Source organism: Rhopalosiphum maidis, chromosome 2 (genome assembly GCF_003676215.2).
Source record: "Rhopalosiphum maidis isolate BTI-1 chromosome 2, ASM367621v3, whole genome shotgun sequence".
NCBI lineage: Eukaryota > Metazoa > Arthropoda > Insecta > Hemiptera > Aphididae > Rhopalosiphum > Rhopalosiphum maidis.
The window spans coordinates 31253635-31375613 of record NC_040878.1 but is presented as its reverse complement, the minus strand read 5'-3'; the positions used below and the strand labels follow the sequence as shown (position 1 = coordinate 31375613).

At 26.6% G+C, this 121979-nt stretch overlaps 5 protein-coding genes across 9 annotated transcripts; 2 read left to right on the top strand and 3 right to left on the bottom strand.

The window, feature by feature from the left end:
• Positions 1 to 4123: 4123 nt before the first annotated feature.
• LOC113553878 (ATP-binding cassette sub-family G member 4-like) lies at positions 4124 to 40435 on the bottom strand. Of its 3 annotated transcripts, none has more exons than XM_026957436.1 (11): positions 40417 to 40435; positions 15401 to 15528; positions 11739 to 11856; positions 11481 to 11670; positions 11271 to 11416; positions 10339 to 10577; positions 10028 to 10263; positions 9791 to 9959; positions 9620 to 9720; positions 9347 to 9502; positions 4456 to 4875 (listed from the first exon to the last, which is right to left on the bottom strand). In XM_026957436.1, the coding sequence occupies exons 2-11, from the start codon at positions 15513 to 15515 to the stop codon at positions 4456 to 4458; spliced, it is 1890 nt and encodes a 629-aa protein (XP_026813237.1). In that variant the 5' UTR covers positions 15516 to 15528; positions 40417 to 40435. The 3 variants fall into 3 exon arrangements, with proteins under 3 accessions (XP_026813238.1, XP_026813237.1, XP_026813236.1); XM_026957435.1 differs by lacking the exon at positions 40417 to 40435 and adding an exon at positions 30716 to 31106; XM_026957437.1 differs by lacking the exon at positions 40417 to 40435 and having other exon boundaries at positions 4124 to 4875; positions 15401 to 15515.
• A 15378-nt stretch (positions 40436 to 55813) lies between these two features.
• On the bottom strand, positions 55814 to 74900 carry LOC113551887 (ATP-binding cassette sub-family G member 4-like). 2 transcript variants are annotated; one of them, XM_026954439.1, is made up of 14 exons: positions 74543 to 74900; positions 64546 to 64676; positions 59448 to 59565; positions 58738 to 58927; positions 58473 to 58618; positions 58156 to 58394; positions 57945 to 58091; positions 57754 to 57855; positions 57495 to 57682; positions 57232 to 57400; positions 57063 to 57163; positions 56784 to 56939; positions 56524 to 56709; positions 55814 to 56460 (listed from the first exon to the last, which is right to left on the bottom strand). In XM_026954439.1, the coding sequence occupies exons 1-14, from the start codon at positions 74569 to 74571 to the stop codon at positions 56302 to 56304; spliced, it is 2061 nt and encodes a 686-aa protein (XP_026810240.1). In that variant the 5' UTR covers positions 74572 to 74900; the 3' UTR covers positions 55814 to 56301. The 2 variants fall into 2 exon arrangements, with proteins under 2 accessions (XP_026810240.1, XP_026810239.1); XM_026954438.1 differs by lacking the exon at positions 74543 to 74900 and having other exon boundaries at positions 64546 to 65035.
• A 10184-nt stretch (positions 74901 to 85084) lies between these two features.
• On the top strand, positions 85085 to 87237 carry LOC113553660 (palmitoyltransferase ZDHHC3-like). Of its 2 annotated transcripts, none has more exons than XM_026957119.1 (5): positions 85085 to 85501; positions 85998 to 86137; positions 86252 to 86366; positions 86437 to 86598; positions 86844 to 87237. In XM_026957119.1, exons 1-5 carry the CDS (start codon positions 85383 to 85385, stop codon positions 87061 to 87063), a joined length of 756 nt encoding a protein of 251 aa, XP_026812920.1. In that variant the 5' UTR covers positions 85085 to 85382; the 3' UTR covers positions 87064 to 87237. The 2 variants fall into 2 exon arrangements, with proteins under 2 accessions (XP_026812920.1, XP_026812919.1); XM_026957118.1 differs by having other exon boundaries at positions 85086 to 85501; positions 86237 to 86366.
• A 2134-nt stretch (positions 87238 to 89371) lies between these two features.
• Positions 89372 to 103497, top strand: LOC113553227 (cilia- and flagella-associated protein 44-like). Its single transcript, XM_026956440.1, has 21 exons — positions 89372 to 89526; positions 89861 to 90026; positions 90092 to 90231; positions 91169 to 91463; positions 93426 to 93767; positions 95176 to 95418; positions 95665 to 95790; positions 95919 to 96107; positions 96839 to 97338; positions 97917 to 98202; positions 98310 to 98692; positions 98779 to 98883; positions 98965 to 98997; positions 99096 to 99456; positions 99544 to 99726; positions 100044 to 100439; positions 100523 to 100706; positions 100848 to 101161; positions 101766 to 102179; positions 102262 to 102396; positions 102797 to 103497. Exons 1-21 carry the CDS (start codon positions 89372 to 89374, stop codon positions 103382 to 103384), a joined length of 5538 nt encoding a protein of 1845 aa, XP_026812241.1. The 3' UTR covers positions 103385 to 103497.
• Positions 103498 to 103657: 160 nt separating this feature from the next.
• Positions 103658 to 106649, bottom strand: LOC113552982 (transmembrane emp24 domain-containing protein 6). Its single transcript, XM_026956064.1, has 4 exons — positions 106138 to 106649; positions 105857 to 106053; positions 105316 to 105382; positions 103658 to 104007 (listed from the first exon to the last, which is right to left on the bottom strand). The coding sequence occupies exons 1-4, from the start codon at positions 106423 to 106425 to the stop codon at positions 103780 to 103782; spliced, it is 780 nt and encodes a 259-aa protein (XP_026811865.1). The 5' UTR covers positions 106426 to 106649; the 3' UTR covers positions 103658 to 103779.
• Between the last annotated feature and the right edge of the window lie 15330 nt (positions 106650 to 121979).

Below are 121979 nucleotides of genomic sequence, written 5' to 3'. Positions count from 1 at the left end.
TTAGTTACTTATTATCGCATTTAAATTGAAATATTGAGCTAAGTGCTGAATAAATGATTATAGGTAGGTGTCTTTCTAAGCTTGCTGTGATACATATTCAGTGCAATCTACTGAAAACGTATCAACTGTAATAAATTATTATTATTATATTATTGTCCATTTGGTTGTATGGGAGGAGAAGGATAATCGAAAGGTATATTATGCTTCATTAAATAGACAGGTAAGTATATGTTTAGGAAGGTTGTGTTATTATCAGACGGGAGAAAATCGTTTATATGCCAACTTTCATTTTCTCTGAACAATATATTATATTTTATATTGATGCGTGACCTAAAATGTATGGAAAAAATGTTAAAATAATACATACCGCATAATATACACAATAAAGTTTAGTCGAAGAGAGACGAATGGCCAAATAATAATATTGTGTAATTGCGTAATGCGTATAAACGTGTGTAATAATAATTTAAGTGTATCCCGCAGTATTGGCGAAACGCATAGGCCGTAGCTACCTATAAAATAATTTAAAAGTCTTAATATGTTAAAACAGTTATTAGGTATAATACATATAATATATCATTTAATATTTATAATTATTAATGGTAGGCAATAAGACACATGTTACATTGTAGCACTGTAGTTGGTATATATATTAATTTATGAGTCGACTGAACAAAATATTTATTTCATTTTTTTCTTTTGTGATTTCTACAGGTATTTGAACTTTTCGACTATCATTAGACTCGGCATAGAAAGATATAAAATGTATTGTGTTAGGTAACTTGCGGTAACCATACCTACAATGATGTGTGTTTTTTTGCGTTTGTCATTCAATCATAAGCTTCAAAACTCTGTAATACTTTTCAAAAACGTCAAGTCGTATAGGTAACCTATTTGCATTTTTTTAACCAAATGTTATTATAACTAAATGTTATATACGTGGTCTGATAAAATATTTTGACTTTATTTGAGCTACTTATAGGCATATTAAATTTAATATTAAATTTTTTTATTATTATTTTTTAAATGACGATAAAAAATGTTATAACTCAGTCAGGAAACATGACAATTTAATAAAAGGTTCATCGTAAGATTTTATTACTGTAATTTAAAAAAATGAATATAAATCCACAATAAATTTCCATGAGCATTTGAAGTTAAATTTGCAAAAATGTATGACATTCTTTTTTTAATTAGGAAATTCAAAAAATATTTAATATCCATACACAACATATAGTACAACGTTCCTTATAAGTTTTATTCATAAAAATAATAAAAATGAATTGAGTGTAAAGTTTAAATTTTCATTTCCTATTTTCAGAAATAACTAAAAATATTTATGTAATTCACACGAATTAAAAAAAATATGATTTCTGTAAAGTGCTTTAGTATCGCTTAAAAAATCTCAGTCGTAGTAACTTATAAATTAAAACATTCTTTTACTAATGAGAATAACCTATAATTTTCTATGCACATTTTAAATACAAATTGCAATTTTAAACATACACATATATCTACAAACTTTGAGCTATTTGGGCTATATGGGTATTTAAAATTTAAAAAATATTTAGATTTAGATTAATTTTAAACTATTTATACCATGAATTTATTTACATCGTTTTATAGTACATTGGTATTGAATTAAAGGTTAATAGCACTTATAGGTAACTAGTTTTATATTGTACAATGAAACCATACAAAAATTTTTATTACTCCATAAATTACAATCAATTTTTTATAATTTCAAATTATATAATAAGTATGTGGTTTGTTTTTTGTCAAAAATAAGTCCAAGCAACCTACTGTTACCAATAGAAAAATAAACTACTAATTGCAATGTAAATAAATAGTTATATATACATATATATATGCTTAGAAATAAAGGCTATATAATTGATCGCCTCCTCTCAGAATCCTTTTTTTTTATCGTACAGTGTACACTCGTATACACAACGAATTCAAATTTTACACATATTTTAGATACTGCGATATCGGATATTATGCTCAGTCACGGGGTATGCGCGACAAGTGTCATATATAGCATACAGCATAGCGACCCAACCGAGTTCTCCGGTTTTTATTTTTGGCGACTTACAATAGTTTTCTCGATATTTTAAAAGCCATCATATTATCTAGTAGGCAGGGAACTCATAATAAACTCGTGATCCGGCGATGTGTAAAACGACATTCTAATCTTTCTACATCCTAAAAATAAAAAAACATTAGGTCGTTGTGCCTGTGTTGCCCGTACATACTTATGTTATGTACATATTATAGTGTCTCGGCAGTTGCTCGGAAACGCCTATGCTCGAGAGTGGTGGCATAATGATGTATGATCGTCAAACAAACTGCGGTCGAGGCGATTACAATGACAGTTCAAGTGATGTAATTACGATTGATGTATGGGCTGCATGGGCCCTATAAGTAGTGTGTATTATGATGCTCCGCACACTTCATCAATTCAGTTCGTTGTACCGAATAAGCTATACGTATAATTGAATATGAATATTAAATAGTTAAGTATTTATTATTTGCATATCATGAATAATGTATCTGTTGGTGCCTGCTGATCATTACTCTTATATGTGTATATATGTATATACATATATTCGAAATTTATTTAAAAACCAGAATTATATTGACATCAGCCGTCAAGTGATGTTGAATAATCAATAGTTATTAAATAATATTATAACCATCGCTTCATAAAATGTAATTTAAAAGTTCAATTGTAACGATTTTAGTCGGGATATAGGCATGTACGTCTTCAATATATATATATATATATATATATTAGTATGTTTGTACAGAATAATCTATATTTACATTTTTATTACTATTATCTATCAACACTAAGTCGTTTAATCCAAATAAGTTTTTTTTTAGAAATTTAAATATTTTTATCTACACTTCAAATCATTTGTATTTTGTATCCAACTTGTTGGCACTCTATTCAATATATATTCAAGTTTATTTCTTAAATTAATAGGTACCTATTTAATTCGAATGATTTGATGATTTTTTTTTTTAACTGTCGTATTTACTAAACAGTATGTCTATAAGTAGGTAGTTTATCGATTTTTATAAGTTAATAAGAATTCATTTTTTTCTAAAGTTGGTATAAAATTAAACAATTGTATACGGAATAGGTAATAATGAATTACACGACAAATCGACAATAAAATTTCTTTGTTTTCACAATGTCGTGTATATTAAAATTGTTGAAAAATTATCTTTTGATCAATTTCAGTCGACCATAACAAATATTGTACTCTATTGTATTTATATATAGTAGGAAACTAGTAAACACTGTCACAGGCATACAAACATAAGTATTAGCACGTTTTCATCATTAATAAGTATCTACTTTACGAATGGTAAAATATCGTCCTAGAGACCCAAACAATTGCAGAATCATCCGATAATAGTCTTAAACCATGAATAAGCGCATTCGCTATTCAAATTCATTATTCACGCACGTTAAGGTTTTATACTATATAATATACTCACACTATGGAGTAGCAGAGTTCTATTATGTTTTTGAACGACCATCTGAGTATTATTATTATTATTATTATTACTATTAATTATCATGTTGTTGCCGCGCACCAACCAAAACCGTCAGACGTCAGAAGCGCGTGTAGAGAGCATCTATATATATATTATTATTACTTGTCTCTGTCCGTTGCAGAATGCAGATGTGTATAGCAGGTACCGTAAAAATCTATAGCGCTTATAAATTTAATCGTTAATCTCCCGCGATGATCACGTGTAAGATGGATAATTTATAATTTATAATACAGAGTGTTTCAAAAGTCTTCATCCGATTACAGATTTATATAGCTCGTCAATCGTTAGCCGCAGGTAAACGACCCATATTCTAATGGGAAGATAAGATGAAAAGTCGACAACCTAGTTTGTTTTAAGTTGTCTAGCTAATAAATTTGGCGCCGTAACGATTATAGTGAACTAGGCACCGTTATATGATTTTTTGAAATCGGATGAAGACTTTTGATACACTCTGTATATTATTATAACACGCGTATTACGAATATTTAAGTCATAAAGATTTGAATCGTCAAAAAAAAAATACTTTTAAATATAATTAAAAAAAAACTACTTCTTTAAGTATAATAATATGTTTATACATTATACGCGCATAAATCGGTCATTCCTGTTTCCCTTTATATGTTATACACGCAATACAATATTAAATAATATATAATATACATATTATTGTAGATTCGAAACATCGTATATATGCAGTGTATATATACTGCAGTTATTATTATCATTAGGACAATATATGGTGTAAAAAACAGATATTATTATTATTTTACAGTATATATCTAAAGTTATCGTAAAGTAAAAGTTTATATCACAAATGCTGTTTGGTATCTTATTATGTACACACATTATACATAGAGAGAGAGAGAGAGAGAGAGTCGGCGGCGGTCAGCGAGGAATGTTAAAGTTGGCTTTGATGAAGCGGCCGACGAAACCGAGCTTGAGCAGCAGCGACGGTTTGGTGCTGAGCCTCCGCCGGAGCATCACGTACGACGCCAACTTGAACGCTAAGAACATGCCGCACAGGGCGCTCATCGAGCCCCAGTACGTCACTTCGGACATGCCGACCGCCTTGAACAGGGCCGACGGGTCCCGGAGATCGCAGTAGTCCTCGCTCTTGGGACACTCCAGCCGGCCGCGGCCGTTGCCGTACACGGCCATGACGAGCGCCTCGACGCCGTGCCGCAGGTAACTGAAGTTCATGCCCAGCTTGATGATGCCGGGTATCTCGTTCTCCTCGTAGCCCAGTCCGAACGACGCCAGCAGCATCATCGGGCACGCCACGCACGGTCCGAAGAACACGCTGTTCTGTAAACATCAGTAAAGAGTACAAATAAGTGTGAGTAGATTTATTCAGGTCCAATCGCAATACATTATAAACTAGGATACGGATTTAACGCGGTTAACGAGTTGTGTCCCAGTCATAAAAAAGGGATACACGAATTGAGTCCCAACTGTTTTATAAGGTTTTACACAAATTAGATCACAACAGTATAAAATATTTAATTTAAGAAATATGTAATTTTATTAATATTATTAATGCAGTTATTTTTATTTTGTATTTACATTTATATTTATTAGACGAAACAATGATTTTTTTTAGATTAGTTACAATTTTTACTATGATAATATGACTTTTATACGAACTTTTTCATTTTTTGTGTAAAATATTTTAATATATAATATAATTTTAATTTTTTAATAAACAAATTCACGATTTGAATTTATAAAAATTGTTCGACACAATTCAGTAATTGGGACACAACTCGTTTGTAGCCGGATTTAAATTACCTTTATGAAAATGTTTTTATGACTCAAAATCGTTAAACAATGAATTTAAATATACATTTATATTAAATAATTTTATTTTTTTTTTAATAACAAAATTAGTGTATAAATAAAATATATAAATTAATTAAAATTCAGCAAAAAAAAAAAAATCTGTAAGTACGTTTATAAATATAAAAAAATGAGTAAAAACTTAAATTTAATAAATCACATTTTTAGTTTATTATGCATTACATATATTTTGTACAATGAAATATGTTTATATTTCGATGAAGTTAATTTGTTTAGTCATAATACGAGAAATAGGCTAAAAAATAAAAAAAAACATTAAAAACGTTAAAAAAGTGCTCCAAAAAAAGTGTTGCATGTACAACATGGAGTACTTGAAACACATTTATAGCTTGGAAAACATTACGTAAGTCATTCTAAAATAAGATGCAAATTCATTGAAATCCGAGCCCTAATAGGAAGTACTTATACGATATATATGTTTTCAGGTCACCCTTTCATGGGGGTAAGTATTGTGCAAACGGTTCACCCCCATGAAGTAATAACACAAGAAAAAAAAAGATCACCCTCTCACCAAATTTTAAGCTTTATTTGTACTAAATATTTATGCGAATCATGTATTATAAAACCTCTAATCGACAATATATTATAAATATATAAACGCATACCAATACTCACAGATTAAATTATCAAAATGACAACACATACAATATATGCATGTTTATTGTATATATATCGTTAAAAAAAATGTAAGTAAAATGAATTTATTTCAAAATTGATATGTTCATTTCAACGAAACCGTGTACCCGGGTCCTACTACCTCTCCCCCATGTATATCGAGTAGAAGCACTTTTGGAAGTTTTAAATGAGACGGTAGCAGCAAGATACGATTGAATTTTACTTGTTTTGAGCGCGTTACCGTTTTATTTTTGTGAGCTTAATTAAATTTCGTTTGTCGATGTGTATAAATAGCAATAGAAATCACGTTCGTTTCGAAGTTAACACACGTTGATTTATTGACAATGCGAGCTATAACGTTCATGATCTTAACATTTCACGACCCGTATGTCTGATATTAGGCAAGCATTTGTCTCTCAATAGCAACTTAAAAACGTGAAGAAAAAAATGATCATAAATGGGATGCCCAGTTGGTGAATGTTATAGCAGTTGTGTCATCCATCAACGTGTAGTAATGCTTTATGTCCGTTTCACATGGACGCGTATCGTACGCGCACTGATGAAAACGCACAAACGACGCGTATCAAAACGCGATACTTTGTTGTATTGACATCAGTGCTCAATTTGGGGGGAGGGGGCGCAGTGGGACGAAGTACCCCAACTAATTTTTGAGAAATTTTAGCGTACCCCTACTTTTATTTTTAAGGGGAACGCAGGGGACACTGCATAGTCTGCATAATTCTTAATTTTTATCAAAATTCACGTGATAACATCATAATAATTTTTCTTACTATAGATTTAATAATTATTAAGATATTTATTATTTTTATTTAACTAATTATCTTATATCATCACTACTAATTGTGCCACAAAATATTTGTTCTAACTACTATTGCATCCTAAAATATACGTCTTATGATAAATTATGGAACTATTTAAATAAATAGTTAAAATGAATTGTTTTTTTATTCAGTTAGTTTTGAGTTTGTTATAATATTATTTATAACTAAAATATACAATATAATATTTACAGTAATTTTTTTTTAGTTTGATTATTTATAAATATTTTTCATATGATTTAAAGAGGGGTATAGAGGATGTGGGGGTGTAGCCCACACGGCTTAGTAACGTCTAACAAGTGATGGGGACGCTCTTTTTTTAAAAGTTAATAGAGTCCCCCTACTTTAATTTTGCCAAGTTGAACACTGATTGGGTAGATATTTTGTCATTCAAAGTTTTAGTTCAGTATAGACAGTACAGTAAAGTTACAATATAGTGTACAAAATCGCCAAGGATTGAGAAAAATATGTTAATATTTGATGTTTATTTGCATAATATGAAAGAATTTTTTTTGTTTTTGTTATTGTTTGTATATTTTGTTGTTGTGTATAAGAACAATCAGTTTCTATTTTTAATTTTTTAATTATCTGTTATAGGAAAATATATCGGAAAGACATCATATAATAAAGCGTTATAATTGAAATTAACAATAGTGCTCTTTCCTGCAGATGTGCAAGTAGTGATGTAAAATTATATCTACCGTATAATAATAATAATAGTAATAATAGTAATAGTTAGATAATGAGTGATGGTATAATGATGATGATCATAATGGACACGTTCAAACTTCTAATAGGTACAGTAATACCTATTAATATAATATTAGAGCCTACGGAATAATAAGTTATAAATTATAACTAATTACAAGGCTGGATAGAAGTGGCATACGAAAACCGCATTTCATAAGCAAAGAAAATTTACTCTGCGTTTGCGTCATAGTATTGTGTTTTCAAACACGAATACAAAGAGGAATCCTGTACGACTGTAGTACTTCAACGACACTTGAAGTTTATCGTAGATACGATGTACTCCACATTCCAGTTGTAAAACGAGATTTACGATTGTATAATAAAATTTACAAAAGTATGTGACATACTATAAAAAATTGTAAGCTACATATAATGTGATCCTAGGAGGTGGAACAAACTTCCTTATTTTATTAAAAAAATAAATATTTTATTATATCTATGCCTTTGTACATATATATATATGTACAAAAAGCATAATATATCAATAATTATATTTGTACTTAAATTCAGTGTTTTATTTTCTAAAATATGATTTATCAATTATTATATTATTTTGATTTTCTTATAAAATTATTTAAAACTTACATAATAGAATGCACTTTGGTTTCAGATTTTTTTCTTCCATATTTAATTAAATATGTTTCATTTTCTTCATAATATAAACAATAGGTTTAATTGTATATCAATTAATAAATAATGTATAAAATATAAACTACGCAATGTAAATGTGGAAGTTATTAAAAATGTTAGTCGTTATGTTTTACGTGCTCGATGGTGTAAGAAGATGCAGTCTGTAAAAATAATTACTGCATAAAACTTGTTTTATTTTTTTTTACGTTATCGGCATTCCATTTTGACGGAAACGCGTAACGAAACGAAAAAAATAATGATCAAATTTAGCCATATAATTCGTATATTATAAAATATTTGGCTTTTATTAAAAATTTAAAGGGCTTAATATTTAAGTATAATACGGAACTTAAGAAATTTAATCTCATTTCTCATTATCCTCGTCATTGTTTGCAGTAAATTAGCACGAGTGCACTAATAGGTAATCTATATTATATTTCTGTTCCTAACGATACCAGTGTGTATATCCAGACGGTAGACATTGTTCATGAAGGACGAATGACGTCTTGTTACTAGGAAAATAAATAATATCTTATACATTTGTTATACAGATTACTTTAATGTCGGGTAATTAAAATAAGACAATGTTGATATTTTATACATTTGGTTTATCGTACTATAAGATAAATTATTTAGAATATTTATTCCCAGGTAGATTAATGGTTGGACATTAATTATTTTTTAAAATAATATTTTCAGTTACGATTCGAGTTAAGAAAATAATAATAATACAAATGTAGTATTATTGTAGTATAGTATAAACTATTTTAGAAATATATGCTAAACCTTTCCTCTTCTTTGCTAAGAATCTATACATAAACTTATCGTTGAATTGAAATTTAATACATCCATTAAAGTGATCAGCCAATAGTCAAAATAAAAGTAATAGCTAAATGCCGTGGTACAATCGAAAGACATTTTATATTATGTACTTTGCAGTGTAGTGATTTGTGTAACCTTCAAATATTTATTTTTACGCCATTTATGTTATATATACGTATTTTAAATTAGGATTTACCAATTGGTTAAAGTAGTAAAAAATGATACAGTGTACCAAGATGCACTGTGGATTTTGAAGAACTTACCGTAACGTTGAATTGTGAGGAAATTGCGTACGCCATACTCTCTGATGATAAGGACACCATCAAACATACGACGGAAAATTTAATTCCTCGTTCCCATTCTAATGGTTGATTAGTTAAGAAGTAGGTTATTGCTATGTAGATTGACGATAGGATTAACTATAAGATATATAATGTGTAAATATGTTTTTAAAAATAAAATTTAATTTAATGTAATATAATATGTTTATTATAAGTTATAAGTTTATAACTTTTAAAAGTTACGGTTCTTCTTACCTGCATTGGGAGTTGTGAACACGTGAGCGCACAAAAATAAGCGTTCAGTCCGTACCATCGGTTAAAGTATTCTCGTTTTAATAGCTGAACTTCTTTAGGAACTAAAATTATACATTCTAGTTGAAAATTAAACATCTCGAGTAATAAATCATGAATCTTAATAAAACTTACATTTTAACAATACTGGCATGAGTGGTGTATACATAAAGACGATTATGGTAATAAATATGAAACCATAATTAAAAATAGTCATAGAAGCGTCATTTCCAAATTGAAAAAACATCCCACCAACTACTAGGCCGATAAATGTGTACATGAATAGTTTGAATAATAAATATGTCTAAAATTAATAATAATATGTTATTATAGAGATTTCCAATAGTGTACTTCTTTTTTTATGTTTCTTACGTAGTCTCTTTTGTGTTGTATCATCATTCGCCTGAGAAGCACGTTAAATTGAGACCATCCTGTACTAGAAAAATCGTACAGGTGATTGGAAACCGTATCATACTGTGACGCTCGGCGTACAATTGGCTTTCTTGTTTCAGAATTATCCTTAAACCACCTCAAACATTTACCGTTGTCTACGGCCGTTGACATTTTTTCCGAATAATCACCATACTCTCTACTACAAACTTCGATCACTGAAAACGCAAATTTTTAAATTTTAAAACTAATTAATTTTAGAGCATCATCAGTCATCATTCGTCAATACTTACTGAAGTCCGCCGGGTTGTAATGTTTAGGGCAATTGATTCCTATGGTAGATAGGTAAGGAACCATATCCTGGCCAACTCCAGCAAACATACATTGTCCTTCGGCAACTATATATACATGATCAAACATTGCAAATAATTTTGCACTGGGTGTGTGTATGGAACATATAATTGTTCTACCGCCATAAGCAAGATCTTTAAGTAATGACACACATTGGGAACTGGATAAGTCGTCTAAACCACTATGTATAAAAAATAATAATATATATTTCATACTATTTTAATTATGTTTATTTTGTAACCATTTATCAATATTTTTCAAATAAGTCACGCGTCGGTATCGGTATGTAAGTAGATAAGTACTCTTCAAGTAGAATGAATAAAAATATTATGTTTGTTTAGTTTTTTTAAACATTTTATTTATTAACTTTTATCAATATGTGTTATTGTTATTAAATATTTTTATATTTTGACAATAGTGAAAATAGTATTATACCTAGTTTAAAATATTTAAATGTATTAGTATAAGGGCATATTTTAAGTATCTACCTATGGCAAATAAATAATGTAATGTATAATTTTAATATTTATGTTGTCATATGCAAAGACGCGTTAACACGCGTCCAAATTGATGTTTATATTTTGTATTAAAAGAAATAAAAGTGATATTATTATTTTCAAATGTATGCGATAGGTAACAAATGCATTCGAGATCTTAAAGTTTATATTGTATGATTGTATGAATCCTTGAAATAAAAATGAAAAATGTTATGCCTTATAGAGCTATATATAATACTATACTAAATTATTATGATGGAGTTATGGTTATTTATGGTTAACCAAGACTCAAAAGGCTATAATATTTAATAGAATGATTGATGTAAAACTGTGCAATAGGAAAATAGTTATGTAAATAAAGAAATAAAAAAACTTACGTTGTAGGTTCATCCAAAAATATTACAGGAGGATTGTTAACAAGCTCTAAAGCGATGGACAATCGTTTTCTTTCTCCGCCAGATAAATTCTCCATGAGCGTATGTTTTGATTTAGTTAGCCGAAGCATTTGAAGAATGTTTTCAATCTAAAAAACATTAATCAACATTAAGAACATGTTTATCGGTCATTCGTAATTGTAATATTTTTACAGAGTCAAGTTTGCTTTCTTTAGAAATTGTATAACCAAGCTTTAAATCAGATGCTATTTCCATAGACTCTAATACTGTAAGCGCTGGTTGCAAAAGGTCCTCTTGCATTATGTAACGACACATTTTTCGAAATGATTTCATTTCTCTTGGTCGACTGTTTACCATGATGGAACCTCGAGCATCACCACACCTAACAAGTCCAAAGAAGTGTTGAAAATAGTTTTAGTGGTAAAATATATGTATGAATAAAATTAATACCTATAACCAGCTAATACATTTATCAATGTACTTTTTCCAGCACCAGATGGTCCGAGTATTGCTGTCAGTTCACCAGATCTGAACAAACCGCTTACACTTCGAAGAATAATTTTTGATCCTGTTACACAAAGAACACATATGATATGCAGGTATTTAAATCATATATTTTTAATATATATATATAATTTTAGTAGTTTATATTTTTAAGTCTTATGCACCATAGTTTCTCCACATGTTTAATCATTAATCTATAAAACTATGATATTTTTAAAAATTATAACCTAATCTATAGACAATTTATAATTTATAAATATGTAGGTAATAAACGTATGAAATAATACCAATTGAATATTACACATGAATAACAGACCATAGTTACTACTATAAATTATTTAGTTTAGTTATTACTCTAAAACAAAATATTGTAGTGTTATATTACGAGTACATAAATGTATACGTATAGTATGGTACCTATTTAGAATTGTAGAACTTTGCGATAAATTAGACTAAGTATAACATATTAGTTATTCTTATTATTTTTTAAATGTTTTCCTAGATTTCATATCTTATAGTATTTACATAGTATAACTATCCAAATTAAATCAACTGACCTTGAGCTTAAATGTACCTTGAATTTTTTGTCTTTTAATATATACTATTTATATAATATATATTATAGTTTTAAGTATTTCTTGGATTGTATACAATACACATTGGACTTGGAAGTTTAAATAAATTTAATTCAAATAAAATATATTTTTTTAAAGACTTTTATAGAATATTACCATAGATACTTCATAGATTCTGTAGTATAGAATAATTTTTTGTCAAGTAAAAAAAAAATTATTTATGTATACATATATAAAATATAAATTAATTATTTATCACACAATACAAATGCAAAGGTAGAAGATCATTAATAGTATAATTAATTCAATTAAATTGGCTATATCTGACCTTTGTATCCGGTATATCACCTTTGCAATGTCAAAAAAAAAAAACAATTATCTAAAAATAATTGAATTGGAAATGTAAACACTAAATATATTTTTTTATTGCTCTAATAGAACTTCGGCTGCTATGTTCATTGGTCAATAATTAAAAATATTTTCTAAACAATAATAATTAGTTTATATGAATTAGAATTATTTACAGCCTATAGAAATATAACTACTCTAGTAAGTTTTAGTACAAAAATTCACAACCCGGTAGATCGTGACCTAATAGGTTAGGAGGTCGTTGAATAATTATTTAGAGTAGCTATAATATATTACGATACATCCTATGTACATAAGTAGGTAAATTGAAGATAAGACAAATATAACGATAATTATCTTACAAGTGTTATGAAGAAATTGAATATCTAATTTGGGTGCTGTCATTTAAAACCGTAAAAAATTAACACAATAAACAATAATTAATTTGAAAACACTATTATATTTTTAAATAATTAAGGCATAGAATATTTTGTGACATCGCATATTATACCTCTATTTAGAATAATTTCTTTCAATTTGCAAGTTATATATATATATACATATTTATCACAATAATACTATTATAATCTAATAACTTTTCCATTTAAAATCAACAGTAATATTGTTTGTTTATAAATGAGGAATAATATATATATAAGGTTTACCCTGTATAAAATATTTAGCAACGAATAACTAGTTTCATTAAAGAGGTCATTGTCCTTTAATACAACTATAGCTGCGTTCGCAATTTTTAAAGCCCCGGCAATCTGCAAAGTAAGCTACATTTACTTAAAACTATTTTTCTGTAACCGTCATTATTTTTAATCATCTGTGTCCATTATATAAGATAATATACCTAGTTTTACTAGAAAAAGACAGAAGTGAAATAAAACCAACTTATTCCGTTAGTCTTGAATGAAGTAATTTACTATGACAATGCTAGATTTTTTTTAACACTTGCTTATAAATAAATTAAATTAAGAAAATATAGCTAATAATTATTATCTAATTACTTATTAAATCCATTAAGGCTATCAAATAAAACTCAATAAATTGTATCTCAAATGTGTTTTTTTCCAAGTAAGAATTTGTTTACTTGAATTTTGTAATATCATCAATTTATTCTAAGTATGTATTAATTTACGAGAATTATTTTGTTATCATATCATTATATGAAAATAATTTACCTATAATAAATTATAACTTATAATATAACACGTACCTATAGGTTAAATAGGTTAAAAACAGATATATTTTGAATAATTATGATTTTTGTTTCATAAATATCTATGTCAAGACATACACATGCATATGGACTTTTTCTTTGTATACTTATGTAAAAGAGAAAGGACTACGCAATTTAAATTATAAAGTTAATTTTGTTTAATTTATAATACATATCGTTAATTTGCTTATTAAAAAATTAAAAGGACGATATATGTTATTGTTTGCGTCTTACAAACGGACAAAATAATAAATTTGAGTTCAACAGAACCAATTTCCTGTTTGTTTTTAAATAAAGATGAATTAATGTATAATAAAACACTATGGTAAGAAGAATATACGTTTATACGTAGGATTTTTATGATAATTAAATTTTTAATTGAGTTGTGAGCATTTTTAATTTACAATATTTTACATATCTACTCATAAGTCATAAGTTGCATGAAAATTTAAAAATTGTAAAAAACTGACATACAATCATGGGTAATGTTTTTAACCTTTAAGTTTAATAATAGTTAAATTTACTCTTATATAAAAGGAGTAGGAGGTACCTACGATTCTTCTGAATGAAAACTCACTTTGTAAGACGTTTTATTATTTAGGTACTGTATTTTTTGTCCGTATAGATAATAAGTTTATTTTTACAGTACCTAGGTACCTACCTAACTGTTTATAGAAGATTTTTTATGTATTAAGTTGCAGTATAAATCTTGTGGATACTATGAGATTTCAACTATCCAAAAAACAGTTAATATAAAAAATTATGGTAAAGTTTTCGACTATCAAAATCGATTGTGACTAATTGAACACAGTTGTTTACTACCTAATGCTTTTAAATGTATACAAAATAATACAGCAATACACTATTATATTGTGCTGAGATGAGTAAACATAGAAGAATAACCAAAAATGCGGCAACCATATTAAATACCTAATAATTAAGTCATAAAAAAAACTATTTTCAAATGTCATTATAGATAAGTTATCTCACCAATAATAAATTATTGTAAATTCACAATATCGGTTCATAGACAATAATATTTATTTGATGAGTAATCAATAATCGTATATTTAAATTACTATTATTAATGATCATCTAGAAAAAAGAATGAATAAAAGAATATAATGCATATAGATGCATTCTTTTAATAAGTTATACTTTTATCAAAAAATTAACGTATATTAATCGATAAATACAATTTTCTTAAATTTCTTGATGCAAGAACCAAGTAACAAATTAATAACAACAATATTTAATTTCAATTTAAAAATAATTTTATCGTCATATACGTATAATTTTAAAATTATATTTGTATAGTTAATTAATTATCTCACTATATAGTCATCCTAAGTTTTAATATAATATTGTTATGGAATGAACACAATATTTTTCGATAAGGTCATAATTTTTGTAAATAATTACCATAAAAAGGTCAGTAAGTATATTTTTTAATTTCTCACCATTTCGTCCTTGTGGTACACTGTAAGTCAAATCTGAAAATTCGATATCTACAGGTGGTCTCTTAAGCAGGTGATTATGGGGTTCACCATATCCAACATCGTCAAATGGATCCATTTTTAAAATAAATCTGAAAATTAGAATAGTATATTTGTAGTATAAAATATATAACCATGAAATAAGTATAAAATGATTACAATATTTAAATATTGAGCATAATATTTATAATACATCTTATTATTAACTTAATTTATTGTTTAGAATTGTTTTTTATGACACTGTTTTTTTAGATATCTCAGTAGTTTGATTTAAAATAAATAAATTAAATAAAACATTTTAAACTGTAAACTATTTATTCTGGTAAGAAGTTATTTGAATTTGTTATATATCTAATTAGTTTATTTTTATCAATCAGCCAATTTTCTTAAACCACAATATTAAACAATTACTTACTTATTTAAGTAAATAATATAAAACATTTTTAATATTATCACGATGACACTATAGAATTTTAATATTATTAATGATAATTGAAAAATAACATCCTTATTGTCTTAACAAAAAAAAAAATAAAATGTTAATTTGTTGTATATTTATATTTATATAATAATTTATCTACTATTAATATACTGTAATATAGGAACTTATACGGTGACACGTGACATATAATTATAGTCATTACAGAAGATAATATAACTATAGATAAATACATGAAAGTTGAATAAAAAAAAAAAAACTCAAAAAACTAAGACATTTTTTAATTGTACCTAATTTTTTTATTTTCTTGAGTTAAAACAGTAAAACTTAACTATTAATAGCTAACATAGACGATTTTAATTTATTCTCTCTGTTAATTATTTATATTGCATTGATTTAATTAATATTAATAGTTTCATTATCACAAAATATTTAACTTACTTAGACTACTTATACTTATCTTATATTTTATAAAGTTTATAAATTAAATAATTTAACCTAATATATATTATGATCTATCAGAGTATAATACGACATATCTATTATATATTATTATATAATAAATAATAATACCTCATTTATAACTTATGACAATATCTTTTAATTTCTCCTTCTTGTTTTACTACTTACAATACTTCTTGTATTTTTAATTCAAATTTAAATTGAAGGTAAACAAGAGGTGTGTAACAATAAGGTTAACCAATAAAATATAATACTAGGTACACGTCTGTACTTACTTTCAGATTCAGGAAACATGAAAAATCAAAATCAAGACCTTGTATATATTATACTTATTTTGTAATGACGAATATATCAATATTGTTTCTCATTACCAGGGCTAGGATTTTTATGCAGTAAAAAATTGTAAAATATGCATTTTATTTATCAAAATATGCAAATACAATTTTTTTTAATATTAGTTAATATTATTACATGCCATTATCAAATTATATATTTTTTTTAATTTTCAAATGATGTGAACAACTGATGATTAAATCAAAGATTTATATTGATTAAGCTTCTTTCCATATCACACAATGTTGTTGGAGCATATTTAAATTACGTGATTTGTCCCAGATTTAAAGTATTATTAAAATCTTTTTTTTCCGTTTATAATGTTACAGATTTTTAGAAATGTTTTGAAGCCCTTATTCTTCTTTAGTATTAAGTACATTTTAGTTTAGATAGGTAGTATATATTTATGACAATTCGACAAATAAACCAATAATTATAGACGTTCATTAAATAAATACCATTTAAAATTAACAAGGTTTTCAAAAATGTACGTATATGAAATTATATGCATTATGTTTGAAATATAAACAGTAGTTTTGTCTAAACACATTGAACTTAGATAATTGTTTAAATTATATGTCTTATAAATCAACTAAATCTTTAAATAATATGTTTTTAAATTAGTTATAGATAATATGTATTATTTTATTTTTAAAGTACTGCAGGTAGGATATACTAATCTATATTAACTAACCGATGAATAGTTTGGCTGTTCTGTACTTACCTTGCTTCGCTTACCCTTAGACAAACAAGTGCTATTATTTTAAATTTGAGAAAATCTATTAAAAAATTTATGAAAATATTCTGAGCTTGGCATTAGATCTACTTATGTCCATGATCTATAAATGACAGTTAAGTTGGCTTGGTTTTATCTCAACTATTTGTTAATCATTTTTAATTATTTTATTTTGGAGCTTAATCATTGTCCTACTTTTACAAGTTTTTTACATGCTCTAATATGCTACAGAAGAAATATTTTAGCTAAGAGATAACCATTGTAGATTTTTCAAAAAATTTTCCTATCCAGGCCCTAATCATAATATTTTTTAGTATTTTAGTTATTTATTAATAAATAAAACAATAGGTATACTTTGTAATTATAATATTTCAAATAGTGTAAACATTTAATTTTTCTATTTTACATACGTTATTTTCTTTGATATGTTATTTGAAATGTCATAACTAACAGGTTCTTGTTTATACTAAATACTTGTATTTGCCTGAAGATAGATTTATGATGTATTGTTATAGTAAAGACGATTAGTAAAACCCGTTTTTTATAAACGAAAAAAATTGAGAACTGGTATATCATCATATATTTTTATTAATGTCTTAAGCTCCTATATTCAAGTGTTTACACTGTTCATAAAGCGTAAAATGTGACAAAAACTTTAAAAATTATATTTTTTTAATGCATAATATTTAATTTAAAAAAAAGCTGTCAAATTTTCATGATAATATTATGTTGATATCGAAAATTCCAAAAATAACATAAAAAAAAATAATAATAATAATAATAATCGAATTATATAAAATTAGGTGCATATGTATTATATTTTACAAAACAATAATTACGTGGGATTTCTTATTTTCTATAATATCTGATAAAATCAACATTCTCAAAATTTTAAGATGCATAAATAATCATTCATTTTTCGATGATGTACTTATATGTATTGTATATATAGATCGTATTACATTGTTGTTATTATTATTACGTTATCACCATTTACTGCTTGAAAAATAATTATGTATAACATTTTTACCGATATGACATTTACGATGGTATGACGTATAGTATAAAGATATCGAACAAGAGTCAAATCAATACACAGCGATGTGCTTGAAGCGCTGAAACAAAAACCGTGAAATCTCTAGAAGCATGTAAGTAACGTTTAAATTTTAACGCTGTTGAAGTGAATGAATACATCAATACTTGATATTTTTTTGTGGGGGAGCACATTGCAATAATTTATTTAGCAAAACAACACACAAATTACATATACTGATCAATAAAAATAAATACAAGATACATGTTTGCAACTCCCCTTTAAGCATAACCACGTACATTTACGGACTTATCAGATACCACGATGTGAGTGACTGATGAATGTTGCCGAAATAGAAGTTTTGGCGAATAAATTGGGTTTGAATCTTTTAAGCTTATAAAATCGGGTTTTAAATAATAATTCCCCAAACCCCATATCCTCCGATTTTTGCCAATAACTTTGAATTAATGGTCTGTGGGATACAAAAAATGAGTAGGCATGTATTATTACATTATGTGTAGTGTTATTAGAAAACAAAAAACGTAATAATTTATATATTATTATTATTATGATCGTTGGAGATGCCACTGCATCGCATTATACATTATACGATCACATGGTGGTTGCCGGCACTTTCACTATCACTTGGCCGCATTTATTCCGGGCTACGACCGCGTGTAATAATATCGTCCGTGTTGCTCAACACTCGATGGCGTTTAGTATAGGTAGTATTAGGTACGTTTTATTTCTACCATATATATTTATGCTATACTGCCTAGTATACTCTCTTCCCGATTTATATATGTATATAAACACACACACACACACACACATATTATATGTATATGTGTGAACGTATACAGATGTACGGAATATTATGTCATTCTCGTTATCTATATAATACACGTTGCTGCAGTACGATAGAAATAAAGAAACATGTAATAAAAAAATCATTTTTTTTATCCAACGCATAACAACTTGGTTCACCAGTCTGACCGGCTGCAGAAATATACAGAACACTACTTTATTAATAATTATTATTATTATTATTATTATATTATATAGGGTACGCGCGGGTACTGAGGTGGAGTCGTTTACTTGTGTTTGATTTATATATACATAAACCTACATATATACGCGTATCTATATTGTGTAAATACATTTGATGAACGATCAACACGTGGCAACACAAACTTTCCTTGACGATTTTAATGTTTCGAAAACAATGTTATTTTCAGTTTGAAATATTTAAACTACTAACATTTTTACAAAAAAATATTATTTTTAATTGTTAGATTTAGACTTATTTAGATTAGATTTTCAAATGTTTTTAAGGCTACCTACATAATATTATGTCTTATAATAATTTCACAATCAGAAGCAGAATGGGTATTTTTCTTAAACTTTTAATGTACTTACTTACTATGAGATATTGAATAAATATTATTTTATTAAAAATGCTTTTAAGATTGGAAAGTTACAAGGGGTACCTAACACTTGCTTTAAAAAAAAAAAATTAAAAATTACTATGATAAAATAAAAACACTGACAAAATATTCAAAACTGTTCCTATAGAATCTTTATTAAGTCAAGTCTACTTGAGATTATTTTTTCCACATTTATAATTTTTTGATTTTAACTTCTCCAAAAATTTAAATATTCTATTTTTTATTTATTTCTTTTTAGTACAACTTTTTTAGGATTTAGAGAGATAAAATAAAAATATTGGGAAAATAGATCCTAAGTACAGTCGACGATAAATTCAAATTCGATTTCATAATTCTTATCGTTTCACTAGATTAATGCTACCTACGTTGAAATGAAAACAAGTCTAAATTCCTATATTCCACGTGTGTTAGACAAATATAGAAAATCACCGTTTCCAATCACTTTAACATAAATACTTCAAACTACCTATATAAAAACATATTTGTTTTTCTGAAAGTACAAAAATTAATTAGAAAATGAACGTAGTCAGTTAAATGGATCACTCCGTATACACACGTTACTACTTGCACAGCTTGCTCAGTTATTATATAGTATTGTTAGTCGTGTGTTTTTTTACAAGTGTGTTACATCAATTGCGTACGACGAGTGGCGACGTACAATATAAATCGACTGCGGCTGAGATCTGCTCATATCAGGAATTGTCCGGCCGGACTATGTGGGTCATGTGAATATATCAAACGGTTAGGTGAACGTGCAACGATAATATCAACAAAATAAAAGCGCAAAAAATTAGACTTAGATACCTGCTGTTGCTGCAGTTTAAATTACATATTTTTATAATTATATTATTATCGATGTGATAACGTTATCTTGTACCCGTGTTAGTGACCTATTGCGAATTTAACACATTCAAACGAAAATCTTACTCCAATATTATATGTGTATATCTGTTTTACAAAATAAAATAAATAGTAATAACAATAATATTAAACAATAGTATAGGTCATTGACTACGTGCAACGTTATATTAGTCATAAATCATATAATTATTACGTTTTATAACACGGTAACATCGACTGGCGTGTGTGTGAGAGCGAAATTTTGTAAGAATGTTATTTCGACCGCGGTGTGCCTATTACGTCCCTATTTATTATACATACAGCCTACAGGAATCCCCATCTCCAAACCTAGTGATGATGGTGCTGTACGGTAAAATAGTCTTCCGACACGATGTTTGACGTTCGTCCGGACGCAATGCATGGTGAATGAACCTATACATGACACACGCGTAATACGCAATTCCTGTGCATCATTCTTAATAGATACACGTACACACACTTATATACACACGTATGTATTATATTATATACTAGTTATAATCGTAAACTGTTAAGTACTTGTAAGTTAGTCATGTGTTAGGTGGTGCCGAGTGGATTATATCACGTCATAATATATAAATGAGATTTAACAGGCGCGAACGCAGGAAAAAAATTCCGGGAAAGGGGGGGGGTTGAAAAATGTATATAAATATCATAGTATTAATTTGTAGGTCAGGTAATGTATTTTTTGTTCTTGATATTTCGGAGGGGGTTTAAACACCCACCTCCCCTGCGTTCGCAACTGAGGTTTAGACCTTATTTATGCGCGTATACTGATTTTACGTGTGGATTTAATATATTGAAAACCGTTAGTACATTTTCTCAGGTATTTCTAGTCTCTACGATGATGGTCGTACTAAACAAACAATTTTCCCCGGGGTTAATTTAATGACTTGTAGTGACGAAGCTATAGTACATTGGGACGAAATGTGTAAATACTGTTAGTCATAACACTTAAAAATTCGCAGTAAAAATAAATACTTTTATAAGCTATAATGAGCTCAAATAATTTGAGTGTAACCGTGTAGTAGATATTATGTGGATATTTAAATAGCAGTGCAAATATCTGTAGGGAATGGGCTTGATAGTTTTACCTATTATAAAAGTTAAGCAGGTTTCAACCTTCAACTTACTGCCTACATTTTCATTCCAAACATTAAGTAAATAATTAATAAGTGATGCCTAATATGTTTATATTAATGTTATTATAAACATATTAATAAGTGCTGTGCTGTGCTGTAGATGAACTAAGCCTTCTGAGGGCTTTAATTTTGAAAACGCTTCGAGCAGACCCTAAGTTTCCTTAATATTTACCTATGATATATACATATATATACATACATATTATTTCGTATTTAGTCATTGCAGACTTCCAAAACATACGTTTTTGAATTATTTGCATAACTGAGCGTATACCTTTTCGAGATTTTCGTACTAGGTACTAATGACTAAAAAATTAATATTTAATAATTTTAATAATTAATAGTTCTATCAATAATATCGTTTTTAAATTTATATAAATATAATATGATTTCTCGGTAAAATAATCATATTAAATAATGAGTACAGGCTATAGAATTGCTGCAGACTACACATGTACATAATTACGTTTATTGACCTACTTATTATATGTTTTTAAATGTTCAAATACTTTAATTGTGAAATATAGTTAATATAGGTGATGTGATTAATAATATAAATTTAACTGATAACCTTTAAATGTTTTTAAAATTAATCTAGAAAAAAATTCTTATACATTAAAATTATTTAGATAAAATAAAGTGTACAACAAATCACATATTAGCAACATATTATTTGTAGGATTGTTTCGTATAAATTATAAAGCACATTTTTAATGAAACAAAATTAATTTAAAGTTTTAGTCATTTATTAATTTCAGTATTCTGATATACTTTAAAAAAATAATTACAAAAATAAAAATACCTACATATAACTTAATTTTTACTTTTATAATTAATAACTATATTTATAGCGTGCTGTTATTTTTAATCATTCGTAATTTTAAAACCAAAACTTCTAAAATATAATGTTAAGGCTCATTACAGTAAAAATTTAAAATACAATCAGTCATTTAAAATATAAATTAAATCTATCAAGATAAGTTTAACTATAATACAACAGCATTTTAAATAAATTAAAAGAGTACATGTGGTAATTAAAGATACACTGATCTCCCTCTTTCTAAGTGAAATAATAAGTTCTTACTGTAATTTTTTTCAAATAGCTTTATTTTTATTCAATAAACTACACCCTATGACTCCTGAAAAACTGTTTTTGAATCATAGTAAAATAAATAAATAAATGTTGTCAAAATCTGGTTTAATGTAAACATTCACGTTTTTTCTTAATTTTTTTGATTTTGACCTATTTTGAAGTACAAACTAGATACAACTTTTTATCCAAAACCACCCTTAAAGTTGAAAATCGAAACATTTTATCAACAAGTTATCGCATACTCATACAAATAAAAAACAAACATAATTAAAAAATCAATACATTCATCGTTCGCTCAAAATCTAAAAGAATGATGGGTATACAGGGAGACTGATTTTAGTACCTATTCTACGATTCTACCTTTTGAGCATTTATTTAACTACATTTGGTTTGATGCAACTTCAGGGTGGAGAATCTAGTCGTATTCTGCCGTACATTTAAACAGTTATTAAAATATATTAACAATAAGGAGTACTTACGTTAAGTTTGGTACTTTAGCTTGGCCCTTTTGTTTTGAATAGCATTAGTAAGATTTAATACTAGTTTATAATTAGCGAAATATTATCAAATAACATTTGATAATATCTAATATAATTATAATTATTGTTTAGTTATGGTAGGGTATGGATTATAATATTAATCTCATGAAAATGCTCTTAAAAAGTTATTTAGCGAATCAATAATTGAAAAAAAAAATGATATACCTATTATATTTACTCGTAGTCCATTTATAACCATCTTAGGTCCCAATACTTTAAAGTGCTATAAAGGTGTTTATCTTATAATTTATTAATTTGTTTCTTTTTAATTAATTTTAAATCATCTAGGTTCCGATCATCACAATCCCACTGTATTATGAATATGCAATTAAGTTTCAATATATATTGAAGTATCTATTGTATTTATTGTTATTTTAATTATGAATACGCCAATAAATCAATGAACCTCTATTATGTGTAGAGTTTATAATATTTACCATCATAAAACAATTTATAGTAATGTTTACAATTTTTTTAAAAAAAATTTACGACCTCTTAAAACAAATGAGTTTACATGTTTTTTAATGTATTGTGTATACAATTTATATGATACAATTTTAACCTTGAATCAAAATTCCAATTAATTTCCAAAACTACATGTGCATTGATAGAAATAAAACAATACTATTATCGTAAAACCCCCAAAAATCACTATCATTAGAATGTAAAAGATTGTAAATTTAGTAATGTAAATACTGCTTTTTATCATTTATATGATATATGTAATTATAATAAGACCTATAATGTAACCTTGTTTTCAGGCATTCAAAATTTAAATTTTAAATTTTATAAAATAAATAAAAATTATACAATCAATAGTTTATCAAAATTAGATACTATTTTATTATTGTTCTATAAATTACAAATTACAATAAAATTATTGAAATAGTAAAATTATTGACAGAGTCAGAAAACAAACATCACTATTGTTTATCGAATATTGCCCGTATACAAATTTAAAAACATTAAAATGACCTAGCAATATTTTGTATATTTACTAGGTATTATTGTTTTTAAACGCAAAACAATTGATAATAAAATCTTAAATCTTTGACCCCGCAGATATGTGAGATGTCAATTAAATTAAAAATGCTAAAAAAATATTTTTCTTGTGACTATGTACAAAGATCATATTAAATAAATATATTATTATTCAAATTATTTGTAACTTTGATATTTGGTTGTAATGTCGATCATAGAATTTTCAGACTACAAACGTTAATTCAAAATAATTTACGCAATAAGTTTTTCTGCATAAAAACAAATGAATGTTTTCTTATTAAGTTCGCATAACAAATATATAAATTATAATTATATATATGTGTGTGTGTGTGTGTGTGTGTGTGTATTTAACGTGATAAAATAATAATTTAATTCTTAAGTTAAATAATAAATAGTAAGAAGGATTAAGAATGTTGAATTTTAAATTTAAGTTATGAATTAACAGATCAAATTTTGATAAACAATCACTCGACACAATTTTTAAACATTATTGTTAACACTAATCTGATAAAAAAATAAACTTTACAATATTGACGTTACAATGTTAGTACAATCACTAAAATATCTGATTAAAAACGTCATTATCTTCTAAGGTTTACTTTAATATTAGGGATAATAAATACGAAATGTATATTGAATACATTTAATAACTTGTTTTCAATTTTAAACTATTTTTTTTTTATAAGAGTACTTGTTAACATTGAAATCATTATTATAATATTACACGAAGACAGGAAGAGTATGTAATGTAGGTAGGCTACCTACAGGCTGTAGGTACAAGTTTTCAAGATCAACATTTTTATAATATGAAATGGTATAAATTAAATAAATTTAAATTAACCTATTTGAATTATATTTATTGTTTTATGCATCTACGGATTAAATGGAATTATATATACATACTAAAATTTAAATTTAAATTTTACTGAGTAAAGTAGTTATAATAGTGTAACTATGTATTCCTAAAAATTATAAAGCAAAATTAAAAAAAAAAAATAAATACAATTTATTAAATTTACTTTTTTTTTCCGCCAAAAAAAAAACAAGGAACGGGTGGGAACTGTTTATCATAATACTTACATAGAAAATAAGATATTTATATGTTAAATTTAGATATATTTGATAATACATTTGGCTTTTGTTTCTTGATGTATGGTTTTTAAGTATAATCAGGGGTTAAATTTTTAGTAATTATTAATAAGTATACCTATATAATAATTTACAATTAAGCAAAATTTAATTAATATGGATACTTATGTTCTAAATCTACAAAATAACACCACACATGAGTTCCTATTAACTACATTTTTCACCATTTTGTTGTAAACATTTTTACTTGAAATAATTAACATTATAATCTTTTATAAGTTGTAACATATTAATTTTTAATAACTATCCATCAATGTATAACATTTTTATCCGTCATTATTTTCTACATTAGTAAATAATAATATCATACTCATACGATATATATACTCGACATGCCGCGCTTAATTCAGGTATTATTGTCATTTCCACTCATATGAATACAACACATAGGACTTACGATTAACATGCTCCTTTCTTTTTAGTAGTGTCAATAAATCGAGTTATAGTTGGAGTAATAAACCGTATTTAAGATTCTACAATATATTGAACTGTTTTTATATATCAGATCATAGTATAGTCTAATTCGACAATATTATGAGTTTATGACCTATTTTTCAAAAAAAAAAAAATATTCCTAAGATGTGTGTAATCGACGAGTTTATAATAAATAAAGATCGTAAAAACTTAAAATTGTTTATACAGGTATACGATGGTATACGATAGTGAACTTCAAATTATATAAGAAAAAGTAACCGTGACGATTACCCAGTCAAACTGCAAAAGCATCAACTATAGGCGATCAAGGATGCACGAATAAACACACGAAATAAATCTTATATATTTAAAAACCGGTGTTGATAATATAATACTATTATGTTATGTAGGTACCTAAACGTATTTCCTACATGCAAACGGGCGCTTTGGCGATTGGTGGTATAAGTTACGCAAAACCGTGGTTTACTGCAGCTGTAGTGTACGCCCAATTTCGTCGTCTTGGACAACGAAGCTCGTGACCTCATTGGAGCCAAGTTCCGATGTACCATCGTATATATTATATCCTGCAGCATAATATCCTGTATCCGACGCACAGGTCGTCAACCGCCGTGTAAACAAAAATAAATACGATTAAATATATTTATCGAATTCACTATGATAGAAATGTTTACGAATCGGAAGAAAAAATAATACGCGATAGTCATATTCAGTCAGAAAAGGCGACCGACCACATGTTGTAGTTATATACCAGCCATGGCGAGAAATACATTATAATATATTCATTCTATTGCAGCATAATAATTATTCTTTTCCGAACGAAAAACATTTTATGCTCCCACAAATTATGCATTATTCCTAAGACAATAGACAAAAATAACCTATACCTAATGTGATATCATCGAACGTATTGCGCGATCCTTGACACGGATGTTGTTAGCAGGACCGAAAATATATATGACTGATGAAACGTGTATGGGGTATCCTTTTTTTTACTATAATGTTTGTGTATCTGTAATAGGTATGCATAATGTCACAAGGTCTTTGTATTTAATATAATACTAGATAGTTCGTCAAATATATATTTTTTTTTAGAGAACTGCACGTCGCACGTGGATAACACTGATTATTGTCTAACTACTATATAGTAGTTATAATCATATTAATGGAAATAGTTCACGAGTTATTGAACTTCCTTTATAATACTATTATTTTTTCCATTAATTTATTAGGTATTAGACAGTATATTATTGCAGAATATGTCATTTAGGTTCTTATATTAAAAAAAAACTCGAAGAATCAAGAATCCAAATATGTAAACGATCGTATATTATATAAATGTGTTCTTATTAATACGTTTTCAGATAAAATAAAATATGCATAGTAAAATTAATGAAACCATTTATGATAGAAATAAGAAAGGATAACTACAAGGATTTTAATGGAATTAAGTTACAAGAGGGAAGCATGAATAATTGCAGCAAACCAATTAAAAGATTTAAGACGAAAAGACGAAGTAAGCTTAATATAAGGTTTAGGCACCGATTTTCTATAATATATTATTATTTATATTATTTAGTAGGATATTATGATTTTCAATAAATTGTTATGTGTTTACACTGTTTACAGTTATTATAAAACACAAATAATAATCACACATAAAAACTTTTTAAATCATCTATGTATTTGATTTTATTGTTTTACATAGAGATCTCACATATTGCTTTTCTGCATGAATTAATCATTTAGCAAGTACTATTCACCAATATCTGAAAACTATAGTATATTTAAAAATACAATCTTATTAGTAAAACATAATAACTAATTTAATTTTTAATTTTGAAATTTAATAAAAATTTATTTGTGTAGAATTAATAACAGCTTAATAAAAAAAAAATGAATTGTACCATAGTGAAACTGGGAAACTAACTAAAAAAACTTATTTGTTTAATGTCAACGACGAAAATCAAGAAAGAAAACAATTAATTATGCCTACATATATAAGCATATGAAATATTTAGAACCTAATTATTTGTCTAGTGTTTTTACGAAATACAATAAAAATCTTTACAATAATACAACAGAAAGTAGAATGTTAAAAATGTAAGTACTTGTAAATGTTCCTATAACCATTGTTTTGGATATTTAAGGCGTAAAAATATAGTCAGCTTATAACAAATTTTTTTAATTTCAATGAAAAACCTGAGGATGCTGAAGCTCCTCTATCTTTTTTTATAATGTTATTTTAAGGTTGTGGATACCTGTTACTATTAAAATCTAAATTAACATGAAACAATTTGCTGGTGCTAATTTCAAAATTGGGGGGTGCTAAGCACACCCAACCTCCTCAAATTGCGTCCATGAAGATTTGATACATTTAAGTACATTTAAATGATAATCAGTTTTTCTTCAATAAAATATACTACTCAATAAGGAGATTTACTAATATTACGATAAATAATAATACGCAAATACCTACTATTAAGCTGTTTTTAAAGTTGTGAACTTTAAATAACAATACTTAGTTAAAGTTAAAATAACTAATAAAAATAAATGTATCTTAAGTACATGTAAATTACTAAACAGTACACGAAGTTTTCAATATAAAAAACTAAGAAAATTTTACACTTAACTAATCGATTTAAAACGCTTGGTCTAATTGTAAACTGGCATAGTCTTATATTATTATGCGTTTATACTATATTTTAAAATTGTTATTCAAATATATGTATATAGTATCCTATTTCTATATTTATATGTATAAGTACCTTATAGATAAGATTTAAACAAATTAATAACACTTATTAACGTTTTATTAAAATACATTCCTAATTTGAAGTATTATAATATATTAATATCTGTATATTCCTTCGGAAACGCGTTGTGTAGCACATAAAACGTAATCCTTTCACGATAATAACAAACATAGACTATATTATAGACTACTGTCTACACTAAAAGCACATATTGCATAATTTGTATAAAACGAGTTTACTGGTTACATGAAGAAAGACTTAGTCATATTTTCGTATTTATTCTAAATATTAGAACGCCACACTAAGGTTTGTTATCTTCATCTTCTCACACGTATAACATGTAAAACATGTTCACTGTAAACTGCACAAATCGGTCATAAATTAATGGAAATTGTTTTTAATATTAAAACATCTATTTTTTTGTAAACATAAAAACTAAAACAATGTTTTTAAGAATTCCTGATATATTTGTTTAACGTATTTAAAATATTCTTAAAATCTGTAGAATACATCTACCCACTATTACTCAAATTACGAAAACTTTTTTTTTCATTATATTGATACAAATTATGAGATTTCTTCAGAAATGTTATTTTATTTATACGACTATATTTTTATTTAATTTATTTATTTAGCGTTGAGTATACATCTAAAACGGCTGAAAGGCATAAAAGTCAGGTTATAATTATTGATCATACGAGGTCTACTCAAAAAGCTCTTTTTTGAATGCTATGATTGATAATATCTCTAGAATAAATTTACAAGCATCATAACCTTATAAGTGGCAAATAAAAATCCTTTAATTTACTTTTTACATTTTACAAAATTACAATTTATAAGCGTCTAAAGAGAATGAAATTGCGTTTAGATACATAATTATTTTTTATTAAGTGTAATCTGTATAATGATTGAAACTATATATTTAAAAAAAACTTTACAAAATTTTAGATATTGTGATGTAAATATATTGTATTATATTCAGTCAAAATTAAGAATGTTTTTTTTAGAGAGAAATAAAAATTAGTTTTCACAAAACATGATAATTGCTCTAGATAACAATAATATTTAAATATTTTGCATACAATATCATGCACATTTAGGTCATATGAAACCTTACATAACGGTATATTGATATATAAAATAGTCTATAGAATACTTTACATTTCGACCAAATCGTATAAAATGCAATAATTAATAATATAATTTTATTGGATTAGAATCATTCATATTTTTTAATAATCATTCTTAATTTATAACAAAGAGTTACATAAACTAGTGATTAATTTATAAATACATTGTTAATACTATTACCAGCTATTATCTATTATTTTTATAGAATTTTGTAAAATCGTTTTACATACCTACTTATTTAGTGTCCATAAGTATATAAATCGATAAAATATTTGTTTTAATCAGTACCTTTGAAATTTGAGATAGCTGGCAGCTGCCACTGATTGACACGATACTATTATATACTTATTACTATAATACAAGTATGTAGATATAAATGCATTATGTATATAATAGTTCAATAATCATAATATAAATAAATAACGATAAAAATTACTGGAAAGAATGGGCCACTCATTATACAACAACATTTTGAATAAAAAAGTAAAAACCATTTAGGTATCGTCAAAACTCAAAAGTAACATAAAATTAAAAATCAATATACTTTAATGAACTGTCTTATGCATATATATAAATATAGGTTAGGTCATTAGCCCTATTATTATTTTCGAACGAATTGTCTTCCATATTATACATAATATTATTCTTCAATAAATTAACCTTAATGTTATGGAGTTCAATAAACTTCATAGAAAATCTATGTACCTTGATAAAATTATTCAAAATCGATTCGGCAGCTATTCATGCATCTGCCCAATACACGGGTACGGTGTACTTGTGGTGTATATATAATATAATAATTATATTTTTGAGTGTATTTATGTGTATACGATAACAATTAATATGGTGTTGAATATCTCGATTCGTTTTAGTCGCACACTACTGCGCGCATAGGTAAACGTTAAAAAAAATCCCAGTCAGGAGAACTCGTGTCGACGAAAACAAAACTATTCGGTTGAAAAAAAATATTAAACGGAAAAATCGGCGATAACAAAAATATTCGTCGGAAACGAAAGCCGAGATTGCGCGAAATACGCGTACACTACAACGGCGAACGTGCGTTTCGGCAAGCCGTTCTATTCAGACTACGCGCCACTGTCTAAACAGCGAGTATTAGGTAGGTATATACCACTCCGCCGGTCACTCGCCAAGACCGGCGCCGTGCGTTACCACGGTAACGCATCCAATGACAATTTATTAGCGGCGTTCTCAGTCATAGCCGTCCGACGCACCTGTGACTAAGATTGAGCGCATCGTATCACAACACGATTTACGCGATACGACGAAAACATGTTGATTGTTGAACGATGCATTACGAAATTAAACGGAGTGCATTTCGTGGTAAATTCGTTATTTATTATAATCAAAAAATGCACACGTCCATAGGTTTTAATTTAATTATTGTTGTAGAAACTATGAACTTCAAAAAACCTATAATACTCCCTATGGCTATCTACACGGAATACTTACGATAGGTTTTTTCTTCGATTTTATACCTATTTCGCGGGCTCAGGGATGTGTGTTTTTGAAAGCTATGGGGTCAACTCATCTCCGCTGATTTCGTGTACCCTGTAAATCTTATATTGGTAAGTATTGTATACAGACGCAAACGCAGAAAACAATTTTAAGGAGGGGGGGTTGAAAAATTGTTCATAATATAATTCTATTCATAAGTAGGTCAGATAATTTATTTTTTGTTCTTGATATTTCGGAGGGGGTTTAAACACCTACCCCCCTTTGTTAGCGCCTGTCTGTATAACACCTACCAATGCGTTTTTATTTTTGAGAATATTTATGTCGATCTGAACAAATACGCGTAGATTGAAAAGTGCATATATATTTTAGTATTCGGGGACAAATATAACTTGGATTCTGAACAAAGCGAGATTATTACATTTATATACAGATGTGGTTGAGTTTATACGATTATTAAATTATTAAAGATCTTTAAGCTAACAACTTTGAGTTGGAGGGTTACCCGTAGTCCCACAATAATGCTGTCTGTCGTTTGTTTTATAAACTATACGTACCCTACCTATATTTATACCAAAAATCTTAAGTTGTTGGATTTTATTGTTTATGTATACTTCTAGTTGTGTAAAATCTATATTATGTATACTATTTATGTTTTTATTATCTACTTACATAGTATTATGATATTGTGTTATTGTAATAATTTGTTTATAGTGTTATCAGCTTATATAGTTTTGTATTTATAAATGCAAAATAAATGATATTTTTTGAGGACATTTTCAACAACATTGGTTAAAAAAACTAAAAAGTTAATAGATAAGTTCTAATAGGTATAAAATTATACATAAATGATACAATTTCAGCGTCATAAATATTATATTTAATATTTATTCGAACTGAACTAATTGAAAAATGATTGTCCTAATGGAATTATTTGTTTTTAAAATTGCTATTTATTTATATAATATTATAGTGGACTTTTTTTCAATTATTATCTTAATCGTTTTACTACTTTTAAAGTTTAAATAATTGCATGAAGATATAATTTCAATATTAAATAATATGATTTAGATGCTAATTTAATATGTATTTTGTTATAGTAATTAATATAATTATTACTATAGCACCTTAAATTATTAAAGTTAGCATATTCATAATGCTGCAAGGTCGACATTTTTTAAAGCACGAGAAAAGTTGTAGCACTTATTATACAATGCTGAATGTTCATGTTTCAAAAAATACTGATAGAGTGCTTAAAATGCATGTTAGGGTTAAATAAATTATCATACAAAAATAGTGAATTAATAGTATTTAATTCGATGATCAGGTGTTTAGGCGGTAAAGGTAATGAACACAAATATTTTATATTATTATTTATAATACAAATAACAAAATCGTTGTAAACAAAAGTTGAATAGTAATAATAAAATGTATTAATGGTATTATTTGATTTTACTTTTATTTACTTGTAAATATGTTATGATAAGACAGATAATTTCATGTAAGTACTAAGACTTGAAATTTTTATCCAAGGTTACTTGAATCATATTCTAACTATTAATTTATTAAACTTTAAAAATCTTTACCAACATTTTTTTATGAGTACTTAAAATTTCAAAAACTACACAACTGCTTAAATTAACCGAGCTTCGCTCAGTATTGTTTTTTCAATGCGATGCTTTGTCATTACTTTCAAATTTATAGTATAATAATACATACCTACAACTCCACATTATCTTGCTCCAAGGTGAAAAAACATCTATTCTCAGTATCTTGTCAGTATTTTTTTTACTGTATGACTTTTAACTTCTTATAATTAAAAAAATATATATTTTGTTATAATCCATTTAATGCCAGTCTAATTTAATGTAATAATAATAAATACTTCTAAGTGGATTGTTATTGTATTGACATTATGGTACCGGTACGGGGTATATAATATAGTTTAAGGTCAAAAAAAAAATATGCATTTAATTTAATATACACTTAGACTGTTAGATATGTTATACGATATTCAGTTATAGTACAAACGTTACAACATTAGAAAAACCACTATAATTATTGATGCCATAAATATGTCCATGGGTCCATTTAACGGTTGTGGATAAGAAAAACACATTTGTGATTGCTGATTAATAATATGGATGATTTAAGAATCTCAGATCTTTTAATATTTCTTTAAATAAATGTATTAAAATAAAATATTTAAGGATTAAATTCAATAAGACTTGACCGCTTAAAATTGCGATTTTAAATTTAAAAACCCGGAGAATTCGTTGTGTTTTAATATTTAATATATACATACTATGTATAGTAAATTTGAAGTATGAGTATACTTACTTACCATATTTTGGCATTGAGTAGGAACCTGTAATATATATTTTTAAATTTGAATTTAATGATAAATCGTTGTATATATCCAAAAAACGATTCTGAAGAATTAAGATAGTTGGTGGATTAGTAGACTGTGAAAAAGTAAATCAGAGTCTATCCCCGTTATGGCTAAGCCTAATGTATAAAAATGTAAGCATTTACCGAGGGTAACTATATTGTGTATTATTTATTTAAATAAACAATGCCAAATGGGGAGAAGTAATGTACTAACCGAATTTGAGTTGCCTTTATGCAGCTTGTTAAAATAAAATAAAAAAGTAATGAATTAGCATATAGCTTTATTTTTAAATTTTTATTTAAAAAATTTAAAATCTATACATTTGTGGTACAATAGTCAATAAGTTAATAAGATAAATAATTTTAAATTGACGCATTAGCATATAATATTTCCAAAGGGTTATCTCGTAATTTCATTATTTAATTATAATTACATTTTTAATTCCGTAAGTTTAATTAATGTTTGCCAAAAAATTTAGCTTATGTGTTATACCTTATAAGTCAATACTGATATACTTTAGAATAGTAAGAAAATTATTTCGTAGTATAAATAAGTTTAGATATTTTAATATTTTATTCAGAAAATAATAATATAAACAGTTTTTATTGTAATTATATATTTTATTACATTTTTGTAATGTATATTATGAAAGTTAAAATATGGGGGTATAATGATTCTTTGTCTCGTGTAGTCATATAGATAACACATAAACTAGAATACTGAAATTATAATACTTGAAGAATCTAGTAAAATTGTATTAATTATTATATGTATTATCTATATAGCTAATAATTTATAATCTAATTTCATAATTTTATTAAAATCTAAACTGAAATATCTTAATATTCTTTAAATAGGTATTCCCATAATTTTGTTTTAGTATTTTAAACATCAATTTAATATTAGTTTTTAACAAGTCTCTGCACTATTTGTACGTCAGACATCTTGAAGGATTACTAGAAATTTTATTAGTTGATAAACTTTAGATCGAGGAGTTGAGTTAAATCCAAGGTGATCGGTGAACCTCTTGCATAGAAAATTGTTGCTTATTTCTAAAAAATGTTTAAACGCAAAATAAATATTAAAGGTGTAATTATTTATTATAATACATACATGTTACATCACATGGAATTTATTAATTTTCTCAGGGAAATAATCGCATTGTTTTCAGATATGAGATGAATGATATTTTCACATAACTGGAATGTCCACTATCCAATTATCAATTAAATTTTAAATAAAATAATACTTATTTTAATACTAGAAACGTTATTCTACTGGTATGCAACTATGTTAATATTTCATATTTTTAATTATAAAAAAAATATTTATTTAATACTTTTTTCAAGATCAAAACTATTCTCAAATAAAGAAGTTTTACTCTTCAGTATCCAGAAAAATATGTTTAAATTTATTGATTATATATAATTCAAGATGTAAGAGTCATTTAATATAGGAAGTAATTAATAAGCAGTAGCTAGGTGTTCACTGTTCATACATTTACATACTTATATAGTCAAAATAAATCTTTGTAATAAAGTAGCAACTTATAACAACTTTTGCTTAACAGTATGTTATTTTTTTCATATATATATATATATTTTTTTTGTTATCTATAAAGATTATGTCTAAAGATAAATTTACTTTTTTTATTAAACAATTGTATGAACAATTATTTTCAATTTAAATTTTATCGACAATTTAATATAAATAGCATCCTTGATGTTTTGAATCGTCATTGGCATAGTTTAGATCCAAAAATAACAAACAAAAATGTTAAAATAGTGAAATAGTGAAATTTTTAACGAATATTTACTACGAGGAATGAAGGTTAGGATCATAAAATGTAAGATTTTACTCATTGTCAATGATAACAGCAAATAATCAAATTATACTTTATTAAATCAAGTCAAACCACTTTTACTGTAATTACAAATATTAATAATATTTATGTGTAGCTATTAGTTTAGTTTTTTCATTTAATTTAATTGATATTATATGCATTTCATCTGACCTTATAACATATTGTATGGTCCAGAACATCAACAATTATTTATCCAACTGGTTCTCTCAAATAATAATCTATTTTCTACTAAAGAACTATATCGATAAGATATATTTATTTATATTTATTTGGTTTGCTTATAATAATAATGTATGTATGTACAGTAACAATAGGTCAAGGGGATACTAAATCGATTTCCTTCAAAATGTAGTGCAAAATAAAAATATTTCGGCATTATAAGCTTTAATATATTGGTATGTAATTATAGAATAAAAATGTGATAGGTATAGTATCTATCTACTTATTTTAATGTATATACTTGTCTAAATAATATTTTTTCAATATTTCCATGAGCAAGATTTAAATTTTGTTTCTATAATTATAATTTATTTATTTTATGGGTTTACTATAACAATTTTAACATATAATGTATAATTATTTACTTGTTAGATTAATAATTTATAAACAAACTATGGATATTCTTATATAGGTAATCATTCGATTTTCATGAAAGTTAAATCAAACAATTTAACGACATAAAATATTTTTTCATAAAATCGTACACCAAATTTAATAATTATTTATTGCACCAGGGGTGGATCAATTATGATTAATTATGAATTTGTATTTGGAAACGTGTTTGATAAGAAGTTTAGTTTGAAAATTCTAGAATATACTCTTGACTCTATCCAACGAGATAACACGTATTTTAGCGCCGATTCTGTAAATATCCAAGTGACACCCTGCTATAGTGAAATTTGTGTTGATGGCTGCAGAGCCAGGAGAACCGATTTTTGTTGCGCCACATAGCGTCCTCTCGCTGTACAGAGTACTCGTTAGTTATAAATCTTTAAACAATGATAAATTTTCAAGACATAAAGAATTTACCTAGAAAATATTTTAGAATAAATAAATAATATTTTTTTAGTCAACTCTAATTAAATCCACGGAAATGGATACTTTAACTCTAATTTTTAATATAATATTTAACCTTCTACTTGACAATAGGAGGTCATTCAAACTTGTAAATTTATGAGACTGTTTAATTATTCTCTACTTTTCTGTGTTCAGATATTTATCTTTACTGTTATGCACTAAGATGTTATAGCATGAAATTAAAACTATTAATTAAATAATTATATAGTAAATCGTTTTTTGTTTAAAACATATTTTCAGAACTATTTATTTATATTAACAAATTCCTTAGTAGGTTTAATTGTGTTCGCATACTCTTTTAAGAATTATAACAATTTTCATCCTAACCAATTATTGATTAATTTATTCTTTATTGATAATAATATTATATTTATTTGTTGATCTAGTTTTATAACCAAAGTTTATTTATATTTTAGTATATAACTAATTTAATTAGCATTATTTTATTGCTGTCAGTTTTTTGTTTATATATATTAAATTTGCATAGTTATTTTAATATTTTGGAAAACGATTGGATGACGTTTATTAGTTTAATTAACATACCAAAAATGAGATAGACCTAAGAGAAAATTAAATTTTTTATGACCATTAAGATAAGATTATATTATATACTCAAAATAATTACAAGCCGCAAATATTCATTTTCCTTTTGACATGCCTAATTAGTAATTATACGCAGTAGGTATTCTTACGTATATTGGTATATTTAAACTTTGTAATGCAACAAAATTCCTCTATATTTTTGGTATAAATGTCACCATTCAATAGATTCTTATTCTTAAGTATAAACATTTTATTAAATCCCCGAAAAATCCTAGTCACTTTTACTCTTATGGACAGACTATATACAAATTAGGCATAATTCCTGCACAAATAATAGGTATAGTGCAAAAGCTAATTAAATTATATGTATCGAGTATTTCTATTTCCATAAATACTTGTTAAAAATAATTTTGAATATTTATTTAAATATTTTTACTATTTTATTTACAATTATATTTTTCTTAATACTACTCTGACAGTTATAAACAATTATTTTTTTTTATAAACTAACCTAATGAAATGCTCACTTACTTAAAAGTAGCAATAATATCAATGCAAATATCTCATTTGTTATATTTTATATTAAAATACAGTGAAATAAAATTTGAACTAGCTTTAAATAATATGTTTACGTATGTACGATGTGTAGTTAAATACTGTTATATTTTGACTATAAAGCATAAAATATTAAAAAAATTAAAAACATAAAATTAGTTGCAAGTACCCTCAGATTAACATGAGATGAATTTTAAGTTTAATTAAAAAAAATATTATTACTATTATGATACCAAATTAAAAGATTTTTAATAGTTTAAAATTAAGAAATAGTAGTCATTATATAATATATAAATGTTTCTCTTTTTTCGAATTCCACTAGATATCTACAACTTTACAATAGTCAGTGGCTATTAAGATCACTGTATTGCTTACTACATGTCGTAATATTTATTTTACTATACTTAATATATTATATATTATACTTAAATCAATAATTTTGAGAAATCAGATAATTTTGGGTAATTGGTCTCAATACGATAATTTATAGGTTTATAAAATATTTTATTTTTTCTTACCTATAAAAGCTACATAGCTTAGATAGTTTCACAACCAGTAAGTATTTAATGTATATTTATATATATATATATATATATATATATACGAATAAAATTTGGATATGGTATTTTTAAATTTTAACTCTGATTGTTCATTATTCATTAATATCTACTAACACCTTCATTGATATTTACCGATGAATAAAAATCGATACATAATAATTAGAAACTATTTAAATGTTGATACATTATATATTCATATTATTATGTATTATATATAAAGTATATACATTTACCTAATATTTATGTAAAATATTTGTTTTAAATGTTTAAGGTTTAATGTTTGTATTGCTATTTCAATAAAATGTACATCATTTACATTAAGTAAAATCTTATTATATGAATATTAAATAACTACATTAGAATCGTAGTTCAGAGCGTTCACATACTATCAAAGAAAAGATGGAATTTAAGCTATATATTTTAATTTAGATTATTTTTCTAATTATTATGTATTTTATTTTTAAAAAACAACTTCTAAAAAACCTTGATATTTTGTGTCTTTTCGTATTAAGTAACACACACACCAAACTCTTAAAAAATATAAATGACAGTTTTTATTAACTTACAAACAAACTATACTGTGTTTTTGGATTAATTTATTAAGACAATACTATATTTTAATGATTTCCTAAAATCTACAAGGTTGTTATTCAGTTATCTCCACACTTCATTTAAAATTAATATGCCTATCGACCATCAACCAACTATTATAGTACCAGGTAGCCTTAATAAAGTAATAAGGAGTTAATATTTGAATATAACTTAGTGATAGTGTTTGATATTATTTACGTAAATACATTTTATATCAGATTAAATTATACCTAGAACTTATAGTCTACGAAAAAAAATCTTTCCAGCTTTATATCAGTAAAAATATTAATGTATTATACTGAAATGATAAAAAGGAAAACCTATTTTCATAATAAATTTTAAAATAAGATTATAAATAAATCACGAGCACGTGACTGTAAACATAACATAACTTAAACATTTCATATGAATTTCTTTCTAAAAAATATACTACTATACTATAATATAATCAAATGTAATTTCTAAATAAAACAACACTATTGTAAACAATTTCTGTATCTTCAAAATGATTGTGCCCGTTTTACCTTTTTATCTGCAAACAACTGCAACATGATTGTGCTAAATTAAATATAGGTATTGTCCTTTTAAAATTTTTTCTTTCCAATTTTACAAGCATAAAACTGACAACTAAATTAAATTGTTGAATTTGTTAAAAATTGTTTCTTATTATGACATTGACACTGGTACACATAATACAATTTTAAAAAATATGAATTTATAAAAAATATACAAATGCCTAAATAGTTTATACATAGGTACCTATTTTATATTATAAATACCCAGTTACTGTATTATAGGTTATAGTATATTGATCTTGCCGTCTTTATTTTATACACACATATTAAAAAAATATAAATGTTTATTATACCATATATACTAATATTTTTAAATAGTTTATTGGAAAATTTTTAAAAGAGCAACATGAAAAAATGTCGGTGACTTAGATTATCGAATAGAAGTATTTTCTTTTTTAGTTTTTTTTAAAGGCCTCCAATATAAATAAATACACCTCAGCCTTCCGAGACTTAGATACTACACTGTGTCTACTTACTTTACCTACCTACTTGATTCAATGTCAACAATTGTCACGAATATTGCATGTACATTAAAATTATTATAAATTATGTTATTATGCTAATGATTAATCATTATATTTACTATATAATATAATTTATTTTACGTTTGGATATTTGTATAAACGTTCTTTAATTATTTTTAATATGATATAAATCATCATAGTATAATATTTATCTTATCCAAATTAATTATGAATAAATAAAAATTATATTATTCAATATTATACAAGTAAATATAAATTGTATTAAATTAACATAATATGCGTGTACCATACCTGATATCGATTTTTAATATTTCAATAATGTATTGTATAGTTATATTAATTATATAGGTAATTATAAAAACTTTAGACCAACTTTTATACGCACCAAAAAATTATTATCAAAAATATCGGTAGGATAAATGAATTTAAAAAACGTAACAAATATTTTCTTACAATTAAACGTGTGAGATGTAATTTATGCACGGTAGACCACTCACTAACTATCTGACTATAAAAATCACAACATGAACGATGTTAGACGGGTTTCGATCAAAAAATATAAGCGCGTGTCGATGTAGTCAATCACGAAAAAATAAAACTAGTCACTAGATATATATTCATGTATAATAATATTAGTATCAAAATTAGGTAGGGTGTATGACTGCTCGACCGCTGTATAATATAGTTTGGATATTGTAATAACTTTGCAATGAAAATGAATTACAAGGTAAAGGACACGTATAGTCGGTCAAAAATATCCCATATGTTGAGTAGTTTCATAGGTATATATTATAAAATATGGATGTACTTACCTATATTTTAAGTCAATTAGATAAAACAATTAAAGCATTAAAAATATTATTATTAATTATTGTATTGATATGTTTTAATGAACTCATAGTGACTATATTGTATACGGTTAGGTACAACATGCAATGTTTAGCATAATAAAAATGATAGTATGTGGTTAAATAATATACATTTTAATCAGCTTATAATATTTACAATAACACACACATTTATGGTTATCTACATGTTTTAGTATGATAATATGACAGTTTTGTTTGTTTCCATGACCTTAAACAGGTATACACTGGCTGTAAAATATGTTGAACACTATTTGAATTTACTTATTTCGATAATGTAGTAAATATAATATATTTATGATAGCTGTAACAACTTTGAGATTTGAAAATTGAGATTGTAATATAATGTTTGCATCTGAGGACAAAAAAAAATCGACTAAAATTCGCATCACAATAAAAACAACACATAAGCATTATAACTTGTGGATACTCTCTGCAGCGAGTATAATAACCTTCTCGTACACGGCAGTGACACACTATACGCTATATTATACGTATGATATTACACTGCACTATGCCGCGAATGCAGTTTTTTTTGTCCAATAAATTATATACAGATGGAAATAATACGCATAATTATATAACCTTAATAATCTTAATAAAAAAAAATTCTTATTCAAAACACTCAATGAGTTCTGAAACAATACCGCTGTTGGCTATTATACCTATATAATATAATGTATCTAACCTGCATACATTTATTTATACATACTCCGTCGTTTATTTGACATTTGACATTGTACATGCAATAGATAAATCTGTATAGGTAAAAATGTAAAACCAATCAACTGGAATCGTTGGTATTGTGTTTGTATTATTATGTCTTATGCGGTAGATATACTGGTATCTGTTTATAGGTCAATTATTATAATATTTTGTTAATGATAAATGACTAAACGAGTAAAAACAAGTGATCGTTATGCAGTTAATATTTAAATATTTAACGAATCGAGAATCTGTATTAAGAGGATGTCAATGCACTGTTTGTTTTCTTTCCCTGACCCACGCGCAACATAGACAAAACGCATTTACGCAGTCTGAGTAGAACTCGCTCAATTTTGGTTCTAAAGTAAATATACCTATTATAAAATCAAATTTTGATAATATTTCTGAGTACAAGACTACGAGTTTTTTCTATTATTCCCGATACAGCGTTAATTATATCGTTTAGAAATAACTATAAATTACTACATTTTTAAATAACTTTTACATTTTAAAAATTTTAATTTTTTTTAAAAAAAATCATCGTCTTCAACTCAGAAATATTATCAAAATTTAATTTTATTACAGGTATATTTACTCTAGAATCAAAATTGAGCGAGTTCTACTCAGACTGCGTAAATGCGTTTTGTCTATGTTGCGTGTGGGTCAGGGAGAGAAAACAAACAATGTGTGACATCCTCTTAATGCAAGTAGAGTATAATAGTATTATAAGTATATCTAAGTTGTTAGGCATTTCAATTGAAATACTGTGATAAATAATTGGTTTGTATTATCTTTTAAACTATTGTTAATTGTTATTTATTATTAGTAAATAGAAAAAATAGTTGTCAATAAATCGCACGATTGTCGAACAACTCTAAGGTAAAAAATGTTGTCTATTTTTGGCGGAATAATTTTGATTAGTTTGGTTTTACTAAAGAAAAGCAAATTCATAAAATACGAAACCAAGTTATCTATTCAGGAAATACGTATTGAGCTTCTTTTCTATTGCTAATACTTAAGGGTATTTTAAAAACAAAAATGATATATTATTATATTCTTAAAAATATGTTGGTCATTATCTATTAAGAAAACAATTTATAGGTGGGCGTTAGGTACCTATTCAATAAATACATCGCATACATTTGTGCTTAAAACACATATTAAATTGTAAAAATGCATAGAAACTACTCAAGGTTAAGTTTATACGATAATAATTATTTTATTATTAATTTATGTTTAGATACCTTTATAATGTTTCATGTCAATAAACACTTTTATTTTATAATCTTACTTGTATCGTCTGCTATCCTACAATCTTATATATTATATATATATATAAGTAGAATTCAAATTTACGAACTTTATTTAATGTAGATAAAGTGTGGATATTTTTGGAATTGATTTAGCACAAGTAATTATTAAAGTCTACTTTTTTTATTTTAGTAAGCTTCCATTACATGAATTATTTTGCGTAATAATCTTTTTAGAAATTTTACTTTAATATAAATGCGTACATTTGTATAAACTTATTACACCATAATATTAGGTTGATTAGGTATCCTGTGTTTTTTAAGAATATTAATTTGTTAACTATTAAGTATTAATATGTGTTTTGATGTTCAACATCTTATGCTCTGTGATTATTGGTGACATTTACGTTGACGTATAGTATGGACGGTATGGTTGGTAGATACCTACTCCACAGTTCACAATTATGACGGTAAATTGATTCATATATACTTATATTTTATTCTTAGTTTTAACTTTTAAGTAAAGAATATAACATTTTATAGCTATTAATTATTTTTAAGTTAATCGTCACACGTTTCCATCCACACATAGATACATACGTAGTTACATTTTCTTACAACTTATCATACATCTCTTTAATATATAGGAAATACTAATAACGTCGACTAGTTATATACATTAATTTATACAACATCTAGATTGTTATATATAATAATATAATTACATATATTACATAATACATTATACTATATTTGTTAAAAATCGTTTAGCTATAATCTCTTAAGCCTTGAAAAATATGTGATACGTCATGTGAATTTACTATAGAAGATAGAACTATGATTGAAGCAACCGTATAATGTATAAGTTATACAATTTTGTTGTAATTTTTTTATAATACACTTAGAAACGGAACAAAAACTATAACAGTTTAGTTAAGAATTTAAATATTTCAGTTAACTATAAGTCATAGTTTTAAATTTTAATATCTATATTATAGTGTGTTAGTAAAAAAAATACATCTCATTAATTTGAACAAGACTTATAAGATATTAAAAAAATAACAAAAAATGAAACTATAAACAACAATGCGATAAACTGTAGACTGCAGTAACAGATGATTTATGTGAATATATTATGATAGATTGTATATCATAACGAACGATTGAATATTGATGTATAGTGTATAGTGTATACAGAGATCGGAGAAACTTCAAATTAAATAAATAATATACATGTTCCTGAATGTGTTCAAATTAACGTTCGCTTATTAAACAACGCTTATAAAGTTGTGCTTTGATTTTTTTTTTTTTTTGAAAGGTATAGATGAAAATAGATCAAATTTAAATAAATAAATTCTATATCTTATTATTAATTACCTATAGCATAAACAATTATACAAAGTTACAGCCGAGTGAATTGAATCTGATGGGTTAATTTGATTGGACCATACCATATTAATAATTATGTAGTGTATAGAATAAAAGTCAGTTATAAAGTGGTATTATATTTGTTAAATCCTTATTACTACCACTCTGTTGAATGTACGTAAATATGTAATATTCCAATATAGGAACAATGTCTAATATGCATAAAACAATTAAAATAATTATTAATATATAACATTATAACATCGTATATTAACATAATTAGATATGTCATTAAACAAAATTTGTTTAATGGTATAGGTTACTAATTAGCTATTGTTAGTAGGTATTCACAATAGTTCAAATGTTGACATGTATAATATGTTTGTACAACTGTAGTTTCGTATGCGTTTATGAATAGCATACAATAATCGAATAAATATTAAAAACGATGTGAATCGTATAAAGATAAAGATTTGTTTTTTAGAAAAATATTAATGTTTTGGGGCAATAATTTACTTTAAATAAATAGAATTCATTACAAAACAGTAAGTATTATAAAAGTATCATTTTTTTTCTTCAAAAAATGTGTAAGTGAATTTCCAAAAACGTTGATTTTTAACGATAATGAAAGTGGTTGCAATTCAATTAATAGCTTTGTATACTAACACTATAAAATGTATTGTTTAAATTTTATTACTGATTGTTGAAATCGATAATAAGCATTCGTCCGTAGTGACCATTTTTTTAGAATGACGTGGTTGAGTTATTTCGGTTAAACTGTGACAGTTGTCCAATAATATTGGTATATAAGTTCAAAAGTTAAATAATAATAAAATCACCGCAAACAAATGGTCATTGCCGCACTAGCTTGCAATCCATGGTGACACAACATTTTGATTTTTTCTATTAAAAAACGTCGACAATAATATATACAATTCGACGACGAAATGTTTATGAATTTATGATCGTTTACGATTGACTAATCGTATTATATCAATAAGTACCTATACCAGTGTTTCTCAAACTGTGGTACGCGTACCCCTTGGGGGTACTCGAAATTTTTTAAGGGGTACAAGTCTAGCTAACATGTATGTAAGTCTTTAAATTTATTTATATATATTTTAGTTTAGTAACTAAGAAGGTGTACTCAAAAAAATGTATTGGTAAAAAAGGGGTACAGTGTTTATAAAAGTTTGAAAATCCCTGACCTATAGAATTGATCCAAATTATGTACTATGTAGTAACGTGGTATATACGTAACATATAAGAATATTAACAACATAATATACTAACTGGGACTTTGGATAAAAAAAGGTGCAAACGCAGTGATTCGAAGGAATTGATCATTCGGATCGCTGCCACGAGAATAATCGCACTGTACCCGTGTATTCTTGGCCGTGTAACCGGAGATATTCCATTTTACGGTGAAAAATTGGTCTACAGTTCCCCGGCCAACCGCGTACATAGAATATAACATAATGTCGAGTATTTTACGCGGCCACTTGCGTAGTTGCGTCAGTACTCGATAATAATAATATAGATGATAATAATTATTATTCGCAGATTTCGGACACGAATGACGCAGGTTGAATCCAGGCGGTTCGGGACCCGAGGATAATAATATATCGTTCTCGGATCCGACGACGATTATAATATTATAAACTCTTACGTCAAAATCGCTGTCCGACAAAGTTATCGCAACTCTGCGCGCATATGCGTAATATATAATACGTACCTACACGGTCGGGCACAAATTATAGAGGAAACGACGCTCGGAGGAATCATTACTGTTTCGCATCATCGTGTTTAATCGATCAACGATCATATTATTAATATATACCATTATAGGTACCTATAAGTATACGCGTAGCTGGTACCCATACGCAATATTATAATAGTATAATCATAGCGCGCTGGCCGGCCAGTTGTATGGTAGTTATCCGCGAGTAGATTGTTGCGGCGCTGACGCAGACCGTCCGTTTTTTTTTCCCGAATCCGCGCGAACGGAATCCTATATCATGCGTGCGAAAATAATGATATTGATTATCACTTGTACTATTTTTAATCAACGGCGGACATTATCATTACCTATCGCGCAATTATTATTTGATATATCATTATGTACCTACCCCGCGCCGTACGCGCCGGGACCGTAAAGCAGTTTTCCAGCAACCATCGCGCCGTGCGCTGCGGTGTGTGCAACCGAATTATAATATAATATATATGAGTATATTGCGAAACGCACGTCGTAAACACAATACGCCTTGCGATCGTCCGCGCACAGGTGTTATTACGTGAAACGTCATTATTTTTTCGTGCGAGCCGGCCAGTCTATAATGACGGTATACCCGCGATACAGCGGCTATGGCACGTCGCATAGCAAGTGGTGTTGTTTCGATATAATAGTAGGTGTATAGGCACCGTAATAATAATATAATACGTATTATTACCCATAGCTATATGCATGTATACATACATATTATATTGTTGTTATGCTCGCGAACAGGAAAAGTTCGTTTTCGAAGCGTTTTTTCATGTGTCATTATTAAATCCTTGCTAATAATATGCTGGAATTGATGCATAAGACATAAGTGATACGATCTACAGTAGTTGTCGGGTACACTGTGCTGTATATCATTATCCCCGGGATGTACATAATATGTACGTACGGCCGCAAATCTGTTGACTGAACGCTATAATAAAAATAATAACACGAGTATTATATTGTTATAGTTATTACGGTTGGCGATTCGCTGCAGTGTAACAAGTGGTCTATGACGTAATACTTGTTATGTTAATGAAAATATATCGACATCGGAGAACAGCGGTTAATTCGTTTTCTTATTTTTTACTAATTACTTTGTTGCTGTCTATTTTTTTTCACCATAAGTCGTTGTGTTGTGGTGTCATTTGGCATTCCGTCTTGCACTATATCTAAGCCGTGAGTGATAAAACGATATTACGCAAGACCCATTAAAGTCCATCGTCATCGCGTATAGATTATTAAAGATATCGCTTGCGTACAAGAGACTCGCGACGGTGGTTCGAGTGACACGTAATATGTAGTGGGTATACTGCAGATACGACAGTGCGTACCCATACTAACTAGTCACTAGTGTATAACTGCGGTTGGTATGTTTATTTCGAACTTGAAGTATTCATATCGAAACGAATCAATGAATATTAAAATAATTATTGAATTATGTACAGGGAATTATTGCACCTTACGTTGTTCTGCCCCCTCGTTTCAGTCTTACTATGAAAAAAACCAACCACTCAGTCGTTTTAAAATAGCAAGCCGATATGGAACTCTACTTTTCTCTCACTTAAAATATATATTGTAGAACTATTATAATTATATATATTTAGTTAATTTATATTGTTATCTTTAACTTTAATCTAATTTACTTAGTATCATATTACTACCATGATTTAATAAAAAAACTGTATAAAAAGAAATAAAAACATATAATTTATAAATATTTATGGGATTTTTCCAGAAATCTAATATAGTTGTTTATACACGTTCGGCGCTCACGTATTTCCAGTAGGAGTTAAGATAAAAACGATCATACTTCACGACTGTAGCGATTAATGTAACCCGTGACTGTAACGCGTGCGTATTCCGTGTATATGTAACTGCGTCCATTTGTAATGGTTTCGTAATTTAATTAATGACTTCATTAACATAATTATGGAGACTGAAAAAAGAAAATATTGTGATAAACATCAACTTTTCAATAATTCATTGGGATGATTTATATTTTTTTAGCTGAGAATAAAGCCAAGAAACATTGTGTTGTAAAGTTCTCGTATGGAAAAAATTTATGACTGCTATAATTTCTTCAATACATTTTGGTTGAATGGTTTGAGTCATAGTCAATTACAACAATTTTTGGTTTAAATTGAATCGAAGTATAAAGCCGTCATATATTTTACAAAATCAGATAGTTGATTATACTACTATAGCACTTAAACGATTTTTATATCTATGATTGGAAATAGGAATGTTTATGTATACAAATATGAAATTGTTTCTAAACTATCAAACGAAACATGGATTCTCAATTTAAAAATTGAATAGATATTATAATATTTTTCAATGGTTTTAAAATAAAATTACAAGGTAAAAGATATTTTGATGTCAGATATATATATATACTAATTTGAATCAAAACATTTACCATTTTTCGTGCTGTATATATGCGATTGAATTTGTTATAAAACTTTTGCAGTGGGATTTAACTAAAACCAAGTTTTCAAATATTAATAAACAATTGCAAAAATAATTTTAGACAAAATTTGATAATTTTTATAAGCATGATAAAGAAATACAATTATTACGGAATCCTTCTTTTAAAGTAAACATAAATTATGTCAATAATTGTCAACAACAATTTACATATACACATATCATGGAAATCATTCAATTTCAAAATTACGACGTTTTAACTTCTTTTCGGAAAGCTTAAAATTTAACTTATCTCAACTTTAAATATTTGTCTTTCTATGTAGGCTATATATACATTTTAACAAATCAGATAATTTGTACAAAAAACGTTTTAAACTTTACAAGTACATATACAAATAAGCAGACATTTTCAATTATAAATTATAGGAAAAATAAACACTTCACACTTTACTATTTTAGCGATAAACATTTAAACTTGATATTTACGAATCTCAACCACAAGTTTGCAAACTGACATTAAAAACTAACAAATATATTGCAGTTACAGAAATCGCATTGATTTACAATTTTGCACTATTAATATTTGATTTAATTTTTTTCCTATTTATTACTTATACATGTAGGTTAGGTCTTCATAGTTAAAAAGGTTACCAACCTCTTATATAGGTAGTAATAGTATTCCGTGCGGTACGATGAAATTTTTCAAATCATCTAAAGGTTCTACGAAAATGACCTAAAAAGTGTTAAAGGTGAACCAACTCTCGTTTAAACAGTACTCATTATTTAGAATACCTATACAGCTATACCTGATATGTAAATACGTACGCCCTTTACATAACCTTTTGTTAAACCTAGCGATAATTCATGTCACTTGTGTTTAAGAGTAACAATAATTAATATTATAGTACCTAATTAATACATTTTGCATGCATTAACGATTAAGGTTAGATATTGGACCCTAGAGTTTCCACCCTTTATATATTTATAAAATGTAATGATGGCACATGAATCGTATATGATGCTGTTCACAAAAAAATATCTATAAAAAATGGTTAATGATCCAATCGCATGCTATCAGCTATAAGCACTACTATTGACAGCCCCGTTTTTTTTTTGCATCATAGGTATTATTTAGAGTTTGATTAATGATTTAACCCATTAGATTTTATTTTCATTGATTTTTAAAAGTGCCTTCTATTTTACGATCACACATTTTACCCGCAGTGCTTAATTTTATATAAAAAATTAAATTTTGAAATAGTTTACGAGTTTTTTAACTTTTTAAACTTGTGTTCAATTTAAAAATTGAACACAAGTTTCGTCGTTAAAAATAATAATAATAATATGTAATTAAACACTATCGAATGTAGATAGCATACGGCAGTTATTACTTAATTTAATATCATACGTATAGATATTCCGATTTCGACAAAAACGAATTAAGTTCAATTCCAATATCTATCGACATTAATTTTATTACACGGCGTTTCTGCTAAGCATAAAATTTAGTTTGAGAACCGTGAGTCCGTGTAATAGCGCTAAATGTAACATTTACACATATGTAATAAGAAATTATATTTAAAAATGTTCTAATAATTGTATAATTTCATATTATCATAATTCATGAATAAAACTAATTAATTTTATTAATAAGAAATAATTGAATTTATTAAAAAAGTCATGATGCCACAGTAAAGTTTAAGTATAAATTAACACTTAACAGTAATAATAAAAATTATTTAGTAGATATTGTATTATATATTATTATATACCTAAGTATAAGAGTTAATTTTATAAATATAATCTTATACAGTTATACAAGTAAATTATTGTTTTTAAAAAATCACGTAATATTTTAAAAAGAATGTTTATACTTGTCTTATATTGCAGTTATTACAGAAACAACCACAAAAATGTGGCCCTTGGAAATCAAACCAAATTTTTAATCCCAGACGAGACGGGATTCTTGTTCTCGCTCAAATTTATCGTTCTAACTAATAAAAACTAATTTTAATGACGTGACTACTCTCCGTAAATAGTTTATGGTTTCGATAAATTATAGGGAATAAGACGTTCAAAATTCGTTGACGTAGACGCAGACGGTATTCCTATACTGTTGAAGAGTGTAGGTATACTCTTTATCAATACCTAATAATATAATTTAATACGTGTAGGTATTACCTATTTGTAAGCGCATAAGGCTGCACGAAATTTAACAGCAATGAGTATACTTAAATTCTTAATACTTAGATGAATTATTATAAATGACTAAGGAACAAACGCTTGAACAAGTAAGTACCTATACAAATTTTTTTCTCTCAACCGCTCTAACCATAATCCATTGGATCATATATTGCAATTTTCAGTATAATTTATGCGTTTGTTACTCACTGCAAAAAGCCATTCTACGTTTCTACGTATAGGTATTCTAACGGTGAAGTCTACAATACCTAAATGTCTTAAATCCTATACATAGTCCTAATTATGATGTATAGTGGTGTTTACTCAACTACCTTAGACAAGTTAATAATGCGAACGCCGATAAATATTGTTTAAATAATAATTTATTCAACGGGGTCAATAACCAATTACCTACTATAGGTACACGAATAGCACAGTACCTAATTAATATATATGTATATAATGGAGAGTCAAATTAGAGACAACGTCATTTCTTGAATGGATAATTTTGTGCTGAGTACATGTACTCCGACGTCTCAGTCATAGGAAGTTTATTCACATTTATGGTACCCGCTTCGAATTTTTTTCACTATAAGAACCAGTTTTGACGCACAGGATTTCCCATCGTGTTCAATTTAATATTTAATATTTTTGCAAATATCGTACATATCGCTAAAATGACTAGACAATTCTCGGTCAAATATTTGATTTTAATATCTTATAAATTTGTAATATACTATATAAACATATAGTACATAGATGCCAAAATAAATAGGATTTAAGTAATATGTCAGAACATGTGCAGTGTATACGCTGTACACTCAAGATTATTCAATTATTGGTGACTTCATGAATTAAATTATAGTTTATCTCTATACCTCATAGCCACGTGATAAGTAATAGTCCTTTCAAAATTTATGCCCAAAAAATAAATAGAGCTATATCTAAAAATTATTTTTGTGTACTTGAGTAGTTCGGTGTCAATGTACCATAATACCTACTTACCTAGTGACTTATATACATTAATCATATGTATGTGTAATGTCTACCTATTGTACCTACAATATGCTATTATGACACATTGCTTTATATATTGCGAGAAACATTTCCTTTCAAGTAGTGCTAACACCGTTTTCAACACTCGATTGGCTTAAAGCTGATTCTCAATCCCAAATTAAGCAGTGGAAAATGCCTGCACTATCGTGTTCCCAAGGATTTATGAGCACTATTCATGATACATTTTTTAAATAATATTTTTTAATAAAAATACACAAATTATCATTACTTTTAGATTCTGAACGAAGCGATAAATGCTGTATTGATTTTATAATATGGTTTTTGTATCTGTATGTTTGAATCTGAAGACAATTTCAACAGTAGAAAAATGCTTAGTTTTTATTTTAGTAAATATAGATAAAAAAATTTCTTTTGATTATGAAAATTTATATTGAAAATCTAATACAAGTTTTCTCATTAATTCATATTCAATTTTTTTTTTAAATATTAAAGATATGTGGCATGAATTTTTCTATAATCAATCATATAATTACTATATTTGTCAAATAACATTTGGAAATTATATTGAAGTTAAAAATGTATAAAATGTTCAATAGCTAAGACTTAAAATTTAAAGAAAGGATCCTTATAAGAAGATTATTTTGAAAACCAAAAAAAAAAAAATCTAAAATTCATCCAAGGAAATTATTTTTTAAACATTCTAAGTTAGAAATTGGTTAAAATTAGATGTTTAAAATTTTTAATTGTTTCATGGTAAGGGGTTGTATGGAGTTAATGGTTAATAAAAATAATAAATTACATAAATACATATTGTATGCTATTATTCAAAGTACCTCTAGTAGTCTAGTATATATTTTCCAAATCAAGCACTAAATTAAACTTTACGTATACCCATATACCTACTCGTATTCATATAATTATTATTATATTTTTAAGTCATTACATAATCATGAATCAAAAGTTTAATTTACCAACACGTTTTATTGGTTTTTTCGGTTTTTTATTTCATTATTATGATAGATAGGTATAATACATTTTGAAAACTGTTTGAATAATGACATTTAAGTAACTTCTTCCAAGTATAGATAATTTTAGTATTGAATTATATAAATACTTTTATTTTATATACCTATTTATTATTAGGTACAATGGTGTTTTTTATGATTTAATTTATTTATATGAGTAAAAATATCGTCATTTGGATATAAATATTTACTGGTTTAACCATTATTTTAAATATTACTCTAGCATTGGTTTGTACATAGTACATGGTACCTACCGGCTACCTTTAGTAGTTAAATATAATTCACGAACATTAATAAAAGCGCGTTATAAATATACAAAATGAAGTACAAAAGTAAATTAATACATTTTTGATTAAAAGAAAACAACTTACGCGTTTAATTTTTAAAAATGAGCTTGTCGAATGTCGATGGATGGTCTTTGTTTTTCAATGCTTACTGCACCAACCAATAATATTGCAGATATATCTCCAGAATATTATATAATATCGTTATATTCTACTAGAATTTCAACAACTTGAAGGTTGGAGAACTGAAAAACATTTTAAGAAAACATATATATAAACACAATTATTTTATCCTTTAGGTAGGTATGCATTTCATATGATTTGTTTTGAATCCATAATTTTTTTTTTTAGCCGTTAAATAAAAGAATATATTTTGAAGGTTTGTCTTGTACGACTTATACGTTCACTTAAAAACGACAATTGTAATCATACAATTTTCATGTGGAGGTATCTATTATAATATTGGTACCTACTGTAGAAATCCGCCTTGCTGCTTACAATAATAGTTATAAGGACGTTGATCGTTTGTACTCAATTTTTAAGGTCAGACTCATCACTTATCCAGTCATCTAATATTGTAAGTTTTCGTCTTATTGTTTAATAGGATATAAATAACGTTTTAGAACAATCATATTTTTATCATTCACAATAAAAAATAAAATAATTGATCAAAGCGTGAAATACATAAATAATTTTCAACTAGATTAGTAATATCAACATTACTAATATAAACAATTAGTTAGGTAAGCACAATTAGGCAATGCTGAAGTACCCACAATGTTTATAGTTATAAATTTAACTAAGCTATGCAGATATTTGTGAATTGATAGAACAATAATAGAGAACTTGTATAGTCATCACTCATCATGTATATCGAAGAAGCAATAGGAAAAATTAACCCGACAGAATAACAATAGATCTAAATAGATACAATTACGGTTTTGCTGATTTCAAAGAATACAACGATAGGGTTTTAAAATTAATAATTTCTAATTATTTGAATACGATTAATGAATAAATATTATGTTTGATTAACTGAAATTTTAATTTAATTTTTATACAGTTTCCTTATAAATAACTTATTGGACGGAGTTATTAACAAACCTATGTACATTATTAGTCTTAAATGTTTATAGTTAAAATTTATTTATGAAAAAAATGTTTAATTATTCTAAATTATAGTCATACTTTTCATCGTCTGTGCATGTCTTCGACAATAATCTACTTGATTGGAATTAAATTATATATATGTTATATAAACATTATTATTATTATTAATCGAAATGTAATTTGTATTGTTTTTGGTAAAATACCAAGTACCTAAACCTAATATTATTCGTTTTGCCGTTTTGGCTGATAATATCAAATGAGAATTACGAATCTGCTCTTGACAATCTATAGGAAGTACTTTTCATATAGGTACTAGTTACCTACCAGGTAGTACCGTAGTGCCGTAGGGTAAGATAATAATACATAGGTATAGCTGTATAGTATATTTTATACACATAACCATAATATAGACACACAAACAAGTGAAACACGTGCATTTTAGGTTGCATCTGTTTTTCGGGAAGTCTAACACAATATAATATTCGGTATGCAAATATATTCAGTAAAACCTCGATAAGATGGAACTTCGGTAAAACGGAAACCATGGTAGATAATACGGAAAATTAATTTCTTTGAACCCCGTCAAAACGAAAACCCTTTTAACACGGAAAAATTGTATGGTCCCAAGCGATTCCGTCTTATTGAGGTTTTAGTGTTTTACTGTACATATATATATAAATATTGGCAAGGAATTTTTCAAATAATTAAATACATGCAAAACGATGATGGATGTGTTTATACTAGGTATTTACTATACACGGCGAGAGAATACAACTGAAACCATGAACAGAAAAAACACTAAAAAAACATCAATTATCACTTTCCATTTTACCTCATAGATTGTTGATTACATTTTGAATAATATGACTATGTATAATTATTATAATTCAAAAAATATATTATAGATTAGGTTAAGTTATACCTCTCGTATTTTTAAGAGTTGCAATTTACAACTTTTTATTTTATAATTATTTTCTCCAAAAATCATACACATAATAAATAGTAGTTGTGATTGCTAACATATTATTATAATTTCTGTATTAAACGTGTAATTATTATTATTTGTTCCAATTGCAAGATTGCGGTTAGTGTATCCTCAATGACACTGGATCAATTTGAGAAGATAACCATGATCTACATGTACTTTTTGTTTGAATAAATATTATTTGTGTTATACTTACTTGAATAAGTTTTTCAGTGTTCTTTAAAATGTAGAATTTTCGGGACATGTATGAAATAAACTGTATGCATTACAATACAAGAATTATATTGTACAATGTTGTACCTCTATGGTCAACACAGACACAATGCCGAGCATAAACAATGTCATTAATACATAGAAACTTTCCATGCGCCAGTATAAAATATATGATCCTCAGCACACTTATAAATTATTATTGCTGTGGTGCATTAATATTAACATTTTAATTCAAATAATAAATACTAATTGTGTATAATATATGTTTAAAAACAAAAAGACATAAAACAATTAAAGAACAATTATAATAACATTTGATCCTAATTATTAAGATACAAATATTTTGAAATACAGAATAATTTTTATATTGAAAAACCATAAATGGTAAAATTGTCATCATTACAAGTACTATTTTATTTTGTATCGAAAATGATTTAATTTTTATACCAAATAGTTATTAGAGAAATAAGTACTCATATAAAATAAAAGGAATCAGATCAAAGTATATTTCGTAATACAATTGATTTAACATTGTATAGAATGCATGTATACATATATAAAAAAAGAAATACAAACAATAATAATAAGTTATTAAATAATCTGATAAAATTTGGTCATAGTTCTAAGATTAAACAAATACATAAAAAAAATGTTTAAAAAAATTAATAAACAAATGAAAACTATTAATCACAGTAATTTAACAATACAATATGTTAAATCTACTAAAACAAATGCCTCGTAGTTTTATATTTTTTGTCAAAATATATTTATATATATATATATATATTGCTTAGTTGAAAATGTTTATATCACAAAATTACATTTAATTATTATAAAATCTGTATAAACCATAACCGGGCAATAATAATAGATTTGTATATATAAACTATATATACATTCACAGATAATCAGATATCTTAATTAACTATTAACGTATAGTTGATCATAATAGAAGAGCTTTTCAATAATTTACATATAAATTAACGTGAAGACTTGAGCTTCCATCGGAGAAATATGAATGCAGATATACGCAACACAAAGAATATTATAATCAAGGCAACAATATCCAAAGAAAAGCTTGCGTCTGTCATATCTAATTCTCTTAGTGTGGTACTCGGTTTTTTGAAATGGCAATAAATCTAAAAATTTAAAAGATTTTAAACCATGTACATGACATTATAATATAAGGTATTGCTATATACCTGGTGACATTGGAGGATTGTTCGATTATAACCATAAGTAGCCAATGCTGTTCCTTCAAAACCATAACGGATATAACTTAGGTATGTGATCCATCGCAAATAAATAGGTATAGCATCAAAGCTCACAAAGAAACCAGAGAAAAGCAAGAAAGGTACAGACATGACTGGTGCTAAGAACACTCCGTTCTAAAAAAAAAGTGATTTTAAATTAGTTATAAATGTTGTAATGTAATTATTACTATCAATTATAGTTTACTCACTTGTACATTCATTGCAGCTCCAACTACAAGTCCAACACTTTGAGCAACAAATGATATAAGAAGGCAGGCTGATAAGAACATTCCAAATCTGAACATTTCAAGTGGTTGTGAAGTCATGTAGTACACAATACCCACATACATTACGCAAAATATTGCCTAGATAGAAAACAAAAATGAGAATATATTAAAAGGTAAAATATTTAACAGTTCATATTACTTGGGTAAATTATAATATTTATTAGGTATTGATTTATTATACTAATATGAAAAAAAAATTACCTGGAATGGAATATCGGATAATGTAATAGCTAAGTAATATGATCTAAGAGAATACCATCTGTTAAAATTTTCTTTGATCAAAACAGGCAACTCTAGAGGAACTATAAAAATGGATTATGTATTTTATTAATTTGTGATTATTTATTAAACAATGAATTGGTAAACTTACATGATAAAATAGTGATTGTCATTGATGTGTACATAAGGAACAACATGTTGAAAAATAGAAATCCAAGATTACTAAGTACTTTGGCACCATCATTACCAATATCATAATACAATGAACCAATTAAAAATCCCACCAAAATATGAGCAAACAAACGTAAGTACATAAGAGTCTGTAATTAAATTATTCAGTTATTATTAATATAGTATAGTATTATTAATCTATTAAAACATTTTAATAAATTATCTAGTTCTATAAAATTTTACCCAATCTCTTCTGCTGAAAAGTAGTGTACGCTTGAGAACAATCCAAAATTGAGCGAATTCAGATGTAGCATATCGCTGTTGACTACTTGGTAAACCATTCTTTAATAAGGTATCAGTAGCTTCATCTGCATTATTTAAATTTCCAGTTTTTACCGAACTCAACTCTGTGTTGATAACAGAGTTGTCATCTAAAATATTAGGAAAAGTTATTGTACATAGGTATAATGAAAAATGTATACAACATTAAATTACTACTTACCAAGTTTGGAAAATTGATTTCCTGCATACTGCAATAAATTATCAGAATCCACAGATTTCGATAATTTATCTATTTCGATAAAGTTCGAAGACAAGTTGCTACCTGAAACCATAAAAGGATAGAAATTAAAAATAATAATTTTAAAAACATTTTGTAGTTTCAAAGATTATTAATTGTATAGAAATATTTACTTTTCATTATTTCTTTTTGATTGACATTATTCAAATTTTCTGGTTGAGGGAACGGTTTGCCAACTTGAATATCGTATTTTCCATTTTTAATGGCCGTCACCAATTTGCGTACATTGTCACCATACTCACCACATGATACTTCAATTACTGCACAAGAAATACTATTAATTATACGTCGAGTTGGTTTAATCGAGTATTGAATTTGACTCACGATAAGACGCGGGGTTATGATAGCTGGGACATTCGAGTCCAAGAGTGCCGAGGAAAGGAACGAGTTGTTTCGTGGATCCCTGGTAGACGCATTGTCCTTCAGCAAGGGTATACAGATGGTCAAACATCTCGAACAGTCGAGCACTGGGCTGATGAATCGTACAGATAATAGTACGGCCGCCACGACTAAGCGATTTTAGTAGGGAAATACATTGGAAACAAGAACTGCTGTCTAAGCCACTGAAATCGTATAAATTAACATGTTTTAATATTTGTACGTGTTCGAACATTTATTGTAGTGCTGGTAATGTATCTAACCTAGTTGGCTCATCGAAAAACATAATGGGAGGATTGTTCACAAGTTCAAGAGCGATGGACAAACGTTTTTTTTGCCCACCGGACAAATTGCTTGTCATTGTCCTTCGGTGTTCTTGCAAACCTAATGTTTCTAATATTTCTTGAATCTGAAAATAATGTTAAATTACGAATAATGGCGATGTTTGTTTCCACGATTATATTTATCTTAGTTGGTCGTAAGGAACGGAATAATTAAAAAATAAACAGTACGTGTACTGCAACTGACCACTTGATATTTGCTGTCCTTCGATATGTCTGATCCTAACTTTAACGAAGTAGCCACGTGCATAGCTTCTTCTACAGATAAGTTGGCATGAAGCTGATTGTCTTGCATAATATAACATGACAGTTTTCTGAATTGACTCAAATTTCTTTCGTGTCCGTTAATCGTAATAGAGCCTTTAACACCGGAACATCTAAAAAGTAAAGTAGAACAAGGAATTAATACATATAATTATAATTAAATACTTATGATAATTACAAAATTGTATTGTACATGTATTTAATTATATACATGAATAAATGAGTATATGGGTAAACATTGAACAGAACCAACAAATGCTATAGTACGAGAAAGAAATGTATAATATTTCGTGTGATAAAATATGAATCAACAATAAAGAAATATGTAATAACAACCAATGCATTAACTATCGAAATGATAGATAAGTCTATAAGCATTGTGAACAATGATCATATCATATAGACACGAGTATAATCTTGTTCAATTGATATGCCAATATGGTCTAAATAATTATTATCAATTTCTAAATACAAACAAAAGTATTTAACAGTGAGTAGAAAAAACATTTTTTTTAACAATATAAAAGACTTTTCTAATCTGCTATATTTTTCCGATAGTAAAAATCAACAAAATACTAACAATACAAGACAATGGCCGGATTATTACAATAATATTATATAAACTCTTTTTACTTGTATCCCGTGAGTATGTTCAACAGTGTGGATTTCCCGGCACCGGACGGTCCCATGATAGCTGTCAATTCACCTGACCTCAAACGACCGCTTACAGATTTTAAAATATTTTTTGAAGCTGAAAGACAGAAAATAATATAGATTAAACACAGTATAGACAAAATGTTTCAATTTAAAGTGAACAGTGGTGTCTTAGTGATACAAATCTAATTATAGAAAAATTAAAATAAGCCCAAAACGTTCAGTTATTTACTGAAATCGTTTTTAATCCTAAAGAAACTAAAAGCCGAAATGTTATTGTATACCAAGAAATGTATCAGAAACTGTTTAAATTGTTACACTAAAAAGTGTACACCTAATCTAACCTAATATAACCTTTTGTTTAATTTGTTTTTTATGGTTACATAAAAACTCAACATTTCGGACTTAGTCGATTAAAAGGATAATCTCTTATTTTTAAACACTTTTTTCCCATATCCTTTAACAAATATTTTTAGAAAAAAACTGCGTGTTTAAAGGTTTTTTTCTTGTGAAATTGTATTGAAAATTTATTGCTGCGACAAAGATGCTGATATCGGATCCTCTCAATATTGTTTATGGTTTCAAAGTTACAAAACTGAAATAATGAACTAATTAAAATTTGTTTTGTTTAAGTTTGTGAAATATCATCGCAGTATTTTGAATAAAACTAACACATCTTGAAACTAAAAAATGATCCAATGCGTCATTCGCAAGGGTGCAAAGCTGTTTTAAATTGTTGAAATCAACAAAATCAAATAAGTATTTAATTATGTATGTAGTGTAATACATTTTCAACAAAAAAAGGTATTTCCTACGTATTATGTAGATATGAATGTTAAGTAAGGTCAACCATAGCAAGTAGTTTCCGCATTTATTTATACTTATCTATTTATATATATTTTAACATTAATATATATAGTGTATTACGCATACAAATATGATATTGTGAAATATATTTTAAACACCAGGTATAAAGGAAACATAATAAACTTAAATTTAAAATCCATATTTTTAAGAATAGTAACCTACAAAGAGATTAGCAGTAAAAAAATAAACAAACGTGTCAATACAATTTTGTAATTTAAGACTAGTTCAAAAAATTATATATATACATTCTCTTGAACGGTATAGGTTACTAAAAGATACCGACGATAATTATTGGACTGATATCATGATTTTAAATCGGATATTCACGTTGAAAACAACTTATAATTATTATAAAAGAGGTTATATAGAAGGTATTTGCGAGTAGAAATGAATAAAATAATTTGAATTAAATATTATGAACGTATTTAATCCGCTATATAGAACCTTCAAAAATAATGGAAGTACTTAGTGTAAAACTGAAAGTAATACAGTTTATGATCAAAGAAATAAAAATGTTATAAGTTAAATTTAGATTCTCGTTTCGAAATATATATAATAATAAATAAAAGTATTAAAATAAAATAATAATAATATTATTATATGAAATATAAAGGATTACCATTGCATACAATACAAATTGAAAGATAATATGATTAGGGGTTCTCCTTATATCTGAAAAGTTGTATACTATAATATTATACGAGAACAACCGGTCTGGTCGAGGACATTACACAAATCGTGACCTTGCATTTAAAGTCTGTTGAAGATTCTTTAGGTTAGAAAAAAATTAATGGTCAACGTTTAAGTCAATGGTTAATACACACATTGCTAGTCATTAAAATTTCGCTAAGAATTCTCCATACAAGTAATGTAATACTTGATAATCCTTGTAATTTTAATGTGCTGTAAAAATAATACTGATTTCATTTTTTAAGTCATAAGTAAAAAAAATTTTGAAAAAATATAACTTAAAAATACTAAAGCGTTGAAGAAAAAACATACAAAAACATTGTTCATTTCAAAGACATTCAAATTATTATTTGGGTTGTTACTATATATAAATGCGATTCAATACCTAATGATAATAAGTGATAAGTTTATCATAATAAATGATCAAGATATTTTTTTAAGTTAATGCTTTTGCAGTTAATTTCTGTTTTTTACAATACTATTAACAACTATTAGGCTCATTCAAATACAAACTTGAATCTTAAGTTCAAATTTATAACCCTAGAGTATATTGTAAGTGCTTTTTAAACTTTTTCTAAATACTCAAAAAACTAAAACCAATAAATACAAAGCGTCTCAAAATTATGTACAGCACTCCCGACAATTTTGATTTAATGGAACGATTAAAATATTACCTATTTTATTTTGTTATTTAAAAATTTAAAAATATCCTCTTATTTTGTGCCCGCAAAAAAATCATAAAATATAATTTTAATATTAAAGTATGAGCAAGTATAGACATAAGTGACACTATGACTATTAGCCATAATAATGAAAGATAAAGTTTTTTTTTAACAATCACAATGATAAACATTATTGAATTTAATATTACTAATATAATAATTAAAACAATTTAATGTTTTTATTTTTTGTATTTTTAGAGGTAGCACAATAAGGAAGTTGTCTTTAGTATATAATGAGCGAGTCGTGTATTTGTTATTGAAATACACAAACGAGTTTCGGTCATGGATAAATAGTGATCGAGACATATCCGGTGATTATAGGTAAATGCGAAAAATGATAGGTATGAAATATATAATATACAATATATTTTAAAAAAAAGTCTAACTATAACGAAATGATAAAACAATTTCTAAATATTAACCTGCTGGCAGACACGAAAAATATATAATTAATAATTACCTAATAAACAATAATACTATAATAGTATAATGTATTACAATAATTCAATATTTAATGGGTTAAATTCCAATGATTTTAGTAAATCAATTTTATTATTATTATTAATTCGTTACATAATATGTATAATGTATATTTGCTGAATATAATTATTGATAAAAATTCACTACATAAAATGTTCAATATTCAACTCATGTATTATGGATCAATAATCGCTATCGCTTGAATAAGATATAATTAAACTTAAAATGCAAAATTGTGATTATATATTACCTATAGATAATAAAGTATAACCGAACATTAGCATTTAGTTCGTTTAAAATGGGTATTAAATAAACACAAAATAACGAATATTATTTATTAGTTATATTAATATAAATATTAGTGTATAATATTAATTTTTAAACCCACGATTTTCTTTCATAATATAGTAGGTATAAATTAATATTATATTTATATGAAATTAAATTTGTATTTAAACCAAGTATCTATCAAATAGAAGACATAAAAATGTAATTATATTTGTATTAGTATTACACATAGGTAGTATTTTATTGTTTTTGAGCAGGTTATGACAATTTAGTGTGGTTTGCAGAGCAATGGTAGTTAAGGAAACATATCTCCTCCTCACTTAATGTCCTCAGGAGTTATATTTAATTCATACATTTTTTTTCATAAACGCGTTTTTTTTAGTTATCATAATATTATATTATCTATTATATTCAATATTAATCTATCGATATAATACAATCGTGAAATAACATAATATTAATTTAAATTATATGGTGACAGTGGACAAAATTATTATAGCTCCCCGTCCAAGAAAAATGTTTTTGACAATTTATTTTATTGATTAAAGAATTTAAGTTCTTAATACTATAATAATACTAAAATTATAAAAATTCAAATATTTAACCTTCGATTTCTTGATGTCATATTGTATAAGTATAACCTCATTTAGTAATTTAATTCAAAACGTAAAAAACTGACATGTATCAAATTTGAATAGCAACAAAAAAATGATGAAATATACTACGCATATAACCATAAAAAAAAGAAAATACCTAAGTATATAATATATTAATGTATATATAGTATATTAATTTATTAATATCGTAGTTTTTTGATAACTGCGGAGTAATGAAGGCAATTAAAAGCACAATGATTTTGTAATTTTGGTTTTTTAAACAGTTTGGAAAACACTGTTTAGGAGATCTAATACTTTTCACGGACTATACCTATATACGCTATGGTTACAGGTAGGGGGGATACTCGACCTTCTGCTCTTTCCCGCTTACTAATCGTCGTTATGTATTTGGTAATAATATATTATAATGAAAAGATTTTTCTGCTGTAGACGTTTGGCCTAGGGTACACTATAGCTAATTTACTATTATTTTAATACTTAAAAATCAACGGGAAAAATAATAACAAAAGAATTCAACCCAGAATAATATACGTCATAGGTATACGCGAGATGTTATTGCCTACTGTTTAATACCTATACCTATAACTTATATTATAACGGGCTTGGACTCGAAAACAATAACAACTAATAAGAAAACAATGAGAAAACGCTGATTCGTCGGCCTTCGCATCAGTAATAATTTACTTAATGTAATAATAATATAATATGTGTCCGACATAATAATACACGTGATCAAAATGGACTTCAGACGCTTCAATAAATAAATAGTATGTTGTGTCATATCATGTTTAAGATTCCTAGTGGTGTGACCTTATATCCACGGGCAAATCTCCTATTCCTATACTAACGTTAAATATTTATACATATTATTATACCAGTTAAATTGGCCATAATAACCTTATTTCCAAATTTCTACTACCTTTCATTACTTTTTGAATCGTATAATTAGGAAAATACATTTTATATGGTAGCAATGAATGAGTAAGGACATAAGGATTGAGTTGTAATTATATGTGAATTTTAAATAAACAATGTTCATGAAAACCAAGAATTGGAAAATTTTTGAAAAAAACGCGTTTAATGATTATAAAAATTCTACCAACTAGGTTACTATTAGTTGACATGAAGGCAAATCGTATAGAAATTATACCATTAAGATCGATAATAGTAAAATAGCCACAACGGTTAAATTAACTACATGATAATATCGTCTGCAATGGCCTCGTTGACACAAATACAATAATACGTAATAACAATACAACTAAAATGATTTTTAACCATCAACTTGACTAGTCAATTTTAAGCTAGTTTTTATTTTTTTATTTACAACGTAATTTCTACTCTATACATATCTACATAATATATAAATAAGAATATAATTTATAAAAATATAATGTTTGAAAATACACTCACTGTTTTTGGTGCCTTCGGTTACGGTGTACATGAGGTCGGAAAAGGCGATATCCACAGGCGGCCTCTTGGGAAGATGACTCAGGGTTTTGGGCTGACATGGCGTAATTGTTACTTTGACTGCGCCGGATTTCCTGTCAACAGACACGGGATCGATAATTAAACGGCCGTCTTGTTTCACGGTGGACAGTTCGTCCATAGGGACAACGATGGATTCATCGATTATAGTCATGATGAATTATCGCTGAAGTTGTACCAGGACCAACACTTTTGTGCGCGTTTTTTAATAATATGTCTATGTTTATAAATAATAATTAATAATAATTCAACGGATATCAATGTCCGGTTTTCGTACAAATTGAATTCGAATAGAAAATAAAATCGATTTTAATTATCACGCATATTCTAATCGGGAACGTACGAGGACCGTTTGCCTGCAGTTCATCGCGACCACTACTAGCTGCATAATATTACTATGCTGACGAGCTTGACTACGTATTTTTTGCTTGCGCGCCGTAGTAGCGCGGCACTCGCTATATATAATGTATATAATAACTGTTGGCGACTGAATGTTTTAATAGTAGGGACTAGGAAATAACCTTTGTTTGCCTTGAAAGACGCCGCCGTTCCCCCACTCCTAGTGCTGACTCTATATCTATATATATGTGTGTGTGTGTATATATAAATATGTATATATATATATATACATATTTATATATACCGAGTATATATATATATATATATATACTCGGTAAAATTAAGCACACCATCCGATAGTCGGGTAAATTAGTAAAATCAAAATAATATTATCGCGTGTGTGTGTGTGTAATAATTGTTATGACGTATTGTATGGCCGTCATGTTGGTCTATCCATCTAGCATTTAAACGGCACAAAGGATAATTGTATTACTGCATTATTCTATTAGATATACTACATTAGAGTTGATAAAGTGTGTATAATACTATTAATACTACAATACTATAATATTATTATGACGTTCTTAAGCATTACATGAAGCTGAATGTAAATCAATAATTTGGTTAGGTCGAAACACTACCAAAATACTAGTATATATACTATACACACATCCGCAGTGACACCAAATTTTAAATCGATACAAGACTTGAAAATTATAATTATTAATTATTATCATATTTTCGATTACTTTAATATAATAACATAATATGTCATAAAATACAATCCGTAAATGTGTTCATCAACTTATGACATCGTCATATTTATTCATTGCTATACTGATTTCCTAATATTCTATCCTGATATCTTCACATTATACTAAAAATACACTAACAAATAATCTGGATACATTATATAACATTTTAACATTACCCACGGAACTACTAGCCACATCTAAATGTAAATATAATGTAAGTACCTCGATAAGTACCTTATATATACGTAATAATTTAAAGGCTAACTGATTATTTTTTTATAAATAAATGTGAGTACTAATAAGTATATAGGCTGTATTAAATTATTCGAATATTAATTGGCTACTAATATATTTAAAAAGTTTAACTTAATTTAAATATATCCAACACAAACTTTTAGACAAGGAATGTTCAGAAATTGAATACGAAAAAAACGTTAGGTAAACGATTGTTCCTAATTTGTATTTAATTTAATCAAATAAAAGTATATTTTTTTACCTCTTTTAACCTTCACATATGTAACATAACTTTTCAAGTATACTGATAACGTAATTATGTGATACCAAATAAAAGGAGAATATAATATCCTTTTAATATGTAAATAGCCAACTATTTATTGGTAGATACTTTCTGGCAAGTATAAACTGTATCGTCTGTATCAGAAGGAAATCTTGGGAGGGGGGTGAAAGTCAAGTGTTATTTTCAAGTATTGTTACTTTTTTATGCGCTTAGTTTATGATGTTTTAAAGTAATTTTATTTCGTGTACAAAAAATCGAATAGATATAAAATGTATTAAGGCTTGGTCAATTTGAATTTTTTTTACCTATTTTATTTCAAATTTGAAAATGATTATTATTTAGTCGATTATATTATAAATAAGTCTATGTGGCCAATATTTTAAAATGGCTTAATTTCTTATTTCAAGGAGGGGATTTATTGAAGAACCACGTATTAATGTACGTCTATTAATTAATTAAATTTATATATTTATGAATACTTGTCATATACATAATATAACTTGTATAGATAAATTTGTGTATTAGTTATGTCAATTTAACGAACTACAAAAATTAAGTATAGACGAGCCGACGAGACATAACGATCTAATTTTTACATGAGTATATAATTATTATTTTATCCAAGAATCAAAATTAATAATAATTCAAACACTGTCGCTTGCCACCGATTTTGCCTATTATGTTTCGTAAATTTGAGTGTATATAATTAATCAATTAATACATAGTGCATACATTACGATAGAATTTTTGCATAATATAGCTCAATGTACTATGTACCTATACCAACAGATCAAATTTAATAAATCTATCAAATAGAATAAGTAATGAGGTTTTTTATTATTATTTTATTGTAGGTCATAATAATATAGAGTGTATAATATAATTGTGATAGTATGTAAAATTATATTGATTTAATGAACATAAAATATATTTCTTTTCTTTAATTAATCTTAAATACGATTTAAATTGTATGAATTAGATAATCAAGTATTATATATCACACTAAGCATATAATACACAATACATAGAATATTTATAGGAACAATAAAATCAAATACAAATTATAGTAGAATTAAAATTATTCAGGATAAGTGGCGTACGGATAGGAGTTTCGGGGACACACACATAGTGAAATTTCAGATATAATTAAAATATTGTATGTATCTAATGTAAATACGTTATATTTATAAACCCCCTCCCTACCAGTTCCTTAAAAAATGTAATTGACCCATAGAGAAAATTATACCTATATACGTTACTATATACTCTATATTGCATCAATTTAATACAAGTTAACAGTTTTTTTTATACTGATCACAATAAAAAAACAACATTTTAAAATGATTTATTTGAAGATTGTCTATTTGGAACTATAAAGACAAGGGCATTCGTAGGTATCGTAGTTATATATATTTGTTTTAAATCAAACGTATCATTCATATCATTTTAAAAATTATTTTACAGAAATAATATCAATAAATAACTTTAAAAAAATATATTTGTATATTTGTTTTTATATTTAAGCTTAGCTTTCACAATCAAAGGACTTGCACAATATCTATTGTCTAAAACTATTTGATATAATAACAAATACATTTACTTAAGTTTACAGTATAAATTCCGAAGTGTTTGAAATAAATATAAAGTATTACATTATAATCAAATCTGTATACATTATAGACTTATAGTATACTAAATGATCCATGTTTGAATACTAAGAATAATATATTTTGTTTTTATTTTCACGGCTTATAATAATATCTAAGTATTTTGTAATTTATTAAGTATACTCATGTCATAACCATAAGTTATCAATCAACATAATTATTACAAATATCTAGGTATACATAGCGAAATTAATATTACTCACACTAAACGCGCATACAGAACACACTATCACTAACATTGCTATATAAAATATTATATTTCGTACAATTCGTTAGGTAGTATACCTACTATTAAATAATAATGCGGTACACTTCGTAAATAGTGCATTACAGTCGTTAGAAGTACCTATGTATTGTGTCTCATCAGCCATCACGCTTGTATTATTGTGTAATAATGGTTGTTACCACATAAGGATTTCAGTATACTTAAAGATATTTATGTATTCATTATTGATGAAACAAATTAATATAAATTATAAAAGATAACAAATAGACGTTGCTTAAATACATTTCGTAGGCAAATGTATTACACCAACTAATTATCTATATTATAATATTTTTGAGTATTAGTATATAAGTTATTTTAAAACATTTAATAACATGAGAAAACTAAAATATTTAATACGCTTTATACAACAATGAATTCCACTAATCAAATAAATTATGTGTAATAAAATAAGCAATTTAATATTAAAAACAACACATCTCTTAATCATTTTATGTTTTTAAATTATTAAGCATAGATATTAGACATTATCTAATTACAATAAAATAATTACACATTATTTATTGCAATTATGATTTTTTTAACGCGATTTATGATCTATTTAAAATATAGGATTCCTTAATCGTAATTATAGTACGTATATGTATATTATAATATAAATGAAACCATAACTCTACAAACTTCATACCCCCCACCCTTCTGAGTTAAGAATCGCAGATATAAAATACTCAGGAAGTACGCCGTACTTGTACGTGTCGAATACCAAGTATGATTAATTGCAATATGGATTAACAATGTTAAAGCCTTAATAAATGTAACTATGCAAAACAAAATACACGCATGTTATTTGTGTTGTATTACGTAATTGCAACGATGTTGTTAATAGATTCTATTTTTTAATTGCCTACTGAAAAATAATATACATTATTATTACAACTAAATATTAATGGTATGAACACATACATAAATACTATGTATTACATATTATATACACTTAATTTCATAACTAAGTGTCATTACTCAACATACATACAGCTCGCAAAAAGACATTCTCCGTCGCCTATCAACACATTATAACGATGCTGACACAGACTTTCTATTAGTTATACATATTCATATTATTTTTGTTCTAAAATTTAAAATACTTTGTCTGTTAATCTAATATTCTAAATTGGTTTAAAGTGTCAATATAATACATATGAGTTAAATATAAATAATGTCACAATTTAATGAATCAATAGTATAATATGATAAACGTAACTTCTTATTAAATAAAATCATAAAAATCTCCAATTTTACTTTAACTAAGATATTCGATTTATATTAAAAAATCAGCTATCGATATGTACCCAAAAATGTATTAATGTATATTTAATATATTTTTTTTTTAAACTTTTCCATCCTTATGAGAAAATTGTGTTCCTGATTAACTTGTTATATAATAACTTTCTATTAACATAAATATAACTATTTCAATATCATAATACCAATTTTATTAGTACATTTCAGTAATGTATCGCGTGTTAAAAACAGACCTAAAGAAGCATAATAACAGGATGTCGATAATAAAAATATTTAAAAACATCACGTTTTTTAACGCAAAAATATCTACAAAATAATAATTTTAAATAATCATTATTAGAACTATATTATAAACAATAATAAAATACAAGCACGTGCATAAAATAGGTTTTATCATATAGATATAATACCTTCTAAAACTAGATAGGTTGACAAAATTTAGTAATTAATAGACAATTAGATTAAATGTGTTTAAAAACTATAAAAAAAATAGTTTAAAATTAGTCTACAAAAAAATATTTAAAGGTAATGCAAATACAACTTGAGTACTTGAATATAATGAATAAATATTTTATTGTAAATTTTATAAAAATAAAAAAATAGCACAATTATTTATTTTTTGAATAACAAAGAAATTTACGTTTTATAATATAGGTATAATGAATTTAACATATTTTAACATTTTCAGATATATACGTCCTTCTTGTAAAACGCAACAATAAAATCAATTTTTTAGGTATTGACACAGATATAGTGTATATTTCCTTCTTTGTAAATACTTAAATGTTACTAGAAGATTGAAGTTTAAAAAATATTGACGATCTACAAAAAAATATAGGATAAATCGCTTCATATGAACATTTTACTGAAGATCACGATTTTCAATTACGAAAATAATATAATACACCAAGATTATTTATTAATATGATCACATTCAATGATTATTCCATCAAATTCTAAACATTGCTAAACCAAACTCTTTCAAAAATTGATATCTTGAACACGATGATTTATGTCTTATGATTATTTTTATCTTAACGAAATAAATTGACAAGATATCAACAAAATTAATTTCGTGCAGTTACGCACATCAAAAGGTGGATTAAATCATCTTTTGATCGGATTATATTTTAATATGTACCTACCTATAATAATAAATAATAATATACTACAATATAATACCATAATATCAATAACCAATGAAATGTGGTGGAAGACTCCAACCCTTTTCCCAGATATGTGTATCAGTATCACTAAGTTATATACCTAGTACCTACCTATTTACTTTTTCATGATTTATTTTAAAATGTATTTAACATCTAAATCTTGTATGTGATCGAAATATTAATGCACCTATTCATCCTGTACACATATTGTAATAATGTGATATATTATGCTTATCTATATATGAGATACATAGCATATTTTATTATAACATTTATAACACATCAATCACAAAAATTTTATAAAAAATTGAAAACAATAATAATTATACATGAAAATTTTAATAATTAATGTTGTATTTTTTTTTAACTGTGTGGTTTACCCATACTGCATATAATCTACAAATAATATTTCCATGAATGGAGGGAGGAATGTAGTTAGTAATCAGCATATCCTATTATATCTTAGAACCTTGAACTTTTTTTGAAATACTAAAAACATAATAGAAGTATAATATTATATTATAGCTACAATTAATATCAAATTTACCAAAACATTTTTATATTTAAAAAAAAATTTAGATGTATTGCAATAAACATAAATTAACAAAAACATTAATAAAAATTATCTTTCATTATTTTAAAACATTTTGAAACTCAGTAGAATGATAAATGGACAACAGATATACCCACGTGATAAAGTAAATAGCCAAATACGAGGTCAAATATGTAAGAAACTAAAACATAGTCCATTCATATTTTAAGCAAACATTGATACCACAAAAATTTGTCTATAGTAAAAATTTCACTAGCATCGTTTCTATGATATTATAAGATTAATAATCATATAGTTAACTTTCATGCATAGTGAGTTTAAGTGTATAGTTGCATCAACAAATTCTCTTTTCAAATAATTACACAATTCTTCTTCTAGAGAGAAAGTAACTACTAACTTCCTTGACCTAATCATATTTTATTTATAAACATTGAATAAATATCTAATATCTTCTTAAGATAAATATGTTGATAAAAAGATATGTAATATGAATTATATGACGTATTAAAATAGCAGAAGAAATATTCTAACTTCTAAGTTAAAATTTATTCAAAATAATTTAAAAATTTTTTAGTTTATAGTATTTTTATATTCTGTGGAATAAAAAATAAAAAAAATGTTAACTTAGATTTTTTTAAATTTATCTTTAATACACCTATATTTAGGATATGTTTAATAATATATGTATTGATTTTTTTAAACAAATTTCTCTAACACTTGTATCTAACAACATAGATTCAGAGAACAAAAAACAGGTTTTACAATTTCAGTAGTTGTTCGGTTGAGGAAAAGTGAAAGTGAAACTGAAGGCTTAATTTATAAGATTCTCAACAAACTAAGCCCATATGTACATATAATGTTATAACAGGATGCCAGACTGATAATCATAGACAAAAACAGACTTTATTAGAGTATACAATGCAAAAATAATTAGAGCCATCAACTGAAAAAAAAATAGTAATCAAATTACAATTTATTAAAACATTCACCCAAAACAAAACTTATACATCATTTTTAATAAAAATAAAATCCAATTATAATCCAACCAAAAAACAGTATAGTTTAAGACTTAAAATTTTAATAATCCTTGTAATGACTAGTACATATTTTTTCATTTAGTAGGTGCTTTATAAATAAAAATTTGACTGAAGAAAACATTTTTAAGAATAGAAAATATATTACATTGTTTCTAGGAAACAGCTTTCCAGAACCTAATAGATAAGGAAAAACCAAATTTTCTATTTTTTGACATTAATTGAAACTTTTAAGTAAAAAAAATATTTTGAATATAAACTTTTTGTGCAATAATAACCTTGATAATAACACCAAAAATACATTACTATTAATATACCTAAGTAAAATATATATAATAATAAATATTAGGTAAATAAACAAGGAGTAATATAACATCCAACAACCATTGAATATGAATTAATATAACTTAAGAAGTACTTAATATGACCCATATGTGTTATCACGATCTTATTGACACAAAATGTTGACAATTATATATTAGAAAAAGTGAATTTTACTCTGTTTTGTTTAAGTATTACAGTGATTTTGTAAATTTTGAAATGCTCATAACTTGCTTTAAAATTAAAATATAAAAAAAACCAACAAAAAGCCCTGGATAATTGTTTTACCTTTAAATTTGATAATAACCAATAGGTCATTCACTCTAATACTAAAAAAACATGGTAAAATGGATTCTTCTTAACGTAAAATTGTCTGCGTTTTGTGTTACACAGAACTAGTAAGACAGAGTCAATACAAGGGAGTATGATGAACTCTTAATTATAAACATGAACTAAGAAGATCTTCTTAGTTCATGATTATAAATAACATAATTTTCTAAAATAAAATAATTACTTAAACTATAAATTACTGTATAATGAGGAAATTATTTAAGGAATAATAAATTACCTAAATAGGTTAAATACTTAGGTTGTCTTTTTAGATGTTTCTTATATCTGTATACCTAAAAATAATAATATATCTAATGCTACCAATGATAATAATTAAATAAAAATACTTAAATATCTATTTCTTTAACTCTAAATTTAAAAATGCATATAAAATAAAACATTAAGACCCGCTGAATAATTTAAATATAAATTTTCAATATTACTTTAATAAGTAATTAATTAATTTACACAAGGGTATTAGAGAGGTACACATATAAAACTATACTGAGAGTAGTTTGACTAAATAATTTAATAATAGCCATAGTTTCATGATCAATATTTGATAAACCTTCATTATAAATAATATATTTACTAGTACTTTAATCAGTATAAGTTATCATTTGCCGAATAAAGATTTAAGTACTTATAAGATAAATACAGTTCAAACTGTGCTTATTTAATAAATATAGATAAATATATCATAATATTGCAATCCCTCCCTGCACCAACAATTATGAGCGTGACCCAATAGGTATAGTATGCACCTAGCAAATGGAGACACACATCCTTCTTCATTGATAGATTAGAATTACCTACCTAATATTCATTTTTTTTCCTATTATTTATCATAATATATCATGTTTTTAATTTTAATAATGTGCATTTAAATCAGGTCACACTCATATTGTATATAAATAAATTATATACTAGCCCAATAATTTTGAAATAAGAAAAATAGCATACTATGTCTCTTAACTAAAATTATTATCTGTGAAGATATTTACTCAGTATTTATCTCAATTCATTAAGAACAATATGTTATAGTAAATAAGAGAAAATGTGATATAATGCTCGGTAGGTATATCATTTAATACTATTAACTATTGTACGTAGGGGTAGGACACAAAATATACTTGTGTAGTGGTAAATTGTGAGTAAGCACTGTGCAAAAGTGTAATTAGCAAATTTTATCAATATAGATATTGATTACAGTATTTGTAAACACAACCACACTATCACAAGTAATATATTCATCTTAATTATAAGCATTTCAAAATTTGTGAAAGTTTGCTACAGTTGTGTTAGCTAGAAAACCAGGCATAATATTATATTATGTGGACACTATACAGATACCAGTAGACATTTTTCAAAAGGATGAAGGCAAACTTCAATACCTAATAAATATAATAATATCTAATTTTAAGTCAGGGACAAATGTCTTACACAACCCCATTCGACTAGATGCGGTAGTGATACGAGGATCAAGTTTTAATTGACATGTATGGTACAATTCCTAGTCACAGTTAGGATCCTTGTCGACCGGTATGCCCTGACCAGCTGCTACCCGGCGATAAAACAAACGTTGGGACTCAAATCAAATGTATATTTATGTATCCAGTCGCAAGCCAAATCAACCGGTACCACCTCAATTACAATACCATGAATTCAAAACATATACATATAGGTGGTATCCAAACGTAAATATAACTCACTTGTTGTTGTTCAACACGAAGGAATTCATATTTGACGACGTGGACAAAACGGAATGTCTACGACGATGATAATATTACCCGGGCAATGTCGGGGTGCTCTTTCGGGTGTCACTAGCACTGCACTACCCCAAAGTATCGCGGTAGGGCGAACGTCTCGCGGTTAACGTGGATGCAGAGTACACTGTATGCGTTAATAATATACGTTCACGATCAGACGGTGATTAGCAGACGATCAGACAGTTAACAGCGCGCACGACAAGACACATCCATGATGACGATTGAGTGTTGACTGTTGAGTGTTCAGTGTTGACTATAACGAACGGGTTATCGTTATCATCAGATGTTTCGCTTCGGTGAGCAGGTGAGTGGTGACGACTGACGATTGGTGCTGCTATATTTTTTCCGGATCAGCATTCAGCGCACCACGCGTGTCACATCCCCACCACAGTCGCGGCGGTCGGCGAATCGTTACCGCGGATACCGAAAGTATACGTAATCACACGGGTAAAATACCTGTCGATCTCGATACCTACCTCTCCAGTCTGCAGTCTGCGGGCTATACGGTTGAACGGTTCTTTCTCTCTTCTAAACTTCTGCCAGTTCTACTATTATATTATATCGTTATAATACTCTCGGCCTCTGAATGATTTCGTGAACGCACGCGACAATACTATAACTTGAAGTAAGTTACATAAGCTCGAATTAGATACAATTAATGTACAATGAATAATGATCGAATGATGTACATTATGGTTACGTTATATAAGAGCAATTCGTAATCGACAACGATCGTCATGCGCCAATGACATCCATAGTAATAGTATAAAATATAGAAACCGCCACAAGGCACAGGCTTCAAGTATATTTATGTGCAGGCCACGGATATAGGTACTATCGTATCTAGACTTCTTTAGTTCTCCCTATTGTTCAAATAGTTATTAAGGTTCTACTACAGAGCTTTTTTTCAGTATTTTAAAAATTGATCAATTTAATAACTAAATAACTATTTAATTTATTAACTTTTAATACCTACTATATAGCCCGTAGGCATCTATCCTAAAGTAGTCTAATAAACAATGATAAATTAAAAATAAATTTCAAATTTGCGACCATCTATTTAAGATTTTAATTTATGAGATTTTTTCTAAAATAGTGTACTAGTGTACTTGATATTATTTACTATTTTGTTTACCGTATAGGTGATAGTTCTAGAGAAGTCAATTTTCTTAAAACACAGACCAAATCAGCATAGGGTGATTTTATCTTAGTAATATAATATGATCCCTCAGTTACAAATTGTAAGACATAATTCATAACAAATTAACAAAAATAATTGATCAAATACAACATATTTATTATTTTAATAATATTTACGAATATAAATTCAGGATGTAATTTTAAGAGTGTACTTGAATTAAAAGAATACTTACAGATACGTATAGGGATATGGTAGCACGTGGCTGTAGCTCTCTACAAAATTTCAAAAGAATAAAAATATTTTTTTTTTTTAGTAAACTCACTGAGTAGGAAATTGAATTTATTGACCATATAATGTTACGAGGGATCTTGATATTTACCTTTTATATACACGTGTTACGATTCGTAAATACATGTATATGTAATATGTGGCCACGCGAATATACGCGTAAATTATAATTGACATACCGAGAATAGGTATTTTTTCAATTCTTTTTGAGTTATTGATTTTCACTGCAATTACTTCTTTAGAGCTTTAGATAGTATTATATTTAAATGATTGACATAACTACATAAGCGCTAAGCGCCTAATCGAAACAAGATGTACCTACTTAATATCATATTTTATAAAAGCTATTATAAAGCGATACAACATCTAGTATCTGGCAATCTGGGTGTTTTATTCCAGATATTAAATTTATAACTGTAGCATTGAAAAGCGCTAAATTTATAGTAATGTATACAATGATGTATTATTGACGTATTATTGGATGCCATCGCAATATTTATTTTCTTTCGTCTTTTTAACCACGAACGACATGGACAATTTACAATTAGCAGAACCAATACCTATAATGTAGTTACTAGTTAGCTTAAATCTGGGTTCACAGCTACGTCGTCCTTCGTGTCGTGTTCGAGGTTCCTTGTAACGTATTTTGATTGACTGTTGTAATTATGGCAATATGGCCAATATGGCATTATTCATTAACCATGCGATCTACCAACAGTACCAACTACCATCATTGTGAGTTGAACAGAAATCAACATTGTACGACAGACGACATAACTGTGCACACAGTTTTACTGCTTTAGTAATATAATAGGTACCTACTAGAGTAAATTTACTTTTTGTAATGATATGCTCATTGCTCACATATCATTGTATTTGTATAACAGCTTAAAAAATAAATAAATAAATAACGGTCAGATTATCGCACGCATGTATAATAGTTATTATTACTTCCAACATAATTTTGTATTATTAACACTTCCCCCCACCAACTTTAGATACCTGGTTCGTTTTAGTCGGCAAATTTGTCATTTTTACATAGTAGTCGGCAAGTCAGAAATTATGATTTTGTTATGTTTAATGATTATATATGAATATTTTTTACACTATGATTTATATACCATTATCAATTAATTTTGTGTATACCACGTATAAGTATAATAAATAATATTTTTTCTATGCTGCTGGTGATCCTAGGTACAAGTGTACAACTGTAAACGACAGAAAGTTTCAATTCGTCGAAACCTATTAAAGGAAAGTCAAATTCAAATTGATTTATTATAAAATATTATAATATTATAATTTTAAAAAATTAAATTTATAGAATACATCTATAATATTATAATTTTTGTTTTATTGTTTTACTTTGTTTGTATCCAATAAATTGTTAAGACTGTTAAGACTTTAAGAGGATGTCAGTGCACTGTTTGTTTTCTCTCTCTAGCCCATATACAACACATAGACAAAACGCATTTTATGCAGAATCATTATTTTTTTTGTTTTTGAGTACCTACCTAATTTTAGAGTAAAATCACCCATTACAAAAACGATAGAAAATAATATTTTTGAGGATATGACATATCGATTTGTCTAAATATTGTCTCAAACAATTTAAACATTGAAAATTACGAATTTTTTTTTTTTTTGAAAGTCGAATATAAAATCAAATAACAATAAAATATAAAACCTATATTATATCATTTGCTCAAAAATATTAATAATATTATCCTTTATAAATTTGTAATAAGTGATTTAACTCTAAGACTATACTCAAATCATAATAATTTTAGGTAAAAGTATTTATCTATGTTGCGGGTAGGGTCTGAGTGAGGAAATAATTTAAGCATAAAAATAGGGTGAGCATGCTTAAAAAATTACCTTATATATAGTATACTTTATATAAAACGTTTTGTGGCGGGTGGTACGGTGCAATAAACTATTAGACATGTCTAATATATGCATACGTTAATTTTTTATTAAATCCTTCTATTTGTAGATAATAAATAAATAATTTAATTTCTAAATATACAGAATTGTTATTATTCTTGCATTATTGAATAACAATCATGCTATAGTATAATGATATGCTCACACATCATAATTTATTGTATATTTTATTATTTTATTAAATAAATAACGGTAAAGTTGTCGCACGCAGATAGCCGTCAATAAAAACCAATAATCCCTATTGATCACTGATGAAAGAGACAATTTTTTAAATTTTATATTTTTAATGAGTAAATTAACAATTTATTAGGAAATTATTAATTCAATTTTCAAGGATTTTGACCCATTTATCAATTTTTGCTATTAAAAAACACTAATAAAGCACGCAAATATAATTTTCTATAAATACCTCAAAATGAATTACAATTATTTGAAAATTATACCATTTATAGAAAAAATTATAATATAAATACTTTGTAAACATTTTAAATTTTACGGTTATTCGTTTTTGAATTTTAAGAAAATAAAAAATCACTTTAGTTGAAAACTGGTTAGCGTAAAAGATTAAGAACATAATGATTTTAAAGGAATTGTAGCCTACGGGTAATAAAATCCAAATGTGTACTATCACATATCATATTCACATGCAAACGTTTGTATTTTATTATAATTTATAAGATACAAATACCTATGTAACCAATGCGTCAATAAATTAGTAAAATATGAAGTTTAAAATTTACATGAAATAAAAATAAAATCATTAATAAAATACACAATAATTAGTAAATAAAAATATATGTAAATTCAATGTTTTAAGTAAAGTAATAGATACATACAATATTTCTGGCAATATTAAACTTGACCCGCTTTTGTTAGTGTCTTTGTAAAATAAGAACTAATATAATAACATTAATAACTACTTGGAGTCTTTTTATAACAAGTCAAAGAATATTTTTTTTTCAAAACTATTTTATTGTAATACTTTATGCTTGTAAAACGTTATTTTTTCTCGTTTCTTGATATAAATAATTATTTAATTGATATTTAATAAAAAAATGTATACAAGGTAACTATAAGATAAGAATAACAGTGTTAGGTAATTTTCCACACCACCTTTATTATTAAAGGAAATACAATAACATTGTCCGTATTGTTTAATAACTTCATGAGGTATTACACGAGGCGCGTGTTTTTATTGTGGTGTCCCCAGTAGACCTAATCCACATCGTAAACGAGAACGCATCATATGCAAGGGCGTATTTAGGTAGGAGCTTTGGGTCCCGTTGTCCAGAGCGGCAAATTTTTAAAGATTTAGAGGGGCGGCAAATTTTTATTTTGTACTTTACATACTGAGTACTGACGTAGTGACGTCAATCGTTAATATTTTTCACAACAAACGTGTGCCACAGAGGCGTATAATACTATAGTATTTATATAACATAGTGTTCTATGGTATTAACAGTTTCACCATTGCGTGGCGTAGAAATTTTTTAGTTTTTTTTTTACTGGGGGGGAGGTGGATAAATATGCATTGCCCTTATCCTAAAACTCCTAAATACGCCACTGATCATATGAATGCATTCAAATAATAAAAAATATATACAACAACTTAAACTATGTAGATACCAATAACACTATTTAATTTATTTCAATAAGGAAACCTAGGAATAAAAATACGAATTTTGATATTGTACAAGCTACAAAAACGGGTAATGTGTATAATATGTGTATTGCCGGCCGGCCATAGTCAATGTGTTGAATGAGTGGATAAGAGATGAGCGTAGACGCGTAAGGGGACAACTAAATAAAAATTATTATAATATAATAATATTAGTAAAAGGTACATAAATGTATTAAATAAGTGTAAAGTAATAAAATACTTATATATTATATACTACATCATTACAACTACAATACATACTAAAAATAATTTAATAAGTTATATACATACGTCATATTTATTATATATATACACAATGCACAGTCGACACATTTTCCATCAGCTCAATGACAAATTCTTCGTTGGTGGATTTTTCATATCCAGCCAAATGTTCGGTTTCTATAAAACTTCAACTAATGTGCAGATTAAATGTAATTTAAACTTATAGAAAAAACAATTTTAATGTTTAAGAAATCTGTGTTGGTGTTCTTTTATTTTTGAATTCAAATTAGTTTTAAATTTTATATTCATAATTTATCAGTTAAAAATGTAAACAAAAACTAAAAAGATTATAGTATATTGCAGTTTAACTTTCTGTTCGGTGGCCACCTTTTAAATTCTTCGTTCTCTTTTATAAGAAAGTTAAATAGCTCAATAATTACATAAAAATATAAATTTAAACATACATAAAGACGATCTAAATTATGCCGCTAGTATGCGGCGCCAACACTATGTGATAAGAAAAAAATTGAAAAAATTGGTAATTTATCAACGTATTATTAAAATAAAAAGAACACCTAAAACCGTAGTACAGTATAATATACTGTATATTATGAATATTTTCTTAAATTATATTTAACATTTATGGTTTTTTTTCAGATAATATACTGTACTACTGTTCAAAAAATTATAGTATTAAACAAACACAGCCTTGCGACACTTGTTATTCAGATGAGCTTCTTATTGATGCTGCCAATCGTCCTCCGGGTTGAAATTATACAAGGATATAGCGTACCTTATTATTTCAGTTTTTTTGTTTTTCCAATATTATGGCAAGATCTGAAATTTTTTGTTTTATTTTACTATTTACCACCCAAAGTACCAAATAGATTATATTATTTGCTAAAAGAATTCATGACAAACAGAAAATAAACTACATAATCATAAAATCATTATACATTTTTCGCCACGTTTAGGCTCTTAGGTGTACTTAACGACTTTATTTTATTCTTGGTAATTTCATCATTAATGCATAATCGGTAACCTTTTTGAACTCTTAGACCACATTCACAAATTAAAAACACCGTGCGGACCAGATAAAAATAAAAATTTTGTATTCTTAAATTATTTACTATGGAAAAAAATATTGTTTAATAGAACTTTAAAATTATAAAATATAAATAAAAAAAAAATTTTAGTGTTTTAGAATTTAAAACGTGTCGTATATATACAATAACTCGCCGGTTGCCGACCACTTCAATAGACTGGACGATCGGAAATAAAATATAGGTCTGTCATCGGGATAACAGCTTGTAGAAGTAAATAAACATTTATTTTATGTATAAATAGTAAATGTATTACTACCCCAAAATTATAGGACAATTAACCTACGTAAGTATCCTTCGACGCTTTTCGGCGAAATCGGGCTGTGCCATATTAAAGTTCAAACGTGCACCGTCACCGAAGAAACAGCTAGTTTATTTCTTCATTCGTCTTCTTTACGCTTCGGAATGGAATTATTGAAATATTTTATGAAAATGAGAGTACTTGTCATGTACTGAAGGCTGTTGTTTGACGACTGTCCAATAAAATTATTAGAATTGTTAATCGTCTCCTACAAATGACGACGATTGTCGTTTGCCATGGATGATAAATATTATAATAATGTTTTTTTTATAGAACTCTTTATGATTTTATAGGATTTACTATTATATTTCAGCTGTCTTGCATACGAAACTTTTGGTATCTAATTAATTTCATACGTAAAATCATAATAATTGTATATTATCCTGAATTTTTTTTTAAAAATTATAATTTTATAACGGTTATTAACGGTTTTATACAGTTTAGCTGAACTAAATGATTAATAACTTTAAAAATATTTAAAAGTTTAATCATTAAACTGCAGTTATTACATACTAAATAGTTAATAGATTATGATCAATATGTAATAGTACATATAATAAAGAAGGACTTACAGAATTAATAGAATTAATTTCTAAATACAATCAGTTATTCACATTCAACTCATTATACACATATAGTCACATATCATTTCCATTTCGGTACCGTCCTGTTTAGGAATACATTCTCATACTACATTTACTGATTTTAAAATTAATCGATAAGTTCTAATCAGATAATTTGCGATATTATTATATATATAATAAATGCATCTATTTATGGTATTATGCTATGTTTATTTTATCTTATAAGTGTATAGTCAAAATATTTTAAAAATTATAATAATTATAAGAAATGCAAACATTAACATTTGTCAAAATTATCAAATAATTATAGTAATTCGTTTATTTTTTAATTTATTAATTACTCTAAAAAACAAAAATCGGTTGAGGAGAAAAAGTTATCACAGAAATATGAAATGAATATCTAATAATGTCATCAAAATTCAAAATTCAGACAATTATGAAACATTAGTGTCTTTTCGGAAAACATTTTATTTTTGTTAAGGATAAAAAAAACTTATATTAGTCGGGTACTCGGCCGGTTAAACATGAAAAATGCTATTTATACAATTAATATAAATATTAATTATTATTCTATAAAATTGGTCTGGTAATATGACGATTATGTATTTTCGGTTTCACGTATTTTATGCATTGCGTGTTCGGGAATAAAATATGCATATGTATACGTCACCCGGCGGGTAGAAGATTGTCCGGTGCAATAAGTATGTATTTATTTTATGTCTAAAAAAGTAAATTAAAGCTCCAAAAAACCAAAAGTATAGAAAATCAAACTATTATAATCTTTAATGTAAACAATCTTTTAAAAATATAAAATATTATTAGGCTATAAATTACGTTACCTATTTGTGTGAAACTATTAGCAACACAAGCATTTAGTTAATATTATATTATATCATTGATTATAAATGCAATCTCAAATTTATAATCAATGATTATATGAACGCTTTATAATATTATTCACTATCACTGATTTATAGCTTGCATAGTATTTCTGCGCATAGTCTTTAAAAAATAGATATAAACCATAATTTAGTCAAGAAAATTCATCTTTTTTGTTTAAGAAAATGTTTGTATTGCAAAAAAAAAACAAAAATATGATTATAAAATCGTTTTGAGTAGGTACAATATCATTGTAGAAAATAATACAGAATCACATATCATATTATTAAATTATAATGACACTTTTCTAATTTAGAAATATAATTAGGTATATCATTTAGAATCTAAAGATATTCCTATGCCAATATGTATGCCAATTATTTGTAGATGGTACCTATATTTGTTACAATAATAATAAAAATAATTTTCACGAATTAATAGTTGTAGTTTTAAATATTTTAATAACTGCACTACTTTGATTTCGACATATTACAACCGCAACATTATACTTAAAAATAATAGTAGTGGGATAATGGATACTGCAGCATGCAGAAGATTTATGAAGACTGTAGAATTTTCAGAATTAAATGAATTTACAAAAAAGGGGGCGAAAAGGGACGGCGGTTTACCATTGGTACCTATCTGCTACTTATATTTATGAATATTTTTAGTGTTCTATTAAATTTAAATAATTTGCTTATTGAAGTGCGGATAAGACAAGAGAAAAACAATTTATGTTTAAGTAAGTATACAATAAATTTAATATAATTTTTTACGTTCTATTACATTATTTTTCTATTTTTCGTAGTAAATACGAATGTATTTAAAATAAATAATGTCAGTATCAACAAAAATAATAGGTATAATATCTCTCTTTATATTAAGTTGCTCATAATTTTGAAAACTGTTTCTAAGTTATCTAAAATAATTGTTGATTCTTCTTATCGTAGACAATGACTATTTACAGGTAGCTGAACTGAATGGAAGAGAGGCGATTTTCATTTGGATAAATGACCCAAAATAACATATCGTTTGGACGAATTTATACATATCATTTGGGCGAAATTTACACGGAATCCTAATTTATTTAATACATTGTTTGGGTGAGTTATAAATATACTTTTATAAAAATGTATATAAACTAATACGTTTCCTTCCCATTTTTAGAGACTTAGGACTTTCAGTTAATTCTAACTGGTAAATATATTATATTGTTATTATCTTAACTACATTTTTTTTTATTAGCACGGTATCTCATATGTCGATTTATTTAATAAAATGTATTATATTCTTATATAAATTATCATAATAATATATTGTATTAAAAATCCTAACTAATTATAATAATTAATAATTATAGCATGGTATCTCATGCCCATTTTTTTATTATAATCGATTATTGTTAATTTTTCGATTTGATATTCTTCCCATGATTTTAATGTATAGTCTTGTTTTTCTTTAATATTTTTACGTAATATATTGATTTTTTGTGTGTTGATAGAATTAATTTTTATAAAGTTATAAAAAGTTATCACCAATCAACCAAAACGGTATAATAATAATATTGAGTTGAATACATTGTAGTAAATACGAATATAAAAATTATTGTATAGTTAAGTATGTTACTTCCCTATTATTCCCTATATATATCCCTGTATAATTTATAAATTAATTCGCCTAAGCCCAAACGATCGGTTAATTTCTCGCCCAAATGATACCTATATGTTCTACTCAGGTAAATTTTGGGTTATTCGTCCAAATGAATGACGCTCTGGAAGAGTGATGGGCGATGGCTAATTGAATTATTTTAAATAGATTTGGAAATATAGCTTTTGATATTTTTTCTTTGTTAATTAAATAGTTTAATATTCCATTTAATATATTTTTCAAAACAGTCATAAGATAATTTCAAATAAACCCTACGGATTGTGGAGTAAAATATAAATATACAATTCTGAATCGAATGTATAAAAAAATAGTATTTATTAACATAAAAAAAATTGTATATTGTTATAAAATTCTGCATGATTTTTGTTAGATACTAGAGGAGAAGCTGATCCCATAAACTACCCCTAATATTGTGCCTACTGCCTATGCTACATAAACTATATGTAATTAGTGTCATTCTATAGGGTTTATTGAGTCTACAGAGTATAGAATATCGAAATATTGATTATTTCTCAAGTTTCACATTATTAGTTTACTATGCACCAATATTTCTGTGAAGAAATTTACTTTGGAGGTAAAATAATTTTGATTAATATCGATATTTATGCGTTATCATTATCTCTTAGCGCTTATCACTAAATAAATTCATAAATTCATAGATACTAATATTTATTTCTTTAGACGTCCATAGTTCATGAATCATAATATATTAATTTAATGTATTATTAATAAATACTTATTTTACTTTTATAGTATGAAACATGAATATTGAACACTTCAGTTCGTTTTATTGTCTTGTTAATTAGTTTTAATTTATCAGTAATTTTAACAGTATGTAGACACTAGACATTGGGCAATAGGCATATTATTCTTAAGTATTCTTGGTTATCATTATTTATGATGGGAACAAAGTTTCTTATGGTTATAATCAAATAATATAGCATTTAGAAGTAATGTAATTCAAATTAGTGTAGTTAGAAACTTACAATAATGATGAAATTAGTTAATGATCCTTGTGGTATATTTTGCATATTATTCACCTATACTTCAATCATATACGCTGACTATGTAGTAATACAATGGGTTGTTTTGCACACTATGCAAGACAGGTAATATATTATTTTATTATATATAATGATGTGTTTCTTATTTTTTTTAGTCTATTTATTAAATTTTAATACTGATAATGAACTAACATACGTTTTATCATAGTAAAGCATTTTTAATATAATAACTTATTTTTAACCTGTTAATATTTCTTTTCCTTATTAAGTATTTTACATAAAGAATAATTTCTACTTAAATTTTTGTACTTTTATATAACTCATTCTAATCCAGTTATATTAATATATCTAGGTACCTACTTAAGAAATTAATAATCAGTCAAACAAAAACATTTTAAAATATTTGATTTTTATTCATAAGTAGGCTGCTTTATTAATATAAATGTAGTTTTTACCAATTCTTTTAAAGTAGAAGTTTAATATTTTTTTTTTCAATAAATTATTTATTTATATGTATAGGTATATACCTATTTTTCATTATTATTTTTAATTATTTTATACAAATTATATATTTAACACTATTATTTTATATGCTTTTCAGCTTATGGGCTCCATTTCACATAGTGCTTTTCAATACATTTCTTTTGCTATTGACAGTATCACATTTACGAGCAATGTTTTCTGATCCTGGCACTGTACCTCTATCACATACTAACGTTTCTTTTTCAGACTTACGGCAAGGTATGTTATTAAATAAAATTATTTTATTTTTGTAAAATATTAGTTGACAAATATCTATGACTCTTTTTATGATGTTTGTGAACATACCTACATATATAGTTAATGAACCTTTAGTGAAAAGAGAAGATTGGACTATGTGTACACGATGTGAAGCGTATCGGCCACCCCGAGCTCATCACTGTCGAATTTGTAAGCGCTGTATTAGACGAATGGATCATCATTGTCCATGGTATTAATTTAAAAAAATATATTTTTGTAATATATTAATTATTATTTATGTTGAAATTTTTTTAACCTAGGATTAATAATTGTGTTGGAGAAAAAAATCAAAAGTATTTTGTCCAATTTCTTTTTTTTGTTTGTATTATTTCTGCATACACTATCATGTTAGTTATCATGTCATGGGTACGTGAATGCCGGCAGTGCAAACTATATGATATGGATACAAGACAAACACAAGTGTAAGTTTTTTTCTATATTTGATATAACAACTGTAATCTGTAGTATATTATACTATTATAACATACAAATAAATATTAGAATCTCTGCTCAACTGCACGTGCTTAATATAAAATATTATGTATTAATGTAATCATGCTCATTTTTGAGTAGAAGACTAAATTTAATTTATAGTATTTCTTGATTATTAGCTTATGTATTTATTGTACAATTAATTAAAAACAATATTTTTTTGTTTATTTTTTAGATTACATTCAGTAATTTTAATAATGGAAAGTGCTCTTTTTGGTATGTTTGTTATTGCAATTTTGTATGATCAAATGGATGCTATTTATAGTGATCAGACAACAATTGAACAAACAGTCTATAAACGTCCAAATCCATTACATAGATATATCTTTTCTGTTATTTGTCGTTGGCCAAAAATATCTAGATCTACATCTAAAATTAATATTCGATCTGTATGATTTGTTTATTGTTAGGTACTTTACATAATTAATGTCAAGACTAGTTAAGTTATTAAATATTGAAATTCATATTAGCTATAGGCACATTATGTTATGCAAGTAATTCATTATGCAAAGCAATTTAAACTTTGCGTTATTAAAATTGATTAAAAACACAAAATTATAAAATATTTTAATCTTAAAAATGCTAAGCAAAAACAGAGATTGTATTTGATTTTACGATTTTACGATTTTATGTTTTTTTTTTTTTACTTATGTTTATTATGGTACAAATTACAATTATATTTTGTCATATACATATATTTTGTAAATAATATCCACTTGGTATTTTCACATTTGTCATAAATCATAATATTCTTATTTCTCTCATTATTAAACTTTTTCTAATTTATTTCCAAATATCTTGCAGTTTATTGACTGATCTTATTATAACTGCTGGCTCCTCAAAATAAAATATCTATTATAATTCTTCTTTAATTTTACTTATGTACTTTTTCCATGCACAAATAACTTAATTTATATATAGTAAATAAAACATTAAAAACTTAAATAAAGTTTCAAACTTATGAGAACATGTGATAATTTGTTATTACATTCAACTTTAAAATTATAAACTACTATTCTATTCTTAGTTTCTGTATCCTATAATTTTTTATTTTATTTATTAATAAGTATATCAAAGTTTAAATGATTTTTGTTACACTCGTTTTTATTTTTATATATTATTTTTTAAAAAAATATATAAATTAACATGATTTATATCAATTTAATGTTTACATATAACTTAAATTAATTGTATACCTAATATTTAGTTTTTTAATTTTAAGAAATTGAATAAAATGGTGCCTGCATATTATTATTAGTGTAAAATCGTAAAATTATATGGTAAATATAAGTTATAAGTTTGAATGGTAAAATATCTTTTGGTACAATATTAAAAATAATTAAATTCAAGTAAACTATCTGAAAATGTATTTTATGACTATACATGCATAATTTGTACTATTAATATACAATTATTTTATTATTTTATCTGAAAAATATCAAATGTATAATAACTATTTTTAAATTTTGATTCAGTACCTAGTATAAATTGTTACCGGTGTTGGTGAGTTGCAGTCCAATCTCTAAATTTAGTACTAGTTGCGGCCACATTTTATTTATCACTTCATATCAGCCTATCAGTGTTACCCAGGAAACACTATGAGGAGGTTGGCTGAGTTGTCTCCCAAAAATGTATTTTTATTATTATTTATTATTTTTTTTTACTGGTGAATAGGTAAAATGATTTTTTTGAGATTATTGATTGGGCAAAAACTTAAAACTTAATGATTTAACAATCTTAAACTGCTATATTTATTTTTTTGCTAGCTTTGTTATCTGGTGTCTTATAAATGCTTCTTTTTTACATATTTTCTTCGTTTTTATTCCATTGCTTCTATATTTTATATATGTCTCAGTTTGAACTTCTCGTAACTCACCAATAAAATTATAAAATAATATAAATAAAATAAAATTAGATGGAAAAGTTTTCTGGGCTGCAACTAACTTAGTGCTAAAATATTATCTAGCCGCAACTCACCTATAGCCATTGTTACGATTATGATTTATAACTATTGAGTTATATGATCATAATGTGATGAACATGTTTAATGTTTATGTAATATTATAATTAATATCTTAAAAATAATTCATAAAGTTTTTGTATAGTGACAAAATGTTTAATACACATACTATTTATTTGATTCTAAACTTTTTAGTTTAATTTTCTTATATTGGATTCTATCTATTTTTTTAGTTGCTTGTATACATTAATAATTATGCAATTTTTGTGGATTCCATAATAATTATGTAATGTTAAAACTTTTTAAACATGGTGATAAGTCTAACAATTTGTATAGTTCATATCTACTTAATAAGTAATTTCTATTTTAAAATATAGCACAAATTTTGAAATTAGTATTTTATCGTTAGATTTGTGTTGTCATTTTAAATATGTAAAAATAATATTTTCATGTAAATGTAAAAGTATATAATTTTGTTAAAAATGTTAATACAATAAATGTTATTGTGTTATAAAATAATGATATGTATAAATATGTTCAATTTATTTAGCAAATAACTGTGTTATGTTATTTCCTATATCAGATAAAAATGTTTTACTTTCAATCCACATTTTATTGATTAAACTTAATATTTACTCATTCTAGATTGTTCGCTAGGCAACAGAACTTATTGTTGTTGTTATTTTATTCAATATCTTTGCTGCATTTAAAAGTAAATTCTTCTTTAATTTAACTTTTACAAAATGTTCTGCTATGAAAAATATGGTGAACACATCACTGAAGAAACAGTCAATAGTAATCAAAAAAATGACAATCATTTGTTGAAAAGTGGTGATTTCATATCCAAACCAATTAAAAGTACAAGATGTACAATCAATGAAAATATATTACAACTTCAGTATCCTTTATTAGATTAAAATAGTATTTTACACATATACATTTTAATATGTAATTGTTGTTCCAGTCTATACTTAATACTTAATTAGTAGTTAATAATTATATATATATATTTTTTATAAAACGTAAGATATCTATAATCAAGAGGTTAGGCTAATTAGGTATGATAGATGATATTACATATAAATAAATAATAATGTAGTTTAATTTAATTGATATTTATATTATTATTTTATTAAATATAAATAAATCTTTTGAGTGGTCACAGAAACTGAATGATGTATATCCAATGACTCTAATACAGAGGTTAAAAATCCTTAAGCTCTATATCTAAGTCATTCTTTTGGATATGATTGTTGTTCTAAAATGTTCAATATATGTGCAGCAGACAAGCATACAGTTGTGTATGCAGCAGGTAGTTATATAATTATGTTTGACATCAATGAAGGAAAATTTAATTTTAGAAAATGTGCCGGCAATGGAGGAATAGGATATATAGCTGTAAGCTTATTGAATGTTTAGAGTATTTTTCAACAATTAATAAAAATTAATTTTTGTTAAATTAGAAAAATCCAGTTTTGAGCCACATTGCGGTAGGAGAAAATTGTTCTAATCCACTGATTATTGTGTACGAATGGCCAACATTTGAAATAATTAGTGTTCTCAAAGGCAGTGCCAAACAACAAAACAATTGGTTATCTTATAGGTATAAGTGTATTATGATATGAATTAAAAGTATAATTTAACTACTTAATAATTTAATATATAAGTACAAAAATGTAGTATAGTAGTTATCAAGTGAGTGATATGGTTACGTTATACTTGGTCATTTTGTAGATCACAATAATACGGATTATTTTAATTTACCCAATAAAAAATTATTCTGAGTATAAATGGCCTTGTCAGACAATCATGATTAAATACTAAGTATACTTTATTATATTAAAATTAATCTAAATGTTTTGAAAATATTTTTGTATTTAGTAAATATATAGCAATATACATAAAAGTTTCAAGTCTTCATGAAAAATATAATTGATATTTTTCTTTGAATATTTAATGTTGTCAAAATTTAAACTTCCATCATTCATAAAGAAATATATTCTTATAAAAATAATCTATATTTTTATATAATTTATATGTTCTTTATGCTAAACTTTTTTTTAACTTCGGTAATGAATTAAACTTATAAGAAATCTTAGAATGTATTTAACTTTTTAAACATTAGGTCTTATTATAAAAATGTTATGCATATTTATCTACAAAATAATTTGCAAATTTTCATGATTTTGATTAATTTCGTAAACATTTGTACAAGATGTGCAATCATGTTGTATTTTCTCAAATATAAAAAGGTAAAAAGTGCGTAATTGTGTTGTGTTTTTTTAGATAAAAAGGTAAAAAGTGCGCAATCATGTTACGCCTCCAATTTGTTTATTGCTAACATAAAACACTCAATATTGAACATTTAAGTACTTGGTAAAATTGCCCCAAAAAGCGATAACTTTAGAAAAAATTGTTATTTGTTATCGGATAACATATAACAATTTTTTTTATAATATAAATAAAACACAATTTATTGTAATGCCAATAAATTCATCGCTCCGCTCAAAGTATAATATAAATTCAATTTTTGATTTCAGCCAAAATGGTGAATATTTGTGTTCACAAGCGGGGGAACCTGATAATACTTTAACAATTTGGGATTGGAAGAAATCGAAAATAGTTTTGAGGACGAAGTCACATAATCAGAATGTGTACGTTTGTAGATTTTCGAACTTTATATCTGACCACTTGGTAACTGCGGGGTTAGGACATTTAAAATTTTGGAAAATGGCAAAAACATTTACTGGATTAAAGCTTCAAGGCCAGCTTGGATGTTTTGGAAAAACGGAAGTATCAAACGTCATTGGAATTTACTCTATGCCTGATGAGAAAGTAAAATAAATACAGTCTTATATTTTTAATCACTTTAATAAATAAGAGTAAATATTATTATGTATACACATATATTGTGATTTTTTAATGTTTGTATTTGTGTTAAAATACATTCAGTCAGAATTCTGAAATACGAATTAATATTACGGCCGATTACCCCGATAAAAACCCCTCTCCCCCTACCAACAAAAGTTGGTTCTGTTATGAAGTTTTAATTTTTTTGAGTCGGGGAAAACATATATTTTTTAGATAGGTATTTAAAAGTCTCCACGTCCCACTCACCGTTAATTGCCTAATAAATATAATATATATTGGTACAAAAATAATGAGTACTTATAAACGTTAAAAATGCCTAAATTCAAAATATAAGTATTTTCAATGAGTTAAATAAGAACTATTATTATTGATTTCATATTTGTACTTGCTGTCCATATTTCATATCCATTAGTAAGAGTCTATTAAGATAATTTTAGGATTTGGCTAAGATTAAAATCCTAAGATAAATCATAGATGTCTGGAGTGACTAAGGAAATTTCCTAACGGAATATAGAAAAAGAAATTAGTTCTATATAGGTATAGTGTTGGAGTGGTATCAATTGTAAGCAAAATGAGAAAATAACATTGAGATAGTTCAATTATGTTGAGCACTATTTGTACCCGCTGTGTTGTCTTTGTCTTACATACATACAATATGGAAAATTTTCAATCAGCAAAATTTATTTATGATGTTAGCTTTAATATTAGAATAAATTTATCTATCACCAAATTTAAAGTTAAGAATATTATTTTGGAAATATCATATGCTTTTATTGATATTATGATTTTAAAGTGAGTTATGAACATTTTAAAGTTGTAATATTTTACATAGCTATAACTCACTTTAAAATAATAATATCAATCAGTGGCGTAAATTGGGTCCAATTTTTGGTGGTGCAGTGGCATATTCTTAACTTATAATTATTTCCAATACACCAATAATCCAACTTTCTAAGTAAAATCCTTCCCTATAAACTATAATATATTTTTCCATAATATATTTCTTTAAATAATAAATACATTTAAAATTATTTTAGCAGTAAAACTTTTATTATTATAATACAATAAATTTCCGTTACAACAAATACCAATACAATGAAAAATTCCGTTATAACGAAAGTCATAGAAGTCCCTTGTCGAAAAGCAGGGCTTATAAAGAGCTTATTCGAATTTTTGTTACAACGAAATTTCCGTTATAACGAAAAAAAATTCGGTCCCCTGGAGTTCGTTGTAACGGGATTTTACTGTATTAATAAAAAAACAGCAAAATGTTTTTTATTTATTTTTAAGTTAAGACGACGTCCTCTTTCCACAGATCTCGAATTGAATTCATCAATTACTTGGTCAAAATTAATATTATTCTTTTTTTCGAGCTGTAAATTAGCTAAACTGTTAAACTACTAAATCTTTCTTGTCTCATAGTCGTTCTAAGGTAAGTTTTTAACCTCTTTAGACAAGAATAAGATTTTTCGCAACATGCTGTATTAGTAGGTATTGTTCGGAATATTTTTAATGTCTCTATAATTAATGAAAACCTTTTTGAATATCATTTTGTTTTATGTATTCTATTTTTGATTCTAATTTATCAGGTACTGAATTATTGCCATACACGAAAATTACAATTTTGTACCTGTTTATATATTATATATTTCAATGATTTTCTGGCGATGCAAAACCATACCTTTGCATCACCACAACTAAAAGTTGTGTTGGTGCAAGTGCTGCATTTGCACCACCCAGTTTACGCCACTGATATCAATAAAAACATAGCTACGAAATTTTCTAAAGTGATGGAGTGAAGAACAAAAAGAAGAAAAAGTCCTAATTATTACAATAAATCAACCACTAATTTATTATATAAATTTAGCTATACATTATTTTATGAACGAGTGTGATTACATGTCTATTATATTAATTAAATAACAGGTAATATCCGGATGTGATTGGGGTAATATTTTGGTGTGGGACAAAGAATTCATCGATGTCGAAGTGACGAGGAAATTTAGGAAACCGTGTCATTCAGCGCCGATCATCATGTTTTTGTACTCCGAAAATGACGAGTTGTTGACGAGCATCAGCATGGACGGTTCAATCAAATTCTGGTATTATCATACAATTGATTCAGCCGACCCGCCTGAAAATGACCGTGTACTGGAAATGGAACCTTCGTTTACGATTAATGTTCAAGACAATGTGGGTAACGCAAAAATCATGGGTATGTGTAAGGTTGACGACGGCGACCACAAATCGAACGATTATTTCATTCAGGTATAAGTATAATTAATGCCACTGAAAATTGTATGCAAATTATAAATCATATATATATATATATTGTATATATATTATATATAAGGCTAGGTGGATGGATGTTTATGTATAATGTATCATGTATGTATGTATTAATGCGAATAAACATAGCCAAAATAACATAAAAATAAGAATAAAAAAAATAGTAAAAATTAAAATATAATAGGTATTAAAAATAGTTATTTATATTATTTTCAATTATATTATAATTAAAATTTTATGTATAAAATATTTTGAACGATTCTACAAAAACAAATGTTTTACCGTTTTAGTTCTAGTTTTATAACTTTAAACAATTCTTAGAATTCGTTTATCCGCATCAATAAATGTCTTTTTAATTTTTTGAGGGAGACTTATATTGGCTATACCTATTTATATAAAAACCAATACTAAAACATATTTTTTACGTGGAATCACAAAAAATATTTCCCTTGACTAATATTATAATATAATAATTTAATTATATATATAATTAATGTTATTATTATTATAATATATCAATCAATTTTTGAGCGTGTCAAAACTTTTATTAATTATCTACATATTAAGGGGATTCGATACCGTGATTTTCTTTTTTTGTCTAACGCACGCGCGACTTAGAATTTTAGACGGATCCTTTGCCAATCATACCAATTGATCCAATGAAGCGATAAGAATTCTAAAAACAGATTTGAATTTATCGTCGAGTCTACTGGAAATTGATTTTCCCAGATTTTTGACTTTTTGATTTTAACTTCTCCAAAAATTAAAATACGGCAATTTTGAATTACTCTTTAGTCTTTTTTGATATAATTTTTTTAGGAATTTGGAGGAAAATATCAAAGCTGTGAGAAAGTCGATTCCAAATAGACTTGACAACAAATTCAAATTTGTTTTCAGAATTCTTATCGCTTCATTAGATCAATTGGTATGTTTGGCAAAAAACATGTTAAAAAAAACTATATTACGCGTGTGTTAGACACAGACAGAAAATCACGGGATGAAATCCCCTAAAATGTTTATGATATTGCATTTTAATTCTTATGATTTATTTATTATGGCGATTGGCCACGTCCATGCAGGGCAATGTAGCAGTTTTAAATGTAATATTATCTATTCAATAATAAATTAATTCTTATGTATAGTTCAAAAATATGTTTGATTTCACTAATTAGAACCTACAATTTTATACTGTATAGTACTATAGTGCGGATATACTATTAATTATGATTATATATGGTCTACAACGTCGATAAATAAATAGATAAATAATTAAATATTTTTATATATTTATTTTATATTACATTATGTTAATAATATGTATAGGTACCTACTTATCGTAAGCATTTTGGTTTAATATACTTTTATCGTTTTTGTCGTTTAATTGTAGGATGGTAATGGGGGAATATGGCTTGCTGATATCGAAATGGCCGCAAACGCAAAACCGCTTAGACGGCTAGCAAAGTTTCACGGTGGTGTTATAACTTCTTTGCAACCATCGCCTGTCGGTTATTTTATTGCTACCACTTCGTTGGACGGTTGGATCCATATCCACGATGTCACTAACAAAAAGTTGATATTCACCTACGATTTCAAAATACCAATCACTTCGTCAATTTGGTTACCCCTGCAGGTATATGAACATTATGAACTTCATGTTTTATCACAATTGCCATTTTAACCAAGAAGTTATACACTTAAATATGTAACTACAACATGGCTAAAAATTATCATATACATGGTGTAACTTGTCTATTTGACATTATTGTATTTGCTCTATTATTGAATTTGTCAAATAGACAAGTTACGCCCGGACACCCCTGTATATTATATTATAATATAATTTTTGAAATTAAATTTCAATGAATAATCTGTTTAGATTGCTAGTTCGGGAGATATCTTCGTGATCGGATTTCAAAATGGAATTTTAAAAATAGTTGCCGTACCCCTCAAAAAATGTATTGAAGAAAAAATATTAAATCTTAGCGAATTAATTGAAATACAAGTAGGTAATAAGTATATAAGTATGGTTATAAGTATAAACTTAAAATAACTATTAGATCATTAAAACTTATAGAAATATTTATAAATTGATTATAATTTGACAATAATAGTATTGTTTTTTTTTTTCAGAGTTCAAAACCTCATACTAGTGCTGTCAGACATTTGTCCATAAACCCTAGCGCCAAAACTCTTATATCTGGAAGTGACGATAATACAATATTTGTCTATAAAATAAAAACTGAACCTATCAAGTTGAGTCCTATTGGAATGTTTCCATTACCTGGAAAAGTCACTTTTATTCATTGGAAACCTTCAGAAGTAAAAACTGTTTGTATGCTTTTGCCTTTGTATAGTAATCACTGGGGCTATGAATTTAATGCATTTAAATCTAAAAACAATCAATTTAAAATATTCTGAAAAATCAAAACTTTAAAAATATAAAAATAAAAAATAATTCATAAAATGTGTATTAAAAGAGTATTATGACAGAATATCTTCAAAAAAGGTCTACTTATAAAATTAAACAAAATAAAGTCTCCCAAAAAATACTGGATGGCGGATACTTATAATTAATAATGTATAATATATTTTACTTTAGCACATTTAGTATTTTTTATTAATCGGCTAATTAACTATATTATTACGAATATTATAATTTGATTAATATTTGGATAGTTAGATGTCATATTCTTATTTTAGTTTATCCAAAAACTTCCATAAATATATTATTATATGATAGACTAAAAGTTATTGAAATTGATATTGACTATATTATATTATATATCCTTCTACTACATTGTTTATTTATTTTTGCGTTGATTTTTTTTTTAGTATTTGTGTATTTATGTTTCATGTTTTTTTTAGAGAAGTCATCTGAAAATAATAATATTAGGTACCCCATAAAATTATTATTTTTATTTTTGAATAATTAAATCCGATTTTTGTTTCATAATTGTAACCATTCAGAAGTAAAATATTTTTACGTGTTTACATTTTAATCATTAATCACTATATTTTGTGATTTTTTTCAATGTTTAAATTTATTTCAGAAACAAATGGTATTAATAAGTTGCGGTACTGGACATATTATAGAAGTAAAAGTTCCTGCAAGCCGTCCATCGTACACTACCGAATCATTTTTGTTAAAACTTGAATCACGTGTAATACAAACTATGAGTATTAAGTCAGAATTACAACGTCAACAATATTTTTTTGATTTGGAGAACAAAAAAAAAGAGAAAATTAATAAAAAAATGGAGAAATTGAAAAATATTAGAGAAAAAAATCCCGATCTAGACATTAATGAAATGTTAGATTTTGAAGATTCTGAAGAAGGCAATGAGCCGCCAAAAATCTTTATTCCACCATTACCGAACCCCGTATTGTTTGCAATATACACTCCATCCGAGAAAGGTATATGGGTGTCGATTGATGGATATGATGCTGGTTATTTATATGAATATGATTTTAACACGTCTGAACCAGTAACTAATGCCCATATAATAATACCGTATAAAAATAATATTCCACTAACTGCGATTACAATGTTGTAAGTATATAATATACTACCGATATATACTATGTATACCTTAGGTACCTACTAAAATTAATTACTGGATAATATATTCTGTACTCTATACATATACTTCCTTACAAGTTACAGCTACTCGCTTGATTTTTAAGGGGAAGCGGGAAGGGGAGTACTTTTTTTATAAAAATATTTTAATTTACCTATCTATTTTAATTGTGTCATAGTCAACGAAAAATTTAAATCACCACATATTGTTTTTACACTTTTGCATTTCCTAGTATAATTTCAAATTTATGTTTACATCCTTATAAGCTATGAAATATGAATGTATAATATTGAATAATACACAAGTGTAAGGACAATATTACATAGGTAATATTTATGTGTATTTATAAATCATATAGTAATATTGTTTAATATTTTATACGTAACATGTTTTTTAAATTCGTCTATTTATAAAAAAAAAAAATCCTTTTACTTTTTGTAAGAGTCCAATTTTATTTAATTATTAGCATTTGCTAATTTTCACAAAACGTTTTCATCTTGTGATTAACTAACATTCTATGTTATAATATATATTTCATTATGATTTCAAGTGGGACTGATCCATTAACAATTTTAATGGGGTTTGCTGATGGTAGAATACGCCTTACAAATGTTCAAGTAAAAGATGTATCAGATTTTGGTGACTATATTGAATATTCAATCCACGATAACATAAAAGGAAGAGTAAATATGTTGTGTTTCAGTCATGATAACTGTATGTTATACACTTGTGGTGATGATGGAAACATTTTTAGTTTTATGTTTCAATGTAATAATAAGGTCATTGAGAAGTGTATGTCTTCAATTTCTAAATTTCCTCAGCCATTTATATTGGCTGTAAGTAATTATACTATAACATAATAATACAATATTATACCTATATTATAATGATTAATGGCTATATATATATTATATAATATTATAAATATTTATTTATAAATTAGGAAGAAAACATTTTAACTGATAAAGAAGACCTAAAATTAAGTTTGGAAGAGAGAAAGATTCATAAAGAAAATCTTAAAGCTTTAAACTTATCTAATAAAGAAAAGGATAAGACTAATTGTTTATTAAATGAATTGAGAGAAAAGTTCAAACAAGTTATAGTCAGCAACAAGTCATTACCAGAACCATTACAATTAACTGATGATTATTTTCAATTAGATGAGCGAATTAATAGTTCACTTATTGAAGAAGCACAATCTGAAATGGATAAATTACATTTGAAACTAGCATTTGATTATGAAAAGAGTTCATTAGGTTTTAAATATTTAAAAAATTATTTCATTGATCCAATTATAACTAATACATTTGCAGTTAAAGCAATTTTGTACGTGTAATTAATTTGATATGATTTTTTTTATACAGATATTATTTTTGTTTTATATTTATATTTTTCAAATTAAATATTTACAGGAGAAATGTAGTAGTTAAAACATTATACCATGAAATGCGTCATAATTTATTTAGTAGTTTAGTAGAAGAATTTGTATCTAAGAAACTTAAATTTCCAAAACAATTGTAAGTAATAAGTTTTAATAATCATATTCAAAATATTATCAGATGTTTAATGAAAATGAAATAAATGTGTACGCTGCTAAGACTTGAGGAAATAAAAGTTCCAAACAGTGTAAGGTCTGTATAATTTTAAATTAACCTTGTAAACAAAATTAATAAAATAATATCAATAAAATAATGATATTAATACTATTATTTAATTATTGTATTTGTAGAAAACGTGGATCGACGGTATTAAACAAAGGAGCTCACAATCAAATTCATAATGTATCTGAATCAGAAATATTTCTTCGAAATGTACTTGAAGAGTATCCTTCTTTACCGAAGAAAATTCAAAGTGCCATTGATAGGTTTGCTTCTAGAAGAAATTTTGAAAATCAAGAAATTCTTAAAATTCTAAACATGTATAACAATAAGCCAGATAATAATACTATTGAAGAAGAAGCATTACTAGATAATGCTTGGAATACTATTGGCTATATGAACTTAAAAACAGGATCGGATTTCAAATTGACTGAAAATGAAATAGTTACAATGGAAGATAAATTTGAACAATACATTAATGTTAAAAAAGAGGTAAATTATCTATTATTCAAAATATTTAAAATAAGTAAATTTATTATAACTTAAGTATATATCATATTATATGAATTTATGTAATAGGCTTATAATTTGAAAACAACTTTTAATGAAAAAGTGTTAGACCTTAGACTACGTAAAATAAGTTTAATACAAGATTACAAACAATTCAAGTTTGATGTTTGTATGATACAAAAGGAATTGAATGATCCAGAAATAATGACTGCATCAAATTTCCCTGAAGTTGTATTGGATGAATTTATCGATGTAAGAAATAATATACAACTATAGTAAATTTATTATTATTACCTATAAGTTCTAAAGATAATAAGCAGGAAATGTAATTTATAACATTTATAATAGAAGTTTAGAATATGAAGTGTATCACCTACTTTAGAACATGAAGGCTTTTAGCGATAAATTATACATATCCACTATTAACATTTATTTTATTTTTGCATACTGTATATCATTGTATTAATATATATTATTAGGTATATAGTTTAAATATTATCATGTTTAGTAAAATATAATTTTGTTATGTAGGTACCTAATTGATTATTTTTGATTTAATAATGTTTTAGCCTAGCTTGATTGATCCATTTGAACCTATTGTTCATTGGGATCCAACAAATTTGATTTTAAAACCAGAAAAAAGTCATATTATGCATAAGAATGCAATTTTTGATGAGCTTACTAATCTAGAAATCATTATGCAAAATACGAGAAAAGAACAATTGAAATATAGACATATGTGTTTACATGAAACGATGTTAACAAAAATCAATATGTTTGATGACGATGTAATGGAATTGTATAAAATGCGAAAAGATGTTAGGCTCCGAAATAAATTTCTTGATTTATTGGCTTTAACATTTGAAGAAGAATTGATTATTTTGAATGATTTTGATTTAGCTGAAGATAAATATTTACAGAATGTATGCCTTAAAATAGGTTTACAAAATGATAAAGTTAATCAAGTAATGTATTTATTTAATAAACTTTTACCAATTAAATATTAATATTAATTAACTAGACATTATTTATTTATTATTATTGCTAGATACAAAACATTCAAGAAGAAATCAAAAATTTGAATGATATTATCAATAATGAGTCAAATATGTTAATAGATATTCAACATACTTTTGATATGGAAATTCGAAATGATGGGTTTGCTAAATATTTTAAAAAAATTTTTAAAAAGAAATTGAAAATACCTAAACTCAAATCTGATGACGCTGAAGGTAATGCTATAATTATACATTTTATTAATTTAATAATTTGTATTTATCTTATAGTTGCCCTAAACATCATCTACATAAGTAATCAATTTTTATGAAATATTAATTATGTGTTTTTATGGGAAATATCTTTTCATTTTTTAGATACACTTTCGTCTTCTTCGTCTGGAGGAAGTGATGAATCCGATTCGGAATTTATTAATGAAGGTGCAGAATCATTCACGGCAATTAGTCGAGTAACCGTGTTTGATGAAAAAGTATTACCATTAGGTTGTGATCCAAAATTATTAAATATTACATTTGAATTGAGGTCAAAACGATATGAAATTGAAAAAACCATAGAGGATAATAATAAAAAAATTGATGTTCTTAATACACGTTTAAGTTTAACTTATGAAGAATTTGATGCCATTGAAAATGAATTAAAACAAAACATAAATGAACTAGAAGCATATCGGGTAAGAATTTTATTATAATTATTTGTTTTTTAGCTATACATATTAATATTTACCTTAAATGTAGATTTGCTACTCTAAAACTTAAAAGTAGGGATAGAAATTTAGTATCAATATAAATAAATATTTATATTCTATTAATGATTAATTTGGTGGTATACTTTATATTATAATTAATAGTTATTAGGTATGTATTTAATTATATTATGGTATGATTCATTGATTTAATTGTTATAGTGTCAACACATTCCAGCAGAATAATGTTAAATCTTAGAAGTTTCATTATTCTTGCTTATTAAAACAATTTTATATAAATAAAAATGATAGTAATTTGGATTATATTGTCTTCAATATAAAATTAGATACAATTATTTCAAATCATGGATTGTAAAATATATAGCATATTGTTTATAATTCGACAAATATATTTTTTTTAGTTGCTTATTATTATATAACTATTCTTTCAGAAATGCAATTTTATAATTTTATGCACTGAAGTTCTGCTGGTACAATAGTTAATTTTAATGGATTTAAAAAATAATAATTTGATTTAACTCCCTATTTATAAAGGCATGTTTATTGATTTTTATATTTATTTGAATTATAGGTAAAAAAACAATTGAAACTAAATGATGTTAAAACTACAATTGTATTAAATAAATCTCAAATGACTAAAGCTAAATTATTGAAAAATTGTATCGTATTATATGAAAATGTTATGCAAGATCTGACAAATAGAGTAATAGAGTTGAAAAAAGAAAAAAAAGAGATAGTAAATACATTTAAAAATGAAAAATTAGTTGCTAAACAGTTTCGTACAGAAATAAACAAGATGGAAAACATTCTAAAAAATTATAAAATAGCCATTAAAGATGAGATGATAAAAAAATTTAAAATTGAAACAGATTGGAATTTTTTAGACGAAATGGAAATGACTATAATCAACTATATGATTATTAACTCTAAGTCAAAGGCCAAAGATACAAAGGAATGTTTCCTTCGAGAAATAAAACTATTAGAAGTATCTATACCTATTACAAATATTATAATATAGGATCATCAGTTTTAGGTATAAACTATTTCAGGAATTGTTTTTATTTCAGAATAAAATCAGCTCTCAAACAGAGTCAATAATTGATTTGTTAAAATGGAATACTTACAAAATAAAAATTTTAAAAGATGTTTGTGGAAACATAAATAAAATTCGACAGTGTTTGATGGATCAAAAAAAAATTAATGTAATTAATATTTATATTAAGGGTATATAAATTTAATGTAGTTCCAAGATTTATAGTTAATTCAAATGTTAACCTTATTCATAAATCTATAAACTAGTTTATAATTTATTATTTTATTATTAGTGTTATTAAAAATATTTTTAGCATTAATACTTTCTGAAATAATGAATGTTTACCTACTGTTATACTTCTACATAGAACATTATAATTTTAACATAATCTAGAAACCAAGAATAACTAGAAATTTGTTGATACAAATCTGAATGTTTGTAGTATATCACTAACATTATAGTCGTTATACTTATTATCCTTATACAAGATAATTTTATATTGGTTTGGGCAACAAATTTCTAGTATTATGTATATATCTTTCAGTAAATATTTATTTTCTAATACTCAGGTAAAACTTCAAAATTTAACATTGGAATCATCATTTACTACAGAACTTACTACCATTAAACGTACATATGATACATTATTAAAGCAGAAACAAGACATTAGTGAGAAAATAATCATGTATAAATGCAAAGGCAAAATGTTCCCTCCAATAGTAAAACAATCGTGCACAAAGGCAACACCAAGTCAGGCAATCAATGACCAGTCCTTAGTTACAACTTCTACTCTACAAGAAGAGAGTGAAGAGTCTTGGACAATCAATGATGAACAACTTACTTACAACATGGAGTTTAATGTTGAACCAAAAATATCAAATTTGTCTAAACAATCATTATCACGGTTAACAAAGCAGTCATCAAATTATGATAGTTTTGAAAATATTGATGAAGTGTACGGAACAAACAAATGGATAACTTATTATGATGATGAATTGATACCACCTGCAACAGAGACTGTCGGAGACGTTATTACAGAACATAATGCTTTTAGCGAGATGATCGAGTCAGATAATAACTTATCGGACGATAACAAATTCAATGGTAGTCACAGTAATATTCATGGTGACAATGAACTAAAAAATGTACACAAATAATGAAAGAAACAAAACTATAAGACATAAGTAGTATGCACATTTATTTTCAAATAATAAATATGAAATACCCGATTCTTGAATTTTTGAGAAAAAACTAAATAATAAGTACAAATAATAACATTAATTATTATACCATCCGAAACATCAGAATTTATTTTAATTTTTGTCAATTTCATTAAAAAATTTTGTGGGGTAAAATCAAAATATTAAAAATAAAAATAAATATTTAACAAAATTAAATTTCTATTTTACCATTTTTATTAATCACAGATTAAATATAATATAATATATGATGTTATTATTTTATAAAAAGATACATTATTTTTAATAAAAAAGAGGAATGACATAAAATAACATAGTATTATACACACACACACACAAATATGATTTTCTTTTTAAGCCCTTGTTTTTGACTTTCCAGCCTTAGTTTCAAACAATTTACGAACAAAATAAACTTGTAAAGTAGTTGTTCCTATTATCAACAAAATTTGCATTATAGACCATCTATTCACATATGTTTTGTTATCAACCAATAAATTATAATCACGATTTTCTTGACTGCGAACATGGTGTTGATGTTGCAACATGTGATTTATGTTATTTTCAACTGATTTCACGGTAGACTGAAACAAATAATAATAAATATTTGAAATATAATATAATTGTAAATGGATATGCTTTTAATAGTTTTATACATAAAATACATAGTACACAAATATTATTAAACAACAGTGGTACATATTACCCATAAGTTAAGTTCTTAGTATTAATTATAATTAGAGAAAGGATCTTTAAGTTTTCTATAAGAAAAAAAATGAATTGATTTAAAAATGATTGTTTGTAATCAAATTGCTAATTTTAGTCACTGTAACTCTCAGTTTTTTTAGAAATAGTTTTATTAAAAGACTGTACTATTACCAAATTTCAGAATAACCAATTTTAATTTATAATATACCTAATTAGATAAAATACATAATATTTTTATTTAGATAAACTTCAATAAATCAGTTATACTCATATTGCCACTTGTTCAAATTAAAATAAATAGGTACATATTTTACTTAATGTTTAAATAATTTGATTTAAATGAATACATAAACTAATTATTCATAGAGTGTTGTACTGATTATGACTACACTCAGTATACTATATTGTTTACTTACTTTTGACTGATTCAACTGGATACAAATTAGGTGTTGTATTATAGGTTCAGTTTTTAAAATTGATGTTTATAAAAATAATAGGGCAATTAAGAGAATTTTTTTCTTTACACCTTTATATAGCTTTCATTTTACCCATTGTACAAACATAAATAGCATTATTATTAAGGACTCTAAATAAGTAATATAGAATAATCAGTCAGCACAATGTTATATACATAATACGTATAAACTTTTAATCAACAACACATAGTCACCATTCATAAAATATGATATATAAAGGGATTTGTTGCATTATCTCATCAGATGGTTTTAGATGATTTTGTTAGATAAGAATAGTACTTTAGAATTTAGGGACAGGTCATAACACTGCTCATAATTTGTAGTTTTAATTTGCAGATTGGTCATAACACCACACAATAATTGCTTATTATTTTATCGATTTAATACTTTAATATCTTTGATTTATTTTTATTATTGTAGTAAGTGTGTAAAATTTTGATTTATTTATCCATATACCAATTTTAAATACAAAAAAATATTTATAATATTAAAATTTTTGTTGAATTAAATAAAAAGTTGATGTAACTAGATCTAATGAAAAATTGATTACATTCTGGCTTTATATTTAATTTTCAATATTATAAGTTTTAACTTTTTAAGAATTAAATAACATTAATATGTAGGATACTATTACTTATGGTTTATTAAATTAATTTAATTTTTAGCTATTAATGAAATTATTAAGATGTTTGTTTTATAAAGACTCACAGTAAAATTTTCTACACCGACATTCATATCTTCTATTTCTTTATGGTATTCATCCCATTTATCATACCTGAAAATAAACAAGAACCATTTAAATTAACATACATTTTTTAGTACTGTAAATTATAATGTTTATTATACTGATAATCGGAAACTTTACAGAAAAAGACACATTAGATTATTTTATTTTTAAATAAATGAGTTTCCAGTATGTTTAAGTATATGTATCCATTATAATATGGTTTTCAATTTTTTTGTTAATCAATGAGTTAATAATTTCAACTATAAAATTAAAAATTTACTACAAAATTATAACAGTAACACTTAAAAGTTTAGTATACACAAATATTAACATAAGAATATGGATATAAATTTATGAGAATAGTGGTAAGGGAATTTCCTTAGCAAAATGCCAAAAAATGTGAGATTAACAAATAAAATAATTTGGTAATTTGTAAATAAGCACAATGATCTTGAAATCAATCAAATTTTTATTTAAATGGAAATACTATGGTTTTTTTTTTCTAGATTTCATCATACTAACCTAATGACAGTGATGTACAAATTTACTAATTTGGCAGCAAACTTTGAAAACTGATTATCTATACAAACACTGTAGTAACCTCCTGTGGACTCTTGGTCTTGGTAATCAGAACTAGCTTTCCACTGATACGGATGAACAATCTGTCCATTGGGATGTCTGACGGCAAAACCAGCCATCCCGTCACCACCTCTTAATACCTGTTAAAAATAACATAATTATCAACTATATAACTAGCACCAAAGCAGTCACAAATTTTTTAAAAACTAGTCTTCTTTTTATACTTGAGCGCTTGCGTAAAAAGTTGCTCCAGGGTTGACGAATTGAAAATAACAATCCTCTTTGCCCGGGTCAATGATTACTTTATAATCCATCGCGACGGCTGGTAAGGTTTCATACCATGGCGCCGTGGGCTGAGCCGGTGGCGGCTGCTGTTCTTGAGCAGGTATTGGCTGTGCTTGGCCATTGACGTCGTCCAATATCGTAAATAACACAACTACAATATAACATAGACCAAACGTCGATGGCGACAACCAGTGGACGGCTGTATTTTTCTGGCGTTCAGTGATCATAACTGTGGTGATGCAAGTTTTCTGGGAACACTACAAACTAGTTTGGGGTAAAAAGAATGCTCACAGCTGCACGTTCAAAGACATTTTGCCTTTTTCTAACGAAGAACGAACCACTTTCACCCAATTTACAGATCTAAGTCAACCGCCTACAGAACAGACACGCACGTCGCACGACACATCGGCACGTTATCATTAATGCAATATCACATTTTTAGTATTTACGAGCCAACATGATTGCACACAATTGCGTGTCATATATGAAGTTCGGAGCGAATCGGTTTGATTATCAATTAAAAAATGTTATCTACAGTAAAAGTGATTTGGGTTCACAGAGATGTAGGTAATGAAATAATAATTTCTAACATAGACTTCTATATTATAATAATCATGGTTGAAATATACAAATATTTACGTATATTTCAACCATGATAATAATTTATTATATAGAAGTCTGATTTATAGATTATAAATATCAACAAAAAAATAATTACACACATTATGTATATACATTTCTACTTAATCAAGTAATATTAAATAATAACTATAATAGTCAAACTTTTTAGTTCAGTTCAAATAGTTGAATTACAATTTTGGATAGACAAAAAAATTTAAGTACAGGAGTAGCTGCTTATAATTTCATGTAACTATAACTAGATGTCTAGACACGATTTGTAAAATTTAAAAAATAGTTTAGTATATTATTATATGGGTGTCATTAAAACCTGTCCAAAAGAATAACGAAAAATAATAAATAATTACACATATAGCGTATTATTAAGTAGGTAATAAAATACATTATTCAATAATAATACACCGATATTTAATAATAAGCAGTAAGTCAGTTAAGTATGATAAAAAATTATAAAAAAGTTCACATGCATTTTTAATATGCTGCCGTAAATTTTATACTTCGGGTGACGTCAGTAGACAAGGAATGGTACGGGGTGATCGAAATATTTAGAGGACTATGAGGCAACTTGTATAATCTATAAACCTTGGGTTCACACCACGATTTAAGATATATTATAAGATATATCTCGAATTCTTAAACAGCTAAACCGTGGTTTACACTACACTGTGTTGTGTCGTGTCATGAAATGTTGCCATTCTCTGATTGGTCCAACCATGTCCATGCGGTATGATAGTGGTAGTCCATGATGGGATACACGACACCTTAGATCATAATTCATAATATACTACACTGTATATGATCTAAGCACGACACTGTGCGGTGAAATACATGACGGTGTAGTGTGAACCACACTAGATATTATACTTAAAAAAATTAATAATATTAATGATTAGTTTATATTATTAGTAGATATACTTAGTAGGCTATATACGTAAAAGTACCTATACCGTGAAGATATTAAAATTTAGATTATTATTTTATGATTATATTTATATAGGTCCCTACTTAGTATTTAATCTATCTATCTATCTAATTGGTAATCTAAATATCTAATATATATTATATATATAGTTATATATATTTTAAGGTAAAGTCTAGGTATATAGATTATAGAGATGTCTATATAGTAAATGTCTTCAGTGTTCAGTCGTCTGTTTAATGCAGTTCAATTTTGTGTCGAATTTCTAAGCTTCCACTTATTAAAAAGAATAAAGTATTGATTGTAAAAAAAAAATTATTATAATTTAGTGTCTATATTGATAATATTTTTAAAAATAATATTTCGTTTTATTTATTTTTAATACTGTATAAATGAATAGTTATTTTTTTTTTTATGAAAACGCATATATTGATATGTATCATATAATACTCCTATAATATATTATATCCTATTTACATTGTACATTTCAGTGTTTTATAAAGTGGAATCTTTATTTATATTAAATTATTATATTACATTTAATTTGTTTTGCGGTAGATTTATTTATATTGTACAGCTTTTGTACTACTAGACCCCAACAGCTCCGTAATAGGTAGTTGATGTTTTCATTTATAACTATTATTACAGAATTATCAAGAGTATTGTATAGATACAACCCAATTCTTTAAATAATACAGAAGTCAGTCAGATTTGCAGCCCTTTAAATTTCCGTGCATAGCTAACACAGTAACACTGTATCTACCGTTACCTTTCTAAATTTAGTTATTGTTGAACAATTCCTAATGGAGCATACGAATATATAAATCTTCAAATGTTCTTTGACAACACAAATTCCGTACTGTAAAGGTAACATTATCAAAAAAAGCGGCAGCCAGCAGATTACATTACAAAAAATAAAATCAATAGTATAATGTAGGGGGTGATTCAACGTTTACACTCTTAAAGTAAACGATCAAGAAAAAAATAGGAGTTCGTTGAAGCCGTTATTGATTGATTTTCATCTAACGAGACATCTCAATTTGAATTCATAAAACAAATTGTGTCTCAATAATGTATTTATTATAGCCAGTTTTATTTTTAAACAAAATTTTTAAAATTAAAAATTCAAAGAAGAATTTATAATTTCTAAAAAATAGTTTGTAATATTTAAAAACTATTTTCTAAATGTTGATGTTATTTTCAAGTCCATAATTCTTATGTCGGGTATGAAATATTTTATTTAATTTGTTTTACAGGGTTTTATTTTTCCTTCACTATGAGAATTGTATAATTTTAAGTTAAATTAATTCTAATTTAATTTATTTATTTAAGTTCGAAATATTATATGAATCACTAATTGCAGAAATGAGACAAGTCTATATAACTAAATTTTACATTGGACACAAAACATTGTTTATACAATACTAGAAGTCCTCTTTTTGCACAAAAAAAAAAATATCAGAGGTGGATATTTCAGTTACGATTTAAGGTTTTATTGACTAAAGTACTGTTTTTACACAAAATAAGTATCGTAGGTAGAGAAATACAAATTTAGTGATAAGACGATTTCCCTTTTTTGCAATGAATGACTCATATACTATTATATACATATTATAAAAGATTTGCCTTCTAAAACACAGAAACCTACTCATGCACGATATTATAACCTCATTGTTTATCCTCGGAAATCCTCTCAAACGGCTCAAGCGTAAATGGTGTATTGACCTACTGACAAATTAACAAATAATCAATAATTTTATCATATTTATGATCTATCGCAGTATCGCGTCAAAATGTTACCGCGGGTAACAATTCTTTTCTGCATTATATGCGCATTTTTTCTCTTCTCATATACCTATTTGTTGTAATTATAATTACAGATTATATATTTTAAATAAAAGTTATATAAAAATTTTTTTTTATATTTTGTATTTATTTATTTATTATTTTGATCAGATAAATGCTTAACTAAATTATGGACTCAAACCATCATTATGATAAATTAAACCCAAATACTACAACCCTCATTTCAATTGACGTCAATAAATTACTAAAACTATAGCTAATAAAATATAAATTAACAGTGTGCGTATTCTAATCACATAAAGAACATTTTCATGTTTAACTTAAACACTAAATGCAAAATACGTTTTCGGTCAATTCTTAGTATAAGAATGATCAAATATGCGATATAATTACATATATACATACATAAATACAAATCATAAGAAAAGGTGTATTGATATCTTGTATACCGAACCGACTTTCATTTGTATAATAAATTAATAACTAATTCGATACAACAGTATTTAACATGTTAATATTGTGTATAACCAATTTTTTTTTAAATAATCATCAGTTCTTACCAAGCCACTTGCCGATTCATGTATTTAGTGAATTATCATTAATTTATATTTAAAACAATTAATACATTTATAGGTTAGGTTTATATCTATATTTAGAGTAATATGATATGAAAATAAAAAATAATGTTCTAATATGTTATAATATACATATGTATTGATTATTATATGAGTTAAAATATGAGTAGGTAATATATTAAGTTCGAAATTATATTGTATCATAAACAAAGTCTACTGGGCTTTAATCGGGGGTCCTTTAAAGTTTAGAGTGAACCTTGTGTAGTTATGCTAAACCCATGTTAAAGGAGTACTCAAAAAGTTCTGGGCAGCTTCTATATAGATTGTGAATATTGAACACTAATGGTATTTTAAAGAGTGTGTTTTTAGAATTTTCCAGAAAATGACGGGAAAAAAGTAGTTTTATTTTATGCTGCAAACTTTTTAAATAACATTGAATTTGAGTATTTTGATTTAATGAATGCGGAAAAAAATCATCATTAAAGCACTGGAAATTTTCACAGGTTTGGATATTATAATTTATAATACTATATAGTATATACCACATGTATGTGGAAACACAGTATTTTGATAGCTGAATATATAATTTATTTATTTATTTATTTATTTATTTATTTATATATTAATTCATAAGATTTGTGCTTTTGATTCCTATAAGATTCGAAAGTTTAATTCAATATAAGATCGTAATATTATGAGTACTATTCTTCAAATCGTATAGTATTCTATACAGGAAAATAAGAATATAATATATGTATATTGTTTTTAGCACTATATTAATAATGTTCCCCATAATAATATTATGGGGTGGTGAAAATTAAGATTCAAAGATTATCGTTTCATTGATTTTTATAAAGTGATATTATTAACGTTAATTTTCGACAATAAATATAATTAAAACGGAACTGTTTTAAAGTTTAACGAAATTAAATTAAATTGAACTAAATCTAACGAAAATAGAACTTTTAAAAATATTATGTCAAAATAATAATAACAGAAAGTACAAGAAAATAATATTTCCAAGCTAAAAATAATTCAATTATTTTTTTTATCATTCTCCATTAAATATTTTGTAAATATTTTAGTTTCATTGACAGTTATTCATCACTGGTATTATTATACAAGTATTGAATAGCTGTAAAAATAATAATGCACTATTATTGCCTACACCATACGCCGTGCAACACTTAATGAAAAATAAATTAGAACTGGTCTCGTTCAATAGAAATACTCATTATACCTAAGGATGGAATTGGTGGACAAAACGACATCCACTTGACTAATTGATGGTAGATAATTGAAACCCGATATTTTTATAACGTGGATAATTTTTAATATTATAATTTAATTGTATCACATACGTTTATTGCTTAAAGAATTCTTTTTTTCAACGCGTATAATATTTTATTTGTGAATTATATTATTCGTTTTTAAATAAATATTCCAAAAGTGTGTTGTTTTTTTACATCAAATCAAATGGCGTTTGTGGTTCAAACATTCCGGGTGAATAAATCGTGTGAGTTATTCGACTTTAATATGTTTTTAATTTTTCCGGTAAATCCCAATTTTAAAGGTTTTGTATTTTTTTTTATTTGTATTTGTTATTACAGCAAATAGATCGAGTGTTTTATTTTAATTGGAAAAAATATTACGAGGCGTGATAAATAACGCGTATTCAGTAATAAATTATATAGCATTTTTAATTATCTGTTCAACAACGTTTTTATTAATTAAGCAATTATAATTTTTAATTTCCAAATAATTATTAATTTTCCAATATATTATGTATTAAAGTTTTGTTAGTATATAATCTGTTAAAAATTTCGTTTTTGACGTCAAATGTTCTAGATTTGTGGAAAAAAATAAGCAATTTTTCAATATACATAATACTAAAGTTGTAATTTTATCATCGTTTTTTTAAAATTATACATAGTTTTAGTGTACTATGTTGATTTTTTATAGTAGTATATTATAGACTCAAAATAAAATGTTCAATATTTTATCAAAATAGAAACTAAAAAATGATATACTAAAAACGATATATGACTTATTGTATATAAAAAGGATACATGATTTTAAGGTTATTGGAATTTATAAGGATAAATAATTTGAAAAATAAAGTATTTAATTAAACGAACATTTATGAACATTTATGCTATATACAAGGCGATTCTTTTATCATTAAACTTTCATTATTTTGTCAAGTGTTGGCTTCTTTTAAAAATATTTTGTTTCATGCTTTTCTCAAACTGTATGAAATTTTTATTTGTTTACTCTTTTATTTAATAATAAAACTACTTAACTTTTGATTTTCAAAAACTTATGTTTAAAATATACTAAATTGATAGAGCTATTTTTCGTATGGATTTTAACGTTCAAATTATTATTTTTCGTTATTTTTTTAGCGAGATGAAGTTTTTTAAAGTTAGGTCATTTTCGGTTATTATAATACTTCTTGTTTCTGAAGACCAGTAGTTAAAATGAGTAATAGATAATAATAAGAGGTACATTATATTACTTTCATATGTAATAAGCTCGTTATCGACTATCGACGCAGTGATGAACTTTATACTTTTATAGTTACCAACGTCTCACAGCCGTAATAATCTGTAGGATAAACACCTAAAAAAGTAAAAACTTCAAACCACCTAATTTTGAGCAGCTATAACTCACTAACGGTTAAATGAAAAATAATAATTTCAACGTTAAAATTTATAAAAAAAAAAATAGCTCTACTATTTTATGACAAAAAAATAAAGATATTATATACTATATAGGTAGTTATAGAAAAGCATGAAACTAAGCATATTAAAAAACAAAGAATTGAAAAAATTCAACACTTTTTGAATTAACGAATATTTAATGATAAAAGAATTACCATATTGTATAAAAACAATATTCCAAACATGATGAGTATCTAACTAATTAATTTTATATTATACAAGCATATATATTTAAAAATTGTAATTTGTGATTTTTTTTATATTACTTCAATAGAATTTGTAGTTTAGAAAAACCAAGACTTTAAATTTGAATACAATTGGTTATTCGTGTAATATTCATTTTCACGTTCAATAAACTACGAGGCTCTTTATATGAGCACTTAAAAGTTTAATACGGTTTGTAAACAGATTAAATACTATAGAGTGTAATAGGTACACATTTGAAATTAGCACACACTCATCGTAAAATTCTTAGTTCTTTTGAGAATCATTTTTTAAATGTTATACAATTTATTCATTTTTTCAAATTTAAGTACTCTTTCTTCAGTGAAACACTTATCTCTTATACTTATTTTTTCTTTTTTAAACTAAAAGATTATTGTTAAATATTTTAAAACCTAAAACTGTTTTAACCTGTATAGCTGTTAAATAAGAAAAAGTTAAAAAATATTACAGCGGTAAACAGACGGATACTATCACAAATAATTAAATTTGTATCTATACCTATCTCATATTTTATTATAAAATGATAAAATACCATACTATTATTATTGCTTCCCACTGGTCGCATTAAATTTTTGAACGGACCGTTATTTTCTCGCTTAGCAGCTCATTAAGCTACAAAGGCGCAGTACAGAGTGTTAAATGTATCTTGGCTAAATGCCTAAAAGTAACTGCAGGTTAATCAATCTTGTGACCGATTCAGAACTTAATAAAAATGTATGTACAATGTATAGATTAATTTTATTATCGTACGTTTGAATGGCTAAAATTTGTTTTTATCGGGAATAATAATAAATAATGTTTGTCACGTCACAACGATTGTAAATAATTTGTTATTAAATCAGTTTTTTCAGAAACGTGGTTGCACTTAGATTGTTTACATTTAAATGAGTAACAAATTGTTATAGAAGACGTACAATTCATTCACACAAATATATTATATAATTAATTATATCTCGTACAACGCATATAAAATGTTGCTAGGTTTTCGTAACAGTATCACAAATCATAATACTCTGAACTCATTATTCATAATATTTATAACAACGATATTATTATAGAATATATAGCATACCATACTATTAGTAACTATACGCTGAATTTATAGTGTAAGCTGTAATATCTTGATAATTAAAAATTTAAAACAAGGTTTTTATTTTTTATATGTATTTTTATATCTGAAAAAGTGAATAATAAAAAATAAACTGTGTAGGTGCATGATATTTTATTCGTAAAGTGTATATTATTGTTATTCGAGATGTTTCTTCACTTGATACTCATTAAAATTATTTGTACTAAAAATAGAATTATGTGTGGAGTAATCGAAATGTTATCTTTTTTTGTTTATAACTTATACGTTAACATGTGATAATAACACAGTACGTGACGTAATCGTTTTATAGTTACTAACTTACTGTTCCATTCAAATACATTAATGATTAGTTCTGTATAGCAATAACCGAAACACGTGAACGGTGTATAAAAAAATATATATATATATATATATAAAGCCTCTCGAACATAATATCCTTGTCCAGGGGCAGAGATGACACAGGTATTCACATAATATAAGCATATTCTGCTACTACATTTATTATAGCAGTAACATGCACCGTAAATAATATCGTTATTTGTACGAGAAACACGTTACTCGAGAGGATATCAAATGAACATTTTTCGAGGAGTTCGTACCGGAGAGAGACATACTCACACAGTCAAACGTATCCCTGTATGCGGATTTTTGCATACGTTCATTGCTATTATTATTGTGTTTAAGTATATAATAAGTATTACGCATGTGCCACTCGCTCGGTTTCAGTACTATTTGGGGGTAGCGAGTTTATTTCAGTAGACCATGTATAATAGCATACTGATGAGCTTTGCTCAAAAACTGGTATTTTTAATAGTGAAAATGTTTTAAATGTAAAATACAAAATGTAATACCGCAGTATGATACCGTCAAATTTGACAGTATATTGTAGGAAGATTGAGTTGTTAGAATTCGTGTGGGGTTAAGGTCCATTGGTTTTCAAAAACCTGTGGTGTAGGATAAATGTGACCTAACTTATCATCTTCATTTTCAATATCCTTAGACCAAAACCAATCGTCCAACATTCTGTGGTGAGCTAAAAGTGATGTAGTGTCATGGATATACGTGGTGTGGTTATCTAAACGTATGGTTTTTTTTTTTTAATGAAAGATCATATTTTTTAAAACGGAAAAGAAATGTCATCATTCATCTAATTTATTAGCTATTTTATATAACAAAATATGCATTTAACAATTTACCAGTATTAGTATATCACCAATACATTTAAAAAAATTTTTAGGTTACTGAATAATGATAACATAATTATAATATTATAAAATTATTATTAACTACTTTAACCATTGTTAAAGGTTAGATTAAAACAGTGCATTTCTTTTATTATATCGAGAATTTCAAGAAGAAACTACCAAAATTCTAAAAACTTTTTGAGGTATTTCGGAGTTTTGGCTGACATGAAAAAGATATTACTGAATACATTGATTAAATTACAAAAACTGAGCTATTTTGATATATGAATAAATTAATAGTACATTATTATTATTTATTATAGATTTTGTGAGCCAGGTAAATAATATATTGATCTAATGAGATAACTATTTTTTCCCAAAATTGATTAACATTATTAATACATGGTATTTTTGAATTATTTATAGACATTTTCAATTTTTTATTACTTTAATTATTGAATATTAATAATGACAAAAAATGCAATGTTTTCGACAAAACTTAATTCGACTTATCGTATAATTAATTGTACGTCTTTTTAACAGTGAAGGGTTTTCCCGAGACAAATGTAATAGGCTAGAACGTTGAACAAAACGTCACTCTACCTTTTAAATCAATCATAATCGCGATTATCTAAAAATTTACTACTAAATGTCTCAAAAAACTACATTTTATTAATTACTTTGTAGATATATTATTATGACTCGTACTGGTATTGCCAACCAACTACACAGCATGCAATACATCGTTTGGTTGTGGTGTGAAACGTGTGATGCTCAAAAGTCAATATGTAGTAATATCAGTGTTTGAGATCATCCGGAAAATACTGATACAATGCCCGAAGCATGTGAGCTTATTTCAACTTTGTAAAATCAGTTATTGTACACAATGCACAGCTTCCTACTTTTACCGTAACATATACAATTTTCACCGTCAATTACATAGTCAAATATAGAACTGTTGCCTGAATAAATTGTCTACAAAATTAAATAAATAACTTGTAAATAATAATATTTATTTTAATGCAATAATAATTTATTAAACTATTAGATTAGAGCACGCTAGAGTGTAACGATTACACAGTACCGAGTGTTTGATTTCTATTTATTTCAATTATATCAGCCAATGAAGTTTCGACTGCACAATTTTGTTTACGTTTTGTTCACTGGATTTGTTTTGAAAAAACAATGTAACTTACATTTATATATAAATGTAAGTTACATAATAATATCTTGTGTGCAATATCGTGGCGTACTTACGTACAGCGGGCAAATAATATTACTACCGTATACTATATGTAGACCAATGGTTGGGCCACATTTACAAATTAAAAAGAGTTCGCGGGCCAGACAAAAATAAAAATTTTATATTCTTAGATTATTTACTACGAAAAAAAAATGTCTTAAACTTTAAAATATTAATTGTATAAAAAAAAATTTCGTCGTTCTAGAATTAAAAGCGGGCCGCCGGTTGCCGACCACTGCATTAGATGACTATAAACTTTATGTGTAATGTGACTATATCACACACTACATCAAGTCTATATATAATGTAGTAAATATATAATTTAGCATAGAAACACAATTTTTTAATATATATATATATATACACACACACACACACACACACATACAATATAATATGTTTTACGAGTAGTTTGTAAATTATTAACATAAGTAAGGCTCGGGAAGCAAATAATTGTAGTGAAGTGACATAAAATTATGTTATTTAATATGTGAGTGTGAGGAGTGTTTCGCATTTTATAATTTACTTTACGGGTTTTATCATAATTATATTAGTACTAATATAGTGCTCAGGTACTACGTGTTGTACATGAAAATAATCGTATGACGTATATTGAAAATAAAAAGGGCGTTAATTTTTAATGGTGGCCGATAAGAATGACAAATATACTAGCTGGTTAGTAATGATTAGGGTGCCGATTTATATGTATTATAAATTCAAAAATATGTACATATATATGTATTTATTTTTATCCAAAAATGCAATTTAAAATACAAAATATGTAAAAAAAAAAATTTTTTTATTCTAGAAAAAAAATTATACAACAAATGTATAGGTACGTAGTTATAAATCATACAATACTGCATTCGATTATTATTTTATTAACATTAATTATGAATATATTCAAATTAAGTAATTATTCATTGGAGTTATGACATTCTTTATCGTCAACAAAACAATTGACAATCATATACTTTTTTAGGTTGTCAAAAGTAAATCGACGTCAATTATGATACAATATATTTTTTACGTCAACAGAAGTTATAGGATCAAATTTAAAAGATCCTAAATCAGTAAGACTAAATTCAAAAGAAGTTTGCGTATCGGAAGATAAGTTTAGTTTTATTATCGCGTGGTGTGGACTATGGAGAGTTGAAACTCACGATTATTATTAGCACACATATACAGACTGGAGAAGATAAAAACACATAATATAAATAGGCGATACAGTACCAATTTTGTAAATAGCTGAATATTTAACAAAAATATGTAATGTAAGTAAATTATGTAAAAATATGTAATATGAACTATAGCTTAAAATAATCAGATAGTCCCATAACACATTTCTATAAAGGAATCATTCGAATATTATCATTCGCGACAAATATGTAAATACATACAAATCCGCACCTTAGTAATGATAAACGTTGTATTCTTCGCCCGAAAGGCACAACACCGGATGAAACCCGAATTTAGTTTATTTGCAATTCAGGGTTCAGACGTCAAACACCGCACAAGAGGAATATTATGAAATAGCTACAGTCTACGAATCAGTCAATATCAATGAAATCGAATTAATGAAGACAATAATATTACTATTATCAATATGATGATTTTTCGTGGATTGAAGGTATAGTAGTTGATGAGCCGATGACGTACGTTGAATAGTGGTTCTTAGTAGAAGCCGCGGGATAGGACGACAGCGATTTCAGGGATCGGGAATACGAGAAACAGGAAGAACGGCAAGTCTCACGATAAGTCATCAACGCACGTTGTCCGGCACTCTGTGGTGTGACGTGTTCGCGGGTGTCGCGCGTTCGGTCATAAACGCAATGAACCTCTGACGGCCAGACGAACGGCATTTGCCTTTTACAATCGTCCGGCCCGACGGCGCTGCACTAACGGCACCAATAATAGCAGTTATGGCAACCGTTACTAATCTACGAGAGCTCGACAAATATCAATCGTTATGTAACAATGCGAGCGACGACGCGCGACGGTTTTGATGGACATGAAACGTCACAGAAAACGGTACACAGTCAGAACGATACTGTACTGCATTGCACGTAGAAACGATAAACGATAAAGTTGGCGGGCGTCGATGGAACAGCCGGACAACTATTCAAACATTAAAAACGTACTAAAGCGTTTAACGTCGAGTAGGTCGTGGCACACTCGGACACACGTCAAAATAAAAACTTCCCGGTGTACGGCGTTCACGCGTCGCAAGACGGCCGAACGCAATCGGGGACGCATAAAAATAATGCGGCCGATCCAAATCGCAAATGGTATTTTGCGGTCGGACGAAAATACCCGTAATGTCGGTTCGGAGACGTCTCAAAAAAGTTATCGTACGAGTGAAAATAAAAACAAATATCGAGTGATACGGGATTACGGAAACACACCAACGATGATCGACATGTGTTTGAGTGCAGCGACGACGTTTGGTTACGGTGGCACGTCGGTACGGGACGAGATCCATATAATATATGTATAATATACTGGCTGTCCTGTCTACTAGTTCTCAAATTCAACCCCTTCAATTCCCTTCCTTCCCCTCTAGCTCTCCGTATAAAACATATTACTCTCACACTTCACCAGTCTAATTATTCCATTCAATTCCTGTGGATCCCTAGTCACATAGGAATTTATGGAAATGAAGTAGCCGATAATCTAGCCAAATCTACGTCTTCTTTAATTTTTCCTTCTCTTACCCAACTCCCTCATACAGACTTTACGCCTACTAAACGTCATCACATTAAGCACCTTTGGTCCTCCCAATGGTCAAATCTCCCAGAAAAATTTGCCGCTAGATATAAACATATAGTTCCCATTATTCCACAAAAAATCTGGTTCAACAACCTCCATTTATCTAGAGCAACTATCGTCCAATTTAACAGCCTACGCTCAGGTCACACAACCCGCCTGCTCATGCCTACAAACTTGACCTAAATGATTCCCCATTCTGCACCTTACACATAACAGAAATGCCCTGTGATCTTTCTCACATCTTTTTCGAATGTCCTTCTCTATACCCAAAACGCACTACTTTGTTTAATTCCTTAAAACCCCTTGATATCTCCCCTAATCTATATTCTATTCTCAATTCTAATTCTGAAATTGTCATTAATTTAATAATAACCTTTATTCTGGAGGCTGGCTTTAGAATTTAATTTTTGTAATATTATATTTTGTTTTGTATTCTTTCTCGTTTATTGTATCTGTATCACCTATTAATTGTTGAGCTATAATTGTATTTACAAAAAGCTAATAAAAATAAAAAAAAAAAAAAATATATACTGGCTGTGGCCGTGGTGACGATATAATTGTTTATTATACAGAAAAATACTGCGGTGACACGTCACTGACATCGTGTCACGGATTAAACGGAGCACACTAATATTTGCATCGGAACGCCGTATAAACATATCAATGAGGCACTTGCCTCGCCGGCCGGTGATTTGGGTTGCGATGACCTGTGAAAAATTTCCGCCGCCGTCGTAACGCGTGTCGCTATTACCGTAACATTTTGGTACTGCGGTTGGAGCGGTGTGGTTAGCGTTCGGGTGGCCCGCGAATAACGCGCGTAGTCGACTTATTGCGGTATTTTCTCCACGTGTCGCAGTCGTCCTTTTCGACGACTTGTTTCAGCGTAATAATGTTGTGCGATTTCGGTGTGGCGCGTTAGGTGTTTTCACAACGAAATCGATGCGTCACCGACAACACACGCACACGAGGTGGACGCCCGAACGGCAACGCGTATTACACACCGAGACGAATGGCGAATTGGCGAGTCGTCGCGCGTATAATGCATTTCACGCACCAAAACGTTACAATATGGTTTTCAGTGTACCGATACGATATGTCACTCGATCAACACCAACTAATTTTTAATTACTTTTGAACGATTACAATCTTCAAACAAAAAAAGGACATTATACAAGACCTGACATTCTTTTGCAAAAGACTTTCGACTGAAAATATTCATTCAGCTATGTATTATTATGTTTTCGGCTAACGGTATACTTACACAGAATTTCGAGTTAAATCAGCCGCGGACAGTATGTTGAAACACTTCGCGATTAGACATCATAATAACATATAATATTATCATCAATGTGTTGCTTTACGGCATAGATGTAATCAAATTGTCTGTACGATGCGCCGGACAATCCGAGCATAATGCAATACTCACGTCATGTGTTATTATTATATTCATTTAATCGTTTTAGCTTTAAATACAGACGTTATTAGCTATAGATAGTTACTCTATATAATATCGATTATTTTTTTATTAACCATTCATTACCATGGTCACCTGTTGGCGGTTAAAAAAAAATAAAAAACAACTAATTTTATGTCTTTTTAAGAGAGTAGGGTATTTGTTAGACTTGTGCAGCATATTGGCAGTAGCGGAGGAAAAATCGTCAGCCTCCCTGGCAATTTCGGAAAACGCCGCTTTTTTACCAATTAAAAAACAAAAAGATAAATGCACGTAATGTGCGCTTTAATAACGATAGTTAAATGGATAATGGAACACTGATGGATTAAACGGATTACATTAATTTGCATTGGCATCGCCGTGCACTTGAAATGCTGTATATATATATATATATATCAACCAGGCGCTCACCTCACCGCTCGGGTATTCAATTGTGAATGTCGCTGACCACCACAATGTTAACCCGTGAAGAACCTCCGCCACCGTCGTAACGTGTCACTATTGCAGTAATATCTGTTACAGTAGTCGGGGCGGCGTCGTTAACCGTGCTTTTACAGCTATCCATCAAGCTGCCAGAGTTTATTTACCGCAGAATATTCTTCGTGCGTCGCAGTCGTCCGGTTCGACAACTTTGGACAATGGTAAAGGTTTTCAGCGCCGTGTACGATATGATTTTTGATGGTTTGCCATCGAGTTTGAAGACCGCTTTCATAAACGAGATTATAATAAACATAATGATAGTGTATCGTCGATAACCTCGTGTTAACAGTGAATTCGACCCGTTGGTTGTTAGACTGCATACGATGGTAAGTCCCGTCGCTTGTTTTCTGCATCCGCGTGTCCTCCTCGATGAAACCTGCTAGGGTAGCCGACCGGTATCAGCGTACCGTGCGTTTTGTAACGTGGCGTGTACCGCTGTAGTAGTTCTCCCGGTGTGCACGCAGCGGCTCGGCACCAGCCAACCAGCATAGCTATCGTCCATAGGCGTATCCCCATAGGCGCAACTAGAGATCTATTTCTGGATAGGCTAAATGATATTAGCGCCCACTAATACACCACTAATATTGGTTATTAATACTAACATAAAAAACTGGATGGGCTAAGCCCACCTAAGCCCCTCCCCCCTCTAGTTGCGCCTATGGCACTCCCGGTGTG

Excerpts from the sequence above, each read along its gene's own strand:
- LOC113553878 (XM_026957436.1), bottom strand. The coding sequence starts at position 15,515 with ATGGATCCATTTGACGATGTTGGATATGGTGAACCCCATAATCACCTG. Across the intron at positions 11,857-15,400 it reads TGTACCACAAGGACGAAATG|GATCAAAAATTATTCTTCGA; the intron begins GTGAGAAATTAA and ends TTTGTGTAACAG. Across the intron at positions 9,721-9,790 it reads CATGCCAGTATTGTTAAAAT|TTCCTAAAGAAGTTCAGCTA; the intron begins GTAAGTTTTATT and ends GTATAATTTTAG.
- LOC113551887 (XM_026954438.1), bottom strand. The coding sequence starts at position 64,774 with ATGACTATAATCGATGAATCCATCGTTGTCCCTATGGACGAACTGTCC. Across the intron at positions 59,566-64,545 it reads AACCGAAGGCACCAAAAACA|CTTCAAAAAATATTTTAAAA; the intron begins GTGAGTGTATTT and ends TCTGTCTTTCAG. Across the intron at positions 58,928-59,447 it reads AACATACTCACGGGATACAA|ATGTTCCGGTGTTAAAGGCT; the intron begins GTAAAAAGAGTT and ends TTTACTTTTTAG.
- LOC113553660 (XM_026957118.1), top strand. The coding sequence starts at position 85,383 with ATGATGAAATTAGTTAATGATCCTTGTGGTATATTTTGCATATTATTC. Across the intron at positions 86,138-86,236 it reads TTTTTCAGACTTACGGCAAG|TTAATGAACCTTTAGTGAAA; the intron begins GTATGTTATTAA and ends CTACATATATAG. Across the intron at positions 86,367-86,436 it reads ATGGATCATCATTGTCCATG|GATTAATAATTGTGTTGGAG; the intron begins GTATTAATTTAA and ends TTTTTAACCTAG.
- LOC113553227 (XM_026956440.1), top strand. The coding sequence starts at position 89,372 with ATGTTCTGCTATGAAAAATATGGTGAACACATCACTGAAGAAACAGTC. Across the intron at positions 98,203-98,309 it reads CTCAGCCATTTATATTGGCT|GAAGAAAACATTTTAACTGA; the intron begins GTAAGTAATTAT and ends TTTATAAATTAG. Across the intron at positions 101,162-101,765 it reads ATGAACTAGAAGCATATCGG|GTAAAAAAACAATTGAAACT; the intron begins GTAAGAATTTTA and ends TTTGAATTATAG.
- LOC113552982 (XM_026956064.1), bottom strand. The coding sequence starts at position 106,425 with ATGATCACTGAACGCCAGAAAAATACAGCCGTCCACTGGTTGTCGCCA. Across the intron at positions 106,054-106,137 it reads CTTTTTACGCAAGCGCTCAA|GTATTAAGAGGTGGTGACGG; the intron begins GTATAAAAAGAA and ends TATTTTTAACAG. Across the intron at positions 104,008-105,315 it reads TCGGTGTAGAAAATTTTACT|TCTACCGTGAAATCAGTTGA; the intron begins GTGAGTCTTTAT and ends TATTTGTTTCAG.